Below are 144,179 nucleotides of genomic sequence, written 5' to 3' on the forward strand. Positions count from 1 at the left end.
AAGGGAGATGGACCGGATGGTTGACCAGAACGCGCTGCAGGCCACCTTCCCCTATCTAGACAACGTCACCATCTGTGGCCATGACCGGCAGGACCACGACGCCAACCTAGAAAAATTCCTCCGTACGGCCCAACGGCTGAATCTGACATACAACAGAGAAAAATGTATGTTCTGCACCGCGCGCCTCGCTATTCTTGGCTGCGTGGTGGAAAACGGAGTCATCGGCCCCGACCCCGACCGAATGCGCCCCCTCCTGGAACTACCCCCCCCCCCACTGCCTAAAAGCCCTGAAGAGATGCCTAGGGTTCTTCTCTTACTACGCCCAGTGGGTGCCCAACTATGTGGACAAAGCCCAGCCCCTCATCAAGTCAACCTCCTTCCCCCTGACGGCAGAGGCCCGTGCGGCCTTCACCCTCATAAAAGAGGACATTGCGAAGGCCACAATGCACGCAGTGGATGAGTCCATCCCTTTCCAAGTGGAGAGCGATGCATCCGACTTCGCCCTAGCCGCAACCCTTAACCAGGCGGGGAGACCCGTGGCCTTCTTTTCACGGACCCTCCAGGGCCCCGAAATTCGACACTCCTCAGTCGAGAAGGAGGCCCAGGCGATAGTGGAGGCTGTACGGCACTGGAGGCATTACCTGGCCGGTAAACGTTTCACCCTGCTCACTGACCAACGGTCAGTAGCATTTATGTTTAACAACAGACAAAGGGGGAAAATCAAAAATGATAAGATATTGCGGTGGAGGATCGAGTTATCCACCTACAACTACGATATCTTATACCGGCCCGGGAAACTTAATGAGCCCCCAGACGCCCTATCCCGTGGGACATGTGCCAACGCACAAGTCGATAGGCTACGGACCCTCCACAATGATCTCTGCCACCCGGGGGTCACCAGGTTCTTCCACTTTATTAAAGCTCGCAACCTGCCCTACTCCATCGAGGAGGTCAGGACCATGACCAGGAACTGCCAGGTCTGCGCCGAATGCAAACCGCATTTTTATAGGCCAGACAGGGCACACCTGATTAAAGCCACCCGCCCCTTCGAACGTCTCAGCGTCGATTTCAAAGGGCCCCTTCCCTCCTCTGACCGCAACACGTACTTCCTCAATATTATTGACGAGTACTCCCGTTTCCCCTTCGCCATCCCCTGCCCGGACATGACCAGCGCCACAGTCATCAGGTGCCTCCACGACCTGTTCCCCATATTTGGCTTCCCCAATTACATCCACAGCGACAGGGGCTCGTCGTTCATGAGCGACGAGCTGCACCAGTACCTGCTCGAGAAGGGCATAGCCACGAGCAGGACTACCAGCTACAACCCCCGGGGTAACGGACAGGTAAAGAGGGAGAACGCAACGGTGTGGAAGACCGCCATGCTCGCCCTAAAATCCAAGGGCCTCCCAATCTCCCGCTGGCAAGATGTCCTCCCCGATGCGCTCCACTCCATACGATCACTGCTCTGTACTGCCACAAATGCCACCCCTCACGAGAAGATGTTCGTCTTCCCCAGGAAATCCACCTCGGGGACATCACTACCGCCATGGCTGACGTCTCCGGGACCCGTCCTGCTCAGGAAACACATGAGCCATAAGACGGACCCCCTGGTCGAAAAGGTTCACCTCCTCCACGCCAACCCACAGTACGCCTACGTGGCGTATCCTGATGGGCAGGAGGACACAGTCTCAATTCGAGACCTCGCACCCTCAGGTACTACCCGAAACACCATCGATCACCATCCACTACCTCCACCCACCACCACTACCCACGACGCACCACCAGGGTGTCTACCACGAACTGACGACATGCCGGTGCCATCCCTACCCCGAGAGGACGACACGCCAGTGCTCCGTCCCATGCGAGAAGCGGCCGCGGGCAAAGAACCGCCGCAACCGGCACCACGAAGATCATTACGGCAGACAAGACCCCCGGAGAGACTTTCGTATACGAACTTTTGAAACACTTCACCCCGCCGGACTCTTTTTTAAATGAGGGGTGAATGTGGTAAACCACTGTTAACCTGTACAAGTCCAGGCATGTCTCAGCCCCTGGCTCCACCCCTAAGCCCGGGTATAAAGGTGACTCACCACCCTTCCCCCGGGAGCTCTTAGGATGGATTCACTAGCAGAGGCATGCTCTAGTTCTTAGTCAATAAAAGCCTACTTCATATAAGTCCATTTCGTAGTCTTTGGTATTGTTGATAGCGCATCAGGCAGCAAAGGTGTCATGAGTTCTGTTCAGTTACAGAATAACACCTCAATCTACCACAGGACTCTCTCCTGCTGAGCTGTTGTTAGGACGTCGACTACGCTCCACTCTTGACCTGGTTCACCCGGATCTAAAAAGGAAGGTGGAAAACCGACAAATCAAACAAAAGGAGAACCATGACAGAAGGACAAAGAGCCGCAGTTTTGGAGAAGGAGATGCGGTCCTTACCAGGAATTTCAGTTATGGTCCAAAATGGATTCCTGGCATCATAGGCTCAGTGACCGGTCCAGTATCATATACGGCCAGGGTGGGAACTGGTCAGGTAGTATGCAGACATGTGGATCAGATACTGACCAGACAAAGGGAAATCGAACTGGAGGTTCCAGAGGAAATGTTGGAGGACAAGTTGGTCCCCAGTTATCCAAATGCACTGGTGGTACCAACACCACGAACAGAGCCAGTTATACCTGGACCCCTTCATCAAGAGGAAACCATCGTAGCAGAGTCAGATACTCTGAGTACTGCTCAGGAGCAGCAGATGGCTATACCACAACCAAGCAGGGACTTGACTGTAAGACGTTCGCCAAGGACTCACAAGCCTCCAGAGAGATTGATCACGACCTGCTAGATTCGTTCAGTATGGACTATCGTTAAAGGAGTTTCCTTATGGACTTTTTAAGAATGTTGTTAAGAAATTATTGTAAACATAAGAGGGGGGGGATATAGTAATCTGGGATGTAATGCTTAAGTTATCCACCAGATGGAGACAAATATTAAGGGATCATATTTACCAGTATTAAGGTAATGTCCTGGCACACCACTTATTAAGGTAGTGGCATTGCATTCTGGGTATGACTCAGAGGTTGATCCTCCATCTTGGTGATTGCACAGTAAGAAATAGAGTATCTTGCTGGCAGCCTGTAAGAGCTATGTTTCTCTGCTACATATGTATAATTAAACAGTTGAGTTTTGGTTCCTGAAGTCTGGCTTATCTCAGTTTCTGACCTTACCACTCGGATATCACATGCCCACACAAGTGCGGGCTTCCCAAAGGCTCTGAACCCCGCCAGGTCAGCGAGGCGAGTAGTGGGTCTGTGGGGGTCGGAGGGGTTCAAAAGTGTGCTGTGGAGGTGAGTGATGGGTGCAAGTGTGGAGAGGTGATTATGAGGTAAGTGCAAAGTGTTAGAAAAAGTGTACTTACCTTTTTTTCTTCCTGCAGGCTTCAGTCGCACCACCGCAGTAGAGATTCTCCAATGCAACAACCATCTCATTTCTGCAAAAGAAAGAGGTTTGATGAGGTCTTGAATTGCTAAGGGAATTGGGGGAGGAGCCTTGGTCCAAACATGGACAAAAGAGCTGAATTCCAGAGGTGAGCTGAGAGTGATTTCCCTTGTTGACATCAAGGCAGCATTTGACCGAGTGTGGCATCAAGGAGCCCTAGTAAAATTGAAGTCAATGGGAATCAAGGAGAAAGCACTCCACTGGCTGGAGTCATACCTAGCACAAAGGAAGATGGTTGTGATTGTTGGAGGCCAATCATCTCAGCCCTAGGACATCGCTGCAGGAGTTCCTCAGGGCAGTGTCCTAGGCCCAACCATCTTCAGCTGCTTCATCAATGACCTTCTCTCCATCATAAGGTCAGAAGTGGGGATATTCGCTGATGACTGCAGTGTTCAGTTCCATTCGCAACTCCTCCGATAATGAAGCAGTCCATGCCCGCATGCAGCAAGACCCAGATGGCATTCAGGCTTGGGCTGATATGTGGCAGGTAACATTCGCGCCACACAAGTGCCAGGCAATGACTATCTCCCACAAGCGAGAGTCTAACCACCTTTCCTTGACATTCAACGGCATTACCATCGCCGAATCCCCCAACGTCAACATCCTGGGGGTCACCATTGACCAGAAACTTAACTGGACCAGCCACATAAATACTGTGGCAACAAGAGCAGATCAGAGGCTGGGTATTCTGTGGCGAGTGTCTCACTTCCTGACTCCCCAAAGCCTTTCCACCATCTACAAGGCACAAGTAAGGAGTGTGATGGGTCGGTAGGAAGATTCTGTGAGGATTTAGGAAGCAGATTGCTGTCTGTGATTTCCTTGCATCGTGGGTCCCTGTCCCAATCTTGCTGTTGTGAAGAGACACTTTGCAACTGGGAGGGATGGAATATATGTAGCACAGACACCATGAGCACGCTCACAGGCACTGCAGGTATTGGTGAGGGAGTGCTACCGTTGCCAGCTCAGGAATGCATGGTGCAGAAAAGCTACACAAAAAGGGGGAAAAGAGAAAATAAAACAGTTTAAAAATAAAGGCACTGGATTCAACATGGATTTAGAATCAACAGATTGTTCCCCACAAATCTAATGAACCTTTTAATGAGTGAATAAAATTGTAAACAAGTTTAATTCAGGGATATAATTTGATAATGTGCCACACTTGACAATCTTAAAGAATGTTCTCAGCTGAGTCCCAAGGCTCTATGTTTGATCCACCTTTACTTATCCTCTATCCCTTAGTGACATCACCTGCTGGTGTATGAACGCTCCACTGGTGTTCCAGGACGACTCTTTGACTATTCAGCTACTGGCCGATATCAAATGAGGTCAGATCTCAAATCTCCAACAGTACTGAAGCCAATGGGCTTCTAGCTCCAACTCCATCAACTTCTTCAGCTACCTGCCCAGTTGATGCCAGGGGTGAACCTTCTTGACTCGAATCTGAGCATTGAACCCCAAACTCAGGCCTCGCGCCACCTCCAGAACAATGGCGGCTTAGTGCAGCTCACCCTGTCCCTCGGAATTTCTTATTCACAACTTCATTACCTCGACAATTGATTTCTCAAATGACCTCCCACCTCAACCTAAGTTCAGCTAATTCAGTCCTGAATACTAAGGCTTCTCCTGCACAAATTCAACAACAGTAACTTGCATTTCTATAGCACCTTTAATGTAGAAAATGTCCCAAAGTGGTTCAGAAAGCTGTAATCAGAAAGTAATGGATGCTGAGCTGAAGAAGGAGATATGGGCAGTGTGGGGGCGGGGTGGGGGGGGGCATGATAGAACAAAAACTTGATCAAAGCGGTGGATGTTAAGGGGGATCTTAAAGGAGGAGAGTGAGGTGGAGAAGACGAGGGGTTTTAAAGGAGGGAATTCCAGAGCTTAGGGTCTAGACAGCTGAAGGCACGGCTGCCAATGGTAGGGCAAAGAATGGTGAGAGTGCCCAAGAGGCCAGAATTGGAAGAACGCAGAGTTCAGGGGGTGGGGTGGAGCTGGAGGCGGTTACAGAAACAAGGAGGGGTGATCATCCCACCTCTATCCTTGACACCTTCCACCAGCTCACTGTGCCCCACAGAATCAATTTCAAGGTCCTTAATTTCATCTTCAGTCTCCTTTACTCACTCCACCCGAGGTGGGAGATTTCTTACAGCTCTACATTTCCAGGGCTCCCTCTGGCCCTCAGACTCTGGATGACTGCACATTGCTCTGCATGATTGGAGGAAAGCCCAACGGGTGATTCCGCCCATCCCCCACTGAAGTTAAGGCCAGAGGTCAGGAGAAAGCTGCGGAAATCCAGGGCCTGCACGAGGAAGTTTATAACTGCAGGGAGCACGAAGCCTTTATTGCCTGCAAGCTTTATCATGTGCAAAGAATGCAGAAATCTACAGACTGGACATTATCGGCTGAAAATTCAGTCGCCTTAGCGCCTCATTTGAGGCGCTAGAGGGCCATGCGCCGGAGTTATGGCCAGTAGTGAAATTCCCTGGGGCCCTAAATCGGCGTTGCTCCGGTAGCGCTGCGCCGGCACCGATGATGTCATCGGTGTGCGCAGCGTCCCGGTTGCCGTGGTAACCCGCCCGAACTCCGAAATTGAGTTGCGGCCGCCTCGCCCGTGGCAGCCGCAACCAGCGTTTTGTCAGAGGTGCCTTACTGCAGTTAGCGCCGGCGCATTAAAGGCCCCGCGGCGGCCGGCCGCTTTCCCACCGGCCGCCTGCCCGCAGCTCCCTCCCCGGACTTCTCTCCCCCCCCCCCCCCCGGAACAGATGCAAGCCCGGCACTTGTCCGAGGTGCCGGGCTCATTTTTAAGCAGATTTGCGCGGGCTGCAGCCGGGTGCAGGCAGCTCCTCCTTAACGGAAGGAGGAGGCCTGCACTTCCCCAGCCTGCCGCACCGCATCGGGTGCCGCAGCGCCGGAATTGCAGCGCGAAACGGCAGTTAGCACCCTTTTCCAGGCGCCAAGACCCTTCAGTAGCGCCGGCAGCCGTTTGGGCGCGGCGCCACTGAATTTTTGGCGCGCGCAGGGGACTTAGCGCCGGCACTAATTTCCGGCGCTAAAGCCCTGGCTAAGCCAAAACCCAATTTCTAGGCCTATATCCACAATATCTATATATAGTTTACAGTCTGCAAATAGTTACAATCTAATGCAGTAATAACTCAGGCAGCATAAAACTGCTGTACAAACCCAGACTTTGACCATCCTGTGATAATTATAGGTTAGGGTACAGTGTAAGTGATCTTGCCTGATCTTCACTCTGTCTCCCTCTGATAGTGGATGCATTGGTTTTGATCTTCCAGCATTCCCTAGATTCTAGAATGGTCCCCGCGGATTGGAAGGTAACAAATGTAACCCTGCTATTCAACAAAGGGGGGAAGAGAGAAAACAGGGAACTATAGACCAGTTAGCTTGACATCAGTCATTGGGAAAATGCTGGAATCCATAATTAGGGACGTGGTAGCAGGGCACTTAGAAAATCACAATAAGATTGTCTGTCACTTTAATTCTCCGCTCCTCTCCCACTCTGACCTCTCCGTCCTCGGCCTCTTGCACTGTTCCAATGAAGCTCAGTGTAAGCTCGAGGAACAGCACCTCATCTTTCGATTAGGCACTTTACAGCCTTCTGGACTCAACATCGAGTTCAACAATTTCAGACCATAACCTCGGCCCCTATTGTTTCACATGGCAGCTGTTGATGATTCTGCCATTCCCATTTACACCTCTTCTAGACTTGCCTTTTGTTTCTTTATTATCCCATTACCATCTCCTTTTGCTTTGTACTATCATACCTTTTATCATTTAATTTCAGTGGGTTGAGAACGAATCTGGCCCGGGTAAATTGGAATCAAATATTGGCAGGCAAAACTGTAATTGAACATTGGGCTGCCTTTAAAGAGGAAATGGTTCAGGTACAGTCGAGGTACATTCCCACGAGAGGGAGAGGTAGGGCAACCAAAGCCAGAGCTCCCTGGATGATGAAAGAGATAGAGAGTAAGATGAAGCAGGAAAAGGGTACATATGGCAGATGATAGGTTGTGAATACAACTGAGAATCAGGCTGAATATAGAAAGTTCAGAGGGAAAGTGAAAAAGAAAATAAGAGGGGCAATGAGAGAGTATGAGAATAGATTGGCAGCAAACATAAAAGGGAATTCAAAAGTCTTCTATAGGCATATAAATAATAAAAGGGTAGTAAGAGAAGGGGAGGAGCTGATTAGGGACCAAAAAGGCGACCTACGTATGGAGTCAGGGGGCAGGGCTGAGGTACTAAATGAGTACTTTGCGTCTGTCTTCACCAAGGAAGAAGATGCTGCCAAAGTCATAGTGAAAGAGGAGGTAGTGGAGATACTGGATGAGATAAAAATTGATAAAGAGGAGATACTAGAAAGGCTGTCTGAACTTAAAGTTGATAAGTCACCAGGACCGGATGGCATGCATCCTAGGATGCTGAGTAAGGTTAAGGAGGTACTCGCCATAATCTTCCAATCCTCCTTGGATACGGGGCTGGTGCCAGAGGACTGGAGAATTGCAAATGTTACACCATTGTTCAAAAAAGGGTGTAAGGATAAACCCAGCAACTACAGGCCAGTCAGTTTAACCTCAGTAGTAGGGAAGCTTTTGGAAATGATAATCAGGGACAAAGTTAGCGGTCACTTGGACAAGTGTAGATTAATTAATCAAAGTCAGCACGGAATTGTCAATAGCAATAGCAATGCGGTTGACGTGGTGTACGTGGACTTCCAAAAGGACATAGAACATAGAAAATAGGAGCAGGAGTAGGCCATTCGCCCTTCGAGCCTGCTCCGCCATTCAATAAGATCATGGCTGATCAAGAAAAATATATTCCACTGAGGAAAAAGGGGCGTAAAAGAAAAGACAGCCATCCGTGGCTAAGTAAAGTAATAAAGGATAGTATCCGACTGAAAAGGGTATATAAAGTAGCCAAATCTAGTGGGAGGATAGAAGGTTGGGAAGCATTTAAAAGCCAGCAAAGAATAACTAAAAGATTAATTAAGAAAGGGAAGCTACATTATGAAAGTAAACTAGCAAAAAATATAAAAACAGATAGCAAGAGTTTCTACAGTTATATAAAAAGAAAAAGGGTGGCTAAAGTGAATGTTGGTCCCTTAGAGGACGAGACCGGGAAATTAGTAGTGGGGAACATGGAGATGGAAAATATGCTGAACAAATATTTTGTATCAGTCTTTACAGTAGAGGACACTAAAAATATCCCAACACTGGACAAACAGGGGGCTATGGGGGGGAGGAGCTAAACACGGTTAAAATCACTAAGGAGATGGTACTTGGTAAGATAATGGGACTTAAGGCGGATAAATCACCTGGACCTGATGGCTTACATCCTAGGGTCTTGAGAGAAGTAGCGGTAGGGATTGCAGATGCATTGGTGGTAATTTTCCAAAACTCCCTGGATTCAGGAAAGGTCCCAGCAGATTGGAAAACTGCTAATGTAATGCCCTTATTTAAAAAGGGAGGTAGACAAAAGGCTGGAAACTATAGACCGGTTAGCCTAACATCTGTGGTTGGTAAAATGTTGGAGTCCATTATTACGGTAGCAGTAACAGGACATTTGGATAAGCTTAATTTAATCGGACAGAGTCAGCATGGTTTTATGAAGGGGAAGTCATGTTTGACAAATTTGCTCGAATTCTTTGAGGACGTAACAAACAGGGTGGATAAAGGGGAACCAGTGGATGTGGTGTATTTGGACTTCCAAAAGGCATTTGACAAGGTGCCACACAAAAGATTACTGCACAAGATAAAAAATCACGGGATTGGGTGTAATATACTGGCATGGGTAGAAGATTGGCTATCTAACAGAAAACAGAGAGTTGGGATAAATGGTTCATTCTCGGGTTGGCAATCAGTAACCAGTGGTGTTCCGCAGGGGTCAGTGCTGGGACCCCAACTCTTTACAATCTATATTAACGATTTGGAGGAGGGGACCAAGTGCAACGTATCCAAGTTTGCCGACGATACAAAGATGGGAGGGGAAGCAGTGAGTGAGGAGGACATACATAGCCTGCAAAAGGACATAGACAGGCTAAGTGAGTGGGCAGAAGTTTGGCAGATGGAATATAATGTTGGAAAGTGTGAGGTTATGCACTTTGGCAGAAAAAATCAAAGAGCAAGTTATTATCTAAATGGAAAGAAACTGCAAAGTGCTACAGTACAAAGGGATCTGGGGGTCCTGGTGCATGAAACACAGAAGGTTAGTATGCAGGTGCAGCAGGTGATCAGGAAGGCCAATGGAATCTTGGCTTTTATTGCAAGGGGGATGGAGTATAAAAGCAGGGAAGTCTTGCTTCAGTTATACAGGGTACTGGTGAGGCCACACCTGGAATACTACGTACAGTTTTGGTTTCCATATTTAAGAAAAGATATACTTGCTCTCGAGGCAGTTCAGAGAAGGTTCACTCAGTTGATTCCGGAGATGAGGGGGTTGACTTGTGAGGAAAGGTTGAGTAGGTTGGGCCTCTACTCATTGGAATTCAGAAGAATGAGAGGCGATCTTATCGAAACATATAAGATTGTGAGGGGGCTTGATCAGGTGGATGCGGGAAGGATGTTTCCACTGATGGGTGAGACTAGAACTAGGGGGCATAATCTTAGAATAAGGGGCTGCTGTTTCAAAACTGAGATGAGAAACTTCTTCACTCAGAGGGTAGTAAATCTATGGAATTTGCTACCTCAGAGAGCTGTGGAAGCTGCGACATTAAATAAATTTAAAATGGAGATAGACAGTTTCCTAGCTGATAAGGGAATTAAGGATTATGGGGAGCGGGCAGGGAAGTGGACGTGAGTCTAGGTTCGGATCAGCCATGATCCTATTGGATGGCGGAGCAGGCCCGAGGGGCCGTATGGCCTACTCCTGCTCCTACTTCTTATGTTCTTATGTTCCTGCACTATCCCCATATCCCTTGATTCCCTTAATATTCAAAAATCTATCAATCTCTGTCTTGAATATACTCAAGAACTGAGCCTCCACAGCCCTCTGGGGTAGAGAATTCCAAAGATTCACCACCCTCTCAGTGAAGAAATTTCTCCTCATCTCAGTCCTAAATGGCCGACCCCTTATTCTGAGACTGTGACCCCTAGTTCTAGACTCCCCAGCCAGGGGAAGCATTCTCCCTGCATCTACCCTATCAAGTTCTGTAAGAATTTTGTATGTTTTTGTATAAGAAATTTGTATAAGGACATTTAGGACTGAGATGAGGAGAAATTTCTTCACTCAGAGGGTGGTGAACCTGTGGAATTCTCTACCACAGAAGGCTGTGGAGGCCAAGTCAGTGAATATATTTAAGAAGGAGATAGATAGATTTCTAGACACAAAAGGCATCAAGCGGTGTGGGGAGAGAGCAGGAATATGGTATTGAGATAGAGGATCAGCCATGATCATATTGAATGGCGGAGCAGGCTCGAAGGGCCGAATGGCCAACTCCTGCTCCAATTTTTCTATGTTTCTAAATCACCTCTCATTCTTCTAAACTCTAGAGAATATAGGCCTTGTCTACTCAATTTTTCCTCATAGGACAATCCCCACCCATCCCAGGAACCAATCTGGTGAACCTTTGTTGCACTCCTTCTATGGCAAGTATATCCTTCCTTAGGTAAGGAGACCAAAACTGTGCACAATACTCCAGGTGTGGTCTCACCAGTGCCCTATATAATTGCAGTAAGACGCCTTTACTCTTATACTCAAATCCTCTTGTAATAAAGGCCAACATTGTTAAGTATGTGTATTGTATTGAACAATTAACACAAAGACTTAAACGTATAACTCAAACAGGTCTTTACTGGTTGGAGGTAGGGACTATACATAGGTCTTTACTTCATGCCCACAGGCGGGAACTGAGGGGAGATCAGTACCCACAGTACTATTTATACCCCTATGGCCAGGAGTGGTACTGCGTATCACTACGCCCAACAAGTAGTGCAGTCCTGTCCATAGGTTCAAAGTAGCACACATATTACATACACAACATTCCTCCCTTCCTAGCTTTACAGTCATCTCCCCATTTAACATAACGTAATAACATATATACATATATAACTTCAGGTTTACATAACAGAATAACATAGATACATAGATAACTTCATGTCAAAACAGATCACAGATTCAGTCTCTGCGGAAAACAGTTCACAGATTCAATCTCTGTGGTGGAGTCGGTTCACGTTGCTGGAGTGACTCATTCAATAGTCCTTCCATGGATTTAACAGTTTGAACTTCCGAACTGAATTGGCTCCGTTCGGAGGGACCACGTGTGTGATCTGGTAGAGGTAATAATGGTTCAGATGGGTCATCTTCTGTTTCGACTTTTCCTTTTCTGCTTCTTGGAGACTCTCTGGGCTCCACTGTCAGCTGCCAGCTGCATGCGCAGTTCCTCCTTCTCTCCCTCCTTTTTCCGTAGTAGAGCCACCTTCTCCCGATGTTCCGTAGACTTTCGGTGCTCCTCCATGATTTCTGTATGGTGGGAGTCGAAGTTACAAGTTGGGCAGGACAGGACATAGTAATATTCGGTGTCGTCCTGATCTAGGCCAGCGAGAGGGTCTTCTATTTCCTCCATACCCAGCTGGGCGTTAGCCAGCTTTTGTTCCAAGTCCAGACATCTTTCCTGAAGAGACTTCTTCATGCGTACCTCTTCATCCAGCTTTTTCTGGGCTTTCAGCAAGTCGTTTACTAATGACCTCATTTGAGATTTTACTACTTCAACTTCTTTTGGAGATTGATTGATCGGACTATTCAATCCCTCTACCGGAGCAGCTGTTTCAGCGGTCTGTTGTTCTACGTTGACGTGAGTCAGCGTACTTTTGGCATCCAAGGGCTGCTCTGTTGCGGTCATCTCAGTCTGTGTTGCCACCTCAGCTCTTCCAATAACCTTTGAGAGCTCCGAACCCCTTTCGTTTGAATATTGAAGTTCGTGTTCAAGTTTTTCCCATTTCAGAGTCCTGTCCTTCAGCATATGCAGGAGTTGGCTGACCGTTAACTCCTCTGACATCAGACGTTTTGTGTGCTCCTGCTCCATTTTCTCCATCAGCTGCTTCTGTTGTCTTTCCAGATTCTCCAACTCTATATCAAAGAACTCTTTCGTTGCATTCAACTCTTGCTCACAACGGCGAAGCATTTGTTCTAATTGCTGTTGTAGTTTGAAATGGAGTTGAGTTCGAGCCCGGTGTCCCTCAGAAATGGGCACATCAGTAGACTTGCCAGACTCAGAATCCACAGTTAAACTATGTTGTTGTTGCTCAGTGGAATTCTGTGCTGAAACTTTGTCTTTTGCACCTGAGTTGGGCTTACCATCATCCGTTCCAGAGTCTGGGCCGACTATCTTCACCGAGTTCTCACTCGTTATTGTTTGTAGGAAATGCCAGTCCATATTCATTTTCCTAATCCACTCCCGTCCTAGTAGTGGAGAACCTCCTTCAGATATCACATAAAAGTCCATTATTTGACTGTCTTCGCCCTTGTGAACCACTGCAACCTCTATTTTCCCGATGGGGTACACTCTTTGCCCCGTGTATGTTTTCAATATAATCCCCGTATCCTGTAGGGGAATATGTTGGAATAACTTTCCGTAATCTTTCTTATTTATGACCGTCAATGCCGATCCAGTGTCCAATTCCAGTTTTACTTGGACTCCTTCTATCTGAAGAGTGACCCAAATTGTCTGGAGGTCTGCACCCTTACCAGCGTTGAGTACTCTTAAGCTAGCCAGTTCATTACAGCTTAAGCTAGCCAGTTCATTACTGCTAGCGTCTGAATCGGACTCCTGTTCGGTCACCTTGTGTACCTTTGCGTATTTTCCTTGCGGTGACTTCTTGTTGCTGGTCTTCTTCCCTGACCTGCATACTCTAGCTATATGTCCAAGCCTACCACAAGTTCTACATTCTTGGTTTTTAAACCAACACTGGTTCTGATCATGCGTTGTCTTTCCACAACGATAACATTTGCCAGAACTCACACCCAATTTGTGTGCACTGAGCTCCGGTGACCGTAGCTGCATTACTGCCGTGCCTCTCGCTGCGGCTTCGTGTGCTGCTGCCATAGTGACCGCCTTCTCAAGCGTCAGCTCATTCTCCTCTAGCAGTCGCTTTTGTGTATCCTGTTTAAATAAACCACACACAAATTTGTCTCGAAGTGCCTCTGTCAGTCCCGTTCCAAACTGGCAATATTTCGCTAATTTATGCAATTCCAGCAAATAATCAGCATTGCTTTCATGCTGTAGCTGCCTTCTGTCGTAAAATTTAAATCGTTCCGCTAGCATCAGCGGCGTGGGGTTTAGATGATCTTTCAGGACAGTAACAATCTCATCGAACGTCTTATCCGCCGGTTCATCTGGTGATAACAGGTGTTTCAATTGCCCGTATGTCTTCGCACCCATTAAATTTAATAATGTTAGAGCTTTATCTTGGTCATGAATTTTATTGGCCTTACAATAATTTTTTACTCTTTCAACATATATGGCCCAATCTTCGAGGTCACTATCAAAGGTGCTAATATTCCCGTGTTTAGGCATTGTAGATTTGCAATTTCTCAGATTTTATTTTGTTTACTTGTTATCAAAGATGGCGGCTTCCCGCTCTTGCCGTCGTCCTCTGCCCACAAAATGGCGGTTTTCCTGCGCTTGGCGGTCTTCACCCGTCCCCCGACGCCGTCTCCCTTCAGCCCCCGAGTGCGGCCCTTATCTTTGGTTCCGATCGCTGGCCCGCGCTGTGCCTCGCACTTGAAGCGGCTCCCGGCCTCTGGCTCACCCGCTCGCGCGGCTCTTGCTTGCTCGCTCCCTCCCGGGCTCTGGCTTACCCGCTCGCGCGTTTCACCGCGGCTCTTATCAGGGATTGCGATCGCCCTTATCTTCTCCAACTTCCCCAGCCCTGTCTTTGCAGCCAACACTGCACAGCTTACCCCACCACCTAGGTTGAACAAGGAAACTGCAGAAAGACTTCTGTCAGTCGCTGGAAGCTGTCAGGATGTTTGCTGCACTCCAGTGCTCAGTCGCTGATGGAGGCTTCAGAGTCCTAAAGCCTGTCGCTTCTAGTGGGGTGGTGATGTTTGAAACCTCTCTTCAACTGCCGCAGGGTAAGAACCTGACTCGTCGCCAGTGTTAAGTATGTGTATTGTATTGAACAATTAACACAAAGACTTAAACGTATAACTCAAACAGGTCGGAGGTAGGGACTATACATAGGTCTTTACTTCATGCCCACAGGCGGGAACTGAGGGGAGATCAGTACCCACAGTACTATTTATACCCCTATGGCCAGGAGTGGTACTGCGTATCACTACGCCCAACAAGTAGTGCAGTCCTGTCCATAGGTTCAAAGTAGCACACATATTACATACACAACAAACATACCATTTGCTTTCCTAATTGCTTGCTGTACCTGCATGTTAACGTTCAGTGATTCATGTACAAGGACACCCAGGTCCCTCTGAACACCAACATTTCCCAATCTCTCACCATTTAAAAAATACTCTGCTTTTCTATTTTTCCTACCAAAGTGGATAACTTCACATTTCTCCACATTATATTCCATTTGCGATGTTCTTGCCCACTCAGCTTGTCTATATCCCCTTGATGCCTCCTTGCATCCTCCTCACAACTTACATTCCCACCCAGCTTTGTATCATCAGCAAATTTGGATATATTACATTTGGTCCCCTCATCCAAATCATTGATGTAGATTGTGAATAGCTGAGGCCCAAGCACTGATCCTTGCGGTACCCCACTAGTTACAGCCTGCCAACCCGAAAATGACCCGTTTATTCCTACTCTCTGTTTTCTGTCCATTAACCAATCCTCAATCCATGCTAGTATATTACCCCCAATCCCATGACCCCTAATTTTGTTTAATAACCTCTTGTGTGGCACCTTATCATATACCTTCTGAAAATCCAAATACACCACATCCACTGCTTCCCCCTTATTCTGCTAGTTACAACCTCAAAAAACTCTTAACAGATTTGTCAAACATGATTTCCCTTTCATTGGTGCAGATTGTTGGTGAGTGAGTGGGGATTGTGCATTGAGCAGTGTATGAGGCTAATGGTGCAGTTGGCAGGAGACGACTTTTGAAGATGCATTCACTGACCTTGACCACTAGCCTGGAGGTCATGAATCTTCTTTGGGCACTGGAGCCAGGTGGTGGGGGTGACACTGCTGGCAGTGACAGACTTAGTGATGTACTCCCACATTGTCCTTTCTGGAGGGCCTCCTGCTCTTGCAGTGTTGACCCCCTGCACAAAGCTGCAGTGCTGCGTGAGAGAGCCTGGTTGCCCTTCCGTGGCTTGCTGAGCCATTTGTGTTGGTGTTGAGGCAGTTTTCCCATTTGTTGAGATTGGGAAAGTAATTAAAGTTATGCTGAACCTGTATAAAACACTGGTTTGGCCTCAACTGGAGTATTGTGTCCAATTCTGGGCACCGCATTTTAGGAAGGATGTGAAGGCCTTAGAGAGGGTACAGAAAAGATTTACGAGAATGGGTGTAAGCAGCTGAACTGCCTGGAAACTTTGATGCAACCTTTAAAAAGGTCAGCCTGCACTCTTGCGCAGCAGACTGGGGTCAATGAGGCAGAGAGGGACAGGGCTTGGCTCTTTCACCCTTTAGCAATATTATTATACTGCTACAGAATAATGTCCACTAAAGCTTCATCTGCACCCAGAGGGCTGCCGGGCTCCAGTCAGGACAGGAACGAACAACTTTGCTCATTCAAACCCTTCTCGAGCGGATCGCAGGCAGGAGGAGAAGACCAAACAGGTGTGGGGACCAGCAAATCACTCCAAAATTAAACATGCTGCGTGGAGGGAGGAGGCACTGAGGCCAACTCCCCCCCCCTCCGGACTGGCACTGAGGCCAACTCTCTCCCCCTCCCCCCAGACTGGCACTGAGGCCAACTCTCTCCCCCCCCCTGGACTGCAGACCAGTGCTGCAAGAAGTTGGGTGACCTCACCAAGGCAGTGTGGTAACACACTGGGCACCCCCTCTACCTGCACGCACCACCCCCCCCCCCCACACCCAGCTCACTAATCACCCTGTTAAAGCAACACTTGCACAATTAACCCTTCACACTGCACCCTGAGCATGGCCACCCAGCACCCTCCTGCACAACCCTAATACCCCTTCCTGCACGTTATCATCCTCTCACCCCTTTCCTTCAATCATTCAGAAAAATTGGCAGAGGGAATGCCCCATTCTGAGAGAGTGGGGAAGGAGTGCGAATGCCCCTTCATTAAAGTGCTGTGTTCCTGCAAATCAACAGAAAATCCTCAGAAATAAAAACAGAAATGCTGAAAGTACAAAACAGGTAAATCAGGCTGTAAAGAGGAAAGACGGGCTCCCTTCCACAGAATTCCCCAGATGCTGCTCACCAACTCATTCAGGAATGCACGGGTTTCAGAAATCTACAGGAAAAAGTGTTTTGAGTCTATTTAGACACAGGCTGGGAAACTCCCCCCTCAAAAAGCCCCAGCTTTTCTCCAAACTACCTACCGCTATGAAGAGTGAATCACTGAATTTAACCAACACACAAATAATGCTTTTGAACGATTTTTAATGGGAGCTTTTATTTAGGAAAATTACGATAAACATTTCTGATTGTGCTAGAGACACAAGTTGTATTCTTACACGGTGTTTCCCGCAGGTTCTCTTAGTGTTGTAACAAAGCTCATTGTGACTTTCATTCAGTTCTTGAAGTCCCTGCTGTGTAAAATCGACAGGCCAGGCACAAGATCTCATTGTTCCATCAGACAGTCCCCATCCTGTGACAATCTTTACCACGCACATACATGTTGCAAATCTTTAGCAATTAATGATCTGAATTTTTTCTGGGACTGTTTCTCTGGAGTTTGGTTTCAGGCTGTGAACTGTTGGTTCAGGGAGAGCCAGAAGAACTTGCCCCATTTTTCTCAGAGGCCTCCTGCTGACAGGAACTGACTGAGGCATTTTCTCTTTCATTATTAATTTAATAAAATTAATTCAATGAACTATTTTACTGTTCCAGGTGCTATTTAGAAACATTATCAAAAGGCCAGCCATTTGCACCCTCCCTGGAAATGGTGTGACATATCCAGTGACCGACAGAACACAGGATGTAATTATTAATGCAAGTTATTTCTTTAAAGCATAATCCATGCACCAAAAATTCATTCTACAAAGCTGAATTAACCCATCAGATTGTTTAATAATAAACATTATTTCAGTCATATACTTGTGACACTTTTCTCTGTAAATGAAGACATTGATCTAATCTACCAGTGTCCCTTGCCCGCTATGGAATAGTGTTCATCCTTTACAAGTCTGTCCAGACATCACTGAGATTCCTGTTCTAAAGCCTATTTCATATTTTGCTTTAAACAATGCAACTTCAAACTGTGATAGCGTGTGAATGAAACCAGCAGAAAGTTTTAAATCTAGGAGTTGCCAACAACCAATCAAAATAAAGAAACACTGAAAGAAAATCGCACAACAATCACATGGAGAGCGTCCAATCACTACAGCCAATGGGCAAAAGGACCAATCACTACAGCCAATGGGCAAAGGTCCAATCACTACAGCCAATGGGCAAAAGGACCAATCACTACAGCCAATGGGCAAAGGTCCAATCACTACAGCCAATGAGCAAAAGGACCAATCACTACAACCAATGGGCAAAGGTCCAATCACTACAGCCAATGGGCAAAAGGACCAATCACTACAGCCAATGGGCAAAGGTCCAATCACTACAGCTAATGGGCAAAAGGACCAATCACTACAGCCAATGGGCAAAGGTCCAATCACTACAGCTAATGGGCAAAAGGACCAATCACTACAGCCAATGGGCAAAGGTCCAATCACTACAGCCAATGGGCAAAAGGCCCAATCACTCCAGCCAATGGGCAAAGGTCCAATCACTACAGCCAATGGGCAAAAGGACCAATCACTACAGCCAATGGGCAAAGGTCCAATCACTACAGCCAATGGGCAAAAGGCCCAATCACTCCAGCCAATGGGCAAAGGTCCAATCACTACAGCCAATGGGCAAAAGGCCCAATCACTCCAGCCAATGGGCAAAGGTCCAATCACTACAGCCAATGGGCAAAAAGTCCAATCACTACAGCCAATGGGCAAAGGTCCAATCACTACAGCCAATGGGCAAAAGGTCCAATCACTACAGCCAATGGGCAAAAGGTCCAATCACTACAGCCAATGGGCAAAGGTCCAATCACTGCAGCCAATGGGCAAAAGGTCCAATCACTACAGCCAATGGGCAAAGGTCCACTCACTACAGCCAATGGGCAAAGGTCCAAGCACTACAGCCGATGGCCAAGTGTCCAATCACTACAGCCAATGGCCAAAGGTCCAATCACTACAGCCAATGAGCAAAGGTCGAATCAATACAGCCAATCGGCAAAGGTCCAATCACTGCAGCCAATGGGCAAAGGTCCAATCAATACAGCCAATGGCCAAAGGTCCAATCACTACAGCCAATGGGCAAAGGTCCAATCACTACAGCCAATGGGCAAAGGTCCAATGTAGTATCTCAGCAGAGAAGAATATTTCAGCAACTGATTATGCGCAGTGGGGGAAACTGCTGTTACAGAAACTACCTGATTTTCATTTCCATTCTGGTTCTCTCTCACTAAGCGCGTTGTTATTGTGCCGCTGTGTGTGGTATAATATGGTGTGTAACCACTTGGTAAGAAATATTACAGCCCAGTATGGAATTGGTAGGTAAATGTAAAGGGAAGGCCATGTCTGACTAACTTGATTTAATTTTTTCAGGAGGTAATGAGGAGGGTCGATGAGGTTAGTTTGTTTCATGTAGTCAACATGGATTTTAGCAATGCTTGTGACAAGGTCCCACAGGGCAGACTAGTCAGAAAAGTAGAGCCCATGGGATCCAAGGGAAAGTGGCAAGTTAGATCCAAAGTTGGTTCAGTGGCAGGAAGCAAAGGATAATGGTTGACAAGTGTTTTTTGTCCTTTGAAGGCTGTTTCCAGTGGGGTTCCGCAGGGCTCAGTACTGGGTCCCTTGCTTTTTGTGGTATATAGCAATGATTTAGACTTCAATGTAGGGGGCATGATTAAGAAGTTTGTAGATGATACAAAAATTGGCTGTGTGGTTGATAGTGAGGAAGAAAGCTGTAGACTGCAGGAAGATATCAATGGACTGGTCAGGTGGGCAGAACAGTGGCAAATGGAATTCAATCCGGAGAAGTGTGAGGTAATGCATTTAGGGAGCGCTATCAAGGCAAGGGAATACACAATAAATGGATACTGAGAAGGTAGAGGAACAGTGGGACCTTGGAATGCATGTCCACAGATCCCTGAAGGTAGCAGGACAAGTAGATAAGGTGGTTAAGAAGGCATAGGGGATATTTTCCTTTATTAGCCAAGGTATAGAATATAAGAGCAGGGAGGTTATGCTAGAACTGTATAAAACACTAGTTAGGCCTCAGCTAGCGTACTGCGTACAATTCTGGTCACCACATTACAGGAAAGATGTGATTGCACTAGAGAGGGTACAGAGGAGATTTACGAGGAAGTAACAACAGAAAACGCTGGAAAAACTCAGCAGGCAACATCCGTGGAGAGAGAAACAGAGTTAACGCTTCAGGTCGAAACCCTTCTTCAGAACTGAGGGGAAAAAAGCAGGAAATGAGACAGATTTGGGGGTTTGGGGGCTGGGAAATGGGGGAGGTGATGAAAGAACAAAAGGGAAGGTCTAAGAGGTGAAGAGACATTAAGAGATATTTAAGGTGAGACGAGATGGTAATAGGACAGGTAAAGAGACAAAGGATGGCTCTAGATGAAGTGTGAAATGCGCTGGAAGAATGAAGGACAGGATGATGCCAGGACTGGAGAATTTTAGCTATGAGGAAAGATTGAACAGGCTGGGGTAGTTTTCCTTGGAATAGAGGAAGCTGAGGGGAGATTTAATTGAGGTGTATAAAATTATGAGGGGCTGAGATAGAGTGGATAGGAAGGACCTATTTCCCTTTGCAGAGAGGTCAATAGCCAGGGGGCAGAGATTTAAAATAATTGGTAGAAGGATTAGAGGAGAGTTGAGGAGAACTTTTTCACCCAGAGGGTGGTGGGGGTCTGGAACTCACTGCCTGAAAGGGTGGTAGAGGCAGAAACCCTCATCACATTTAAAAAGTACTTGGGTAGGCACTTGAAGAGCTGTAACCTACAAGGCTACGGACCAAGAGCTGGAAAGTGGGATTAAGCTGGATAGATCTGTTTCGGCCAGCGTGGACACAATGGGTTGAATGGTCTCCCTCTCTGCTGTAAATTTCTATGATTCTATAATATGTTATTGTCAACGATGCTTTGGCATTGTAACATTGCACAGTATGGGGTGACATGGCATGGTTGAAATGTATTGGCTTATATGGTATTTCTGGTTTTAGCTCCCTATGTTTTGGACCATTACTCAAACATGGCCTGAAATTATGTGACTATAAAGTTTCCTCTGTTGTTTCAGATATAAGTAATAAAACATTCTCCTGTGGAACAGATCTGCTGATGGTTCCGATCGGAAACTGCTTCCTTGCTTCAGTTGCATTCAGAAACCTATTTCAGAGATTTTCTATTTACATTTACCAATGGCCGTTCAGTTAAGGATTGTTGGAATCCAAGGCATTCTTAAACCAGTTGCTAACAGGCTCCTTGTTTTCTTTCACCCACTGGATATTGGCCTTCGTTTTTTCTAAAGCCTGTTCCAGTGCCCGAGTCCCGGAGCCAAATCCAATGTGCTCGTTATCTCGCTTAAACTGTTCGAGCTGTAAAGAATGAAAGCAACAAAGCAAATAAGTTACCACATGTTGATTAAACCAGCCATGGACAGTGTTTAACATGGATATATTTCTAATGCCAACAGCCTTACTTTCTTCCAGAAAAGTTTACTCCTCGATAATTAGAGTCATTAGTAACCTTGAGAAACATTGGAAGGAGCTGAGGAATGAGAGATACATCTTTCACTTTGTTTTGACAGTGAAGCCTCATTCTTAACGATAACAGTAACATTCTCAATGCAATGGAGCAATTGAGATCTAGGGACACATACAAAGAATCAGGGGTACACAGATCTAGGGGTACAGACACATTGATCTAGGGGTGCAGATACAGGCCTCCGGATTACCAGTCCAGTAACGTAACTTCTATACTACTTTACCCAATAGTAGTATAGATACAGAGGGGTAGATTTTGCCAAATCTGTCAGGAAGAAGGCGGGACTTCCCCTTTCGGGTTTTTGACCCGCCTACTTCGACGTCCAGCCAATCCGTGTGATTTTTCCTTGATTGACCTTGTTGAGCCCGCCCAGCAGGCTTAGCAGGCCAATTAAGGGTCATCCGGCAACAGGTGACGTTACAGACTGCAATTTCATCTGTCAAGAGTTCTTGACAGATGAAATATCAGTGTCTCACAGCTGTTTGAAGCTGTGAAACACTGACAGTCTGATTTCTAACATGAGTCATTCTGCACAGACTCAGTTAGAACTGTCACCGGCACTCAAAGCTGAAGGCTGTCATTTTTGACAGATCGCAGCCGTTCAGCTTTAAGTTCCGGCTGAGTGATGGGCTCCCGACGGCTACAGGAAGAAAGGCTGTTAAGGTAAGTTCAGGTAAGTAAAAGTTCTTTACACACTTTAGACACACCAAACACACTTACCTTTACACTCATGCACCCATCACTCACCTGAACACCGACATCGCGACCCCTCCAACTCCTTCAACCCAACGGCCCGCCGCTCCAACGTGGCATGGTTTGGAGCCGTCGGGAAACCCACACGAAACCCCTCAAAATAGGGATTAGGCTAAAAACTGCCTGTTAACAGGCAGTTAATTGGCACTAATCCCTTCCCGCCTGGTTTCGGCGGGTCCCAGCCGCCCCTGAAACTTACGTGGGGCGGGGTTTTGGGCGGGATGGTGTCGGGACCCCCAAATTCGGGGATTCCCCCCCCCCCACACGCCTGAAACCCCGCCTGACGGCTCCCCGAAAATCTAGCGCAGAGAATCTATTTCCTCTGGTGGGGGGAGTCTAGAACAAGGAGACATAATCTTAAGATTAGAGCCAGGCCGTTCAAGAGTGAAACCGGGAAGCTGTTTTTCACACAAAGTGGGGTGGAAATCTGGAACTCTCTGCTCCAAAAGGCTGTGGGTGCTGGGGGTCAATTGAAATGTTCAAGACTGAGAACGATAGATTTTGTTGGGTGAGGGTATCAGGGTTATGGAGCAATGGCAGGGAGTGGAGTTCAGATACAGATCAGCTATGATCCCACTGAAGGGTGGAGCAAGCTTCAAGGGCTGAATGGCCTCCTCTTGTTCCTTTGTTTAAATGGGGAGAGTTTGAGAAAATTTTCTGCAGAAATTCCAGATACAGATTAAAGAAATACTTCTGGTCCACGAGGCTTGTAATATCAACACCAGCCCAAGAGTCGCATCAAGTGTTCGGAGCTCGACGGAGAAATCAGAGCAATTTATTTCCCTATTCTGGGCATTTTCAGTCACAAGCTGCTCCTATTTGTCTGAAGTTATTCACAATGTGTTAGGTTAAATTGCTGATTATTAATGGAAATCATTATTCAGTAGTTTATCATTTTTGGTATTTCTTAAAGAAATCTCTAACATTTAAATCTAGAGTTTATAACATCTACACTAGTAAAATGGCACTGGTCAATAAGAATGACTTGCATTTCTTCAGCAACTTTCACAACCTCAGGGCTTCCCAAAGTGCTTTACAGCCAATTAAATACTTTTGAAGTGTAGTCACCGTAAACGTTCCCACGAAGCCGCGCAGCTGTCCCGTGCAGGCCGTGCACCGGCTTTTCAACGGGAGAATTTGCGTGTAAAATTTTGAATGAGCCACGTAGCCCGTGAAAGGGAATGCGAACCGAAAAGAAATTAGTGGGAACATTGGTCACTGTTGTGATGTAGGAAACGTGGCAGCCAATTTGCAAACAGCAATGTCACAATGACCAGATAATCCAGTTTTACTGATGTAGCTCGAGGGATAAATATTGGCCAGAATTCCCCTGCTCTTCGAAATAGTGCCGTGAGATCTTTTACATCCACCTGAGAGAGCAGACGGAGCCTCAGTTCAACATCTTACCCAAAGGACGACACCTCCGACAGTGCAGCGCACCCTCAGTACTGCCCCTCCGACAGTGCAGCGCTCCCTCAGTACTGCCCATCCAACAGTGCGGCGCTCCCTCAGTACTGCCCCTCCGACAGTGCGGCGCTCCCTCAGTACTGCCCCTCCGACAGTGCGGCGCTCCCTCAGTACTGCCCCTCCGACAGTGCGGCGCTCCCTCATTACTGCCCCTCCAACAGTGCGGCGCTCCCTCAGTACTGCCCCTCCGACAGTGCGGCACTCCCTCAGTACTGCCCCTCCGACAGCGCAGTGCTCCCTTAGTACTGTCCATCCGACAGTGCGGCGCTCCCTCAGTACTGCCCCTCCGACAGTGCAGCGCTCCCTTAGTACTACCCATCCAACAGCACAGTGCTCCCTTAGTACTGTCCATCCGACAGTGCAGCGCTCCCTCAGTACTGCTCCTCCAACAGTGCAGCACTTCCTCAGTACTGCCCCTCTGAAAGTGTAGCGCTCCCTCAATACTGCCCCCTGACAGTGCAGCGCTTCCTCAATACTGCCTCTCCAACAGGGAAGCACTCCTTCAGTACTACCCCTCCGACAGTGAAGCACTCCCTCAATACTGCCCCTCTGACAGTGCGGCGCTCCCTCAGTAGTGCCCCTCTGACAGTGCGCTGCTCCCTCAGTAATGCCCCTCCGACAGTGCGGCACTCCCTCAGTACTGCCCAACAGTGCGGCACTCCCTCAGTACTGCACTGGAGTACTAAGTGGAGTGTTAGCAAACACAGACTGGCTAAGCTAAATGATCAAGATTGATTATCTTATTGAAATGGAAACCTGTTTCATCTATCTGAGTGACAGATGGTTCGCTAATGAAAAAAGATTGATGACTCTATGCAAATAAGAAGCTGAAACAAGGAGAATGTCCTGGAAACACACAGCAGTCAGTCAACATCTTTGGAGATAACAATGAGTGTTTCATGTGCAAACTCTGAACAAGGGTCGACAATGAAACATTAACTTCCATTCTCTCCTTCGATGCTGCCTGACCTGCATCTGAACTCCAACATCTGCAGTAATTTGCTTTTTACTATTTAAGTACAAGACCGGTTGAGCTAAATGAGTGGAATGTCTGAGCAGTGGCGAGCTTCAGCTGGCAACCGGTTAAGCTAACTGAGTGAGCCTGCTCAATCTATGGTTTAGGTAAATGAGAAATATTGTTTGAGAGAGAGGTGGGTTATGCTCACTAAGCAGGAGCGGTTAAACTATATCAAGCAACTGTCAGATTAAGCTAACTAGAACAAGAGAATTCTCAAAGTTATCACCAACCTGTGTCAGTTCAAATTCTGTTGAAAATCGTTGTGTCACTCTCTCTATCAATGACGAGAATGAAAATGACCCACCACCGTATCTAAACAATGAAATATTTCAAATATTAATCTTTGTAGAATTTAACAGGTTTGATCTAATAGCCATAACAGAGACGTGGTTGCAAAGTGGCCAAGGTTGGGAACTAAATATTCCAGGATACTTAACTTTTAGAAGAGATAGTCAAAATGGAAAAGGAGGAGGGGCCCTGAGAATAAAGGATGGGATAAAGACAGTAGAGAGAAAGGATCTTAGCTCCGAAAATCAAGTAGTAGAATCAGTTTAGGTGGAGCTAAGAAACAGCAAGGGGCAGAAAACATTGGTGGGAGTTGCTTATAGGTCCCCAAACAGTAGTTGTAATGTAGGGCAGAGTATAAATCAGGAAATTAGCGGTGCATGTAACAAGGGTAATACAGTAATCATGGGGGACTTTAATCTACATATAGACTGGGCAAACCAAATTTGCAGTAATAGTGTGGAGGACGAATTCATGGAATGTATTCAAGATAGTTTTCTAGATCAGTATGTTGAGGAACCAACTAGGGAACAGGCTATTTTAGATCTAGTATTGTGCAATAAGAAAGGGTTAATTAATAACCTTGTAGTAAAGGGGCCCTTATGGAAGAGTCACCATAATATGATAGAATTTTATGTTAAGTTTGAAAGTGATTTAGTTAAACCCGAAACGAGGGTCTTAAATCTAAACAAAGCAAACTCCGTAGGTATGAGGGGCGAGTTGGCCAAGGTAGGTTGGAAAACTACATTAAAAGGTATGATGGTAGACAAGCAATGGCTAGCATTTAAAGAATGAATACATAATTTACAACGAATATACATTCCTTTAAGGCACAAAAACCCCACAGGAAAAGTGGTCCAACTGTGGCCAACAAGAGAAGTTATAGATAGTACTAGATCAAAGGAAGAGCCTTATAATGTTGCCAAAAAGTGTAGTAAGCCTGAGGATTGGGAGGATTTTAGAATTCAGCAAAGGAAGACCAAGAAATTGATCAAGAAAGGGAAACTAGAATGAGTAAACTACCGAGAGACATAAAAACAGACTGTAAAAGCTTCTATAGGTATGTAAAAAGGAAAAGATTAGCGAAAGTAAATGTGGGTCCCTTACAGGCTGAGACAAGAGAAATTATAATGGGGAATAAGGAAATGGCAGAGAAATTAAACAAATACTTTGGGCTCGATTTTAATATGGAGGGTCAGCTGCGAAAATCGGGAAAAATGGCTTCAGACACCCAACCCGCCCCCATGCAATTTTCATGAGTGTCTGTTCAGCCACTCCCAAACTGACCCGACTCCAACCGCTGGGAGAGGTAGTTAAGGCAGTTAAGAGCCTGTTAACTGCCTTGATAATCCTATTTTCATAGAGGTTTTCCATTTTCATGCCTCTGACTCCTGTTTCCCGTCTTGTCAGAAACAGTCCAGCTACAAGGAGACGAGTTGGTGGAGGACATGATCTGTAGTCATTATTGGTGCAGAACTTTAAAAGTGCTCCTGTAACGTGGCTGGCATTCAAATGCAACAACTTTGTTGTTGGAGGTTTGGGACAAGATTTTGTAAATCTACTGACCTTGTGACTGGTCAAGCTGACACACATAAACATAGAAGATAGAAGCAGGAGTAGGCCATTCAGCCCCTCGAGCCTGTTCCGCCATTTAATGAGATTATGGCTGGTCATCCAAATTCAGTACCCTGTCCCTGCTTTCTCCCCATATCCCTAGATCCCGTTAGCCTTAAGAAATATATCTAACTCCTTTTTGAATATATTTAGTGAATTGGCCTCAACTGCCTTCTGTGGTAGAGAATTCCACAGGTTCACCACTCTCGGCGAAGAAATTCCTCCTCATCTCTGTCCTAAATGGCTTACCCCATATCCTTAGACTGTGACCCCTGGTTCTGGACTCCCCGGCCATTGGGAACATCCTTCCTGCATCTAGTCTGTCTAGTCCTGTTAGAATTTTATAAGTTTCAATGAGATACCCTCTCATTCTTCTAAACTCCAGCGAATATAAGCCCAATCGACCCAATCTCTCCTCATACGTCATTCCTGCCATCCCAGGTATCAGTCTGGTGAATCATTGCTGCTCTCCATGGCAACAACATCCTTCCTCAGATAAGGCGACCAAAACTGCACACAATACTCAAGGTGTGGTCTCAGCAAGGCCCTGTACAACTGCAGCAAGACATCCTTGTTCCTGTACTCGAACCCTCTCGCTACGAAGGCTAACATACCATTTGCCTTCTTAACCGCCTGCTGCACCTGCATGCTTACCTTCAGCGACTGGGGCACAAGGACACCCAGGTCTCGTTGCACTTCCCCTTCTCCCAATCTATTGCCATTCAGATAATAATCTGCCTTCCTGTTTTTGCCACCAAAGTGGATAACCTCGCATTTATCCACATTATATTGCATCTGCCATACATATACCCAATCACCCAACCTGTCCAAATCATACTGGGGTTTGAAACTGTCGGACTTATATTCATCTCCATGTGCCAGCCACCTGTGGTTGAAGCGTTAGCTTATGCGAATCTGAGGATTGGGAGCAGTTTAAGATTCAGCAAAGGAAGACAAAGGGATTAATTAAGAGGGGGAAAATAGAGTATGAGAGTAAGCTTGCAGGTAACATAAAAACTGACTGTAAAAGCTTTTATAGATATGTGAAGAGAAAAAGATTGGTGAAGTCAAGCGTAGGTCCCTTGCAGTCAGAATCAGGGGAATTTATAATGGGGAACAAAGAAATGGCTGACCAATTAAATACATACTTTGGTTCTGTCTTCACAAAGGAGGACACAAATAACCTCCCAGAGATGTTGGGGAACATAGGGTCGAATGAGAGGGAGGAACTGAATGAAATCAGTATTTGTAGGGAAATGGTGTTAGGGAAATTGATGGGATTGAAGGCCGATAAATCCCCAGGGCCTGATAATCTACATCCTAGGGTACTTAAGGAAGTGGCCCTAGAAATAGTAGATGTATTGCTGGTCATCTTCCAAAATTCTATAGACTCTGGAACAGTTCCCATGGATTGGAGGGTAGCTAATGTTAACCCACTATTCAAAGAAGGTGGTAGAGAGAAAATGGGGAATTATAGACCAGTAAGCCTGACATCGGTAGTGGGGAAAATGCTGGAGTCCATTATAAAAGATGTAATAGCAGAGCACTTGGAAAAGAGTGACAGGATCAGACAAAGTCAACATGGATTTACAAAAGGTAAATCGTGCTTGACTAATCTACTGGAATTTTTTGAGGATGTAACTGGTAGAATAGATAAGGGAGAACCAGTGGATGTGGTGTATTTAGACTTTCAGAAGGCTTTCGATAAGGTCCCGCATAAGAGATTAGAGTGTAAAGTTAAGGTACATGGGATTGGGGGCAAGGTACTGACTTGGATAGAGAACTTGTTGGCAGACAGGAAGCAAAGAGTTGGAATAAACGGGTCTTTTTCCGAGTGGCAGGCAGTGACTAGTGGGGTATCGCAGGGATCGGTCCTAGGACCCCAGCTATTCACAATATATATTAATGATCTAGACGAGGGAACTAGATGTAATATCTCCAAGTTTGCAGACGACACAAAGCTGGGTAGGTGTGTGTGCTGTGAGGAGAATGCCGAGAAACTCCAGTATGATTTGGACAGGTTCGGTGATTGGGGAAATGCATGGCAGATGCAGTATAATGTGGATAAATGCGAGGTTATCCACTTTGGTGGCAAAAACAGGAAGGCAGATTATTATCTGAATGGCAATAGATTGGGAGAAGGGGAAGTGCAACGAGACCTGGGTGTCCTTGTGCACCAGTCGCTGAAGGTAAGCATGCAGGTGCAGCAGGCGGTTAAGAAGGCAAATGGTATGTTGGCCTTCGTAGCGAGAGGGTTCGAGTACAGGAACAAGGATTTCTTGCTGCAGTTGTACAGGGCCTTGGTGAGACCACACCTTGAGTATTGTGTGCAGTTTTGGTTGCCTTATCTGAGGATGTTCTTGCCATGGAGGGAGTGCAGCGAAGATTCACCAGACTGATACCTGGGATGGCAGGAATGACGTATGAGGAGAGATTGTGTCGATTGGGCTTATACTCGCTGGAGTTCAGAAGAATGAGAGGGGATCTCATTGAAACTTATAAAATTCTAACAGGACTAGAGAGACTAGATGCAGGAAGGATGCTCCCGATGGCAGGGAGTCCAGAACCAGGGGTCACAGTCTAAGGAGAAGGGGTAAGCCATTTAGGACAGAGATGAGGAGGAATTTCTTCACCCAGAGAGTGGTGAACCTGTGGAATTCTCTACCACAGAAGGCAGTTGAGGCCAATTCATTAAATATATTCAAGAAGGAGTTACATATATTTCTTAAGGCTAAAGGGATCAAGGGATATGGGGAAAAGGCAGGGACAGGGTACTGAATTTGGATGATCAGCCATGATCTCATTGAATGGCGGAGTAGGCTCGAGGGGCCGAATGGCCTACTCCTGCTCCTATTTCTTATGTTCTTATGCATAACAGAGGGATTGTAATTGAATAAGCCGAGAGTCCCAGTAACTTCCCATGGGATATAAATTCTAATTCGTGCACAACATGTAGGATTTTAGTTAAATTGATGATTATTCAGAAAGTCAGGTACTCACTGCTGAAATATGTATTGCCACCTTGCCCTGACAAAGTCCCAGGCCAGAGACTGACCGACCACATTACTGGCAATGGAAACAATGGTCGATGTGGCATCTTGCTTTCTAATCTTAGTCGGATCCAAAGTATATTCGAGATATCTTTAACATATCAAAGAAAACATTAAATAAGTAGAATTCTTGAAAGGATGATAAATTCCTGATTCAGTGCAACATAACTGGTCACAACATCGCTTAAATATAATCACTGCAGCAACCTATCCAAATATTCATTTCTGGGGCTCAGAATCTCAATGTGTGGGGTGGGGGGAAGAGTGTGGGGGTGGGGGGGGGGGAGAAGGTAGGGAGGTGCGGGGGCGCGGGGAGGGTGTGGGGGGAAGGTGGGAGGGTGTTGAGGGTGCAGGGGTGGGTGTGGGGTAGAGTGCGGGGGGGGCGAGGGAAGGTGAGAGCATCTTGTGGGTGCAGGGGTGGTGGCGCAGGGAGGTTGTGGGGGAGTGTGCGGTTTGCGGGGGGGGCGGGGGGCATAGGGAGGGGCCAACAGGAGTTCTCGGAGAAGTAATGTTTTAAACCTTCTGACCAGCTGGCTCCTCCCGCAGTGGTCGTGTTGCCAAGCTAACAGACATCGCGGGATCCCCCTGTGCGCCACATTAATATTACATCACGGGGTGGGAATATAATTTTCCAGATTTAAATCCCTGGCCCGACCCTTCCCTGCCCGGGAATTTTACACTTTGCAACAGGACAAATTCTTTCCCAAAACTACAAACCCTCCCCGAGCTCTCTCAAACATGGCATCTGTAATGTATATACCTTAAAGGGGGGGGAACTACTTTTTACAGCTCACGTATACTGTTGTACCGGCAGTGACCACACCTGTATATAGCACTGAGTAGTAATCTGTACAGTCAGTTCCACTGTGAGCCACGTTGAGTAAACCCCTGTTGTACCGTTTCTCCTGCAGTCTGTGTCATATACCCAGACACAACATTGGCGACAAGGCAAGTTCGAACCTACCTGCAACTCTGCATCACCTCCCGGGGATTCGTTCCTGGAGATCAGTGGATTGGAGGTCAAGGCCAGAGACTCGGGCGTCGACCACGGGCAACCGCCCAGTCATCCAGCAGAGACTCGAGAATTGCGGGGGAGGTTGTCGACAGCCAGGCTTGGCTTTCCAGTCGAATTGGTCCAGCGAAACGGGCTGGCAACAGGTAGTGCGCAGACCCTTCCCGGACAGCGGTGGGCTAGAGCCCGACCGAGCAGCACAGCAAAGGGCCGAGCAGCGTCGACGGGGGAGAGAGAGAGAGAGAGGGCAGAGCGCACAGGGCACAGCCGGTGTTCAGGGGCCGAGCAGTGTCGAAGAGGGGGAGAGAGAGACGCGCAGAAACCCGTGAGGCGCCGCCATTGCCACGAGGACCGCCGAGAGCGGCGTTGGCAGCAGCGCAGGAGAAGCGCGCGAAACCTACAGTGCGCCGCCATTGCCACGAGAACCACCGGGAGCGGCGTTGGCAGCAGCGGGGGAGGAAGGAAAGCGCGGGAGATGCCATTTTAAGCCATTCGGAGATGCCATTTTAAACCACACCCAAAATGCCAAAGAGTGGCAGTATCACCGCATTTGACAATGAAGTCGAAGATTGGACTACATATGTCGAACGAATAGAGGTATACTGCAAGGCAAATGAGGTGTCAGATGACAAGAAAGCGTCGGTATTGTTAAATTTAATGGGTGCAAAGACGTATGGTTTATCACGAAATCCAGTAACCCCAACGAAGCCAACGGAAAAGAGTTTTGAAGACATAGTAACGATACTACAGGGACATTTAAACCCCACACCGCTGCTGATAGCAGAAAGATTACAGTTTCACAAACGGAACCAGCATAAGGATGAAAGCAATGCTGATTATTTAACAGAACTGCACAAACTATCGAAACACTGCCAGTTTGGAGCGGGACTGGCAGATACCTGAAGGGACAAGTTTGTGTGTGGGCTTCAAAGTGAAGGAACCCAGAAACGGCTTTTATCTGAAAAGGACCTTACACTGGAAAAGGCTTTCAGCATTGTGGTATCATATGAAGCAGCAGCACGGGGCGCTGCAGAGATACAACAGAGACCGCAAGAATATGGCACAAACGAAATGTCATATGGAACAGAGAAGTGCTATCGTTGCGGCAGAACAACACACGACCAGAATGATTGCTGGTTCAAAGACAAAGTGTGCAGACAGTGTGGAAAAGTAGGACACATAGCACGAGTCTGCAGGTCAGGAAAGAAAACCAGCAATAAGAAACCTACCAAAGGAAAGTACAAGAAGGTACATAAGATGACGGAGAATAGTTCAGACGAACAAAAGAGTGATAACGACTCCGAAAGCAGGGAACTGAGTTGTCTGAAACTACATAATGTGATCACAACGGAGGATCACAGAACCATTTGGGTCACTCTCAAGATAGCAGGAGTCCAGGTAAAGATGGAATTGGACACAGGATCAGCCCTAACAGTCAGAAACCGAGGGACTACGAGCGGCTATTCTCACACATACCCTTGAGAGACACAAAAATTATTTTGAAGACGTACACGGGGCAAAAAGTCTACCCCAAAGGAAAAATAAGGGTGACCGTTATATATAACGGTAAGGAAACACCAAAACTAGACCTGTATGTATTGCAAGATGGAGGATCACCATTACTGGGACGTGAATGGATCCGGAAAATACAACTGGATTGGCATTCCATACAGGCACTGACCGTGGCTGACAAAAAGGATGACGACGTCACACCTGGGCGACTGTCAAAGATCCTAACTGATGCGAAAGAAGTGTTCCAGCAAGGACTCGGAACACTAAAAGGCATGACAGCGATGATTAAAATTGAAGAAAACGCAAGCCCAAAATTTTTTAAGGCCAGACCGTTACCTTATGCGATCCGCCCAGCCGTCGAAGCAGAGCTGGAGAGTCTGGAACGTTCAGGTGTACTGTCCAAGGTAGACTGGAGCAAGTGGGCTACACCCATCGTCCCTGTGATGAAAAAGTCGATGAGCAGCACGCCTGGGGAACCAAGGAAGGTTCGCATCTGTGGGGACTTTAAGGTAACAGTGAACCTGGTCCTTCACACCGTACAATATCCACTTCCGCAGATTGAAGATATTTTCGCCTCGCTATCTGGAGGGAAACACTTCACTAAGATTGATCTGGCCCAGGCGTCTCTGCAAATGGAGGTAGAAGAAGCATCAAAAAAATACCTCACAATCAACACCCATGAAGGTCTCTACCAATACAACCGGCTGGTATTCGGGGTAGCATCAGCTCCGGCTATTTGGCAGAGGGCAATGGAACAAGTCCTGCAAGGGATCCCAGGGACCCAGTGTTATTTGGACGACATCCTGGTCACGGGCGAAAATGACAGTGATCACCTTGCCAACCTGGAGCAGGTGCTCACTAGATTGCAGGAATATGGGCTCCGAGCTAACCACCCCAAATGCGAGTTTTTTAGAAAACAGATCTCGTATTGTGGCCACGTTATCGATAAAGAGGGGTTACATAAGTCCCCAGAGAAGATTGAGGCAGTAGTCAAGGCTCCGACACCGGAAAATGTGTCACAACTGAGGTCGTTCCTCGGGCTGGTAAACTACTACCATAAGTTCTTGCCAAATTTGTCTACAATACTACACCCACTGAACACCCTACTGCAAACTGAGGCGCCATGGAAGTGGAGTGACGAATGTAGACGAGCTTTCCAGAAGAGCAAAACACTAATCACATCGAAAGAGGTATTGGCCCATTACAACCCAGCATTACCAATTCGGTTGGCATGTGATGCGTCAGCCTACGGCATTGGAGCGGTGCTGTCACACAAATTCTCGGACGGCTCAGAGAGGCCAATAGCCTTTGTGTCACGATCACTAACCTCAGCCGAGCGTAACTACGCCCAGATTGACAGGGTGGCCCTCAGCCTAGTGTGGGGAGTGAAAAAGTTCAATCACTATCTGCACGGGTAGAAATTCACCTTGCTGACTGATCACCAGCCTCTTGTCTCCATTTTTAATCCAAAGAAGGGCGTTCCGGTGATGACTGCGCAACGACTACAAAGATGGTCACTTTTTCTAGGGGCGCACCACTATGAGATTGAATATAAGGGCACGAAACAGCATGGAAATGCTGATGGGCTATCACGCCTGCCACTGCCTACTGCGGAGGAAGCACCAGCAGTGGATCCTGTCAAAATATTCCATTCGACTATAGTTGAATACCTACCGGTAACTAACGCTTGTATCGAAAAGGAAACCCGAACTGACCCGACACTGTCTCGGGTATATGATTTGACGGTGAAGGGATGGCCAGCACATGGCGACTCACTGTTGCCAGCATTCTCGACAAGGAGAGAACAGCTGTCAGTGTGCCGGGGGACCTTGATGTGTGGATCCCGAGTGGTAATTCCACCCAAGTTAAGGGATAGAGTGCTCAATGAGCTTCATGAGGGTCATCTGGGAGGGGTAAAAATGAAAAGCCTAGCCAGGGCTTATGTGTGGTGGCCGGGAATCGATAAACAAATCGAGGACCTGACCAAGAGCTGCTCAGGATGCCAGAAAGTCCAAAATGCACCACCACAGGCCCCTCTACACCCATGGGAGTGGCCCTCATCTCCATGGCAACGGGTGCATATTGATTTTGCTGGTCCATTCATGGACTCAATGTTTTTAATAGCCGTGGATGCGCAATCGAAATGGCCTGAGGTCATCAAAATGTCCTCCACCACCACGGAGAAAACTATTGCAGTCCTACGGACCATTTTTGCCAATAATGGCTTGCCAGAACAGATTTGCTCCAACAACGGACCACAGTTTGTGTCCGAAGAGTTCCGGAGGTTCTTGAAAAAGAATGGGGTAAGGCATTACACATCCGCCCCGTATCATCCAGCCACAAATGGATTGGCTGAGAGGTTCGTACAAACCTTTAAGAAGGCAATAAAGGCTATGTACAATGACAACATTCCGCTGCAGCACAAGGTGGACAATTTCCTGTTCGCCTACCGGAATGCGACACATGTAGTCACCAACCAGGCCCCAGCCATGATGTTCTTTAACCGAAGGTTAAGATCTCGCCTGGATTTGCTCAGACCAAACGTACGAAGAGATGTTGAGAGTAAGCAATTCCAGCACATCCATGAGAAGCCAACAAGGAGCTTCAATGTAGGGCAACCAGTCTTGGTCCGCGACTACCGAACAGAAAAATGGCAGCCAGGAACGATATGCACATGGCAGGGCCCACTAATGTACACAGTGGACGTTGGGGAGAGCATCATGAGACGCCATGCTGACCAGATCCTAGAGTCACAGGAACAAGTCAACCCCATGCCTCGCCCATACGTACCTGGTGATGAACCCGACGTACAGGTCGCATCTACCCCAGAAACAGTAGCATCGGAAGCTGATGAACCAACCGACGATAGGGGGCCAGGATCGCCTCCGCACCAAGAGCAAGACACTCGGGAAAGGCGCTATCCAGAAAGGATCAGGAAGCCTCCCCAAAGACTGAATGTATAAATAGACTATTTTCAGCTAATGTTGCATGTTAAAAGTGTTAATTGTAATTAGTTTGATATTTAATTGTTAAATGAGTGTTATGGTACTGTTAATCTAAAAGGGGAGGAATTGTAATGTATATACCTTTAAGGGGGGAACTACTTTTTACAGCTCATGTATACTGTAGTACCGGCAGTGACCACGCCTGTATATAGCACTGAGTAGTAATCTGTACAGTCAGTTCCACTGTGAGCCACGTTGAGTAAACACCTGTTGTACCATTTCTCCTGCAGTCTGTGTCTTATTATACCCAGACACAACAGCATCACCAACCAAAACTTCTCGATTTACCTTCTCTCTTCTGCTGAAAGTATATTTGGCCCATAGGCAAAGGTTTATACAATGCGAGGAACTTTAAACACTCGTCTTTGCATCCTCGGGTCACTCTTACTCAGTTGGTGTTTATTTCCCTGCATTAGGGAGATGTCCTTGAATGAGAGTCTCCTCCGTTTGGTGAGAGATTGTCAACACTCTCTGTTAGTCCTGGTGGACTGCGGAATCGGTTTAATGAGCTCAGCTCATTCTCTCTTCTTACCGGTTCAGGATCCATGGCTCGGTGGCACAGGCCAGGGCTGCTCGCAGCTTGTCCACCTCTGTGGCGATTGTAGCATTCCGGAACATTTCCCACCCAAAGTTCCACTCCTTCTCAGCCCCTAACGCAATTGCGTTGCAATAAACTGTTGTCTTCAGATTCACTTGGATTCTATTTATCAGAAATAATGTTGCAGAATTAGCACAGAGAATGAAATAAATGATATTTATAATAACATCAGATATTACCAATGCTTTCTTTCTGGAATACAATGTTATGTAAATCTCTATATTACCATCAACTCTGATTACATTTTATCAAACTCCACTTTCATGCAAAAGACTCACGGATTAACACTGGGATTTTCCATCCATTGCCTGTATAACACTTGCGACGTATTCTGACAGTCCTGGAGCCCATATCCACAGGCCACACTCATCGCATTGATCGCATTGTACCTGCAAAACAGGCACCATAATCCGCCATTCAGTCTGATCTGGGATTGACTCACACACAAAGATACCTGAAGAAACCGTACAACTTTTACAGTATTGACAAGATGCAATTCAAAAGTATTCAAATATGGTTCTCATTATTAATGATGAAGGCAAGTCCCTCCGCACACAATCCAAGGATAAGAGGCTTCTGCACAAAAGTCCATGGGTTGGAATTTCTCCTAATTGCCAGACCCCAGATAAGAGGCAGTTTCTCCGAGGTTTCCACACTCCTTGCACAGAATTTACGCAGGAGATAGGAAGAATGCTCATGGACATTCGGCCATTGCTACGTCTCCTACATTACAACAGTGACCACACTTCAAAAAAGTACTTCATTGGCTGTAAAGCACTTTGGGACATCCTGAGGTGGTGAAAGGCGCTATAGAAATGCAAGTCTTTCTTTTCTTTTATTTGGTTTGCTGTACAGTCTGTTCAAGATTAATTTTCACTGGATTTAGTTGAAGACACAAAGAACAGCATTTTCCTGAGTCCACTCTCAGTGTCACCGTCACCCAACAGGGTTGTCCTGGCCAGGAATCTAATTCAGTCGCTGGGAAGGTTAAATAATCGTTCTGCTGATTGGGACGGAGGGAAATCCGATTTAGCTGCAGGTTTCAGGGCCAGAAGACATTGTGGCCCAAAAATCTGATCCTAAGTTTATTCCAGCTAGGTTAGTAAATAGTCTGTTAATTAGAGGAATGGCAGGGCAGCTCACACCCATGGAATGCACATCCTGTGCCATGTGGGATGTCCTGGACACCTCCCGTGGTCTGGGCGACCACATGTGCGGGAAGTCTCGCCAGCTACAGCAGCTCGAGCACCGGGTGATGGAGCTTAAGCGGCGGCTGCAGTCACTGCTGTGCATCCGTGTGGCTGAGAGCTACGTGGATAGCACATTTCGGGAGGTGGTCACTCCGCAGCTTAGGAGTGTGCAGACAGAGAGGGAATGGGTGACCACCAGACAGAAGACGAGCACCAGGCAGGTAGTGCAGGAATCTCCTGAGCCCATCTTGCTCACCAACCAGTATTCAGTGCTGAGTACTGGTGAGGGTGATGGTTCCTCTGGGGAGTGCAGCCAGAGGCAAGTCCACAGCACCATGGAAGGCTCAGCTGCACAGGGAGGGGTGGGGGGGGGGGTGGTGGAAGAGGAGAGGGACAGCAATAGTGATAGGGGATTCAATAGTTAGGGGAGCAGACAGGCATTTCTGCGGCCGCAGACATGACTCCAGGATGGTATGTTGCCTCCCTGGTTCCAGGGTCAAGGATGTCATTGAACGGTTGCAGGGCATTCTGAGGGGGGAGGGTGAACAGCCAGAGGTCGTGGTCCATATCGGTACCAACGACATAGGTAGGAAGTGGGATGACGTCCTGCAGGCAGAGTTTAGGGAGCTAGGAAAGAGGTTAAAAAGTAGGACCTCAAAGGTGGTAATCTCCAGATTACTACCAGTGCCACCTGCTAGTGAGTACAGAAATAGGAAGATAGAGCAGATGAATGCGTGGCTGGAGAGATGGTGTAGGAGGGAGGGCTTTAGATTCCTGAGGAATTGGAACCGTTTCTGGGGGAGGTGGGACCTCTACAAGCCAGACGGGTTGCACTTCAATGGGAACGGGACCAATATCCTCGTGGGAGGGTTTCCTAGTGCTGTTGGGGAGGGTTTAAACTAACTTGGCAGGGGGATGGGAACCTAAGAATAGAGTCAGTAGGGAGGGAAGAAAAAGTGGAATTGGAAAACAAAAACATAGAAAGTAAATTGGAAGAACAGAGGAATCAAGGGCTAGATAGTAGTCAACAAGGATTGCCTCTACTAAATGGTATATACTTCAATGCAAGGAGTATAGCAAACAAGGCAGATGAGCTGAGGGCACAGGTAGATACTTGGGACTATGATATTATAGCTATTACAGAGACGTGGCTGAAAGAGGGGCAGGTATGGCAGCTCAACATTCCTGGTCACAGGATTTTCAGATGGGATAGAAAGGGAGGTAAAAAGGGAGGGGGGGGTCGCGGTATTGATTAAAGAAACTATTACAGCTGTGAGGAGGGATAATATGTCAGAGGGATCATCAAACGAGGCCATATGGGTCGAATTGAAAAACAAAAAAGGGGCGATCACACTGCTGGGAGTGTACTACAGGCCCCCAAACACTGAGAGGGAGATAGAAGAACAAATATGTAGACAAATTTCTGAGAAGTGCAAAAACTATAGGGCAGTAATAGTAGGGGATTTCAACTACCCCAATATTAACTGGGATAAAATTAGTGTGAAGGGTATAGAGGGTGCGGAATTCCTAAAATGCATCCAGGAGAACTTTTTTAGCCAGTATGTAGCAAGCCCAACAAGGGAGGGGGCGGTTCTGGACTTAGTTTTAGGGAATGAAGCTGGGCAGGTAGAAGGCGTATCAGTGGGGGAGCATTTTGGTGCTAGTGACCATAATTCAGTTAGATTTAAGGTAGTTATGGAAAAGGACAAGGATAGACCAGGAATAAAAATTCTAAATTGGGGCAAAGCAAATTTTGCTAAACTCAGAGGGGATTTAGCCATAGTGGACTGGAAACAGCTACTTGAAGGTAAATCAGTGTCAGAGCAGTGGGAGGCATTCAAGGAGGAGATCCGGAGGGTTCAGACCAAATATGTGCCCTTAAAGAAAAAAGGTGGGACTAATAAATCTAGAGCCCCCTGGATGTCTAGGGACATACAGGGTAGGATAAAGAAAAAAAGGGAGGCGTATGACAGATACCGAGGGCTAAATATTCCAGAATCTTTAGAGGAGTACAGAAAGTGCAGGGGTGCAATTAAAAAGGATATTAGGAAAGCAAAGAGAGAGCATGAAAAATTCTTGGCAAGTAAAATCAAGGAAAACCCAAAGATGTTTTATAAATATATTAAGAGTAAGAGGATAACTAAAGAAAGGGTAGGGCCTATTAGAGATCATGAGGGTAATCTGTGTGTGGAGGCGGGAGACGTCGGTAGGGGTCTTAATGAATACTTTGCGTCTGTTTTCACAAAGGAGAGGGGCGAAGCAGACATTGCTATCGGGGAGGAGGAGTGTGAAATATTAGATGAAATAAACATAGTGAGAGAGGAAGTATTAAGGGGTTTAGCAGCTTTAAAAATGGATAAATCCCCAGGCCCAGATGAAATGTATCCCAGGTTGTTAAGCGAAGCAAAAGAGGAAATAGCAGAGGCCCTGACCATCATTTTCCAATCCTCTCTGGCTTCAGGTGTGGTGCCGGAGGACTGGAGGACTGCTAATGTGGTACCCTTGTTTAAAAAGGGAGAAAAGGATAGACCGAGTAATTACAGGCCAGTCAGCCTAACCTCAGTGGTGGGGAAATTATTGGAAAGAATTCTGAAGGTCAGGATAAATCTTCATTTAGAAAGACACGGATTAATCAAGGACAGTCAGCACGGATTTGTTAAGGGAAGGTTGTGTCTGACAAACTTGATTGAATTTTTTGAGGAGATAAGAAGGAGGGTAGATGAGGGCAGTGCGTTTGATGTAGTCTATATGGACTTTATCAAGGCTTTTGATAAGGTTCCACATGGCAGACTGGTCATGAAGTTAAAAGCCCATGGGATCCAGGGCAAAGTGTCAAGTTGGATTCAAAACTGGCTCGAAGACAGGAAGCAGAGGGTAATGGTTGATGGGTGTTTTTGTGACTGGAAGGCTGTTTCCAGTGGGGTTCCGCAGGGCTCAGTACTAGGTCCCTTGCTTTATCTGGTATATATCAATGATCTAGACTTGAAGATAGTGGGTATGATTAAGAAGTTTGCAGATGATACTAAAATCGGCTGTGCGGTTAATACTGAAGAAGGAAGCTGTAGACTGCAGGAGGATAATCATAAATTGGTCAGGTGGGCAGAACAGTGGCAAATGGAATTCAATCCAGAGAAGTGTGAGGTAATGCATTTGGGGAGGGCTAACAAGGAAAGGGAATACACATTAAATGGTAGGACACTGAGTAGTGTAGTGGAACAAAGGGACCTTGGAGTGCAGGTCCACAGATCCCTGAAGGTAGCAGGCCAGGTAGATAAGGTGGTTAAGAAGGCATACGGAATACTTGCCTTTATTAGCTGTGGCATAGAATACAAGAGCAGGGGGGTTATGCTTCAACTGTATAAAACATTAGTTAGGCCTCAGCTAGAGTACTGTGTGCAGTTCTGGTCACCACATTACAGGAAAGATGTGATTGCACTACATAGAGTATGAAGAGATTTACAAGGATGTTGCTAGGAGTAGAGAATCTTAGCTATGAGGAAAGACTGGATAGGCTGGGTCTGTTTTCCTTGGAACAGAGGAGGCTGAGGGGAGACCTTATTGAGGTGTATAAAATTATGAGGGGCCTAGATAAAGTGAATAGAAAGGACCTATTTCCCTTAGCAGAGGTGTCAAAAACCTGGGGGCACAGATTTAAAGTAATTGGTGGAAGGTTTAGAGGGGATTTGAGGGGAAATTTCTTCACCAGGAGGGTTGTGGGGGTCTGGAACTCACTGCCTGAAAGGGTGGTAGAGGCAGAAACCCTAATCACATTTAAAGTACTTGGATGTGCACTTGGGATGCTGTAACCTGCAGGGCTACGGACCAAGAGCTGAGAAGTGGGATTAGGCTGGATAGCTCTTTGTTGTCCGGCGCAGACACGATGGGCCGAAATGGCCTCCTTCCGTGCTGTAACTTTCTATGATTCTATTTTTGATTCTAGGAGCAGACAGTCTGGAGTGAGGAGGAGCAGACAGTCTGGAGTGAGGAGGGGCAGACGGTCTGGAGTGAGGAGGGGCAGAGGGTCTGGAGTGAGGAGGGGCAGAGGGTCTGGAGTGAAGAGGGGCAGACGGTCTGGAGTGAGGAGGGGCAGAGGGTCTGGAGTCAGGAGGGGCAGACGGTCTGGAGTCAGGAGGGGGAGCAGCCTGCAGTGAGGAGGAGCAGACAGTGTGGCGTGAGGGGGTGCAGGCAGTCTGGAATGAAGAAGAGCAGACGGTCTGGAGTGAGGGGGAGCAGACAGTCTGGAGTGAGGGGGAGCAGACAGTCTGGAGTGAGGGGGAGCAGACAGTCTGGAGTGAGGGGGAGCAGACAGTCTGGAGTGAGGGGGAGCAGACAGTCTGGAGTGAGGGGGAGCAGACAGTCTGGAGTGAGGGGGAGCAGACAGTCTGGAGTGAGGGGGAGCAGACAGTCTGGAGTGAGGGGGAGAAGACAGTCTGGAGTGAGGGGGAGCAGACAGTCTGGAGTGAGGGGGAGCAGACAGTCTGGAGTGAGGGGGAGCAGACAGTCTGGAGTGAGGGGGAGCAGACAGTCTGGAGTGAGGGGGAGCAGACAGTCTGGAGTGAGGGGGAGCAGACAGTCTGGAGTGAGGGGGAGCAGACAGTCTGGAGTGAGGGGGAGCAGACAGTCTGGAGTGAGGGGGAGCAGACAGTCTGGAGTGAGGGGGAGCAGACAGTCTGGAGTGAGGGGGAGCAGACAGTCTGGAGTGAGGGGGAGCAGACAGTCTGGAGTGAGGGGGAGCAGACCGTCTGGAGTGAGGGGGAGCAGACAGTCTGGAGTGAGGGGGAGCAGACAGTCTGGAGTGAGGAGGAGCAGACAGTCTGGAGTGAGGAAGGGCAGACAGTCTGGAGTGAGGAGGGGCAGACAGTCTGGAGTGAGGAGGGGCAGAGAGTCTGGAGTGAGGAGGGGCAGAGAGTCTGGAGTGAGGAGGGGCAGAGAGTCTGGAGTGAGGAGGGGCAGAGAGTCTGGAGTGAGGAGGGGCAGAGAGTCTGGAGTGAGGAGGGGCAGAGAGTCTGGAGTGAGGAGGGGCAGAGAGTCTGGAGTGAGGAGGGGCAGAGAGTCTGGAGTGAGGAGGGGCAGAGAGTCTGGAGTGAGGAGGGGCAGAGAGTCTGGAGTGAGGAGGGGCAGAGAGTCTGGAGTGAGGAGGGGCAGAGAGTCTGGAGTGAGGAGGGGCAGAGAGTCTGGAGTGAGGAGGGGCAGAGAGTCTGGAGTGAGGAGGGGCAGAGAGTCTGGAGTGAGGAGGGGCAGAGAGTCTGGAGTGAGGGGGAGCAGACAGTCTGGAGTGAGGGGGAGCAGACAGTCTGGAGTGAGGGGGAGAAGACAGTCTGGAGTGAGGGGGAGCAGACAGTCTGGAGTGAGGGGGAGCAGACAGTCTGGAGTGAGGGGGAGCAGACAGTCTGGAGTGAGGGGGAGCAGACAGTCTGGAGTGAGGGGGAGCAGACAGTCTGGAGTGAGGGGGAGCAGACAGTCTGGAGTGAGGGGGAGCAGACAGTCTGGAGTGAGGGGGAGCAGACAGTCTGGAGTGAGGGGGAGCAGACAGTCTGGAGTGAGGGGGAGCAGACAGTCTGGAGTGAGGGGGAGCAGACAGTCTGGAGTGAGGGGGAGCAGACAGTCTGGAGTGAGGGGGAGCAGACAGTCTGGAGTGAGGAGGAGCAGACAGTCTGGAGTGAGGAAGGGCAGACAGTCTGGAGTGAGGAGGGGCAGACAGTCTGGAGTGAGGAGGGGCAGAGAGTCTGGAGTGAGGAGGGGCAGAGAGTCTGGAGTGAGGAGGGGCAGAGAGTCTGGAGTGAGGAGGGGCAGAGAGTCTGGAGTGAGGAGGGGCAGAGAGTCTGGAGTGAGGAGGGGCAGAGAGTCTGGAGTGAGGAGGGGCAGAGAGTCTGGAGTGAGGAGGGGCAGAGAGTCTGGAGTGAGGAGGGGCAGAGAGTCTGGAGTGAGGAGGGGCAGAGAGTCTGGAGTGAGGAGGGGCAGAGAGTCTGGAGTGAGGAGGGGCAGAGAGTCTGGAGTGAGGAGGGGCAGAGAGTCTGGAGTGAGGAGGGGCAGAGAGTCTGGAGTGAGGAGGGGCAGAGAGTCTGGAGTGAGGAGGGGCAGACAGTCTGGAGTGAGGAGGAGCAGACAGGCTGGAGTGAGGAGGAGCAGACAGTCTGGAGTGAGGAGGAGCAGACAGTCTGGAGTGAGGAGGAGCAGACAGTCTGGAGTGAGGAGGAGCAGACAGTCTGGGCTACAACATCCACCCCTGAAGTGGAGCAGCGGCGCCCTTCAGGAATTAAGGGGTTAACAATGCAGCTTGCATACTAGCAATGGTTGAGACAGCGACCAGCAGAGATCAGACATGTTGACCACAAGGTCTTGATGCTTTTGCAAGATTAGATGAAGTGAGCTCAGAAACGCCAGCCACAAACTATAGAAGTGAAACCACACGGGGCAGAGCAAGACAGAAATGCAGACATGTGGTTTTACTAAAGGTTACAAAATATAACAACAGGTGAGATCATAAAGATCATGTGACAATAAAATATAGGCAAAAGATTGTGTGTCGCGAGATAGGGAATTAGCCAAACAGCATCTGTGCATGCGGGCTTTAAGCCAATTAAAACAGTGTAACGGAATATGCACGAGGTTACCACGACTTTTGAATGCATAAATATGTAACGCTTAGTGTATAATTTTGGAGAAGTCTGCTGGTGTGCCATTACAGATTATCTCCACACCGGTATAATAAAGACCATTTGAATAATGATCTAAAAACCTTGTGTTGAGAGTTGGTTTAAAATACTCCACAACAACCCCACAAGTGCCTGGCAGGCTGGGAAGGTTCCAATGACTGCAGAAGGTGAGTGAAGGAGTGACTGTTTTTGCACAGCCTGAAGGAACGCTAGAAACATGAGTTCTAGTCACACTAGCCATGGTCACACAGTGGAAAGGAAGAGATGAATGAGACAAGTTAATATGCACCAGATACCTCACCAACTTCCTCCTCCACTGCCACACATCCCTCTCCCACCACATTCCATGATTCCTTATCCCACTTCCTGAGACCAAGGGTGGTGCTTGGGAGAAGAGTGAAGTATTTGCTGAGAGCACAGCCACTATGGAATGACTACAGGCACCTGGGTGAATGAATCCCGAGTCTTTCTATAGGAAAAGGTCTCCCTGAATCAGCAGCAACGAGCCACCATGTGTGGGGGGGAACGGAAACCATCAGGTCCCTGAATGGGAATGAGGAGGAAACTCCCTCCTGGGCAGGTGACTGGGGAGATGGTGGGAGAGGGTGGCAGATGGTGGGAGATGGGAGATGTTGGGAGGTGGTGGAGTTCTGTCATCTCCAGATTGATAATGGTTCCAAGGTTGGGGTCAGGGGCAAAGCCATGGAAATGCGGCCAAATACATTTGTGGTTTTGGAGGGGGAGTGGGGTGTGGGGAGAAGTCTAGGCCATTTGGTAATTATTGTAACTGGATACTCACTGCTCCATGTGACCGGCAGGAGGATTCTTCCAGTTAGCAGTCTGAGTTTTAAAGTGGTCATACAGTGGGGTCACCTGTTGCCTCATGTAATTCTGTTAGTAACACAATAACAACGTATTAATCACAAAATATACACAAATACATTACCCCACGGTCCTTATAAATGGCAGCTACCTCCACAGATACATCAAATTAAATGTATCAGATCTCAATCACGTGCACAACCATTTATCTTCTACCAGAAGCTTCTTGTTAACCTGTTCTAAAGTCACCTGTAGACTCTCTGTTAACAAGGCACGGACAGACCTGAAAACCCACTTTCAGAAAGTTCAGACTCAGGTAAAGCATTTGATGAAGAGTCCCAGTATTCAGTGCATTCTTTTCTGATTTGATTACTTTGATGATACAATGAACAATAATTCCCACTCGCTATTTCATTGGTGTTGCCAGTTTTTTTACTTATGTTCGGGAAGGCCAGCATTTATTACCCACCCCTAGTTGCCCCGAGAAGGTGGTGGGTCTTCTATTTGAGCAGTCTGTGTGTGTTGGTGTTCTCACAGTGGCTTTAGGTAGAGAATTTCAGATTAATGAACCACTGACAATTAAGAAACAGCAATATCCCTGTCAGGATGACAAGTGACTTGGAAGAGAACTTGCTGCCCCTATCCTCGGTGGAAGAGGTGGCGGGCTTGGGAGGTGCTGTCAAAGTAAGCTTGGTGAGTTGCTGCAGTGCATCCTGTAGATAGTACACACTGCAGCCATGGTGGGCCGATGGTGAAGGGAGTGGATATTGAGTCAAGTGGGCTGCTTCGTCCTCAATGGTGTCGATCTACTTGAGTGCTGCTGCAACTGAATCAATCCAGGTGAGTGGTGAGCATTCCGTCACACTCTTGACGAGTTTTATAGATGGCGGAGAGGGGACATAGAGTGTCTTGCTCTTCTAGCCGCTATGGGTGGTCAGTGTAAGCTTCTTGTTAAAGGTCACCCCCAAGATGATGATAGTGGGGAACTTGGCGACGGTGGTACATTGGAAGTTTAGTGGACTTGGCTGGGTTTTCTTTTGTTCGAAATGGTCATTACCTGCCACTTGTCAGTTCCAGCCTGGATGTTATCCAGATCCTGCAATAGGCTGGAATGTGAAGTTTCGTTATCAGAGTAGCTGTGAATGGAACTGAACACAGAGGAATTATGTGAAGAACCCACCCCTGAACTTATGATGGATGGAGGAAATCATTATGAAGTTGCTGAAGATGGTCGGGCTGAAGATGCTTCCCTGAGGACCTCCGTCGGTGATGTCCTGCAGCTGCGATGATTGACCTCCAATGATCATCTTCCTTGTGTGTCAGCTGTGACTCCAACCACTGGAGGATTTTCACTTTGACCCCTTGACCTCAGTTTTGCTGGGACTCTTTGGAGGCAATCTTCATTCTTCATGTGTAGCGCAGATCGGGCAGGCAGTGATGGGTGTTGGAGGATATCGGGCAGTGACGGGGTGTTGGAGGATATCGGGCAGTGACGGGGCATTAGATGATATTGGGCAGTGATGGGGTGTTGGATGATATTGGGCAGTGATGGGGTGTTGGATGATATCGGGCAGTGACGGGGCGTTGGATGATATCGGGCAGTGACGGGGTGTTGGATGATATCGGGCGGTGACGGGGCGTTGGATGATATCGGGCAGTGACGGGGCATTAGATGATATTGGGCAGTGACGGGGCATTGGATGATATCGGGCAGTGACGGGGTGTTGGATGATATCGGGCAGTGATGGGGTGTTGGATGATATCGGGCAGTGACGGGGTGTTGGATGATATCGGGCAGTGACGGGGTGTTGGATGATATCGGGCAGTGACGGGGTGTTGGATGATATCGGGCGGTGACGGGGTGTTGGATGATATCGGGCGGTGACGGGGTGTTGGATGATATCGGGCGGTGACGGGGTGTTGGATGATATCGGGCAGTGACGGGGTGTTGGATGATATCGGGCGGTGACGGGGTGTTGGATGATATCGGGCAGTGACGGGGTGTTGGATGATATCGGGCAGTGATGGGGTGTTGGATGATATCGGGCAGTGATGGGGTGTTGGATGATATGGGGCAGTGACGGGGTGTTGGATGATATCGGGCGGTGACGGGGTGTTGGATGATATCGGGCGGTGACGGGGTGTTGGATGATATCGGGCGGTGACGTGGTGTTGGATGATATCGGGCAGTGATGGGGTGTTGGATGATATCGGGCAGTGACAGGGTGTTGGATGATATCGGGCGGTGACGGGGTGTTGGATGATATCGGGCGGTGATGGGGCATTGGATGATATCGGGCGGTGACGGGGTGTTGGGTGATATTGGGCAGTGATGGGTGTTGGATGATATCAGGTAGTGACGGGGTGTTGGATGATATCGGGCGGTGATGGGGCATTGGATGATATCGGGCAGTGACGGGGCATTGGATGATATCAGGCAGTGATGGGGTGTTGGATGATATCGGGCGGTGATGGGGTGTTGGATGATATCGGGCAGTGACGGGGTGTTGGATGATATCGGGCAGTGATGGGGTGTTGGATGATATCGGGCAGTGACGGGGTGTTGGATGATATCGGGCGGTGACGGGGTGTTGGATGATATCGGGCGGTGACGGGGTGTTGGATGATATCGGGCAGTGACAGGGCGTTGGATGATATCGGGCAGTGATGGGGTGTTGGATGATATCGGGCAGTGACGGGGTGTTGGATGATATTGGGCGGTGATGGGGCGTTGGATGATATCACCCTTTCTTCAGACCCTATGTTCCCCGGCATCTCTGGGAGGTTATTTGTGTCCTCCTTTGTGAAGACAGAACCAAAATATGTATTTAGTTGGTCTGCCATTTCTTTGTTCCCCATTATAAATTCCCCCGATTCTGACTGCAAGGGACCTACGCTTGACTTCACCAATCTTTTTCTCTTCACATATCTATAAAAGCTTTTACAGTCAGTTTTTATGTTCTCTGAAAGCTTACTCTCATATTCTATTTTCCCTTTCTTAATTAATCCCTTTGTCCTCCTTTGTTGAATCCTAAACTGCTCCCAATCCTCAGGATTATTGCTTTTTCTGGCCAATTTTTGTGCCCACTCCTTGGACATTATGCTATCCCTAATTTCCCTTGTTAGCCACGGTTGGGTCACCTTTTTTGTTTTATTTTTATGCCAAACTGGGATGAACAACTTCTGTAGTTCATCCATTCGGTCTTTGAATGTTTGCCATTGCCTATCCACCGTCAACCCTTTGAGTGCCATTCCCCAATCAATCCTACCCAACTCGCTCCTCAGACCATCGTAGTTTCCTTTATTTAAATTGAGGACCCTAGTCTCCGAGTCAACTACTTCATTCTCCATCTTAATGAAGAATTCGATCATATTATGATCGCTCCGACCCAAGGGGCCTCATACAACAACATTGCTAATTAATCCTTTCTCATTACATAATACCCAGTCTAAGATGGTCTGATCTCTGGTTGGTTCCTCGACATATTCCATGCCCGTTTCCCAGGAGGCGGGTACCCGACCTGTGCTGGGAGCTGCCTCCCCGAGGCGGGAAGGGGATTAGTGTCAATTAACTACCTGTTAACAGGTAGTTAACAGGCAGTTTTTGGCCTAATCCCTGTTTTTAGCCCTGAAGTGTGGGCTGCCCGACGGCTCCAAACCACGCCAAGTTAGCGAGGCGGACCGTCGGGCTGAAGGGCTTGGAGGGTTTGAGATGTCCGGTGTTCAGGTGAATGATGGGTGCATGAGTGCAGAGGTAAGTGTGTTTGGTGTGTGTAAAGTGTTTAAATAAGTTTTACTTACCTTTACTTACTAATGCAGGCTTCCTTCCTTCAGGTCTCAGGAGTCTCTCATCTCACCGGCACAGAAAGCAGAATGGCCGCGAGCTGTCAAAAGTTGCAGCATTCTGCTTTCTGTTCTGGACAGATTTCTAACTGAGTCTGTGGAGAAGGGCTCAAGATAGAAGTCAGATTGTCAGTGTTTGACAGCTTCACAGAGCTGTCAAGTGCTGATATTTCATCTGTCAAAAGCTCTTGACAGATGAAATGTCAATCTCTGATGTCACCTGTAACCGGGTGTCCCTTAATTGGCCTGCTGAGCGGCCTCAACAAGGTCAATCAAGGGAAAATCGCGTGGGTTGGCCACAAATCGATGGAGGTGGGACTACAACCCAAAAAGTGGGCATCTCGCCTCCATCATGTCCCCATTGACAAAATCCAGCCCGTTCTATTGCGCTGCCATAACTGCCCCAGATCTCTGTCTTGAGAGTCAAAAACAGATGATGTCAGGGGTCATAGACCAGAACCCGAGTAAGTAGAGGTGCTGCATACCTTGGATTTTAGGGAATTGGGTGTAAGCCAGTGATGGGTTCAGTAAGACTCCATAGGCTTTGAATAATAGTAAGGGTATAAGAAGGGGGTCTCGACAGCCACGAAGTGTAGAAGATTTCTGGAAAAATCCAGGGGACACCAGAGAGACAGATGAGAGACGAGAGACAAGAAACACAGGGTGCGGTTGACTCACTTTTCTGACTTCTACCCAGAGCATAAAGGGGTAATAAAAGTCTCAATTATATTCTGTAAACTGCTGCTCTAATACTGTAATGTATTAAGTCTTGCTTGTGCTGAATAAAGTTTAATCACTGACACTAATGCGGGTCAACTTCGAACCTCTCGGAATCAGGGTCCCTCTGGGATCCTCACAAATTGGCGAGCCAGGAGGCTGCCTGACAGCTGATTCTTTTATAAACTATTCGCTATAAGTAAGATCCTAGGACTGGCAGGATTAGCACGACCTAACCAGTTAAGGAAGGGAACCTTCAGGAGTGTAGAGCGTTGCAACCTACCAGTAGAAATGTGGGCTTGACAGAAGTTGAGCATGCCATCGATAAAGAATTCAAAAAATTATGTATAACTGATTTAGTATCGCTTCGGACGAGTCTGGAAGGAGACTCACATCAGAAGGTGATAGAGTGGGTCCAGAGCCAAGTGTTTCTGGGAAAGGTCAAATTAGACAAAGGGAAGCGCTCGTTAGACTATGCAGCTCATTTCTGTGCACAGCGCGGTGAAGTAAGAGAAGTAAAACATTCGGAAGCACAGAAAATAATAGAGAGGGGAAAAAACGTCAGCAGCTAGAAACCAGGAATCTGGGAACTCAGCAAATGAAGGGAAAGAACGGAGTTAGAGAAACAAAACAAGCTGCTGAGACAACAGTTCAAAAGGTGAAAGAAAAGAAACAAATTTGAAACAGTCACTGAAGCTGATGGTATATCCTGCCAGCTTCTGTGCCGAGAAAAATGAAACACAAGAATTACTGGGTGAATGAAACTTAAAGGAGGCTGGAATTTCAGTTTGTGTTAAAGTGTGGAAGTTTTCCTGACTATGGATGTTTAAGAAGTTACAGCATTTCTTTTTTCTAAAAGTCTGTCTTTTAAAAAAAAGCATCTGTTATGTTTGTTTTAGCTTCACCTATTGTTCTGTGCACAGCTAAAAAACATTTAACCCTTTTAGTCTTGTCTTGGATGTTGGAAGTATTAAGCATTTTTAATGTCTTTCCTACAGACGTGTGCTGCTTTAAGTTTGTTAATTGTTTTCTCTATGTTTGTAGACACATGTGTAATATTTGTGAGATACTTGGGTCATGTTTTTGAACTGATTTAAAATGTGTGAATATTCCTTGTGTTCGCACCTTGAGGATATCACGTAAAAATTTGGCACTTTGAGTTCATAACCCATTACAGGTAAGTTGGCTGGATTTTCAGTTTTCATCCCGCCCCATTTACAGGCGAGATGAAAATCAGTCACCTTGTTTCTACACTCAGCCAAACACTGCCTTGATAGCGAAGGGAGTTACTCTCATCACCTAGAGTCATAGAGTCATAGAGTTATACAGCACGGATAGAGGCCCTTCGGCCCATCGTGTCCGCGCCGGCCATCAAGCCCTGTCTAATCTAATCCCATATTCCAGCATTTGGTCCGTAGCCTTGTATGCTGTGGCATTTCAAGTGCTCATCCAAATGCTTCTTAAATGTTGTGAGGGTTCCTGCCTCCACAACCCTTTCAGGCAGTGAGTTCCAGACTCCAACCACCCTCTGGGTGAAAAAGTTCTTTCTCAAATCCCCTCTAAACCTCCCGCCCTTTACCTTGAATCTATGCCCCCTAGTTATTGACCCCTCTACTAAGGGAAAAAGCTCCTCAGCATCCATCCTATCTATGCCCCTCATAATTTTGTACACCTCAATCATGTCCCCCCTCAGCCTCCTCTGCTCCAAGGAAAACAAACCCAATCTGCCCAGTCTCTCTTCATAGCTGAAGCGCTCCAGCCCTGGTAACATCCTGGTGAACCTCCTCTGCACCCTCTCCAACGCGATCACATCCTTCCTGTAGTGTGGCGACCAGAACTGCACACAGTATTCCAGCTGTGGCCTAACCAGTGTTTTATACAGCTCCATCATAACCTCCTTGCTCTTATATTCAATGCCTCGGCTAATGAAGGCAAGTATCCCATATGCCTTTTTTACCACCTTATCCACCTGTTCCGCCGCCTTCAGGGATCTGTGTACTTGCACACCCAGATCCCTCTGACCCTCCGTCTTGCCTAGGGTCTTACCATTCATTGTGTATTCCCTTGCCTTGTTAGTCCCCCCAAAGTGCATCACCTCGCACTTTTCCGGGTTAAATTCCATTTGCCACTGTTCCGCCCATCTGACCAACCCATCTATATCGTCCTGCAGACTGAGGCTACCCTCCTCGCTATTTACCACCCTACCAATTTTTGTATCATCCGCGAACTTACTGATCATACCTTTTACATTCATATCCAAGTCATTAATGTAGACCACAAACAGCAAGGGACCCAGCACCGATCCCTGTGGTACCCCACTGGCCACAGGCTTCCAGTCACAAAAACAACCTTCGATCATCACCCTCTGCCTTCTGCCACTAAGCCAGTTTTGTATCCAATGTGCCAAGGCACCCTGGATTCCATGGGCTCTTACCTTCTTGACCAGTCTCCTGTGCGGGACTTTATCGAAGGCCTTACTGAAATCCATGTATACCACATCCACTGCGTTACCCTCATCCACACACCTAGTTATCCCCTCAAAAAATTCAATCAAATTAGTCAGACATGATCTTCCCTTGACAAAGCCATGTTGACTATCCCTGATTAATCCTTGCCTCTCCAAGTGGAGACAAATTTTGTCCCTCAGAATTTTTTCCAATAATTTTCCTACCACCGATGTTAGGCTCACTGGCCTGTAGTTCCCCGGTTTTTCCCTACTTCCCTTCTTGAACCTCTTGCATCCCTGTCTGGATCAAGGCTGTGATGAGGTCCGAGACCAAATAGTTCTGGTGGAAGGTTATTGACGATTAAAAAAGCTAGGTTGGATTTATCCTGGTAAATCTTCCACAATGTCAAGTGGATGCCAGTGTTGTAGCTGTCCTGGAACAGCTTGGCTATACCAGTGGCTATTTCTGGGGCACAGCTTATCAGCACCACAGCTGGGATTAGTCAGAGTCCAGAGTCCAATGGACTCAGACACTGCTTAATATCATGTGGAGTGAAGCGAATTGGCTGGACACTAGCATTGGTGATGGTGGAGATCCTGGGTGGTGGCCCAGTAGGAGAATCAATTTGGCAATTTTGGATGAAGAGACTTCAGACTTGTCTCTTCAACTTACTCACTGGGCTCCACCATGGGTGAGGATGGGGATGTTCATGGAGCCTCCTCCTCCTGTTAGTTGCCTGATTGGCCATCATCAGTCTCAACTGGAAGTGGTCGGGCTACAGAGCTTTGGAGAGGCCTGTGTCCTGCAACCCTGGGAAAATACAATACTGGCTGAGTTCACTGCATCGTTTAAGCAGTCCTATCTTTTATTATGGTTTTCACTATCTTTTATTAGTGTTTTGATTTGCTACAAACAAGGTCTATCATTGTTCCCTATTTGATGTGACTAGATTGTATTACATGATCTTTCTTTCTTGTTGTTTTTACTTGTAGTTTTGCATTTTGTACCTTAGCCTGAACAGCAGTCACTTTATAAACTGCTGAAGTACAGAGTGGATTTAAAGAGATAGGCACCAAACCTAAACAAGACAAAAATAATTCATTTCATCACACAGTAAATTTCATTTTTTAAATTTGGAAATATATTTGATTGATTATTTTCCAATGGAGAGTGGAGGAATACTTTGAACAGAAAATACTCTCTCTAGCCAACTCCTCTCCTTTAATATATTGCATTTAGGTTTTTCTGCAATGTATTCCATTGCAGTGATGACAAATCCATTTTATATAATAAAGAGGCATTTGTTTGACTTGCTACAGATCACAACCATAAAAGCTCAGAAAGTACTGACAGAATTCAAAACAGCTGGAAATGAGCGTTTCCAGAATTCCTTACCTTCATGTGTCCAAAAACCTCACTACGGTCAAACATGATCTTAATGTAAGCCAAATTATCCAGGGCAGCCTGCCAGGGAATATAGTCGAACTCTTTGACCAGATATATTGTGGTGTTCAGTGCCGCTGTGGTGGGACGGTACTTTGCCCTGTCAAGGACAAAGAGCATTAGTCCATTGGATATGGAACAAAGTGCCTTCTAGAAACAATCGATTTGCTGTAATTCTCCTTTTCACTGTTTCACTGCTGCAGCAATTTATATACAATTTGATCTTCAGTGGAGTAACTTGTAAAACAAGACAGACAGAATATATTCAAAGCGAAAGCACACCCTCTCACACAGTGGCTAGCTGACATGAGAACATAAGAAATAGGAGCAGGAGTCGGTCATTCGGCCCCTCGAGCCTGCTCCGCCATTCAATAAGATCATGGCTGATCATCGACCTCATTTCCACTTCCCTGCCCGCTCCCCATAACCCTTGACTCACTTATCGTTCAAATATCTGTCTATCTCCACCTTAAATATATTCAATGACTTCGCCTCCACAGCTCTCTGGGGCAGAGAATTCCACAGATTCACGACCCTCTGAGAGAAGAAAATCCTCCTCATCTCCATTTTAAATGGGCGACTCCTTATTCTGAGACTATGCCCCCTTGTTCTCGATTCCCCCACGGGGGGAAACATCCTCTCTGCATCTACCCTGTCGAGCCCCCTCAGCATCTTATATGTTTCAATAAGATCACCTCTCATTCTTCTAAACTCCAATGAGTATAGGCCCAACCTGCTCAACCTTTCCTCATAAGACAACCCCTTCATCTCCGGAATCAACCTCGTGAACCTTCTCTGAACTGCCTCCAATGTAAGTATATCCCTCCTTATATAAGACCAAAACTGTACGCAGTACTCCAGGTGTGGTCTCACCAACACCCTGTACAGTTGTAGCAAGACTTCCCTACTTTTATACTCCATCCCCCCAGCAATAAAGGCCAACATTCCATTTGCCTTCCTAATTACTTGCTGGACCTGCATGCTAACTTTTTGTGTTTCATGTACAAGGACCCCCAGATCCCTCTGTACTGCAGCATTTTGTAATCTCTCTCCATTTAAATAATAATTTGCTTTTTTACTGACCTTTCACTGGGACACTGTGGGGAGGGCTGATAGAACTAGAACTATTCCTGTTGATCATTTTACAAAAGAACAACTTGTATTTATATAGCACCTTTAATATATAAAAACATCCAAAGGTGTTTCACAGAATTTGGCGGAAAACAGACATCAAGCCAAAGAAGAAAAGATTTGGAGGGACGATCAAAAGCTCGGTCAAAGAGCTGGGTTTTAAGGACTGCCTTAAAGGTCGAGAGAGGTGGGTCGCAAGGTTTAGGGATTTTGGGAGAGAATTCCAGAGTGGGCTCTAGGTGGATTAAGGCACGGTCATCAATGGTGGGGCAAAGGGAAATGTGGATGTACGGGAAGCTAGAGTATGAGGAATGGAGAGTTTGTGAAGAGAGGTTGTGGGGCTAGAGAAGGATACAAAAATCAAGAGAAGAAGGGCAAGGTGGGTTTAAAAAAGACAAGAATGTTAAATTTGTGCTGTTGGAGCACTAGGTCAGTAAAAATGGGGGTAACTGTGAGCAGGACTTAGTGCGGGATCAGACTCAAGCAGCAAAGTGTTGAATAAGATGGAAGGTGGAGGATGGAAGGCGGGAATGTAGAGCATTGGATTGGCAGAGTGGAGTCTGGAGATCATGAACCATGTAGGAAGCTTCAGCAGCAGATGGGCTGTGGTGTCGGCGGCAAATGTTATGGAGAGCTTCTCTCGTTTTGTGCTCATGCTGATTTTTTCACTAAAATGATTACCAGGAGATGATGATTAGCCTTAAAGTTTCCTGTGGAAGCTGCATTCGCCAGGGAGCCTCAAACCTTTCAGGACTCACCCAAAGACTTTTACTTCCCCTCGTGTCTCACTAACCATGGATATGGACATTATATCATTTTCACTTTAAATAAAGGCTGCACATTATCTCGGTATGAAGAGTGAATTCTTCTACCAACAGATTGCAGTTTTAACATTTATCAGTATTTCAAATAGTTACGACTGTATTTTTAGGGCCATTTAGAATGAACGTCATTTTACAAAAAGATTGATTTACGTACAGAGTTTGTACAAAATGTTAAACCTGTCACTGAATTACTCCTTGCAGTAAACACATACGGTCAGTTTATTCTTCATTCTAAGAGTAGCTTGTTCAAGGGCTGTCAATGGTAAAAGATTTAATTGCCATTGTCAAAGATGATGCTCCAATAACAATGACAAACAAAGTTATTCAGCACCATTACACTGAAATACCCTCTGGGCATTGAGCAACTTGGGAAAGTCTTCTATTGTTGGCTAAAGCCAAATACCTGTTATTGAATTACCCATTCCGCAGTGAGTGAGTGAGTGAGGGACTCGCAGTGAGTGAGGAATGGATGTGCAGTGAGGGTGGGACTTGCAGTGAGTGACATTCGCTCCATGTTCACAGTCTCTCCCCACTCTGTGTCAACATTGCCGGAGCCCAACTTGACAATGCAATGAAGCTCTATTCAAAGCCACAAGTGTTCCCTTTCTTATTTTTGATTGTTCCCTTTTTCTTTAATTTATTTTCTCTTTCCCATCCTCACTGCATTCCATTACTGATACATGTTCCACAGTTTGGAAACCACCACATTAATTTATTAACTTATTCTTAGCTTCTAAGTATAAACTGGATGATATTGACTTTATGATTAATACATATGGCTTATTGATGGATAATTAAATGCCATTTACAAGTCTAGTCTGTGCAACCTGTCCTCATAATTAAACCCTTTTAACTACCGGTATCATTCAGGTAAATCTGCGCTGCACTCCCTCCAAAACCAATATATGTCTGAGCTCCACTCATTCAATGAGCGCCTCCCCCTCATTCCGAAGTAACGTTTACTACAAAAATAACCTGTGTGTGTGAGTTTTTAAATTAATTCAGTCCCAGGATATGGGCGTCCTTTGGCAAGGACGACATTTATTGCCCACCCCTAGTTGCCCGGAGAAGGTGGTGGTGAGCCACCTTCTTGAACTGCTGCAGTCCGTGTGGTGAAGGTACTCCCACAGTGCTGTTAAGTCGGGAGTTCCAGGATTTTGATCCAGCAACGATGAAGGAGTGGTGAAATATGTCTAAGTTAAGATGGTGTGTGACTTGGAGAGGAACTTGGAGGTGCACCGCCTGCCCTTGTCCTTCTAAGTGGTGGAGCTCGCGGGTTTGGGAGGTGCTGCCGAAGAAGCCTTACTGAGTTGCTGTAGTGCATCCTGTAGATGGTACACACTGCAGCTGCGGTGGAGACAGTGGATGTTTAACCTGGTGGATAAAGTGCCAATCAAGCGGGCTGCTTTGTCCTGGATGGTGTCGAGCGTCTTGTGTGTTTCTAGAGCTGTACCCATCCAGAGAAGTGGAGAGTATTCCATCACGCTCCTGACTTGTGCCTTGTACATGGTGGAAAGGCTTTGGAGAGTCAAGAGGTGAGACACTCGCTGCAGAATACCCAACCTCTGACCTGCTCTAGTAGCCACAGTATTTATGTGGCTGGTCCAGTTAAGTTTCTGGTCAATGGTGACCCCAGGACATTGATGGTGGGGTGATTCGGCCATGGTAATGCCATTGAATGTCAAGAGGAGGTGGTTAGACTTGTCATTGCCTGGCACTTGTGTGGCACGAATGTTACTTGCCACTTATCAGCCCAAGCCTGAATCTTGTCCAGGTTTTTCTGCGTGCGGGCATGGATTGCTTTCTAATAGAAAACACTTTGAATGTTTACAAAAGCACCAATATTGTTTACTGGTTTCACGTTATTTAATGTTATCTTTCACTGTATGATCACATTTGTTGTTTTTAGATGCCACATAAGAAGTTTTAAGCAACTTACCGTGCGAGATTGAAGGAGTCAGCAATTATCTGGGCTCGGTTTATGACTGGAAAAACCTATAAAAGATAGATTTCAAGCATGGTTCACACAATTACACTTTAAAAGCTGAACTGAATCTCTAGAGCAGGTACTCTGTGTTAGATTACAATCTCAGTCGTTCTATTCTTCAGTGGGATTTAACAGAAGCAAATAGCAGCGATCACAATAGTGTCTGAGTCCTTGCTCAGGGCTGGCATGTATTGTGGGTGTAAGGTGGCGATGGGAGATGAGGACTTGGAAAATCTGCTCTTCCACTTTGCCTCTATCAGATCTGAAAATGCACTGCGATAAAAGTTGAGAAATGCTGTGTTTTCAGAATGATAATTCAGCAGCTGGAGTTTTAAGAATGAAGATGCCCTCTTTCAGTTTTGACCTTGTAAATTTAATATTTAAAATCTTACAACTGAACGCATTTCCAGTAAATTTTGCGATTGTAAATTCCTATCTTTATATTATAACAGAAACTTGTCACACTGGAATTCCACCTCCGACAAATGGAGGAGCTGCAGCCATTGGTTCAGTCGATGATAATACCTATTGGTCCCTTAAAAACAAAAGAAATAGACTCAGGAGTCGACCATTTGGCCCCTCAAGCCTGCTCCGCCATTCAATAAGATCATGGTTGATCTTTGACCTCAACTCCATTTTCTTGCCTGATTCCCATAACCCTCGATTTCCTTAGAGTCCAAAAATCTATTGATCTCTGCCTTGAATGTATTCAATGACTGAGCCTCCACAGCCCTCTGGGGCAGAGAATTCCAAAGATTCACCGCCCTCTGAGTGAAGAAGTTTCTCCTCATCTCAGTCTTAAAAGGCTGACCCCTTATCCTGAGACTGTGCCCCCTGGTTCTAAACTCTCCAGTCAGGGGAAACAACCTCACAGCATCTACCCTCTCAATCTCCCTCAGAATCTTATATGTTTCAATGAGATCATCTCTCATTCTTCTAAACTCCACAGTGTATAAGCCCAATCTACTCAATCTCTCCTCATAGGACAACCCTCTTATCTCCGGGATTAATCTAGTGAATCTCCGTTGCACCAGCTCTAAGACAAGTGTGTCCTTTCTCAGCTAAGGAGACCAAAACTGTGCGCCGTACACCAGGTGTGGTCTCACCAAAGCCCTGTGCAATTGTAGTAAAACTTCCTTACTTTTGTACTCCAACCCCCTTGCAGTAAAGGCTAACATGCCATTTCCCTTCCTTGCTGTACCTGCACGCTAACTCTCTGTGTTTCCTGTGCGAGGACACCTAAATCTCTCTGAACACCAACATTTCATAGTTTCTCACCATTTAAAGAATATTCTGTTTTTCTATTCTTCCTATCAAAGTGAATAACTTCCCCTTTATCTACCCCGCTAGTTACATCTTCAAAAAACGAATACATTTGTTAAACACGATTTCCCTTTCATAAAACTATGTCGACTCTGCCTAATCATGTTATGATTTTCTAAGTGACTTGATACCATTTCTTTAACAATGGATTCCAGCATTTTCCCAACGACTGATGTCAGGCTAACTGGCCTGTAGTTCCATGTTTTCTCTCTCCCTCTTCCTGAATAGCGGGGTTACATTTGCTACCTTCCAATCCGCTAAGACCAATTTTGGAAGATCAAAACCAATCTCTGCAGCCACCTCCTTTAGAATCCTAGGATGTAGGCCGTCAGGACCAGGGGATTTGTTGGCTTTTAGTCCCACACTCTTATTAGCTGCTTGGTTCCCCAGTATTTTTGGTATGCTTTTTGTGTCTTCTACTGTGAAGACAGATACAAAATATTTGTTTATAGTCTCTGCCATTTCCTTATTCTCCATTATAATTTCTCCTGTCTCAGCCTCTAAGGGACCAACGCTTACTTTTGCTACTCTTCCTTTTTACATACTTGTAGAAGCTCTTACAATCTGTTTTTATATTTCTTGAATGCTTATCCAGAATCCTCTCCCTGTCAATTTCAGAATTTCTGACTATATCACCACAGAAGGATTTTGGTTTAATCTGAAATAAAACGGTGTTAATTTCACTCATAAGGGATTAAACCACAGACCAGGCAGGTCCAGGGGAGAAGGATTAGATCTTCATCAACCAGGGACTTCCATATTCCACTTCAGTTTGAGACAATGGAAGTTCCCTGTGAAGATTCACACAAGGTGTCGAATTTCCGATTTATTTGAGGCCAGCAGGAGTTAGTTTCTGGCAGTCCTCAAAACAGGGTGGTCACCATAGTAACTGCAAGCTCGGCTGGTGAGTCTCGACATTGAGTTGGGAGGGGGTCAGATGTTAACCCTTTGGCTTCCTGTCCATCTGGGAAATAGGAAGGGGGAAAAGGATATAATGGTCTTTGGAGATCATCGGATGGAAGAATTGTTAAGGAAGTTGGACAAAGGGAGGGAGCGTCCTCCTAGGTTATAGCAGCCAGGTTCCTAGCCCACCAACATGGGCAGTGTTGCGTATTTTGTTATTTTCTATGTTACAAGGAATGCTACAAAATAAACCGTATTTCATTGCAATTGTTACTCTGTTCATAAACTATGGTTTGGCAAATAAATATTGAGTCAATAGTGAGGTAATCCTGCTGCTTTATAAATCATTGGTGTGGCTGCGCTTCGAATCCTGTGTACAGTACAGAAAGGACATTGCAGCTATTGAGAGGATACAGAGGAGAGCAACCAGACTGATTGAGGGAATGGAGTGGTTGGATTATCAGGAGCAATTATGTTCAAAACTATTCTGCGGAAATAATGGCCCAGATATTGATGAGGTGGGTTTTCTGAGCGGGCAGTGGAGATTTGGTCGGGAAACCCGGAAGCACTCTGGAGCAGGCTGCAGGAGCAGGTACGGAGCCTGCAACTTCTAGTGGGAGCTTGGTGGGGGTGGAGGGGGGGGGGGGGAGCGGGGAGGTTCCAATCCCAGGGAAGCAGGTAAACTTGGGAGGGGGTGGGGGAAGCACTCCTGGTCCTCCTGGCCCATAAGCAGTGCTGTAAAAGCACTTATCTTCTCCCCAAAGCTGTCCCCACCTCACTTCAGCTGCCTGGTTTCCTGAGGCCTGGGAAACTCGTCCGGCCAGGGTTAAACCTCTAAGGGAAGTTAAATGTGAGGCTCCCAGCCTCATTATAATACTTAAATGGAACCCGCCTCCTGAGAGCGGGTTGGCTGCCTTCCCCTTGTCATGCCTCCATTAAACCCGCATGTGGGTGGGTTAGAGGCAATGTTCCCCATCATTTTGTTTGGCCCATTCACAGGTTCGCCCGTGAACTTCAACATAGGGAAAGCCAGTCCCGGGCTGCACAGGACCGCCAGACAGCTGTGCAGCCGCGCAGCTTAAAGGAAACATTGGTTAGGGGGGGGGTTAGGGTCGGGATTGAGATTTAAAACATTTTTACATCTCACCTGACCCAACACACCCATTTCTGGGGGTTAAAAGTCATCCCTTTCAGTGAGCGAGTGGTCAACTAGGAACAGGCTCCCTAGGGAGACGGTGGAACAATTAGTGTTGATTCATTCAAATGCAAATTAGGTAGATCTCTTTCAGAATATAATATTTTGGGATCCAGTATCTGAGTAATTTGAGCTGTGATGTGTGGTGAGTGCAGCGTGCTCGGGAGGAACAGGTAACTTTGGACCTCTGGTTCGCAAAGCTCTCCACCACTGGGGGTCTTCCTCACCTCATGTCTGGGTCTGTTGTAGACTCATTGATAGAGATTGATCGCTGTGATTGGTCAACAACCCCATTATCGTCGGATCATGCAACTCCCAGGAGGGGAGAAGGTGAACGAGAGGGACCGCGGTCTTTGTTCGTCCAGCGATTCCTAAACCAGCTCATTGATTTAAACTAAACTGTTAATCGATGTGCTTTTTGGAAGATTAGAGATTACAGTAGCAAATTGTTTAATTGTTATAGCCGCCAGGTCACAATATCAACGATCTTGGGCAATAAAGCTAAATTTCTGATCAGAAAGGATGTGGGTCGATTTAGGGGAGAGACAGGTGATGGTGTTAAAATATTTTAAACTGGTTTAAACAGTCACGGTATCCCAGCATGTGGAGGAAAGGGGGAATGTATAAACCAAGACAGAGAATGAGAAACACCCAGGTCAAGAGACAGCCCATATCGCGATAAGGGACCGTTGCTAAGACACCACATACCACAGTAAGAGATAGAACAAGGCAGTCAGAATAATGCAAGGTCACATGGCTTTTGCATTAAACAAAGCTTGTAGAACAGAGATGAAGGCCGCAAGATTAGAAGTGGGGAAAACACCTCAATACGTGGCCTCAGCCAATGTGCACCAACACATACTGTTGTGCGTAGGTGCAGCCCAAGGTAGCCGAATAGTATAAGGATGGGACTTTTTTCCTCTTGTTCAGAGCGCTCTTGGGATAGTTGGAAGTCCATCCACAAAAGATTACAAATCTGATCAATTGAACGAGACTTCGTGAAGACAAACAGGTTGTATTAATGGCTGGTCATTTAATATAATACTGTAGGACAGTTATATAAAAACTAGTACTGTTAATAGTCAATGTATATGCAAGACCAGTTCTGACGAAGTGTCATCGACCTAAAACATTAACGCTGTTCCTCTCTCCACAGATACTGCCTGACCTGCTGAGTATTTCCAGCATTTTCTGTTTTTATTTCAGATTTCCAGCATCCGCAGTATTTTGCTTTTGTATATTAAAGCTTGTTGTTGAAAACCACTCGGGCCTGAATCACGTGGAGGTTATTGTTACTGGACTAACAACCCTTTGTTGCAACCACAACCACGGGAAATCCGCTAACAGACGGTATATAGTGAAGGCTCAACATTTATCATATTCTACTCTGTTGACCATGGCATTAACCCAGGTACAGTAATGGAGCTGAACTTAAACTACCCAACCAGAAGAAATCGGACAGGTGAGCAGTTAAAAATGAGCGGCTTCCTTTCCCGCTTGTAACCTGACCCTTTCCTGATGTTGCTGATTTTAACTGGAAAGTTTTGCAGGCGGATGAGGTCCTCCCCCCCAACTACCCCCCACCCAGTCCACCTGCCTGCACCCCCACCCCCGCTGCATGGACCCTGCCCCCCACCTCCAACCCACCCACCCATCCCATGCCACCCCTGTCCTCCCGCCTGCAATGGTCTCCGGCTGCCCCGGACAGGCGGGAACTAACTTACTGGAGCAGGTTCATAGCGGAAAGTCTCTCCCAGTTAAAATCCCTCATTGATGTCTCAGATAAAGCAATGGAGAGGAATTCGGTACATGCTGGTTAAACATTCCTTCAGTAACGTCATCAGCAGTAGCTTCTACTCTTATAGCTTCATAACCAAGGGAGTTACTTGTTTCTCCCATTTGAAGTTTGGTTTTGAAGGCATCGACTGTTCTGTCAGCTCTTTAACAACAAGCACAGCGAAGCAAAGGATAAAGATTGTACTCACTGTGTGATTTCTTTTCAATTGCTCGACGAGATTGTTCCAGTTCCTCTCATCGTAATTCACTCTGTAATATCCCATAACATTAATGTTGGCCAAGAACCAGTCATCGCCGCTGTATTTCATTTCACTGAAAGTTTCTATAGTGGGATTTAAAACAAAGCCATTATGACAAGAACTGAATGCGTCATGGGGCAATCTGATTGTAGCTGTTCTAATTCTTTTACTTATTTGTTTGACCAAATGTCATCACGGTGGAGAATGTCACTTTCTGTGGAACTGTGGATGATAGCAGATGTCGAGTAAAGCTTCCTCAACACCCACCAACTAACCTTAGAACATCCTTCTCAAACTTAACTTCCCAACAGCCAAGAACTAGAGTGAGTGTTGCGAAGCTATCTGACCTCAGAAACATCACAGGTAAACACACCATGTCCTCATCCCTCACTCCATCTCGCTCCATCAGTTAGGAGTTGGAATTCAAAGCTGCCTTTTTGGACTAACTGGATGTGGGAAAGACTTTGCACTTCAAACATACCCTGGACCATTCCCGTCTCCTTTAAACTATTTCCTTTTTTGACATTTTTCTTGACAGTTGCTGCTTTGCTCATTCTAGATTTTTCTACCCAAAAGCTTGGTAAGTATATAAATTCAAATACTATAGACGAAGAAGTTTTATAAATATCAAAACAGAAACAAATTGTAGATGCTGGCAAAATAATTATTCCACTTGAGAAAACTACATTTTCAAAACTTTCAAAACCTAACTTTCAGAGAAGGTGTGACACATTTTTACAGGTCTGAGGATCTGTGGAAAAGAGAAAGTCATGCAACTCAATCTTTAACTAATGTACCTCCGATTGTGAAGACTATGTTTGCGGAATTGGTTAGTTTACTGTCCTTTCACCTCAAATTCCACCCAACATAAAAGTCTCTCACTCTCCCCCTAATGATGTAATATGAAGATAAGCAGCGGGAAAATTCCAGACTCAGTCTGTTCGGATCTAGCGATTGCGCTGGGATTGGTCTCCGTACCCTCGACTATTAGCGATTCCCACCTCGATTACTATCCACTGGCTACAGCTGGAATGTGCAAAAACAAGGACTTTACACAAGGAGGTGAGCAGGCTCAGCGACAGCACTCTCACAAGGTCGTGGGTTCAAGTCCCCCTCCAGAGACTTGAGCAGAAAATCTCGGCAGACACCTCAGTGCAGTACTGAGTGAGTGCAGCACTGTCAGAGGGGCAGTACTGAGGGAGTCTTGTACTGTCGGAGGGTCAGTACTGAGGGAGCGCTGCACTGTCAGAGGGGCGGTACTGAGGGAGTCTTGTACTGTCGGAGGGTCAGTACTGAGGGAGCGCTGCACTGTCAGAGGGGCAGTACTGAGGGAGTCCTGTAATGTCGGAGGGTCAGTACTGAGGGAGTGCAGTACTGTCAGAGGGGCAGTACTAAGGGAGTCCTACACTGTCAGAGGGGCAGTACTGAGGGAGTCTTGTACTGTCAGAGGGGCAGTACTGAGGGAGTCTTGTACTGTCAGAGGGGCAGTACTGAGGGAGTCCTGTACTGTCGGAGGGTCAGTACTGAGGGAGTCCTGTACTGTGGGTGTCCAGTACTGTCGGAGGGGCAGTACTGAGGGAGCGCTGCACTGTCAGAGGGGCAATACTGAGGGAGTCCTGTACTGTCGGAGGGGCAGTACTGAGGGAGCGCTGCACTGTCAGAGGGGCAGTACTGAGGGAGTCTTGTACTGTCAGAGGGGCAGTACTGAGGGAGTCTTGTACTGTCAGAGGGGCAGTACTGAGGGAGTGCCGCACTGTTGGAGGGTCAGTATTGAGGGAGTGCCGCACTTTAAGCGGGCAGTACTGAGGGAGCACTGAACTGTCAGGGGGTCAGTACTGAGGTAGTCTTGTAGTATCAGAGGGGCAGTACTGAGGGAGTGCCGCACTGTTGGAGGGGCAGTACTGAGGGAGTCTTGTACTGTCAAAGGGGTAGTACTGAGGGAGCGCCAGACTTTCAGTGGGGTACTATTGAGGGAGTGCCGCACTGTCAAAGGGGTAGTACTGAGGGAGCGCCACACTGTCAGAGGGGCAGTACTGAGGGAGCGCTGCACTGTCAGAGGGGCAGTACTGAGGGAGCGCTGCACTGTCAGAGGGGCAGTACTGAGGGAGCGCTGCACTGTCAGAGGTGCAGTACTGAGGGAGTCTTCTACTGTCGGAGGGTCAGTACTGAGGGAGTGCCGCACTTTCAGAGGGGCAGTACGGAGGGAGTCTTGTACTATCGGAGGGGCAGTACTGAGGGAGTCTTGTACTGTCAGAGGGGCAGTGCTGAGGGAGTGCCACACTTTCAGAGGGGCAGTACGGAGGGAGTCTTGTACTGTCAGAGGGGCAGTACTGAGGGAGTCTTGTACTGTCAGAGAGGCAGTACTGAGGGAGTCCTGTACTGTCGGAGGGCCGTACTGAGGGAGTGCCGCACTGTCGGAGGGGCAGTACTGAGGGAATCCTGTACTGTTGGAGGGGCAGTACTGAGGGAATCCTGTACTGTTGGAGGGGCAGTACTGAGGGAGAGCTGCACTGTCAGAGGGGCAATACTGAGGGAGAGCTGCACTGTCAGAGGGGCAGTACTGAGGGAGAGCTGCACTGTCAGAGGGTCAGTACTGAGGGAGAGCTACACTGTCAGAGGGGCAGTACTGAGGGAGAGCTACACTGTCAGAGGGGCAGTACTGAGGGAGCGCTGCACTGTCAGAGGGTCAGTACTGAGGGAGAGCTACACTGTCAGAGGGGCAGTACTGAGGGAGAGCTACACTGTCAGAGGGGCAGTACTGAGGGAGAGCTACACTGTCAGAGGGGCAGTACTGAGGGAGAGCTACACTGTCAGAGGGTCAGTGCTGAGGGAGCGCTGCACTGTGGCAGGTATCTGCACTAAAATGGTGACCGTCACACAACTCAGATTTACACATTAAAGGGTCCTGACTCGGGCGGGGGTCCAGTAGCCCAGGGGTGTGAGGAAGGGGTGAGTTTGCGGGACAGGTTGTTAGTCATTTTCCACCAACGCCCAGTTTCCATCAGGTGAGAGGCCTCAAAATCTCCGCCTCTTTTATCTCTCTGTAATGTGTCGAAGTCAAGAATTCCTACCTTCGGGTGTCAATAACCAAGTTAGATTCTCTGCTGTATTTCGTTTCCTCCATGTAATTGGCACATACCAAGTATAACTGAAACACAAAGAACAATATTTGGTCAGACACACCTGTCACCGGGCAGGACAGCTTGTTGTTCTTAGCACAACATTTACTTAAGGAGATTGTACCTCTGATTGTGAAAGTTGGGGTGCAAGCCCCACTCCAGGGGGTGTCCGTCTGACCAACTGTGCCAGCAATAAGCCCGGTCAATCTGGGGACTAGGCCCCAGGAACATACACACAGCGAGCTCCAATATCAACGTCCTGCAGCCCGGCCCAGCCAGGGAATATCGGGGGTGGGGATCCCACACTATTCTGCTGGAGCCAGGGCAGACACTTACGCCAACATAAATTGAAACTTACATTTTCAGGCCTCTTCTGTTCCGCCACGTTTCACTGAGGGAACATCCACAGGCAACACTCCACCCAGTCAGCATTTAAAATGGCATCAGGGACGCACGTATATTATACGAATTGTTATACCAATTATCCGAATTGCATAGATTAATGAGGAGGTGCACGAGGGGTGCAACACTGCCATCCACTTCCTTCAGATGAGATGTTAACCTGACCCCTTGTCTGGTGATGCTAACTATCCTTTGGCTTTATTTCAATAAGAACTGGAATCACCAATGGATGAGGGGCTCGTTCATTTCATTGCTCCATTTGAGACCTGACTGTGTGCGAATGACTGCCGCATTTGCTAAAATAACAACAGTCAAAGTTCACATACCTCAAAGTAATTCATTGGATTTAAAGAGTTTGAAGGTGGGTCAGTGCAAGATTCTTTTATTACTCCTTAAATATAAAAACCTCATAATTTTTAACTCCATTTGTACAAAGTGAATTTTTACATCAGGAATTGTGTACAAATTGTTTACTGGAAAATCACAAATTTTTGTTATTTTATCATTTATAAGCTTCATATAAAAAGAATTTAACAATGTCACGTTAAATTATTATATAGTATCAAAATATTAAAATATGGCCCTAACTGACCATCAATTTACTGAACAGACTCACTTAAACTCTGAAGGACGCGTCACAGTTGAATTTGGATCAAGAAGAAAGTGTTTCTGTTTAACAAGTCCAATTTCCGTATTTACAGTAACGACTGGGAAACCCATCTGTAGCGTCCATCGATTCATAATGATGTTAACGGAATGCGGTAACGTGATAGAGCCAGAGGTAACGACAGCCTGAGAGAGAAAGTCGGTGCTCAGTTACAAGACCCAGAATAAACGGCCCGATATTTACGGGGCCGCGTGTTCGGAGCGGGGTGAGTTATGGGCAGGTTTCCCCAAATTCCTGCAGCTTTCAACGGCATCACATCTTCTCAATTTTTTCTCCAGGCTTCCCACCCGACGGGCAGATTGACGGGTGGACTCCCTGTCGGGCGGGAAAGCCTGTGGCAAAAGGGCGCGTCAGAGGAACAGGGGGAGAGTGGGGGGCGGAGAGTGGGGGGGGGAGAGTGGGGGGGGAGAGTGAGTGGGAGAGTGAGTGGGGGGGGGAGAGTGAGTGGGGGGGGAGAGTGAGTGGGGGGGGAGAGTGGGGGGGGAGAGTGGGGGGGAGAGTGGGGGGGAGAGTGGGGGGGGAGAGAGAGAGGGGGAATGGTGTTTGGGGGGGAATGGTGTTTGGGGGGGAGATGGTGTTTGGGGGGAGATGGTGTTTGGGGGGAGATGGTGTTTGGGGGGAGATGGTGTTTGGGGGGAGATGGTGTTTGGGGGGGGAGATGGCGTGTTTGGGGGGGAGATGGCGTTTTTTGTGGGGGGAGATGGCGTTTTTGGGGGGGGAGATGGTGTTTGGGGGGAGATGGTGTTTGGGGGGGGAGATGGTGTTTGGGGGGGAGATGGTGTTTGGGGGGGAGATGGTGTTTGGGGGGGAGATGGTGTTTGGGGGGGAGATGGTGTTTGGGGGGGGAGATGGTGTTTGGGGGGGAGATGGTGTTTGGGGGGGGAGATGGTGTTTGGGGGGGGAGATGGTGTTTGGGGGGGGAGATGGTGTTTGGGGGGGAGATGGTGTTTGGGGGGAGATGGTGTTTGGTGGGGAGATGGTGTTTGGGGGGGGAGATGGTGTTTGGGGGGGGAGATGGTGTTTGGGGGGGGAGATGGTGTTTGGGGGGGGAGATGGTGTTTGGGGGGGGAGATGGCGTGTTTGGGGGGGGAGATGGTGTTTGGGGGGGAGATGGTGTTTGGGGGGGGAGATGGTGTTTGGGGGGGAGATGGTGTTTGGGGGGGAGATGGTGTTTGTGTAGGGGGGGGGGGGGGGAGAGTGTTGCCCGGAGATCGGTGGGGTGGGGGGTCAGACAGATCGTGGTGGGTGGGGAACGCGGTGTTTACAAGTTAGCTTGTTGGGCTGCAAAGGCACTTACCTCATGGATTCAGCTCTTCTCGCCTCCTTTTACCTGCTGGGTTTGCCAATGGCCGGGAAACCCAGCCAACATCAGTTAACAATAAATGTTAAAATGGAGGCACGCAACCTCCTTAGAAGATTTTACTGACTGACAGATTGGTCACTCTCCCCCCAACCCCATCTCATCTCCTGGGAGCGGATTGGTCATACCCACCCCTCCCCCCCGCCCCCCCGGTCACACCTCCGTCAAAACCGAAAGTGGGCTGGTTCAAGACGGATTCGGAATTTTTAACATTTTAACTTTTTACTTGACCCAAACCCTCCCATTTTTGTGGGTTAAAATTACCTCCAATGTGTCCATCCGTGTTCATTATCATATAACTGATCACAATCTATCCTGGATTTATAGCTTAGAATTAACAGTTAACATAACAAATTGGAGATCCACAAAGATCCATCACCTTTAGATGGAGATCTGTCGAGATCTGGTTGCATTTAGATGCTGGGAAGTGAGTAAACAATAAAAGGAGGCAATAGTTGGATAATGATATCGCTGCACTGCCACCGTCAGAAGCCGAGAACCAGAATTCAATTATGTTCTGTGTTTGACATTAAAGGAATTGGCGTGCTTTGTTCAAAAGACTTCCTGAGAACAGCTTAGTGAACTAAGTAAGCAAGAGAATGAAAGTTTATCACACCTGATCTGAAATTGCCAATTTTGGCCAACTTGTTTGAAGAGAATTGCTGAAGACTGAAAAAGCAGATTCTGAATTTACCCGCAGTTGATCCTGGCACCCCCAGGTCTGTCACTAGCCACTATTCCAAGCAGTTTTGTGCTTTTTTTTAAATGGAAGTTTACAGCATCTGTATTTTCAGTCATAAATATTATTATTAAATCCCTTCTTGTTTTTAATTATTTGTTTTAAGATACATACCGTCTCCAGATGATCAAAGAGATCAGAATACACTGTGTTGCCATAAGAAAATTGTTGGAGATAGGTCTATAAGGCAAGAAAAAGTAGTCAAGAAATTCAGGAAATTTCAGCAACTGAAATATTTCAAATTAATTGACACCATCAAATAAAATGCAACATTCAGACTTACATTGAGCCCTTTCACAAATACTTGCTCCGTGAGAAAGTTAGAAAGCATTCGAAGAACAGATGCTCCCTGCAAGGAAACCAAAGAGAAGTTTGTTAGAATGACAATGATCCAGTTACACAATGCAGTGGGGAAAGAGTTAAAATGACATCGCTGGCAGTTTCACTGAATAGTATAAAAAGACAGGGGCTAACATGAAAGGCCACATCCATACGGACCTTTGAAGACTAAAAGGCAGTTTAATGGAGTATCTCTGGAGTTTCAACTGCCCGTCAGAACTTTGTTGCCTAGGTTGCATCCCAAGGTATCTTTTAATCAGCAGTTTGAGTGATTGATTGAGGAGGCAGCTTATATATGTTTATATTAAGATTCGTAACCAATCCGTGTGGGTGCATGTGGGCCAGGATCCAATCAGGTGGCCGGAATGAATTGTGCATGAGATGGCCATGTGTGTTGTAATATATAAAAATGTAGTGTTTGCTGCACCAATTTGGAAAAAGTCTGGCTAAGACAGAGCAGACTGTCTCCCCACCGGTGCAATAAAGACAACTTGACTATCGATCTAAAACCTCGTGTCGAGTGCTGGTTTAAAATACTCCACAACACACAGCGTACAACATGCTGCAAGAAAGATTAAACTGAGCACTTGCCTTACTGTACGAAATAGCATCAAAAAGCTCATTGATTTCCGCAGGTGTGTTAATCTCATTTTCTTTGGAGGAGAGAGGATGAGATGAGGCTAAAGCATCGACAGCAAACACTCTGTAAACATCGTCTAGGACAGTTAGATCTTTCTGTAAAAAGGGACAATGATTGTATACGAATTAATGAGCAAGTAGACTTGTCTCTCATCTTGGTACAGTGTGAAGAGGATTCCTGTGATGGAAGCAATTTAGAGGAACTTAAATAATTATTTATCAAACAAACTTGTATCAGATGGTAAATTTAAATGATTAGTAAATTGTACTCGACTCAGGATATTTGAAGTGAGAAAAATATAAAGGATCTCTTCCTTTAAAATATTTCACAAAAATTGTCTATGTGGTTGATAGTGAGGAAGAAAGCTGTAGACTGCAGGAAGATATCAACAAACTGGTCAGGTGGGCAGCAAAGTGGCAAATGGAATTCAATCCGGAGAAGTGTGAGGTAATGCATTTGAGGAGGGCTATCAAGGCAAGGGAATACGCAGTAAATGGTAGGACAGAAGTGTAGAGGAACAGATGGACCTTGGACTGCATGTCCACAGATCCCTGAAGGTAACAGGACAGGTAGATAAGGTGGTTAAGAAGGCATACAGGATACTTTATTTTATTAGCTGAGGCATAGAATATAAGAGCAGGGAAGTTATGCTTTAACACCAGTTAGGCCACAGCTAGAGTACTGTGTACAGTTCTGGTCCCCACATTACAGGAAAGATGTGATTGCACTAGAGAGGGTACAGAGGAGATTTCCAAGGGTGTTGTTAGGACTGGAGAATTTTAGCTATGAGGAAAGATTGGAGAGGCTGGAGTTGTTTTCTTTGGAACAAGGAGGCTGAGGGGAAGTTTGATTGAGGTGTATAAAATTATGAGGGGCTTAGATAGAGTGGATAGGAACGAGCTGTTTCGCCAAGCAGAGAAGTCAACAACCAAGGGGCAGAGATTTAAAGTAATCGGTAGAAGGATTAGAGGGGAGTTGAGGAGAACTTATTTCACCCAGAGGGTGGTGGGGGTCTGGAACTCACTGCCTGAAAGGGTGGTAGAGGCAGAAACCCTCATCGCATTTAAAAAGTACTTGGATATGCACTTGAAGTGCCGTAACCTACAGGGCTACGGACCAAGAACTGGAAAGTGGGGTTAGGCTGGATAGCTCTTTGTCGGCCGGCACAGACACGATGGATCGAATGGTCTCCTTCTGTACCATAAATTTCTATGATTCACATTTTGAATGCGTATTCATGCTGATGATGGTGACAGAGGTCAGTGTTGGGACATGGCGTGTCCTCCATATAAATGGCCACAACAAGCACTCCTGGTTCCAATATTGCAAGGGATAGTCCCGGAACAAAACTTGCTCAGTACTACAGGCTGGAGATCACTGTGAACAATGATATTGTGAGGTCGCACCTTGTTAGTATTAAGTCCCTCTCTGGTGTTATTTTATTTTAAATAGTTAATTTCACCTTTAAAATAAGACAAGGAAGAATTTGATACAACTATATGAAACATTTGGACAACTCAGTCACTTCCAACCTTGCCCCATGACTCCAGCTTCAGAACTGCAGCACGGAGAATATTGGATTTTGGTTTCTCAGAACCACATTGATAAAACAGGAGCTGCCTTAAGCCACAGATTCACACTCACTGAGAACTCAATTGAGTCTTCTCAAACTCAGGGCCCAGAAACCATGGGCTAGATTTTGCAGTGAGCTGCGAAGGAACGGAGCCTGCCATTCATTACACTTGCTCTTGCTCATAGATTTTCTGTGGGGTTTTGCACAGCAAGTTGCTGTCAGCAGGACAGCCAAACAGTGCAGCACCCTCTACAGGGCATCTGGGACCTGTGCAAACAGAGCAAGCAACTGTGTATCTCTCTAACCAATCAGTTTGAAGAATCGTTAATGTGGTGCACAGAGTCTGAACCAGGATGCATCAGTTAGAATATTTTATTCAATGTCAAATCAGGTTCAGAAAGCGAAATAAAATGAGGGAAAGAAAGACAAGATTAACAGAGAGAGAAGAAAAAGGGACAGAAATAAAAAGTTAAAAAAAATTATTTTAATTTGTTTCTCTAAATCTTCAACAGTAATTAAAAGCATGAGACGCCACACTTGTAAAAGTTAATTTTCAGGGCCAGAGAGGTTGTTTGGCAGTAATTAAGACTTACCACATCGTTAAATGGGTGCTTGGGCCTCAGCTATTTACAATTTATATTAATGACTTAGATGAAGGGACTGAGTTCAATGTATCCAAGTTTGCTGAAGATACAAAGCTAGGTGGGAATGTAAGCTGTGAGGAAGACAAAAAGAGCCTGCAAAGGGATATAGGTAGGTTAAGTGAATGGGCAATAAGGTGACAGATGGAGTGTAATGTGGAGAAATGTGAGATTATTTTCTTCAGTAGGAAGAATAGAAATTCAGCACATTTTTTAAATGGTGAGAAAGTATTAAATGTTGATTTAGGTCCTCGTACAGGAAACACAGAAAGTTAGCGTGCAGGTACAGCAAGTAATTAGGAAGGCAAGTGGCTGTTGGTGTTTATTGCAAGGGGGTTGGAGTATAAGAGTAAGGAAGTCTTGCTCCAATTATACAGGGCCTTGGTGAGACCACACCTGGAGCACTGGGCACTGTTTTGGTCTCCTTATCTGAGAAAGGATGTACTTGCCTTAGAGGCGGTGCAGCAAAGGTTCACTATACTGATCCCTGGGATGAGAGGGTTGTCTTATGAGGAGAGATCGAGTAGATTGGGCCTATACTCTCTGGAGTTTAGACGAATGAGAGGTGATTTCATTGAAACTTGCAAGGGTAGATGCTGGGAGGTTGTTTCCCCTGACTGGGGGCATAGTCTCAGAATAAGGCGTCGGCCATTTAAGGCGGAGATGTGGAGGAATTTCTTCAGAGGGTTGTGAATCTTTGGAATTCTCTACCAAAATGGGCTGTGGATGCTGAGTCTTTGAGTATATTCAAGGCTGAGATAGACAGATTTTTGGATTCTAGGGGAATCAAGGGATATGGAGATCGGGTGGGAAAGTGGAGTTGAGGTCGATGATCAGCCATGATCTTATTGAATGGCGGAGCAGGCTCGAGAGGCCATATGGCCTACTCCTGCTCCTAATTCTTAAGTTCTTCTGTCTAGACAGACTAGCTGCAGGAAGGATGTTCCCGATGGCGGGGGAGTCCAGAACCAGGGGTCATAGTCTGAGGATAAGGGGTAAGCCATTTAGGACTGAGATGAGGGGGAATTTCTTCACCCAGAGAGTGGGGAACCTGTGGAATTCTCTACCACAGAAGGCAGTAGAGGCCAATTCATTAAATATATTCAAGAAGGAGTTAGATATATTTCTTAAGGCTAAAGGGATCAAGGGATATGGGGAGAAAGCAGGGACAGGGTACTGAATTTGGATGATCAGCCATGATCTCATTAAATGGCGGAGTAGGCTCGAGGGGCCGAATGGCCTACTCCTGCTCCTATCATCTATGTTTCTATTAGATTGGAAAGGACAAGCTCTAACTTCCTGTGGCGAGTTTAGTCCGTATCTACAACGCCAGTACAGGAACTTCACACTGTTCAATTTATTTCAACAGGGTGCTAGACAGTGAGATCCCGTTTCTGCACGGTTTACGGCGGAGCGCTGCATCTCGGACAGCAATGTCCGGATTTTCACATTTATCAACACATCTGTTCGCCGAAGTTTCTGTCCAATTTGTGCATAAACAACGATGAGCACTGTTAGACTCACAGCAAAATCTGGGCCAGTCACCTCATCAGCGCAGCTAGATCCAAGGCCATATTCCAGCACTGAAGGCAGACTATAAGCCGCATAATCACACAGTTCCCCCTCAAACTAATTCAGTCCTTCTTAAAATATGTAATCATTGGTTTCAAGATTAAACCTAGGCCTGATCACCAACAACGATGAGTCAGCCTACAGGGAGGAGGTCCAGCATCTCGTGAAGTGGTGCGCCGACAACAACCTGGCCCTTAACACCAAGAAAACAAAGGAAATAATCATGGACTTCAGGAAGTCCAAAGGCGGAAGTCACACCCCCATCCACATCAATGGGGCGGAGGTGGAAAGGGTGGCCAGCTTTAAGTTCCTCGGAGTCCACATCACGGAAGACCTCTCCTGGTCCCTCAACACCTCCTCTCTGGTGAAGAAGGCCCAGCAGCGCCTATATTTCTTGAGGAGGCTGAAGGGATGTAATCTGTCACCCCTGATCCTCTCTAACTTCTACCACTGCACTATAGAGAGCATCCTGACAAACTGTATCACAGTATGGTACGGCAGCTGTAGCTCCCATGACCGGAAAGCCCTGCAGCGGGTAGTCAAAACTGCCCAACGCATTACCGGCACCCGGCTACCGACCAGAGAACATATATATCAGAAACGCTGCCTACGGAGGGCACGGTCCATCATCAAAGACCCTACCCACCCCAGCCACAGTCTGTTCGCCCTCCTACCATCTGGGAGATGCTACAGATGCATTCGCACCCGTACGACCAGATTTAGGAACAGCTTCTTTCCCAGGGCTGTCATCCTACTGAACTCCACAAATAAACACTAAAGCCTGCACATCTGCCGATGCACTTTATTATGGTCATATTTATGCTAATATATATGTACAAATGTATGTTGAAATGTTTAAGTGTCCTAATCCAAATGTACACTCTCAGGAGCCGCAAGCCTACATTTCGTTGTACTGCACTTGTGCACTAACAATGACAATAAAAGTTGATTTGATTTGATTTGATTTGATTTAAAGGGTAGGAATTATTCTTGATACTATTATATACAAATGCTAATGCCCTTGTATTGAACAAATCTCTTCCATTTTAACAAAGACTCCGCCACTGAGAGTGAAGACAGGAATACAATACTGTATGACGGGCATTTCGGAACAGCATTAGGGATAATAATTAAAGTACAAGTTAACACCCCGATAAAGGAACAGAGAAAGGAATTTGATATGAGAGTGTAAATCATTTATAAGATAACTATATGGCAACAACTTCTACTCATCAATCTTGAACTTCAACTATTGAGCACAACATTAGCAAATAATTAGTGTTCGTCACATCGATAGTTAAATAGAAGAAGGAAATAATTTATAAGTCACCTGATTACAGGGTGTGATTTCAGAACTGTGTTTAATCAGTCTCAGGACTGCAATAAAGCAGCTCAATCAGAACAATGCTGTACCACCCTCATTAATGTTACTTTACCTTTTTACTTGTGAACAACTTATAATTTCAGGTCTTTCTTTAATAATTCTGACCCTGATCATCTTACCAGATTCCAGGTATGCTCAGCATAATCAGCACCCAGGTATTCTACATAAGAGGCAAATCCTTCATTCAGCCACAGGTCATTCCACCATCGTATTGTCACCAGGTTTCCAAACCACTGAAACACAGGAACAGTTTAACATTACAAACAATTCTCCTGTATTTCAGCTGTAAGACTTCAGCAGAGTCTCAGTCTGTACCAGAGAGTTATTTCAGGAGTGTGTGTATCAGTTTAATTTCCTCCTTAAAACCTATGTTTTTGGTCTGGCCGCTTAATATCTCCTTCATTGGCTCACCTTCATTTTTGTCTGGTTACGCCTCTGTGAAGCACCTTGCGAAGTGTTTCTATGTTCTAGGCGCTTCTTAAATTCAAATTGTTTTTGTTGTACAGTTTGTTTGGAGAATAAGCTCCAACATGGACAGCTTGAGCCGAGGAGCCTTGTGCAATGTTGTAAATTGTTGTAATTCGTTCGGAAACTACCTCAACACTGGTGAACCAGTGGGATTCTATTTATTCTGGTGACATTTCAAAATGACCAGATAATATTGTTCAATTTCACAGTTTCCTAAAGTGGGATTGGGAATCACGGGCCATCCTCCAATGGGTCAGCCGCCAGTTATAGGCCCGGCTGAGCTCCACCTCACTGCTCTACTGGGCCAGTTATAGGCCCGGCCGAGCTCCACCTCACTGCTCTACTGGGCCAGTTATTGGCCCGGCCGAGCTCCACCTCACTGCTTTACTGGGCCAGTTATAGGCCCGGCCGAGCTCCACCTCACTGCTCTACTGGACCAGTTATAGGCCCGGCCGAGCTCCACCTTACTGCTCTACTGGGCCAGTTATAGGCCCGGCCGAGCTCCACCTCACTGCTATACTGGGCCAGTTATAGGCCCGGCCGAGCTCCACCTCACTGCTATACTGGGCCAGTTATAGGCCCGGCCGAGCTCCACCTCACTGCTTTACTGGGCCAGTTATAGGCCCGGCCGAGCTCCACCTCACTGCTATACTGGGCCAGTTATAGGCCCGGCCGAGCTCCACCTCACTGCTCTACTGGGCCAGTTATAGGCCCGGCCGAGCTCCACCTCACTGCTCTACTGGGCCAGTTATAGGCCCGGCCGAGCTCCACCTCACTGCTCTACTGGGCCAGTTATAGGCCCGGCCGAGCTCCACCTCACTGCTCTACTGGACCAGTTATAGGCCCGGCCGAGCTCCACCTCACTGCTTTACTGGGCCAGTTATAGGCCCGGCCGAGCTCCACCTCACTGCTCTACTGGGCCAGTTATAGGCCCGGCCGAGCTCCACCTCACTGCTCTACTGGGCCAGTTATAGGCCCGGCCGAGCTCCACCTCACTGCTTTACTGGGCCAGTTATAGGCCCGGCCGAGCTCCACCTCACTGCTCTACTGGGCCAGTTATAGGCCCGGCCGAGCTCCACCTCACTGCTCTACTGGGCCAGTTATAGGCCCGGCCGAGCTCCACCTCACTGCTCTACTGGGCCAGTTATAGGCCCGGCCGAGCTCCACCTCACTGCTTTACTGGGCCAGTTATAGGCCCGGCCGAGCTCCACCTCACTGCTCTACTGGGCCAGTTATAGGCCCGGCCGAGCTCCACCTCACTGCTCTACTGGGCCAGCTTCAAAATCATCACTGTCATTATCGATCGAAGACAGACTCCCTCTCTACCTCATTAATGTATTGATCTTATCAATGACACTGGGGAGAATGCTCCTGCTCTTCTTCGAATAATGCTGTGGGATATTTTACATCCACCTGAGGGAAGACGGGGCCTTGGTTCAACTGAAATACTGCACCTCCGACAGTGCGGCGCTCTCTCAGTACTACTCCTCCGACAATGCAGCACTCCCTCAGTACTGCTCCTCCGACAGTGCAGCACTCCCTCAGTACTGCTCCTCCGACAGTGCAGCGCTCTCTCAGTACTGCCCCTCCGACAGTGCGGCGCTTCCTCAGTACTGCCCCTCCGACAGTGCAGCGCTCTCTCAGTACTGCCCCTCGACAGTGCAGCACTCTCTCAGTACTGCGCCTCGACAGTGCAGCGCTCTCTCAGTACTGCGCCGACAGTGCAGCGCTCTCTCAGTACTACCCCTCCGACAGTGCAGCGCTCTCTCAGTACTGCCCCTCGACAGTGCAGCGCTCTCTCAGTACTGCCCCTCCGACAGTGCAGCGCTCTCTCAGTACTGCCCCTCGACAGTGCAGCGCTCTCTCAGTACTGCCCCTCCGACAGTGCAGCGCTCTCTCAGTACTGCCCCTCCGACAGTGCAGCGCTCTCTCAGTACTGCCCCTCCGACAGTGCAGCGCTCTCTCGGTACTGCCCCTCCGACAGTGCAGCGCTCTCTCAGTACTGCAATGAACCGTGCTCAAGTCTGTTGTGGGGCTTGAACCCACAACCTTCTAACTCAGAGGTGAGAATTTTAAAAATGAACCAAGCTAACACTTGATTAATACACTCATGGAACAACATGCTGTATTTGTACCTGATGGGCCAGTTCATGGGCTATGACCTTTACGACTCTCTCCTTGTTTCCATTAGATGACAGTTTGGGGTCATATAGGAGTGCCGTCTCACGGTAGGTGACAAGACCCCAGTTCTCCATTGCGCCAGCATTAAAGTCGGGAAGTGCAATCTGGTCTGTTGGTATTTTGAGAAACATGAGACACTAATACCACATGAGACACACAGCCTATGTTGTGTTAATTAGTGTCCCGTTACTGACACCACATACATCAATTCTCTGATGCTCCTTAATAATTTCTCTACAGATAGCGGATTATGTACAATTATAATTTCACTACAGTCCCTTTAATCATTCTTAGGACAGGAAATTGTCATATCACAGGTGCAGCAAAAATAGAAAACAGCTGGAGACCCATAATGCCACCTTGCCCTACACGGCGATCACGGGAGTCCCCAATGAGCGGAGTAGACTCAGACCTGAGGGGGTGTTCCTGGCTTCCACCCGCACAGAGGAGAGAGGTCTGCAGAACCCTGCACAACCTCCTGGGTCAGAGGGTCTGCAGGATCTGGGGGAAAGCCTGAAGAGTATGATCAGAAACAAGGTCAGTGTAAGAATTCAGTGTTTCCATCCCCGCTCTGTCTCCCGCCCCGCCCCACCCCATGTAATCTGTGCACACGTTGCTAGTACAGACATTTCATCAGTTACATTCACTTTTAATATTTATTTTATTCTCTTGAGAGCTGACATACAAATCTCATGGATTCCTGGGCATTTTATAAACTGACATGGAGTTTATTCTGAGACTCCAGACACTCCCAAAACATTTAAAGTTTACTTGCGGCAAGTGCAGCTTACTGACACACCCAGATGTGGGAGTGCAGTTCCAGCCAAGCAAAGCCTTAACTCTGTGGAGAAAGAAGCAGAGTTAACATTTCAGGTCGATGTCCTTTCATCAGAACATGAAACATTAACTCTGGCTGGGATTTTGCTCACCTCGACGGGACCGTGGCGAGTCCCGACCCCGCTGCTGGCTCCTTCCCGCTCTGTGAAATGACCTTCCGTTGCTAGGGCTTGTTAAGCCCCGCCCAGCGTGTTTCCCGGTCCAATTAGAGGAAGCAGGTCTGGTGACGTCATTTCATGACACGTCATCAGCTGGTTTCCTTAAAGGGACCATGGCCAACTTTATTTTGCCATTTGTGCTAGAATCATAGAATGGTTACAGCACGGAATGAGGCCACTCGGCCCGTCGGGCCTGTGCCGGCTCTCTGCAAGAGCCCTTCAGCTAGTCCCACTCAGTGTTCTACAGCATTGAAGTGCTACAAACACTGACAATGACTGCACAGATGTGCAGGGCTGCACCAGGTTCTCCCATTGCTCCCTCCATATGCTTATGGAGGGAGTCACAGCACGCAGGGATGTTCTCTTCCCTTCCTTTGGGCAGAAGAGACCTCCCCATGAAATCAACACAGTCTGGTTGCACAACAGGTCACAAACAGGGACCACACCTGGAGTACTGTGTGCAGTTTTGGTCGCCTTATCTGAGGAAGGATGTTCTTGCCATGGAGGGAGTGCAGCGAAGATTCACCAGACTGATACCTGGGATGGCAGGAATGACGTATGAAGAGAGATTGGGTTGATTAGGCTTATATTCGCTAGAGTTTAGAAGAATGAGAGGGGATCTCATTGAAACTTATAAAATTCTAACAGGACTGGACAGACTAGATGCAGGAAGAATGTTCCCGATGGCGGGGGAGTCCAGAACCAGGGGTCACAGTCTAAGGATAAGGGGTAAGCCATTTAGGACTGAGAGGAGGAGGAATTTCTTCACCCAGAGAGTGGTGAACCTGTGGAATTCTCTACCACAGAAGGCAGTTGAGGCCAATTTATTAAATATATTCAAGAAGGAGTTAGATATATTTCTTAAGGCTAAAGGGATCAAGGGATATGGGGAGAAAGCAGGGACTGGGTACTGAATTTGGATGATCAGCCATGATCTCATTAAATGGCGGAACAGGCTCGAGGGGCCGAATGGCCTACTCCTGCTCCTATCTTCTATGTTTCTATGTCATCAGGAGGACCTGGGTGCAGTGGAGCAAACCTTTCAATGATCTCATTAGATCATGAAACGTTAGTACAAAACCACACTCACCTGCTGTGCCTCTCACCACATCCCCATCACTGCCCTTCTCCTGCACATCCTTACTGACACCAACTTACCTGGAACCTCCAACCATCCGTCTCTCTCTATCTACATTAGCACATCCCCATCTCACTAGCCACCCTCATCCTAGTGCAATCATACCAACTAACAACACACAAGGGTAGGCACTTGGGTGCTTTATCCAATGTTCATGTAAAGTTTCTGTTAATGTGCTATCAAACATTGAAACCTTTATTTTCAACACTTTCCGGTCTTGGACGGTTTTGTGTGCACCTTTGGAAGCGGCTTAGTGAGTTGTAGTGAATGGTGAGACATAACGGTACCCCCGGAAATGGTGGTGAATGGGGAAGGAATGGCTTGGACATTGTAGGGATGCTTTATGGTATTGGTGTGGGGTGGTGCCAACCTGGTGCATCATGTGGCAGCCAGGGTGTACAGCATCAAGTGAAGTAAATCTGGCCATGGTGAGGCCAGATTTACTTCAAACAAAAGATGGTTTTGGAGGAACTGCAAATGACAACAGCAGAACCATTACCAGCACCTTCTGATGAAAGGCCATCGACCTGAAATGTTAGCTCTGTTTCTCTCTCCCCAGATGCTGCCTGACCTGCTGAGTGTTTCCAGCATTTTCTGTTTTTATTTCAGGCAGTATAACACTGAGTTAGTGGCTGTGAAAGGATTCTGCACGTTCCTCTCTCAAATCAGAAACCGAGTATAACCACAGGCTTAAAGAATAATCGCTGCTAAAACAGTCAATACAGGTTTGGAGAAATGGATACATATCAGAATTTTAAAACAACTCTGTTCTCCTACCTCAGATTATAAACAATATTAAAGGAAATTCTGCATTGTTGTGATCATGGAATGCAGCAAAAACATAAAACATTTGTATTTAAATAAAACACTGAATACTCAACGTGCTTAGAAAAAACATACCTGATTTTGGAAGTGGGTAGGAAACATTGTAATAAGTTTCAAAAAAGTTTAGAATTTTCCCAGTAACGTTTAGTGCGTAATTGCCCTGTCCTTCCGCTATTGCTTGTTTTCGTGCCCAAATGCGGATCTTAAAAAATATTAAATTGTTTAGAAATCTTTTGTCAATTCAAACATTGTTTTATATACACGGTCTCCTATATGGAAGGAATCGATGGCCAGAAGAACAATTTTGGTCTTTGCATCAAGCAAACTACAGCAGCTCCTGACAGAGAGAACATTCGAACCCTGTACAAACCAATATTGCAATCTCGGTGTGAAAGTTATATTGTTTTACTTCTTTCCAACAAAGGAACATGACCATCTGTGTTATAGCGTTACATTAGGAATGTCACTGACTCTATAGAGATGAATGATTGTTACTTATTAAGAGAAGGAGCACCACTGTGTATTAAAGGAGCAGTAGCCTACAGTACTGTCAAGACGTTAATGGAAGAATAGAATATTTTCCAGTCTGCTATTTTAGCAGAAGCATAGGCCCCAATATTGACAGGGGTGGGTTGCGTAGGCGGAGGTTCGGACATGTCTCCCTGCATGCTGAGTAGTTTTAACTCCACAGCATGCGACCTTTCTCCTTGACAGGTTCCCGCCCAGAGGTCAGGTTGATTGACATGCTTGGCTTGCAGTCGGGCGGGGAGGACTCCGGAGCAGGCTGCAGGAGCAAGTATGGAGCCTGCTACTGGGAGCGTGGTGGTGGGGGTCTGATCCTCAACCCTGGAGGTCTCTGTGGGGGGTCTGATGGGGGAGCTTGGGGGCTCAGAGGAAGCATTTCATTTCTCCCCAAAGCTGTCCTCACCTCCCTTCAGCTGTCGGGTTTCACGAGGCCTGGGAAATCCAGCCGGCCGGGGTTAAACCTGTAAAACAGGTTAAATCTGATGCTCCCAGCCTCATTAAAACATTTAAATTGCCAACCTGTCTCCAGGGAACGGGTTGGCTGCCGGCCCCTTGTCTCGCCTCCTTAAACCCAGAAGTGGGCAGGTTGGGGTCGGGTTTGAGATTTTAAAAATTAACATCTGACCAGACCCCAAACCACCCGATTTTGGGAGTTAAAATTCACCCCATTAACTCATTTAAAATCAGAAGGTTAACATCTCCATCAAAGTAGTAGACAGCGGAAGACTATGCGAGTGTGTTGTGCGAGTGTATGCCAATATTGCAAGCAGTCATTTCTGTTTACGATACACTTTACTACCTCAGTACAGAATGAACATGACTGTTTCTGTACATGTCAAATATTCGGTTCTTTGTATAAGAGCAAGTATATTTATCATTGAGAAGAAACTGCTGTTTCTGTACAGTAAACACTACACAATGTACCGGAAGAAACACCTGTTAAAAAGAAAAATCGCAGCGAGCCTGTACAATTTATTGCCCTAACTGAATTGATGTGCGATTTATCAGGGTGTGCAATTTAGCACAGTCAAGGGGATTTTCACTCCCTCCGCCAGCACACCGGAGTTACCTAAAGTTCACTTACCACGTAGATATTACCCCAGGGGTGAGGGTTCTGTCCAAGTCAGTAGTTGCTTCATAAATATATGGAATCAGGGCCCTGCCAGCCAGCGGCCAATAAAGGGCTGACTCGATGCACGAACCCTGAACCCTCAACCAATGGGAGCTGACAGACCCGAGCAGAAACCCCATCAGATTTTGTGGGGCCAGGAGGAGCAGGATTGGGGCTTGGCTCAGTGCTGCCCTGAGATCACCCCCTTCCGACCTGTAAAATCCCCCCCACCCCACCCGCGAGCTGCCTCTGGATTAACAACAGAAAACGCTGGAAAAACTCAGCAGGCCAGGGCAGCATCCGTGGAGAGAGAAATGGAGCTACAGGGCTAGAAATTCGGGTCCCCGCGGGTGAGTACACGCTGGGTACTCTCGCGTAGGGCCAATGAAAGTGCCGGTTTCGTGCATGCACTGCGCATGCGCGGGAAACCGGAACTTCCGTTCCCTTCAAGGAAGGGGTTCACAGGTCGAACGCGTGCGCTGGAGAGGCAGCGCGTACGCCTGGAACTTCCGGGTTTTTTACAGGTTTCTCCGGGAGGGTAAGTCTCCAGCAGCTACACTTTCAAAAAGCAGTCGCAAGGCCTGCTTTTAACAAGGTAAGTGGTGAATTAAGTAAAATTAAAACATTTTTCCCACAGGTTTATTATTTTTAAATACTTTAAAGAAAGGTAAGTTTATTTTTAGCCCTGTTAAAAACTGTAATTAACTTTTTCAAAAATTTAAATTATTGTTTAAAATAGTTATTTTATGTAATTTTTAGTTATTTTAAAAATGGGATTCTTAAAAATTTATTTGAAGTTTTAGTTATGTTTTGGGGCCGATCTGTAATTCATAGATTTGACAGGTCTTCCTGTCAAATCTATGAATAGAGATTCCCTGCTACGATTGGCTCTCCATGGCCCACGTGATCCGAGGGGACGCTTCGAACAAACTGCGCCCCTGGGATACACAAGCACTGCGCGCCGGCAGTTGGAGGAGGCCCAGGATCGGAATCCCACGTGGACCCACAACACAGCGGCCGGCACGCTAGGTAAGTGCAGGTCGGGGGCTTGCACCCACGGGAAGCCTCCGACCTGAATTTCTGGCCCAACGTTTCAGGTCGAAGACCCTTCGTCAGAACTGGAAAAAAAGCAGGAAGAGGGATAGATTTTAAAGCAAGTGGGAGCTGGGAAAAGGGGGAGGGGATGAAAGAACAAAAGGGAAGGTCAGAGATAGGATAGAAAGCAGGAGAGACTAAGAGACATTGAGAGACATTAAGAGATATTCAAGGAACAAAGGATGGCTCTAGATGAAGTGTGAATGGCCCTGGATGCCCGTTTCAGGTGGGCAGCTGGTCGACAGGATGTTACAACCCGGATGTTACAACCCGGATGTTAAAATCGAGCTGCCGCCGCCCCGGAGTTTAACATGCTTCATTTTCCAATGTATGTGTTTGAGTTTGTGCTATATGGATTGATGTATCCCATCACAGGATTAACGCCTATGGCGAGGGTAATATTCCAATATCGGGGATTCAGGCTTGTGTACAGCATGATTTGCGAAGCATCCATTGAATTAATTCCCAGTAGGGGAATGCCGATGACCATCTCATTGTAAAATGCCACCTTATTGTACCCATGATGCGATGCCCAGATAGTGACATGACGCAGAGACATCTCACTGGGCAAGTCACCCAGAATTTCTCTCAACTATATCATAGCAGCTGGAGACAAAGAATTATCGGCTCCAACTGGTCAGTTCACCAACACGATGGAACAATCCACGGCACAGGAGGCCCCAAAGGAAGGAAAAACAATTAGATTTAAAGGTAACTAAGTTCTGATCTCTTACCAAAGTCTCATTTCTCTCTTCCCACAGATACGTGAAGTCGGAAACAATGAAAGCGAGTAGGTAAGTGGACATCTTGGGTGTTCTTTCAAAGGCAGTAACATTCCAGGTGTTACCATTGACAATTGTGGTGTTACTACCTGCAATAAAGGGAAAACTTGTATTTATCGCATCACAAGAACATCTCAAAAGTGCTTGACACATAATGAATTATTTTGAATTACCACTACTGCTAGTCGGGTACCGGCAGCAGCTGTTTTACACACAGCAAGATCCCACGGAGAGCACTAGGATGGAGACGGCTCTCATTTTGGTGGGGTAGATTGAGCGAGGAATGCTAGCCAACTTATTATCTGCTCATATTGTTCTTGTAGTGTATGTACCTTTAAGAGGAACTATGTTTTTGAAGCCCCTGTGTACTGTAGTACCGGTAGTGACCACTCGGGTATATAAGTCTGTATAGCATCTTGTGTAGTTAATTCACCTCCAGACTTTGTTCAATAAACACTTGTTAAATCAACTCCTGCATTCCGTGTCTCCATTAACACACGGATCTAACAGTGGCGACGAGTTAGAAACGAACTTACCTGCAATTCGGCAGCACCTCAAGGAGATCGATTCCTCAGACGAAGGTCGAAGCAAGAAAAAAAACTGTGGTTTCACGAGCTAAACGGGCTGGTGGCAGGTAGTGCACTGATCCTTCCTGGGCCGCGGCGGGCTGGGGCTCGATCGGGTGGCTCTGCAGCGGGGCCGGGCAGCGAGTCGGAAAGCAGAAGCAAAGGGAGACAGAGGGTGGAACACTCAGGAGGCGGCCGGTGCTGTAAAGCAGGTCGGCGTTCGGACCGAGCAGAGGGAGGGGAAAGTCCCAGAGGGTCTGCTCCACAACGGGAACAGTTCTCCAAGTAACGGAGAAACTATTTAAAATATATATAAAAAATAAATAAAAAATAGAAATACCGCGAAAAGCTGCAGGTCGCAACGGGAACCGCGGAGAACAACGTTGGCAGCAGCGGCAGCAGCGGGAAAGCGCGGGAGGCGCCATCTTGACTCGGCGGGGAAGAAGGAAAAGCGCGGGAAGCGCCATTTTTGATTTTCAGGATGCCGAAGACTGGCAATATTACTGCTTTCGATAGTGATATAGAGGATTGGACCACATATGTGGAAAGAGTGGAGGTATATTGCAAGGCGAATGAAGTAGCGGATGATAAAAAGGCATCGGTACTTCTAAATCTGATGGGCGCAAGGACATACGGGCTGTTACGAAACTTGATCACTCCAGCCAAACCAATGGACAAGAATTTTAAGGAGATTGTTGATACCTTACAGGAGCACTTAAACCCAACACCGCTGCTGATAGCGGAACGATTCAAATTCTTCAGGAGGAATCAGCACAAGAACGAATTACGAAAGCTGTCAAAGCACTGCCAATTCGGGGCAGGACTGGTAGATTCTCTACGAGACAAATTCGTCTGCGGTCTCCTAAGTGAAGGAACACAGAAAAGACTACTTTCTGAGAAAGATTTGACACTGGACAAGGCTTTCAGTGTGGCTGTATCATACGAAGCAACAGCAAGAGGAGCTGCAGAGATACAGCAAAAGCCACAGGACTTCGGCACCCATGAAATGACACGGGGTTTCGAGAGATGTTATCGTTGCAGCAGATCCACCCATGACCAGAAGGACTGCTGGTTCAAGGACAAAGCATGCAGGCAATGCGGAAAGATGGGACACATTGCACATGTATGCAGATCTGGAAAAAAATCCGCTGACAGTAAAAAGGTCAACAAGGAAAAGTACAGAAAGGTACAAATGATGACGGACAGTAGCTCCGAAGACCAGAAGAGCGATAGCGACTCCGGAAACAAGAGACTAAGCTGTCTCAAATTACATAATGTCATTGCCAAAGAAGATTACCAGACCATTTGGGTAACCCTCACGATAGCGGGGTCCCCAGTCAAAATGGAGCGAGATACAGGATCAGCTCTGACCGTCATAAGTCGATGGGATTACGAGCGGCTATTTCCACATATACCTTTGAAAGACACATCCATTATCTTGAAGACATATACGGGGCAAAAAGTATACCCCATAGGGAAAATAAGGGGGCCTGTTGTATACAACGGCAAGGAAATACAGATGTTGTATTTATACGTTCTGCAAGATGGTGGTCCACCGTTGTTGGGATGTGAATGGATCAGAAAGATACGTTTAGACTGGCACTCCATTCAGGCACTGACGGTGACCAGTAAGAAAAAAAATGATGATGACGTCATACCTGGACGATTAAAAGAAATCTTGGCTAACGCCAAAGAAGTGTTTCAACAGGAACACATTGGGGATAGTAAATTAATTTAAATTAAGTAAGGGGAAGGTCATGCCAGGTGAGCCCAGCCCCGTGATATGCTCCTCTTGCTCTATGTGGGAATTCAGGGACCCTGGTGCCCCTGATGACCACGTGTGCCAGAGATGCATCCATCTGCAGCTACTAGCAGACCGCATTGAGGCGCTGGAGCTGCGGGTGGATGTGTTGTTGAGCATTCACGATTCTGAGAGGGTCGTGGATAGCACGTTTAGTGAGTTGGTCATACCGCAGGGAAGGGCTACACAGGAAGACAGGAAATGGGTGACCACCAGGCGGAGCAATAGAAGCAGGCAGGTAGTGCAGGAGACCCCTGTGACCATTCCCCTCTCAAACAAGTATACCGCTTTGGATACTGTTGAGGGGGATGACTCACCAGGGGAAGGCAGCAGCAGCCAACTTCCTGGCACTGGGGGTGCTCCTGCTGCCCAGGAAGGGGGGGAAAAGAGTGGGAGAGCAATAGTGGTAGGGGATTCTATAGTAAGGGGAACAGATAGGCGTTTCTGTGGCCGTAGACGTGAATCCAGGATGGTTTGTTGCCTCCCTGGTGCCAGGGTCAAGGATATCACTGAGCGGCTGCAGGGCATTCTGGAGGGGGAGGGTGAACAGTCAGAGGTCGTGGTCCACATTGGTACCAACGACATAGGTAAAAAGAGGGATGAGGTCCTGCAGCAAGAATTTAGGGAGCTAGGTGAAGGATTAAAGAGCAGGACCTCAAAGGTTGTAATCTCTGGATTACTCCCGGTGCCACGTGCTAGTGGGTATAGGAATAGGAAGATAGAACAGATGAATGCGTGGCTAAAGGGATGGTGCAGGAGGGAGGGCTTTAGTTTCCTGGATCACTGGGTCTGCTTCTGGGAAAGGTGGGACTTGTACAAGTCGGACGGTTTACACCTGAACCAGAGGGGAACCAACATCCTTGCGGGGAGGTTTGCTAGCACTGCTGCGGGGGGTTTAAACTAACTTGGCAGGGGGATGGGGTACAGAGTGGAGCTATAGTAGGGGGTGATTTACAGACAAATACACAGGAAAAAACAAGTCAGCTGGGAAGGCAGAGCAAATATTTGAAGGCAAAAGGGAATATGGCAGGGCTGGAGGGCATTTATTTTAATGCAAGGAGTCTTGTAAAAAAGGTGGATGAACTGAAGTTGTTGTTGAATACATGGGAGTACGATATTTGTGCTATCACGGAGACATGGTTGAGGGAGGGTCAGGACTGGCAGCTGAATATTCCGGGGTATAGAATCTTCAGGCGAGACAGAGGGGGGTGTATAAGAGGAGGGGGTGTTGCAATATTAAGGAGTCAATTACTGCTGTAAGGAGGGATGATATATTAGCGGGTTCCTCTAATGAGGCCATATGGGTAGAACTTAAAAACAAAAGGGGGGCAAGCACTTTGCTGGGAGTGTACTATAGGCCCCCAAACAGTCAGGGGGAGATAGAGGAACAGATATGTAGGCAAATCGCAGAGAAGTGCGAAAATAATAGGGTAATAATAGTGGGGGATTTCAACTTCCCCAATATAAATTGGGATAGTCAGAGTGTGAAAGGCTTAGAGGGTGCAGAATTCTTAAAGTGCATCCAGGAGAGCTTTTTGAGCCAGCATGTAGAAAGTCCTACAAGAGAGGGGGCGGTACTGGACCTAATTCTGGGGAATGTAGCCGGGCAAGTGGTGGAAGTGTCAGTAGGAGAGCATTTTGGCGACAGTGACCATAATTCGGTGAGATTTAAGGTGGTCATGGAAAAAGACAAAGACGGCCCGGAAATTAGGGTTCTAAATTGGGGGAAGGCCGATTTTAATATGATAAGGCAGGATCTGGCCAAAGTGGACTGGGAGCAGCTACTTATAGGAAAATCCGCATCAAAACAGTGGGAGATTTTCAGAAGGGAAATAGAGAGAGTACAACGCCAACATGTTCCTGTAAAGGTCAAGGGTGGGACTAACAAGCAAAGGGAACCTTGGATGACAAGGGATATACAAAAATGCATCAGAAATAAAAGGGGGGCTTTTGGCAGTTACAAAAGACTAAAGACGGAAGAAGCCCTAGAGGAGTATAAAAAGTGCAGGGGCATACTTAAAAAAGAAATTAGGAGGGCAAGGAGGGGCCATGAAATAACACTGGCGAGCAAAATAAAGGAAAATCCTAAGATGTTTTATAAGTATATTAAGGGCAAGAGGATAACCAGGGAAAGGGTAGGGCCCATTAGGGACCAAAGTGGCAATCTGTGTGTAGAGCCAGATGATGTAGGCGGGGTATTAAATGAATTTTTTGCATCTGTGTTCACTATGGAGAAAGACGATGCAGACATAGAAATCGGGCAAGGGGACTGTGACATATTTGAACATATTAGCATCGAGAGGGAGGAGGTGCTAGCGGTTTTAGCAGGCCAAAAAGTGGATAAATCCCCAGGCCCAGACGAGATGTATCCCAGGCTGCTGTGGGAGGCAAAGGAGGAGATTGCAGGGGCTCTGACACAAATTTTCAGAACCTCTCTGGCCACAGGGGATGTACCAGAGGACTGGAGAACAGCTAACGTAGTACCATTATTCAAGAAGGGTAGCAGGGATAAACCAGGGAATTACAGGCCAGTGAGTCTAACATCTGTGGTAGGGAAATTATTGGAAAAAATTCTGAGGGACAAAATTAGTCTCCACTTGGAGAGGCAAGGATTAATCGGGGATAGTCAGCATGGCTTTGTCAAGGGTAAATCATGTCTGACAAATCTGATTGAATTTTTCGAGGGGGTGACTAGGGGGGTGGATGAGGGAAATGCTGTGGATGTGGTTTACATGGACTTCAGTAAAGCTTTTGACAAGGTCCCGCATAGGAGACTGGTCAAGAAGGTAAGAGCCCATGGGATCCAGGGTGCCTTGGCGCGTTGGATCCTAAACTGGCTGAGTGGCAGGAGGCAGAGGGTGATGGTCGAAGGTTGCTTTTGTGACTGGAAGCCTGTGTCCAGTGGGGTACCTCAGGGATCGGTGCTGGGTCCCTTGTTGTTTGTGATCTACATAAATGATTTGGATGAGAATGTAAAAGGTATGATCAGTAAGTTCGCAGATGACACGAAAATTGGTGGGGTGGTAAATTGTGAGGAGGAAAGCCTCAGGCTACAGGACGATATAAACGGGTTGGTCAGATGGGCGGAAAAGTGGCAAATGGAATTTAACCCTGAAAAGTGCGAGGTGATGCATTTTGGACGGACAAATAAGGCAAGGGAATACACAATGAGTGGTAGGACGCTAGGAAGTACAGAGGGTCAGAGGGACCTTGGTGTACATGTACATAGATCCCTGAAGGCAGCGGAACAGGTAGATAAGGTGGTTAAAAAGGCATATGGGATACTTGCCTTCATTAGCCGAGGCATAGAATATAAGAGCAGGGAGGTTATGATGGAGCTGTACAAAACGCTGGTGAGGCCACAGCTGGAGTACTGTGTGCAGTTCTGGTCGCCTCACTATAGGAAGGATGTGATTGCTTTGGAGAGGGTGCAGAGAAGATTCACCAGGATGTTACCTGGGATGGAGCGCCTCAGCTATGAAGAGAGGCTGGACAGGCTGGGGTTGTTTTCCTTGGAGCAAAGAAGGCTGAGGGGGGACCTGATTGAGGTGTACAAAATGATGAAGGGCATAGATAGGGTAGATAAAGAGGAACTTTTCCCCTCAGTAGGGGGGTCAATAACAAGGGGGCATAGATTCAGGGTAAGGGGCAGGAGATTTAGAGGGGATTTGAGGAGGAACTTTTTCACCCAGAGGGTGGTTGGAATGTGGAACGCACTGCCTGAAAGGGTGGTAGAGGCAGGAACCCTCACAACATTCAAGAAGCATTTGGATGAGCACTTGAAATGCCATTGCATACAAGGCTATGGACCAAATGCCGGAAAATGGGATTAGACTGGACAGGGATGGAAGGGCGGCGCAGACACGATGGGCCGAAGGGCCTCTTTCTGTGCTGTAAAACTCTATGACTCTATGACTCTAACTAGGAACCCTGAAAGGCGCCACCGCCTCAATAAAAGTGGAAGATGCGGCAATTCCCAAGTTTTTTAAGGCAAGGCCGGTGCCATACGCAATTCATCCAGCCGTCGAGGCAGAGCTGGAGAATTTGGAAAAAGCAGGCGTATTATCCAAGGTAGATTGGAGTGAGTGGGCAACACCCATCGTTCCGGTCATGAAGAAAACGTTGAATAATGATAAATCTGAAGAACAGAGAAAAATTCGCATCTGTGGGGACTTCAAGGTGACTGTAAACCTGGTTCTTCACACGGTACAGTATCCTCTTCCGAGGATAGAAGATATTTTCACCTCACTATCCGGAGGGAAACGTTTCACCAAAATTGACTTAGCACAGGCATATCTACAGATGGAGGTTGAGGAGGCCTCTAAAAAGTATCTCACGATAAACACACACAAAGGCCTGTACCAGTACAATCGACTGGTTTTCGGAGTGGCATCAGCTCTGTCTATCTGGCAAAGAGCTATGGAGCAAGTCCTGCAAGGGATTCCGGGGACTCAATGCTACCTAGACGACATCCTTGTAACAGGAGAAAAGGACAACGAGCACCTTGCCAACTTGGAGCAGGTGCTCACGAGGCTGAGAGAACGGGGCCTACGAGCAAATCGCCCCAAGTGCGAATTTTTCCAGAAACAAATATCATATTGTGGCCATGTCATTAACGAAGAAGGGTTGCATAAGTCACCGGAAAAAATTGAAGCGGTCGTAAAAGCCCCCGCGCCTGAAAATGTCTCACAATTAAGGTCGTTCCTGGGATTAATAAATTACTATCATAAATTTTTACCGAACTTGTCAACGGTTCTGCACCCTCTTAACGCACTGCTACAAACGGGAGTAATTTGGAAATGGAGCGAAGACTGTAAACGTGCCTTCCATAAATGCAAAGGCTTGATCACATCCAGGGAAGTGTTGGCTCATTCCAACCCATCACTGCTAATCAGACTGGCGTGCGATGCATCCCCTTACGGCGTGGGAGCGGTATTATCGCATAGATTCCCTGATGGCTCGGAGCGGCCGATAGCTTTTGTGTCACGCTCATTGAACTCAGCTGAGCGTAACTATGCCCAGATCGACAGGGAGGCAATCAGCCTGGTGTGGGGGGTGAAGAAATTCAACCATTACCTACACGGACAAAAATTTACCTTGTTGACTGACCATCAACCCCTCGTCTCCATATTCAACCCTAAAAAGGGCGTTCCCATTATGACAGCGCAAAGGCTACAGAGGTGGTCCCTTTTCCTAGGGGCACACCAATATGACATAGAATACAAAGGAACAAAACAGCATGGGAATGCTGACGGGTTATCGCGCCTACCGTTGCCAACGGTAGAAGAGGCGCCTACAGTGGACCCAATGGAGATGTTCCACTCGACCATAGTGGAATGTCTACCGGTGACAAATTCTACCATTGAAAAGGAAACGAGAAATGACCCGACTCTCTCACGAGTCTACGATTTAACGGTGAAGGGATGGCCAGCACATGGCGAACCATTGTTGCCAGCATTCTCGCAAAGAAGAGAACAGCTGTCAGTGTGCCGAGGAACCTTGATGTGTGGATCCAGAGTGGTGATTCCACCCAAACTCCAGGATAAAGCGCTAAAGGAGCTTCACGAGGGGCATCTGGGTGGAGTGAAAATGAAGAACTTAGCCAGAGCGTTTGTGTAGTGGCCAGGTATCGATGGAGGCATCGAAGAAATGACCAAGAGCTGTCTAGGATGCCAGAAGGTCCAAAACGCCCCACCACAAGCCACTCTACATCCATGGGAGTGGCCCTCATCTCCATGGCAAAGGGTACATATCGACTTTGCTGGTCCATTTATGGACTCAATGGGCCAGAAATTCATGACCAAATGCGTGAGTACGGTCGGGGTACTCACGCATCTGGCCGTTGGAAATGCCAGCGTTCAGCATGCACAGCGCATGCGGGGAACGCCGGCATTTCCAGTCCTCGGAACGAAGGGGTTCATAGGCACAGCGCGTGCGACTGCACAGGCAGCACTTGCGCAGTGAACTTCGTAGATTTCATTCATGGATTCAGTGAGGGTAAGTCCTTACAAGTTACACTTGAAAAAAGCAGGTGTAAAGTTGTTCCAAGGCTGCGGAGGAAGATATATTTTATCGTGGAGCTTCTGAAAGGCAATATTTTTGTTTGGGAAAGGGAGGGAAGTTATTTTAAGAAATTTTAAGTAAGTTTTAAAGTTAAAATTTTTTTTTTTTTTTTAAACGGGTTTTCAGAACGGTAGGTAGAAGGAGCAATTGTGGCTGTGAATTGAATGTGAAAATGAGTGTTCTAAAATGAGTAATGTAACATTTCCAGCACTTTTAAGAAAGAAACTTTTCATCAGTAATAAGTAATTATGTATGTATGTCCGCATATATTCCTTTACGTATATGTATGTATGTTTTATATTCCTTTACTTATGTGTATGAATGTATGTTTTTAATTATGATTTTCCAATAAGTTACTTTCTCTGAAAGTCATAATTAAATAATACATTCATACACATAAGTAAAGGAATATATACATAACACGCAAAGGAATATATACAGACATACATGCTTTCAGAAGCTCCACGATAAGAAATATCTTCCTCCGCAGCCTCTGGAGCAACTGTACCCATGCTTCTTTCATGTGTAAGTTGTAAGGACTTGACCTCACTGAAAGCATGAATGAAAGCGGCGAATTTTACTGCGCACGCGTTCTGCCTCTGAACCCCTTCATTCAGAGGACAGGAAATGCCGGTTTTCCCCGCATGCGCTGTGCATGCTGAAAACCGGCATTTCCTCCGGCCAGACGCGTAAGTACCACCGACCGTACTCGCGCATTTGGAAGGGAATTACTGGGCCAACATTTTACATGTCAATAAAATGAAAAATTTAACAATTGCACGATTTGCCCCCTCGCATCTGCGACTGAGGGTCCAAAGAGGTGCATTGCGCAAGAGGTCATCGTCGTACATATCCTCACGCTGTTCCCTTTCGGGAACTGTATGAAGTGGTGGAAGGATTTATGGCCGTGATTAACGCTCATTCCGTGACCGTAACCATCTTTGAACCAGCCATTAGGGTGGTTAGTCCTATGGCGTGAGGGTTTTACGGACTCCCACAACCCATCTGAGGGGGGGGCCACCCACACCCACGGACGCAAGTATCCCGCTGGATGTCCACCCAGAATTTATAGTTGGAGCTCCGACTCCACTTGCCGGGACTGTCTGGAGTGGGGTTCGAAACCCTACTCCTTCTGGCCCAGCGGCGGGGATGCTTACTGCTACGCAAAAGGCCCACTCCACACAAAACGTGACACCCATACGTTTCCTGTGCCTTTTCCCTCCCCGTGACTGGAGCCCTATGCTGCCACTTGAAAGACCAAGCTATCATCTGCCCTTTTTGCGGCGCCTTTCACTTCTCATTACCAATGATGAGCAGGCGCTGCGCCTCCACCTCCTTGAGGAGATTGCTGAGGTCATCATCAGTTCAATTGTGAGTTCTTTTAATGCCGTGAATTGTGCTCATTCCAGCCATTTCACGTTGCTAATCGGATTGGGCCTTTGGCATAGCGGTAGGATCCCTGCCGCTGGGCCAGATCAGGGTAGGGTTTCGAACCCCGCTCCAGACAGTCCCGGCAAGTGGAGTCGGAGCTCCGGCTCTAAATTCTGGGTTGACATCCAGTGGGATATTTGCGTCCGTGGGTGTGGGTGGCCCCCCCTCCTTGTATAGCTTGTGGGAGCCCGTAAAACCCTCCCGCCATAGGACTAACCGCCCTAATGGCTGGTTCAAAGATGGTTACGGTCATGGAATGAGCGTTAATCATGGCCATAAATCCTTCCACCACTTCATACAGTTCCCCAAAGGGAACAGTGTGAAGACACGTATGACGACGACATTGCTAAATAAATAAATGGAATTTAAAAAATTCTTTTAGGGCTTTTAAAAGTCTTTAAATTGCTTTAATTCTGTTTAAAACGACTTCAGATTCTTCAAAATAATGTATACATTTTTAAAAGTTTATAAAAGTTACCAAAATCTTCAAAAAACTTCCAAAAACCTATTTAAACTGCTGCTTTGCATGTAAAAATGCTTAGCAGCTTGGCAGAAACATTGGGGGCGTGTCCTGTTAAACTGAGACCTCAAGGGGCGTGTCTCAGTTACACTGCACGCTCCTGGCTTCGCGCTGGCTGCACTCCTGGGCGGCGTGACGTCATACGCTGCCTGGGATTCTTCTTTTTGAAACACGAATTCCAGGCGTCCCTGGAGGTGATCGGCAGGCGCGTCGGGTAAGTGCAAATCGGGACCTTGCACGCGCGGCAAGCCCCGTTCACGAATTTCTGGCCCAATGTTCTTAATCGCGGTGGATGCACACTCCAAGTGGCCGGAGGTAATAAAGATGTCCTCCACCACCACGGAAAAAACCATCACAGTATTAAGGACCATATTCGCCAGGAATGGGCTGCCTGAACAGATCTGCTCTGATAATGGACCGCAATTTGTATCCGAAGAATTCAGGAAGTTCTTAAAAAACAATGGGGTTAAGCACTACACGTCCGCCCCATACCATCCCGCCACCAATGGATTAGCTGAAAGGTTTGTCCAGACCTTCAAGAAGGCCATAAAGGCCATGGGTAATGAAGACATAAGTCTACAACATAAGGTAGATAACTTCTTGTTTGCGTACAGGAATGCAACACATGTGGTTACAAACCAAACCCCCGCCATGATGTTTTTCAATAGAAGACTAAGATGCCGGCTGGATTTGGTCAAGCCAAACATCAGAAGGGACGTAGAGAACCGTCAATTTCAAAGCATGAATGAAAGGCCAACTAGAACCTTCCAGATAGGTCAACCAGATTTGGCCCGGGACTACCGTACCGAGAAATGGCAGCCTGGAACTATTTGCACACGACTAGGACCGCTGATGTATACCGTGGACATGGGAGAAAGCATAATAAGGCGCCATGCTGACCAGATCATAGAGTCATCCGAAAAAGGACAACCTACACCACAACTCTATACGCCTAGTGATGAAGCAGAGATACCCATAGTATCTACCTCCGATCCGGTGATACTGGAACCAGATGAACCCGACACTGGCATTGAAGCCGAATCGACCTTGCCAAAAGAACCTACTACACCACCGAAACCTACTACACCACCGAGGCGTTATCCGGACCGAGTCAGGAAGCCTCCAGAGAGACTGAATGTATAATTGATTAACTTCAGCAAATGTGTAGATTATTGTTCTTGTAAAAATGTTATGTACTATTTATCTAAAAGGGGAGGAATTGTAGTGTATGTACCTTTAAGAGGAACTATGTTTTTGAAGCCCCTGTGTACTGTAGTACCAGTAGTGACCACTCGGGTATATAAGCCTGTATAGCATCTTGTGTAGTTAGTTCACCTCCAGACTTTGTTCAATAAACACTTGGTAAATCAACTCCTGCATTCCGTGTCTCCATTAACACAAGGATCTAACAGTTCTGTACGCCTTTTTTCAAACAAACAGTATATTTAATTTCCAACAAATCATTTAATACAATGTATTTTTTTTTATTTGATCTGATTTGATTTGATCTATCATTTGTATTTTTAATGAATTTTATGCTCATACAGCACAGAAGGAGGCCATTTGGCCCATCGATTCTGCGCCGGCTCTTTCGAAGAGTGATCCAGTTAATCCCGCTTCCCCCCCGCTCTTTCCCCATTTCCCTGCAATTTTTTCTTTCAGTCAAGTATTTATCCAATTCCCTTTTGAAAGCTACTATTGAACCTGTATCCACCGCCCCATCAGGCAGTGCAGTCCAAATCCTAACCACTCGTTGCGCAAAAAGGTTTTTCCTCGTGTCGCCTCTGGTTCTTTTGCCAATCACCTGAAATCTGTGCCCTCTGGTTATCGACCCTTCAGCCATTGGAAACAGTTTCTCTTTATTTACTCAATCTAAACCCTTAAATGATTTTGAACACCTCTATCAAATCATCTCTTAGCCTTCCCTGCTCCAAGGAGAACTACCCCGGCTTCTCCAGCCTATCCACATACCTGAAGTCCCTCATCCCTGGAACCATTCTAGTAAATCTCTTCCGCACCCTCTCTAAGGCCTTAACATGCTTCCTAAAGTGTGGTGCCCAGAATTGGACACAATCCTGCAGCTGGGGGTTAAACTAATATTGTATAAAGGTTTAGCGTAACTTGCTGGTGTTTGTACTCTGTGGCCCCGATATTTACGGAGAGACAGAGAGTGAGTGGACTGGGGGGGAGCTGTTTGTAGAACAGGAACCCGGAAGAACAGTTTTCCTCAGGCCCTGCTGAATTTAAACGCAGGTAAGTGGAAAGACACTTGAAAGGAACCTACCAGCTGGATCCAGCAGTCCTCGCCTCCTTTTAGCTGCCGGGTTTCCCATCGGAAAACCCGAGCAGCCAGGGTGAAATTTAAAATGGAGATTAAATCTGAGGCCCGCAGCTTCATTACAATATTTAAATGACAAACTCGCTTCCTGGGAGCCGATTGGTCGCCCGTCCCCTGCCCCGCCTCCATTAAAACAGGAAGTGGGCGGGTTGGAGGCGGGTTTCAATTTTTAATATTTTACATTCCAACCGCCCTCAACCCACCCATTTTTGGTGGTTAAAATTCCCACCTATACCTCGATTTCTAAAGCCCAGGATGCCGTATGCTTCATTAACTGCTTTATTGACCTGTCCTGCCACCTTCAAAGATTTGTGCACAAGCACCCCCAGGTCGCTCTGTTCTTGTGCCCTCTTTAAAATTGTACTATTTAACTTGTATTGTCTCTTCTCATTCTTCCTACCAAAATGTATCACTTTTCACACTTTTTATGAAAGGGAAATCGTGGTTAACAAATTTATTAGAGTTTTTTGAGGATGTAACTACCATGGTAGATAAAAGGGAACCAGTGGATGTAGTATATTTGGATTTCCAAAGGCATTCAATAAGGTTACTACGCAAGATAAGGGCTCATGGGGTTGGGGTAAAATATTAGCATGGATAGAGGATTGGTTAACGGACAGAAAACAGAGAGTAGGGTTAAATGGGTCATTTTCTGGTTGGCAGGCTCTACCTAGTGGGGTACCGCAAGGATCAGTGCTTGGGCCTCAGCTATTTACAATCTAGATTAATGGCTTAGATGAAGGACTGAATGCAATGTATCCAAGTTTGCTGATGACACAAAACTAGGTGGGAAAGTAAGCTGCAAGGAGGACACAAAAAGCCTAAAAAGGGATATAGACAGGTTAAGTGAGTGGTCAATAAGGTGGCAGATGGAGTATAATGTGGGGAAATGTGAGGTCATTCACTTTGGTAAGAAGAACAGAAAAAAAGAATATTTTTAAATGGTGAGTGATGTAAAAAGGAGTCTCACACATCAAGGAACTTTAAAGTAAGCTTTAAGCAACTTATAATTATACTATATACAAGAGCGGTCTTCACCATGCCTCTAGGAGAAGCCCTTTTACCATACTGAGCAGTTCAGTATTTATACTAGTCCAAACACAGGAAGTGACGTATGCACAGGAAGTGATGTATGCACAGAGTTCACAGTTCACAGGAAGTGATGTGCACATAACTTCATCTTACGGTGAGAAACTATTAAATGTTGGTAAATTTACTATCGTATTAAATGTGGGTGTTCAGACAGATTTAGGTGTCCTCATACAGGAAATACAGAAAGTTAGCATGCAGGTACAGCAAGCAATTAGGAAGGCAAATGGCATGTTGGGCTTTATTGCAAGGGGGTTGGAGTACAAGAGTAAGGAAGCCTTGCTACAATTGTACAGGGTCTTGGTGAGACCACACCTGGAGTACTGGGCACGGTTTTGGTCTCTTATCTGAGGAAGGATATACTTGCCTTCGAGGCGGTGCAACGAAGGTTCACTAGATTGATCCCTGGGATGAGAGGGTTGGCCTATGAGGAGAGATTGAACCGATACTCTCTGGAGTTTAGAAGAATGAGAGGTGATCTCATTGAAGCATATAAGATTCTGAGGGGGCCCCCACCTTGCCCCTGCCTCTGCCCCCCAGCCCCCACCGCCCAGCCCCCCCCCGCACTGGCCCCCCAGCACCCCCCAGCCTCCACCCCACCGCCCTGGCCCCCCAGCCCCCACCGCCCTGGCCGCCCAGCCCCCACTGCCCTGCCTCACCCCCCGCCCTGGCCCCCCAGCCCCCACTGCCCTGCGGCACCCCCCCCCCCCGCCCTGGCCCTCCAGCCTCTGCCCCACCGCCCTGGCCCCCCAGCCTCCGCCCCACTGCCCTGCCCCCACCGCCCTGCCCCCCCCCCGCCCTGGCCCCCCAGCCTCCCCCTCACCCCCCCCCACCCTGGCCCCCCAGCCCCCACCGCCCTGACCCCCCCGCCCTGCCCCGCCCAGCCCCCCCGCCCTGCCCCGCCCCCGCCCAGCCCCCCAACCTGCCCCCCTTTCCCCCCAGCCCCCTCGCCCCCGTTTTACCCTAGTTACTTTATTAAAACCGCTAATTAGCTAATGAAACTTGTGAGACTTACTGATTGCTGGCATGTTGGAGATTGCTTTGTGTTCCGCTTTGTGATACAGGGTAATGTTGAATGTGGCTTTCATCGCTGGCTCATCAAAGCACGGGAACGCTTTCCTGGCATCAGTCGGCTGCATCTGAGTTGTTGCGATAACTCTTTAATAAGAGGAAGATCAGAGCTCGGTGATCACAGGAGAAGTCAGAATGACCAGACTGCACTTTCATATTTATCTTCCACTTTGAAAAATTATTTTCTCCCCCACTTTCTGTTATTTTGTTGAAATGTCAGTCAGTCACTGTCTGGGAGTCTGTTTGAAGACCTATTGACCACTAACGGATTCCCGGAGCCTCCCTTGGTGAAGTGCTGAATGACTCACTCCTCGGGGAAGCACTCAGTGACCAGAGCGAGCAGGGATGGAGAGGAATCAATTCTGGGATTGTCGAGGATGAATTACGATTCCCAGGGTTATTCCCGGACAACCTGCAATAACCTGAGACAATCCGTGCCTTTCTGCACTGCTGCAAAGTGACTTACCCCCACCCAACCCCCCCACCCCAACCCCCCACACCCCAACCCCCACCCCACACCCTCCCCCACACCCCAACCCCCCCAGCCCCCCCAAACCCCAACCCCCCCACCCCAAACCCCAACCCCCCCACCCCAAACCCCAACCCCCCACCCCAAACCCCAACCCCCCCACCCCAAACCCCAACCACCCCACCCCAAACCCCAACCCCCCCACCCCAAACCCCAACCCCCCCACAACCTCCACACACCCCAACCCTCCCCCACCCCAAACCCCCCCACACCCCAACCACCCACACCCCAAACCCCCCAACCCCCCCACACCCCAACTGCCCCCACCCCAACCCCCCCACACACCCCCCACACCCCAATCCCCCACACCCCAAACCCCCCACACCCCAACCCCCCCACACCACAACCCCACACACACCAACCCCCCCACACCCTAACCCCCCCCCACCCCAACCCCCCACACCCCAACACTCCCCACCCCCTCCCCCCCTCCACCACTGAAACCCTCATCCATGCCTTTGTTACCTCTAGACTCGACTATTCCAACGCACTCCTGGCCGGCCTCCCACATTCCACCCTATGTAACCTTGAGGTCATCCAAAACTCGGCTGCCCGTGTCCTAACTCGCACCAAGTCCCGTTCGCCCATTGCCCCTGTGCTTGCTGACCTACATTGGCTCCAGCTTGTGAGAGCGTGTAAGCATTTACAGAAGATCCCTGTAGAGCCGGGTTGCCAACTCTCAGGAATTGCCCGGGCGTCTCCCAGAATGGGGCATGACTTCTCCTGGGCACTGCTGCTCACAGTGGCTATTGAGGCAGAGATTAGAACATCATTTAAAAGTGAATGGGATGAATATTTGAAAAGAAGGAACATAAAAGGATGGGGGAGGGGGGAATGGGGTTACAGGAGAGAGCTCCAACACCGGGGGCCGAATGGCCTCCTTCTGTGCTGTAACTTCCATCATTGTGGGGAAACTCTCCTATATTGAGTCCAAGCTCAGGGCTGGTTGAGTTTCGGACGCTGTGCTCTGTGAGAAATGTCCCAACCACTGAGCCTTCTGCCCTCTGTGCGATCTCTCGGTTCGGTTGGGTTCAGGTCGGTCTGTGCCGCCCGGTTTTGACGTGTGAAGTCCAAGTACAGATCAGCTCTGACTGAGGCTCCCGGTTCACCTTCACACGGAACTGGAGTCCAAACCAGACCAAGGAGATGGGGAGAGGGGTCGGGGCCAGGGCGGTTGTGAATATTACTGGGGGTTTGCTTCTAATACAGGTGTGATCCCAGGGCCGGCCCATCAAAGGGGTGCCGCTCCTGATCGTCCCCCAAAGTGATGGGAATCCCCATGTTCTGCCCCCACACTTTCCCCAATCACTCCTCCCAGATCGCCTCCCTTCCCTGAACCATCTCTTTTACAACAGTATTTTAACAATCCTTGAAAGTAATGTTTCCTTATAGTTAGCTCAGTATTTGTAAATTATTTTCTGTAAGCAGGCTGACCTGGGTTTTCCATTTTCAGCGATGTATTGGCTCCTGTAAAAGCCGGCGAGGTCGTCCGCCAGCTCTCCTTCAAACTCCGTATGCAGCGAATAATTCTTACTTGTGGACAGACTGGAGGACAGTTTGATCACCAGATACTGGGTGTCCCCTTGCAGCCATGTCTTTGCTATTTCGGGGGGATTCGAGCGATCATGGACCGCCAGTTGGGCGATGTGTTTCCCCAACTTGGTGAAGTGCAGCTTGTTGCTGTGGATCAGGATCAGGTCGGTGTCCTGGACACAGTGGAAGAAGACGGTGGATTCCCCCGTGAAATAATAGCCCTTGGTGGGGTGCTGGTCCAGATGGGGCCAGAGGGTCAGGTCATAGTGATCGGGGACCAGAGACTGGGGGAGTCGGAACTTGTTCCAAGGGTTAGATGGAGGCGGTGTGGTGGCGGGCGGCGATCCTGTCCCCGGACTCTCGGGCGATCCTGTCCCCGGACTCTCGGGCGACCCTGTCCCCGGACTCTCGGGCGACCCTGTCCCCGGACTCTCGGGCGATCCTGTCCCGCTCTTGTTCTTCTCCTGAGCGTAGACCACTGCCAGGGCGATGATGGTGGCGATAGCGCTGGCGGCCAGCAGGACTCCGACCACCACCTGGGTTTTGTTGATTTGGAACTTCATGGTGGAAGATCCAGGTGTGGAAGATCCAGGTGAGGACGGAACGAACGGACTCACCTGCGATGGTCTTTTACGGCGAAAATGTTCCTTTTATTGCAGACGGGTTAATGATTGAAATATTAACTCGGGCGATGGTCACTGAGCTCCTATTTGATTAACTCAGGGTTGTTGCTTTGAAACATCTGGAACCAGTTTGCGTTTAACGGAAAACAATTTCCTCCCTGGTGAAATGTGAATTTATTGAATTTGGTGCCCCGGCTGCAGAGCCTGGCCAGTGTGTCAAAGACATTCACAAATCGGAATCACAACAACTAAAGAGCAGCTTGACCTTAAAACCAGAGTTTAGAAAACTCGGGAGCTCCTCGGATTACTTTGTAAAAATAAAGTCTGATACAATGCAGATGTTTCCAGCTGCACCGCCCCTGGGAACCGCACCAACTCCCGAGCCGAGCTCATTGCGGCTGATTTTAATACCTGGAATTTTAGCTGATTATTTAAATAATTGGAAAGCTCAGACTGGGGGCAGGAAGTGTTTGGGATGTTTGGAAAGGTCGGTGTTATTTATATGGTTTAATAAAGATTATTGTGCGATTCTCACTAATTAATCTAATTCAGTTTAAATCAAACTATTAGCGAGCAGCGGGTCAAAGGCGAGGATTGCGAACAAGAACAAACAAACTTTAGACACAGATCGAGGCTCCAGTCTGTAATAAAAACAGAAGATGCTGGAGATACTCAGCAGGTCAGGCAGCATCTGCGAAGAGAGAAACAGAGTTAATGTTTCAGGTCGATGACCTTTCGTCAGAACTGCAAAAAAACAGGAAATGGAAGAGATTTTTAAGAAAGAGACAAACGGAAATCCCGCCGGGGAGAAGAGCAGAACTTCCTCAAGGTGGGTATTCCTGGGAGAGAGGTGGCAGTGAATTAAACACTAATACAAAAAGAAAATGTGTTGGGCTATAGTTTTTGAACAGTTTAAGTCAATTTCTGGGCTAACAATTGATCCCAATCCTTTTTAGGATTTTGTGCGAATCATCCCCACTCTCAGATTTCCCGCCTTTTCCATTACCGCTCATCGCCTCAATGGAATGTGACCTTCCAACTTCTAATTCTTTAATCCACAAATCCTTACATTATAAATACAATTTGACCCTTTGCTCCCACATTGGTTCTTCCGCCAGCTTTTCTTTGAATTGTGAATATTTTGGCCTAGAAATTGGGTTTTGGCTTAGCCAGGGCTTTAGCGCCGGAAGTTAGTGCCGGCGCTAAGTCCCCTGCGCGCGCCAAAAATTCAGTGGCGCCGCGCCCAAACGGCTGCCGGCGCTACTGAAGGGTCTTTGCAGCGGTACATTGGCGCTAACTGCCGTTTCGCGCCGCAATTCCGGCGCTGCGGCACCCGATGCGGTGCGGCAGGCTGGGGACGTGCAGGCCTCCTCCTCCCGTTAAGGAGGAGCTGCCTGCACCCGGCCGCGGCCCGCGCAAATCAGCTTAAAAATGAGCCCGGCACCTCGGACAAGTGCCGGGCTTGCATCTGTTCCGGGGGGGGGGGGGGGGAAGTCCGGGGAGGGAGCTGCGGGCAGGCGGCCGGCGGGAAAGTGGCCGGCCGCCGCGGGGCCTTTAATGCGCCGGCGCAAACTGGAGTAAGGCACCTCTGCCAGAACGTTGCTTGCGGCTGCCATGGGCGAGGCGGCCGCAACTCAATTTCGGAGTTCGGGCGGGTTACCACGGCAACCGGGACGCTGCGCACACCGATGACGTCATCGGTGCCGGCGCAGCGCTACCGGTGCAACGCCGATTTAGGGCCCCAGGGAATTTTTAAACTGGCCATAACTCTGGCGCTAGTCCCTCTAGCGCCTCAAAAGCGGCGCTAAGGCGAGTGAATTTCTAGGCCAAATGTGTTCAGTGAGATGCGCTGATCGCCCACCACAGATCCTTGCACCAACCAGGCTCGGATTGCTCAATCCCAGGGTTAACCCGGCCCTTCCCTGAAACACGCTGTAGGATTGGAATGGCGTGGTTTTCCATTCTGCAAGGAGAGGATGTGATTAGCAATTATAACTAACAGTATTTTGCAATTATAACAAAAAGAAGTAACGTTCCTACTGTTCAATGTCTGGGGGAACTGTGTGTTATAGGACATGGAACCAAGCGGATAGATGGAGTTAAGATACAGATCACCCATGATCCAACTGAATGGTGGAAGAGGCTTGAGGGGTTGACTGGCCTCCTCCCTGTGCTCCTTGTTCCCAGTGACTGTCCCAGGGATGGATTTAGCTTAGTAGAACAACGTGTATTTATATACTGCCTTTAACTAAGTAAAACGTTGCAAGGTGCTTCACAGGAGCAATTATCAGACAAAATTTGACACCGAGCCATATAAGGAGAAATTAGCACTGGGGTCAAAGAGGTATAACATGGATTCCTCGCCCAGCTCAATCAGTTAGATGTAAACCTGAATTTCTCATGTAGCTGCCATCAGACATAACCAGTCATAACCAGACATAACCAGTGGGCTAATACTGGGAGAACATGCAGATTCCCTGAATTACATGCAGATTCCCTGAATTACATGCAGATTCCCTGCAGATTCCTGAATTACATGCAGATTCCCTGAATTACATGCAGATTCCCTGCAGATTCCCTGAATTACATGCAGATTCCCTGCAGATTCCCTGAATTACATGCAAGCTAAGACAACTCATGGGGATGTAATGCAAATTGGGCTGATTGACACACCTCCTGTCTGATTTAACCAAAACATGCCTCTCGAAATTGTATCAGTGATTAGGCAAAATAAAAGGATCATTTTATCTTTATAATTAAGGAGAAGAAACCATCACGTGATTGAATAATCTCTTTTGTTACTTTCCTTGTTTTTCTCTCCATTAAGCTCTTGGCTCCAGAGTTTCCTCCACATTCTTGTCCAGAGGGATTGTAATCTGAGTTTAAGAGATCGCGGAGTTCTGGGTGTAAGTGAGTTATGTGCAAAAACCCAATACGCCTGAGTCTCCTCGATCTTTTACATCTGTCCATCAAACCGTCTGAATGAATCTCCACCCACAAAACTGGTCCCCTCACCAGTTCTCAAACATGAGTATCCTCCAAATAAAGAGAATCTGTTTCCAGTGGCTGAAGGGTCGATAACCAGAGGGCACAGATTTAAGGTGATTGGCAAAAGAACCAGAGGTGACATGAGAATTTTTTTACGTAACGAGTGGTTAGGATTTGGAATGCATTGCCTGATAGGGCAGTGGATACAGATTCAATAGTAGCCTTGTTCGGGGGAGGGGCCTCTTAACATTCTGGCCAGATTTTCAGACACACAGTCACTAGTGACCTGAGGCAAGCACAGATCAGCTGACCAGGCACGAATTCTACAGGCTGCTGGTGAATAAATCAAGAACGATTGTTGCTCTTCCGCATGTTGGAGGGGGAGGAAATTCAACGCAAAAAAGTGTGAGGTGATACATTTTGGTAGGAAGAATGAGGAGAGACCATACACACTAAATGGTACAATTTTAAAGGGATGCAAGAACAGAGACACCTTAGAAACATAGAACATAGAAGATAGGAGCAGGAGTAGGCCATTCGGCCCCTCGAGCCTGCTCTGCCATTCAATGCGATCATGGCTGATCATCCAAACTCAGTACCCTGTCCCCGCTTTCTCTCCATATCCCTTGATCCCCTTAGCCTTAAGAAATATATCTAACTCCTTCTTCAATATATTTAATGAATTGGCCTCAACTGTCTTCTGTGGTAGAGAATTCCACAGGTTCACCACTATCTGGGTGAATAAATTCCTCCTCATCTCGGTCCTAAATGGCTTACCCCTTATCCTTAGAATGTGACCCCTGGTTCTGGACTCCCCAGCCATCGGGAACATCTTTCCTGCATCTAGTCTGTCTAGTCCTGTTAGAATTTTATAAGTTTCAATGAGATCCCCTCTCATTCTTCTAAACTCTAGCAAATATAAACCTAATCAACCAATCTCTCTTCATACATCATTCCTGCCATCCCAGGTATCAGTCTGGTGAATCTTCACTGCACTCTCTCCATGGTAAGAACATCCTTCCTCAGATAAGGTGACCAAAACTGCACACAATACTCAAGGTGTGGTCTCACCAAGGCCCTGTACAACTGCAGCAAGACATCCTTGCTCCTGTACTCGAATCCTCTCACTATGAAGGCCAGCATACCATTTGCCTTCTTAACCGCCTGCTGCACCTGTATGCTTACCTTCAGCGACTGGTGCAGAAGGACACCCAGGTCTTGTTGCACTTCCCCTTTTCCCAATCTATTGCCATTCAGATAATAATCTGCCTTCCTGTTTTTGCCACCAAAGTGGGTAACCTCGCATTTATCCACATTATATTGCATCTGCCATGCATCTGCCCAATCGCCTAACCTGTCCAAATCGTACTGGAGTTTCTCTGCATCTTCCTCACAGCACACACGCCCACCCAGCTTTGTGTCATCTGCAAACTTGGAGATATTACATCTAGTTCCCTCGTCTAGATCATTAATATATATTGTGAATAGCTGGGGTCCAAGGACCGATCCATGCGGTACCCCACTAGTCACTGCCTTCCACTCGGAAAAAGACCCATTTATTCCAACTCTTTGCTTCCTGTCTGCCAACCAGTTCTCTATCCAAGTCAGTATCTTACCCCCAATCCCATGTGCTTTAACTTTGCACGCTCGTCTCTTATGCGGGACCTTATCGAAAGCCTTCTGAAAGTCCAAATACACCACATCCACTGGTTCTCCCTTATCTATTTTACCAGTTACATCCTCAAAAAATTCCAGTAGATTAGTCAAGCATGATTTACCTTTTGTAAATCCATGTTGACTTTGTCTGATCCTGTCACTGTTTTCCAAGTGCTCTGCTATTACATCTTTTATAATGGACTCTAGTATTTTCCCCACAATCGATGTCAGGCTTAACGGTCTATAATTCCCTGTTCTTTCTCTACCACCTTTTTAAATAGTGGGGTTACATTAGCTACCCTCCAATCCATGGGAACTGTTCCAGAGTCCATAGAATTTTGGAAGATGACCAGCAATGCCTCTACTATTTCTAGGGCCACTTCCTTAAGTACCCTAGGATGTAGATTATCAGGCCCTGGGGATTTATTGGCCTTCAATCCCGTCAATTTCCCTAACATCATTTCCCTACAAATACTGATTTCACTCAGTTCCTCCCTCTCATTAGATCCTATGTTCCCCGACATCTCTGGGAGTTTATTTGTGTTCCTTTGTGAAAACAGAACCAAAGTATGTATTTAATTGGTCAGCCATGTCTTTGTTCCCCATTATAAATTCCCCTGATTCTGACTGCAAGGGACCTACGCTTGACTTTACCAATCTTTTTCTCTTCACATATCTATAGAAGCTTTTACAGTCAGTTTTTATGTTCCCTGCAAGCTTACTCTCATACATTATTTTCAGTCTCTTAATTAATCCCTTTGTCCTGCTTTGCTGAATCCTAAACTGTTCCCAATCCTCAGGATTGCTGCTTTTTCTGGCCAATTTATATGTCCTCTCCTTGGATCTTATGCTATCCCTAATTTCCCTTGTTAGCCAATGTTGAGTCACCTTTTTTGTTTTATTTTTATGCCAAACAGGGATGAACAAATTCTATAGTTCATCCATGTGATCTTTAAATGTTTGCCATTGCCTATTCACCGTCAACCCTTTAAGTAACATTCCCCAATCCATCCTAGCCAACTCGCGCCTCATACCATCGTAGTTTCCTTTATTTAAATTAAGTACCCAAGTCTCTGAATCAACTACTTCACTCTCCATCTTAATGAAGAATTCTATCATATTATGATCGCTCCTCCCCAAGGGGCCTCGCACAACAAGATTGCTAATTAATCCTTTCTCTTGGGGGTGCTTGTGCACAAATCTTTGAAGGTGGCAGGACAGGTTAACAAAGCAGTTAATAAAGCATACGGCATCCTGGGCTTTATTAATAGACAGAGTACAAAAGCTGGGAAGTTATGCTAAACCTGTATAAAACTCTAGTTCGGCCCCAGCTGGCATATTGTGTCCAATTCAGGGCACCACACTTTAGGAAGGACATGAAGGCTTTGGAGAAGGTACAGCAGAGATTTACTGGAATGGTTCCAGGGATGAGGGATTACAGTTATGTGGATAGACTGGAGAAGCTGGCATTGTTCTCCTTAGAGCAGAGAAGGCTAAGAGGAGATTTGATAAAGGGCCTTACATAGAGTAAATAAAGAAAACTGTTTCCACTGGCTGAAGGGTCGATAACCAGAGGGCACAGATTTAAGGTGATTGGCAAAAGAACCAGAGGCAACATGAGGAGAATTTGTTTATGCAACGAGTGGTTAGGATTTGGAATGCACTGCCTGATAGGGCTGTGGAGATAGATTCAACAGTAGCCTTCAAAAGGCTATTGGATAAATACTTGAAGGAGCAAAAATTGCAGGGATACGGGGAAAGAGCGTGGGAGTGGGACTAACTGAATTGCTCTTCGAAGGAGCCGGTGCAGACTCGATGGGCCGAATGGCCTCCTTCTGTGCTGCACTCTCTATGATTCTATGGTTCTATGATTCTATGAGGAGGAGGGAGAGAACCAGAGACAGTATAAAGAGTGCAGCCCTACAGGAGGAAACTGCACCTCATTCGCAGGTATCCAGCCCGGAAAGCATACCAGGCCTGGACTGATATTGCAGGGGATGTCTGAGGATCTGACTCTGGGACATCCATAATTTACAAAGGAGACCGACTGTGACGTGACCTGAAGTCTCGGAGCAGCAGCAGAGGCCTCACAGCAGAAGTGAAGGTCACCACAACCCTTACAGTTTACGGGTCTGGATCCTTCCAGGCATCAGCGGGGCTGTGACGATCTGTCAAAGGGCAGTGAGAGAAAATGTGCAACAGTGACTGACGCCTGCCTCTGTAGGGCTGGAGAGTTAATCAGATTTGGACTATCCGTGGTGGAGCAAAGGCACGTTCGGATGAGATGTTAACCGAGGCCCCGTCTGCTCTCTCAGGTGAACATTAAAGATCCCACGGCCACTATTCGAAGAGCAGGCAAGTTCTCCCAGGTATCTTGGGCCAATATTTATCCCTCAACCAACATCACAGAACAGATGATCTGGTCATTATCCCATTGCTGTTTGTGGGATCTTGCTGTGCGCAAATTCGCTGCCGTGTTTCCTACATTACAACAGTGACTACACTCCATTTTAAAAAAGTACCTCATTGGCTGTGAAGCGTTTTGGGATGTGGTCAGATTTTGAAAGGCGCTACAGAAATGCAAGTCTCTTGTTCTCATCAGCTAAACTTTGCTCCAACGCCACGAGTTCCCTTGGGCCATGCCACAGTGAGCAATCATTCCGCAAAAAAAGATGAAGTTTGATTTTGTGACAGTGTGAGTCATCCACTGAGAAATCCATTGTAAAACTTGTCAGTGATCTGTATTTAGGGTAACGACAATCACTGCCACGATATATTAGTCTTAGAGCTGATATTTGTCAATATTTTATTTCAGTTTAGTAATTATGATGTTTAAATAACTTTTTCTAAATGTTTATTATAATGGATCATTTCTTTAAACGGTGTTTGTCTGAAGCCAGCTGGACCAGAAAGTCCCAAGGGGGTGGGGAGTGTCTGTGTCCCGGGGGGTGGGGAGTGTCTGTGTCCCGGGGGGGGGAGTGTCTGTGTCCCGGGGGGTGGGGAGTGTCTGTGTCCCGGGGGGTGGGGAATGTCTGTGTCCCGGGGCGGGGGGGGAGAGTGTCTGTGTCTCGGGGGGGGTGGGGAGTGTCTGTGTCCCAGGGGGTGGGGAGTGTCTGTGTCCCAGGGGGTGGGGAGTGTCTGTGTCCCGGGGGGGGGGAGTGTCTGTGTCTCGGGGGGGTGGGGAGTGTCTGTGTCCCGGGGGGTGGGGAGTGTCTGTGTCCCAGGGGGTGGGGAGTGTCTGTGTCCTGGGGGGGTGGGGAGTGTCTGTGTCCCGGGGGGTGGGGAGTGTCTGTGTCCCAGGGGGTGGGGAGTGTCTGTGTCCCGGGGGGGTGGGGAGTGTCTGTGTCCCGGGGGGTGGGGAGTGTCTGTGTCCCGGGGGGGTGGGGAGTGTCTGTGTCCCGGGGGTGGGGAGTGTTTGTGTCCCGGGGGGGTGGGGAGTGTCTGTGTCCCGGGGGGGGTGGGGAGTGTCTGTGTCCCGGGGGGGTGGGGAGTGTCTGTGTCCCAGGGGGTGGGGACTGTCTTTGTCCCGGGGGGGTGGGGAGTGTCTGTGTCCCGGGGGGTGGGGAGTGTCTGTGTCCCGGGGGGTGGGGAGTGTCTGTGTCCCAGGGGGTGGGGAGTGTCTGTGTCCCAGGGGGGGTGGGGATTGTCTGTGTCCCAGGGGGGTGGGGAGTGTCTGTGTCCCGGGGGGTGGGGAGTGTCTGTGTCCCGGGGGTGGGGAGTGTCTGTGTCCCGGGGGTGGGGACTGTCTGTGCCCCGGGGGGGTGGGGAGTGTCTGTGTCCCAGGGGGTGGGGAGTGTCTGTGTCCCGGGGGTGGGGACTGTCTGTGTCCCGGGGGGGTGGGGAGTGTCTGTGTCCCGGGGGGTGGGGAGTGTCTGTGTCCCGGGGGGTGGGGAGGGTCTGTGTCCCGGGGGGTGGGGAACGTCTATGTCCCGGGGGTGGGGAGTGTCTGTGTCCCGGGGGTGGGGAGTGTCTGTGTCCCGGGGGGTGGGGAGGGTCTGTGTCCCGGGGGGTGGGGAACGTCTATGTCCCGGGGGGTGGGGAGTGTCTGTGTCCCGGGGGGTGGGGAGGGTCTGTGTCCCGGGGGGTGGGGAGTGTCTGTGTCCCGGGGGGGTGGGGAGGGTCTGTGTCCCGGGGGGTGGGGAATGTCTATGTCCCGGGTGTGGGGAGTGTCTGTGTCCCAGGGGGGGTGGGGAGTGTCTGTGTCCCGGGGGGTGGGGAGTGTCTGTGTCCCGGGGGGTGGGGAGTGTCTGTGTCCCGGGGGGTGGGGAGTGTCTGTGTCCCGGGGGGTGGGGAGTGTCTGTGTCCCGGGGGGGGGAGTGTCTGTGTCCCGGGGGGGTGGGGAGTGTCTGTGTCCCAGGGGGGGTGGGGAGTGTCTGTGTCCCGGGGGGTGGGGACTGTCTGTGTCCCGGGGGTGGGGAATGTCTATCTCCCGGGGGTGGGGAGTGTCTGTGTCCCGGGGGGTGGGGAGGGTCTGTGTCCCGGGGGGTGGGGAATGTCTATGTCCCGGGGGTGGGGAGTGTCTGTGTCCCGGGGGGGTGGGGAGTATCTGTGTCCCGGGGGGGTGGGGAGTGTCTGTGTCCCAGGGGGTGGGGACTGTCTGTGTCCCGGGGGTGGGGATTGTCTGTGTCCCGGGGGGGTGGGGAGTGTCTGTGCCCCGGGGGGGTGGGGAGTGTCTGTGTCCCGGGGGGTGGGGAGTGTCTGTGTCCCGGGGGTGGGGAGTGTCTGTGCCCCGGGGGGGTGGGGAGTGTCTGTGTCCCGGGGGTGGGGACTGTCTGTGTCCCGGGGGGGTGGGGAGTGTCTGTGTCCCGGGGGGTGGGGAGTGTCTGTGTCCCGGGGGGTGGGGAGGGTCTGTGTCCCGGGGGGTGGGGAACGTCTATGTCCCGGGGGTGGGGAGTGTCTGTGTCCCGGGGGGTGGGGAGTGTCTGTGTCCCGGGGGGTGGGGAGGGTCTGTGTCCCGGGGGGTGGGGAACGTCTATGTCCCGGGGGGTGGGGAGTGTCTGTGTCCCGGGGGGTGGGGAGGGTCTGTGTCCCGGGGGGTGGGGAATGTCTATGTCCCGGGGGTGGGGAGTGTCTGTGTCCCGGGGGGGTGGGGAGGGTCTGTGTCCCAGGGGGGTGGGGAATGTCTGTGTCCCGGGGGTGGGGAGTGTCTGTGTCCCGGGGGGGTGGGGAGTGTCTGTGTCCCGGGGGGTGGGGAGTGTCTGTGTCCCAGGGGGGGTGGGGAGTGTCTGTGTCCCAGGGGGGTGGGGAGTGTCTGTGTCCCGGGGGGTGGGGAGTGTCTGTGTCCCAGGGGGTGGGGAGTGTCTGTGTCCCGGGGGGGTGGGGAGTGTCTGTGTCTCGGGGGGTGGGGAGTGTCTGTGTCCCGGGGGGTGGGGAATGTCTATCTCCCGGGGGTGGGGAGTGTCTGTGTCCCGGGGGGTGGGGAGGGTCTGTGTCCCGGGGGGTGGGGAATGTCTATGTCCCGGGGGTGGGGAGTGTCTGTGTCCCGGGGGGGTGGGGAGTGTCTGTGTCCCGGGGGGTGGGGAGTGTCTGTGTCCCGGGTGTGTGTTTGTTTAAAGGCGACAGTCCATTTTCCAGCACTTTGTACCAGTTTTACACGGGATTAACAGCAATCACAGCTCCATTGGATATGTAAATGAGCTGGCCCAGGGAAGCCTTGTGTTGGTGACTATGCAGCCCACGGGACAACACAAATCTTTGTCCATTGAGTAATCATTGCGCAATTTACTGGGAGGAAATTCACCTTCATTTAAGTCAAAATAAAGTAAAACGTTGGTGACATAATAACACTCACTACGCACTTGGTTTGAATATAAAGCAAGGCTTTAATCAACTTGTTTCAGAACATGGAGGTCTAGTTGTACTTCACTAGTTCCTTGTCTTCCAAAATGTCCCTGGCAAGCTGGGGCCGACGCCTGAGTATTTATACTCCTTGGACGGCGCCACCAGCTGGCCGTCCAGCATTATTTCATGAGTAGTTTCTTGATGAATGATGAGATTTATAACAGTTGGCAATCTGGAAACTTCAGGCCTAACGAGCAAACAATTTTGTAGGAACAAGATGTTTCAAATAAATTACAAACACTTGGAACTGTCCCAGAAAGTCTAATGTTAAATGGAGTTCATTCACATTCACTGCCACCTCCTGCAGCCTGTGTGTGACTCACAGAGAGATGGGGCAGTGACTCACTGAGGGTCTACACTGGGACAGAGACGGGGCAGTGACTCACTGAGGGTCTACACTGGGACAGAGAGACAGGGCAGTGACTCACTGAGGGTCTACACTGGGACAGAGAGACGGGGCAGTGACTCACTGAGGGTCTACACTGGGACAGAGAGACGGGGCAGTGACTCACTGAGGGTCTACACTGGGACAGAGAGACAGGGCAGTGACTCACTGAGGGTCTACACTGGGACAGAGAGACGGGGCAGTGACTCACTGAGGGTCTACACTGGGACAGAGAGACGGGGCAGTGACTCACTGAGGGTCTACACTGGGACAGAGAGTCATAGAGTCATAGAGTTTTACAGCACAGAAAGAGGCCCTTCGGCCCATCGTGTCTGCGCCGCCCATCCATCCCTGTCCAGTCTAATCCCATTTTCCAGCATTTGGTCCATAGCCTTGTATGCAATGGCATTTCAAGTGCTCATCCAAATGCTTCTTGAATGTTGTGAGGGTTCCTGCCTCTACCACCCTTTCAGGCATTGAGTTCCAGATTCCAACCACCCTCTGGGTGAAAAAGTTCCTCCTCAAATCCCCTCTAAATCTCCTGCCCCTTACCCTGAATCTATGCCCCCTTGTTATTGACCCCCCTACTAAGGGGAAAAGTTCCTCTTTATCTACCCTATCTATGCCCCTCATCATTTTGTACACCTCAATCAGGTCCCCCCTCAGCCTTCTTTGCTCCAAGGAAAACAACCCCAGCCTGTCCAGCCTCTCTTCATAGCTGAGGCACTCCATCCCAGGTAACATCCTGGTGAATCTTCTCTGCACCCTCTCCAAAGCAATCACATCCTTCCTATAGTGAAGCGACCAGAACTGCACACAGTACTCCAGCTGTGGCCTCACCAGCGTTTTGTACAGTTCCATCATAACCTCCCTGCTCTTATATTCTATGCCTCGGCTAATGAAGGCAAGTATCCCATATGCCTTTTTAACCACCTTATCTACCTGTTCCGCTGCCTTCAGGGATCTATGTACATGTACACCAAGGTCCCTCTGACCCTCTGTACTTCCTAGGGTCCTACCACTCATTGTGTATTCCCTTGCCTTATTTGTCCGTCCAAAATGCATCACCTCGCACTTTTCAGGGTTAAATTCCATTTGCCACTTTTCCGCCCATCTGACCAACCCGTTTATATCGTCCTGTAGCCTGAGGCTTTCCTCCTCACATTTTACCACCCCACCAATTTTTGTGTCATCTGCGAACTTACTGATCATACCTTTTACATTCTCATCCAAATCATTTATGTAGATCACAAACAACAAGGGACCCAGCACCGATCCCTGAGGTACCCCACTGGACACAGGCTTCCAGTCACAAAAGCAACCTTCGACCATCACCCTCTGCCTCCTGCCACTCAGCCAGTTTAGGATCCAACGCGCCAAGGCACCCTGGATCCCATGGGCTCTTACCTTCTTGACCAGTCTCCTATGCGGGACTTTGTCAAAAGCTTTACTGAAGTCCATGTAAGCCACATCCACAGCATTTCCCTCATCCACCCCCCTAGTCACCCCCTCGAAAAATTCAATCAGATTTGTCAGACATGATTTACCCTTGACAAAGCCATGCTGACTATCCCCGATTAATCCTTGCCTCTCCAAGTGGAGACTAATTTTGTCCCTCAGAATTTTTTCCAATAATTTCCCTACCACAGATGTTAGGCTCACTGGCCTGTAATTCCCTGGTTTATCCCTGCTACCCTTCTTGAATAATGGTACTACGTTAGCTGTTCTCCAGTCCTCTGGTACATCCCCTGTGGCCAGAGAGGTTCTGACAATTTGTGTCAGAGCCCCTGCAATCTCCTCCTTTGTCTCCCACAGCAGCCTGGGATACATCTCGTCCGGGCCTGGGGATTTATCCACTTTTTGGCCTGCTAAAACCGCTAGCACCTCCTCCCTCTCGATGCTAATATGTTCAAGTATGTCACAGTCCCCTTGCCCGATTTCTATGTCTGCATCGTCCTTCTCCATAGTGAACACAGATGCAAAAAATTCATTTAAAACCCCGCCTACATCATCTGGCTCTACACACAGATTGCCACTTTGGTCCCTAATGGGCCCTACCCTTTCCCTGGTTATCCTATTACCCTTAATATACTTATAAAACATCTTAGGATTTTCCTTTATTTTGCTCGCCAGTGTTATTTCATGGCCCCTCCTCGCCCTCCTAATTTCTTTTTTAAGTATGCCCCTGCACTTTTTATACTCCTCTAGGGCTTCTTCCGTCTTTAGTCTTTTGTAACTGCCAAAAGCCCCCCTTTTATTTCTAATGCATTTTTGTATATCCCTTGTCATCCAAGGTTCCCTTTGCTTGTTGGTCCCACCCTTGACCTTTACAGGAACATGTTGGCGTTGTACTCTCTCTATTTCCCTTCTGAAAGTCTCCCACTGTTTTGATGTGGATTTTCCTATAAGTAGCTGCTCCCAGTCCACTTTGGCCAGATCCTGCCTTATCATATTAAAATCGGCCTTCCCCCAATTTAGAACCCTTATTTCTGGGCCGTCTTTGTCTTTTTCCATGACCACCTTAAATCTCACCAAATTATGGTCACTGTCGCCAAAATGCTGTCCTACTGACACTTCCACCACTTGCCCGGCTACATTCCCCAGAATTAGGTCCAGTACCGCCCCCTCTCTTGTTGGACTTTCTACATGTTGGCTCAAAAAGCTCTCCTGGATGCACTTTAAGAATTCTGCACCCTCTAAGCCTTTCACACTCTGACTATCCCAATTTATATTGGGGAAGTTGAAATCCCCCACTATTATTACCCTATTATTTTCGCACTTTTCTGAGATTTGCCTACATATCTGTTCCTCTATCTCCCCCTGACTGTTTGGGGGCCTATAGTACACCCCCAGCAAAGTGCTTGCCCCCTTTTTGTTTTTAAGTTCTACCCATATGGCCTCATTAGAGGAACCCGCTAATATATCATCCCTCCTTACAGCAGTAATTGACTCCTTAATTAATATTGCAACACCCCCTCCCCTTTTACACCCCCCTCTGTCTCTCCTGAAGATTCTATACCCCGGAATATTGAGCTGCCAGTCCTGACCCTCCCTCAACCATGTCTCCGTGATAGCAACAATATCGTACTCCCATGTGTTCAACAACAACTTCAGTTCATCCACCTTATTTGCAAGACTCCTTGCATTAAAATAAATGCCTTCCAGCCCTGCCATATTCTCTTTTGCCTTCACATATTTGCTCTGCCTTCCCAGCTGACTTGTTTTTCCCTCTGCATTTGGCTGTAAATCACCCCCTACTATAGCTCCACTCTGTACCCCATCCCCCTGCCAAGTTAGTTTAAACCCCCCCCAGCAGTGCTAGCAAACCTCCCCGCAAGGATATTGGTTCCCCTCTGGTTCAGGTGTAAACCGTCCGACTTGTACAAGTCCCACCTTTCCCAGAAGCAGACCCAGTGATCCAGGAAACTAAAGCCCTCCCCCCTGCACCATCCCTTTAGCCACGCATTCATCTGTTCTATCTTCCTATTCCTATACTCACTAGCACGTGGCACTGGGAGTAATCCAGAGATTACAACCCTTGAGGTCCTGCTCTTTAATCCTTCACCTAGCTCCCTAAATTCTTGCTGCAGGACCTCATCCCTCTTTTTACCTATGTCGTTGGTACCAATATGAACCACGACCACTGGCTGTTCACCCTCCCCCTCCAGAATGCCCTGCAGCCGCTCAGTGGCATCCTTGACCCTGGCACCAGGGAGGCAACAAACCATCCTGGATTCACGTCTACGGCCACAGAAACGCCTGTCTGTTCCCCTTACTATAGAATCCCCTACCACTATTGCTCTCTCACTCTTTTTCCCCCCTTCCTGGGCAGCAGGAGCACCCCCAGTGCCAGGAAGTTGGCTGCTGCTGCCTTCCCCTGGTGAGTCATCCCCCTCAACAGTATCCAACTTGGTATACTTGTTTGAAAGGGGGATGTCCGCAGGGGTTCCCTGCACTACCTGCCTGCCTTTGTTGCTCCGCCTGATGGTCACCCCCGTGCTGCCCTACCCTGAGGCGTGAACAACTCGCTAAACGTGCTATCCACGAGACAGGGCAGTGACTCACTGAGGGTCTACACTGGGACAGAGAGACGGGGCAGTGACTCACTGAGGGTCTACGCTGGGACAGAGAGACAGGGCAGTGACTCACTGAGGGTCTACACTGGGACAGAGAGACGGGGCAGTGACTCACTGAGGGTCTACACTGGGACAGAGAGACGGGGCAGTGACTCACTGAGGGTCTACACTGGGACAGAGAGACGGGGCAGTGACTCACTGAGGGTCTACACTGGGACAGAGAGACGGGTCGGAGCCAGAGATGGTTTCGGGCTCCAGTGCATGAGTTGCTGGTGTTGACTTTTTCAGGTTTTACTGGGTTTAACCCTAATTTTGTTAGTTGCCTTTCAAGGGGTAATTAGCAAGTGTCATCGATTTAACCTTCAATGTGAAAGCTTAGTTATTGCGAGTCTGATATTATCCTTTCTATAATTAATGTTTTATTGATCAGTACTTTCAAAAATAATCATTAGGATATTCGTGAATATTGAGGATCAGGCGACTCTTGCAATTGGATGCAGACTCCGGAAAATTGCCTGGTTTTGTCCAATTTCCACCTCGTACAGAACTCCGGGGACAGGTGTCTTTAAATAAAAGTTCACCCTGGTGCCTGGAGCAGCTCCCAGGCACGACGCCACTGCACTTGGCCAGACAAGCCTTTTTGCTGCCAAAGGCTGTGTGGAGTGAGTAGAAAGTTTTTTCTGTATCAGTGGAAATGGAGGGCGGAGGGGCCTGATTCACAAACCCTGAATTCCTGGGAGTGCAGTTTGTTGAAGTGATGGATCGAGGTGGTGACAGGAATGATGTGACTATATTTTAGAATAATCGCTAAGTGAAAATTCAAAGCAGATTGTTGAAGACCAGGATAACAGTCAGATAGAATCGCCTGGTCTTTCCATGGCAGATCTTTGGATCTCCAGCCATGATTTCTGCAGATGATTGGCAGAAACCGGTGAGAAAAAGGAAACATCTCCCAAAATTGATCCTGAAATCTGCCGGTAAGTTCAGGCCTTCTAACCCAGCACATGGTGTCCATTATATTGAGAATATCATCATCACCTATAGTGGTTTTAATGGGGGGTTTTAACTTCCATATAGATTGGGATAAGCAGACGCTCCTGACAGAAAGGTAGTGGTTTTCTTGAGTGTGTTCAGGATAGTTTTCTGCAACAATATGTCCTAGTAATAAGTCAAATTTAGTTAGCAGCCTAACGGTACGTGAACATTTATCTAATAGCGATCATAATATGATCGAGTTCAACATAATGTTTGAAAGGGAGAAACGCGAAACACCTACTAAGATTCTAGTCTGACTTCAATGAGGCAGAGACTGTCCACAGTAAACTGGGCAAATCTGCTAATGGGTAAAACAACAGAAGATCAGTGGGAGATGTTCAAAAAAGAATTTAAGGTGATACAGAACCAGTTTATACGTCTGAGGGGCAAGAGGTCAACTTTCCAAAAAGAAGCCATGAACAACTAAAGAAGTAAGGGACAGCCTAAAACTAAAAGAAAAAGCATACAACAATCCCCAAAACTAACACAGATCCTGGCAAATGGGAAAGATACAAAGGGTCACAAAACTGATAGTAAGAGCTACAAAAAGGGAGTATGAAAAGAAACTTGCAAAGGATCAAAATCAACACAAAAACATTGACAATTATATTAGGAAAAAGAGGGTGGTCAGGAGCAATGTTGGCTCCTTAAAAACTGAAAGTGGTGATAAGAAAATGTTGACTAATTACTTTGCGTCAGTATTTACAGTAGAGGATGAGGGTAGCATGCTGAACATCCCAAGGAAACTAATATTGAATCAGGGACGGGGACTCACCAAAATTAATGTAAGCAAAATAACAATAATGGAGAAAATAATGGCACTAAAGAATGACAAATCCCTAGGACCAGATGGTTTTCATCCCAGGGTTTTAAAGGAAGTAGGTGAGCACATTGGAGATGCCCTAACTATAATCTTCCAAAGTTCTCTCGATTTGTGAACCATTCCTTTAGATTGGAAAATTGTGCTTTGGGCCTAAAAAGGATAGATCAAAGTACTTTCTAAATGGTGAAAAGCTATAAACAGTGGAGGTCCAAAGAGACCTGGGGGTCCAGGTACATTAAAGTGTCGTGAACAGGTACAGAAAATAATCAAAAAGGCTAATGGGATGCTGGCCTTTATATCGAGAGGATTAGAATACAAGGGGGTAGAAGTTATGCTACAACTATACAAAACCCTGGTTAGACCACACCTGGAGCACTGGGAGCAGTTCTGGGACTTAGGAAGGATATATTGGCCTTGGAGGGAGTGCAATGTAGGTTTACCAGAATGATACTTGGATTCCAAGGGTTAAATTACGAGGAGAGATTACACAAATTAGGGTTGTATTCCCTAGAATTTAGAAGATTAAGAGGTGATTTGATTGAAGTTTTCAAGATATTAAGGGGAACAGATAGGGTAGAGAGAGAGAAACTATTTCCGCTGGTTGGGGATTCTAGGACTAGGGGCAGAGTCTAAAAATTAGAGCCAGACCTTTCAGGAGTGAAATTAGGAAACACTTCTACACGTAAAGGGTGGTAGAAGTTAGGAACTCTCTTCCACAAATGGCAATTGATGCTAGATCAATTGTTAATTTTAAATCTCAGATTGATAGATTTTTGTTAACCATAGGTATTAAGGGATATGGGGCAAAGGCGGTATAAGAACATAAGAAATAGGAGCAGCAGTAGATCATTTGGCCCTTTGAGCCTTCTCCGCCATTCAATAAAATCATGGCTGATCTTCTACCTCATCTCCACTCTCCTACACGATCCCCATATCCCTTGATTCCCTTAATATGCAAAAATCTATCGATCTCTGTCTTGAATATACTCAACGACTGAGCCTTCACAGCCCTCTGGGGTAGAGAATTCCAAAGATTCACCACCCACTGAGTGAAGGAATTTCTCCTCATCTCAGTCTTAAATGGCCGACCCCTTATTTGGAGACTGTGACCACAGGTTCTAGACTCCCCAGCCAGGGGAAACATCCTCCCAGCTGCTACCCTGTCAAGCCCTGTAAGAATTTTGTATGTTTCAATGAGATCACCGCTCATTCTTCTAAACTCTAGAGAATATAGGCCTAATCTACTCATAGGAAAATCCCCCCATTCCAGGAACCAGACTGGTGAACCTTCGTTGCACTCCCTCTATGGCAAGTACATCCTTCCTCAGGTAAGGAGACCAAAACCGTACACAATACTCCAGGTGTGGTCTCACCATGACCCCTATATAATCCCTATATGAGGCCTTAAAGGGTGGGAGAAGCGGCGAGTAAACAGAGGCTTGTTTGTGACACAGGGAAGAATATGCAAAAAATTCTACATCTGAAAATGTGACATCAGCTAAGTGGTGGAGCCTGAGGAACTATAGCTAAGAGGTTCACTTAATCCAGGATAACCTTTGAGAATCTTTGTCACCTATTGCACCCTTGAACAAAAATGTTGATGTATTCGGCCCAGCATCCTCTTTTAGCTAGTCTGCACTAGCTAGTGAAGACAAGGCCCAGGAGCGAGGACAAGGCCCAGGAGCGAGGACGAGACCCAGGAGCGAGGACGGGACCCAGGAGCGAGGACGAGACCCAGGAGCGAGGACGAGGCCCAGGAGCGAGGACGAGGCCCAGGAGCGAGGACGAGGCCCAGGAGCGAGGACGGGACCCAGGAGCGAGGACGAGGCCCAGGAGCGAGGACGAGGCCCAGGAGCGAGGACGAGGCCCAGGAGCGAGGACGAGGCCCAGGAGCGAGGACGAGGCCCAGGAACGAGGTCGGGACCCAGGATCGAGGACAAAGCCCAGGAGCGAGGATGAGGCCCAGGAACGAGGTCGGGACCCGGGAGCGAGGACGAGCCCAGCAGCGTGGTCGAGACCCAGGAGTGGCGCAGCATGGACCAGCAGCGGGGTCGGGGCCCAGGGAAGGTGCAGCACGGGCCAGCAGCGGGGTCGGGAGGACCACACTGCATCCTATTAAACCCAGGCAGAGAGGACCTGCGGGAAGGAGGGAGGAGGACAGTAGCAGTATGTTTGTGTGTGTGTGCTAGGCCGATGTAACAGAGCCTGGTCTCCAATCGTCTTGGATCCCCTTGCCATTGGGCCAAGACCTTGCTCTGTCAAGCCCGTGAGGTAGCTGGTGTGCAACGGCCACCCCATGTTAAAAGAATTCACGCACAGGCATCTTCCACCCTTTAAAATGAAGTTCGGGACCTGGAATGTCAGGACCCTCATGGACAACCCCAACAGTGACAGACCAGAACGCCGTACTGCTATCGTTGCCCGGGAGCTCAGACGCTTTGACATTGACATCGCCGCCCTAATTGAGACCCGGCGGGCAGGGGAAGGCCAGCTCAAGGAGCAAGGCGGTGGTTACACCTTCTTCTGGAAAGGCAAACCCGAAGAAGAACGCCGCCTCCATGGGTAGGCTTCGCCATAAATAATGAACTGGTCGGGCATCTCAGAGACTCCCCTAGTGGTATAAATGAGCGCCTCATGACTCTTCGACTCACCCTAGCCCGAAACCAGTGCGCTACGGTCATCAGTGCATACGCCCCAACACTGGAAGCCACAGACGAGACCAAAGAGGAATTTTACTCCAGCCTCGAACAAGCCCTGTCCCGAGTTCCAACGGGCGACGAGCTGATCCTCCTTGGCGACTTTAACGCCAAAGTTGGAAAGGACACAGACCTCTGGGGAGGTGTGATCGGCAGAGAGGGGGTAGGGAAAGCCAAATCCAACGGTACCCTCCTCCTGTCGAAATGGTTAGAACATGGCCTTGTCATAACCAACACCTTGTTCCATCAGAGAGACAAGTACAAGGCTTCATGGCAACACCCCCGCTCCAAGCACTGGCATCTGCTGGACTACATCATCGTCCGAGCGAGGGACCGCAAGGACATCCGCATCACCCGAGCCATGACAGGAGCTGATGACTGCTGGACAGACCACCGCCTAATCCGCTCCGTCATCTCCATCAATGTAGCCCCGAAACAGCGGCGGCAACAGAAGCAATGCCGCAGGAAAATCAATGCTGGAGCACTCAAAGACCCCGCTAAGAAAGCCCTATTCAGCCTGCACCTCACAACCAACCTGATGACTCCCAGTGATTCAAAGACACAGAGTGTCCACAGTGCCTGGTCTGCACTCAAGGCCTCCATAATCAGCACCTGTGAAGAGACACTCGGTCACTCGACCAGGAAACACCAAGACTGGTTCAACGAGAATGACCAGGAGATCCAGGAGCTAATAAGCCGCAAACGCAAGGCATTCCTGATCTGGAAACAGCAACAGAACTCGAGAGCAAGAAAGCAGCTCTACAGACGCCTGAAGGCCGAGGTCCAACAAAAAACTCGCAACCTAAAGAACAGATGGTGGGTGGAGAAAGCGCAGGAGATCCAGCAGCTAGCCGACAACCACGATGTGCATGGATTCTTTAGTGCAGTCAAGACCATCTACGGCCCAAGCACCCAAGGTCCTACCCCACTGCGGGCCAAGAATGGAGAGGTATTCATCAAGGGCAGAGAGGCAGTCAGTGCCCGTTGGCTGGAGCACTTCAAAGATCTCCTTAACCGAGATTCTGTCTTCAACGCGAGTGTCCTCAACTCCATCCCGCAGCATGCTACCAGCCACCACCTCAGCACAACCCCAGCCCGGCATGAGGTTGAAAAGGCCATCCGACAACTGAAGAACAACAAGGCCTCAGGAGCAGATGGAATCCCTGCCGAGGCGGTAAAACATGGCGGAGAAGCACTATTGGCGTGAATACATGAACTCATTTCTCTTATTTGGAAGGAGGAGAGCATGCCAGGGGATCTCAGAGATGCCGTAATCGTGACCATCTTCAAGAAAGTTGACAAGTCCGATTGCAGTAATTATAGAGGAGTTTCCCTGCTGTCTGCCACAGAGAAAGTCATTGCAAGAATCCTCCTCAATCATCTTCTCCCAGTGGCTGAAGAGCTCCTCCCAGAGTCGCAATGCGGATTCTGCCCACTAAGGGGCACAATGGACATGATCTTCACCACACGTCAAATACAAGAGAAATGCAGGGAACAGCACCAACCGCTGTACATGGCCTTCTTTGACCTCACAAAGGTCTTCGACACTGCCAACTGTGAGGGATTATGGAGTGTCCTCAAATTCGTCTGCCCCCAAAAGTTTGTCAACATCCTCCACCTCCTTCACGACGACATGCAAGCCGTGATCCTGATCAATGGATCCACCACAGACCCAATTCACATACGGAGCGGGGTCAAGCAAGGCTGTGTCATCGCACCAACATTCTTCTCGATCTTCCTGGCTGCAATGTTCCATCTCACCCTCAGTAAGCTCCCCGCTGGAGTGGTTCTAATCTACAGAACAAACGGGAAACTGTTAAACCTCCATCGCCTCCTGTCCAGATCCAAGGTCGTCCCATTCTCTGTCATTGAATTACAGTATGCAGATGACATTTGCGTCCGCGCACACTCGGAGGTCAAACTCCAAACCATCGTCAACACCTTCACTGAAGCGTACGAGAGCATGGGCCTTACACTAAACATCCGTAAGACAAAGGTCCTCTACCAACCTGCCCCCGCCACACAGTACTGCCCCCCGATTATCAAAATCCACGACGAGGCCTTGGACAACGTGGACTACTTTCCATACCTCGGGAGCCTACTGTCAACAAGGGCAGACGCCGATGACGAAGTCCAACACCGCCTTCAGTGTGCCAGTGCAGCCTTTGGTTGCCTGAGGAAGAGAGTGTTTGAAGACCACAATCTCAAACCTGGCACCAAGCTCATGGTCTACAGAGTAGTAGTGATTCCAGCCCTCCTGTATGCTTCAGACGCCTGGACCATGTACAGCAGGCACCTCAAAGCACTGGAGAGGTATCACCAACGCTGCTGCCGCAAGATCCTGCAAATCCATTGGCAGGATAGGTGCACCAACGTCAGTGTTCTCGCTCAGGCCAACATCCCCAGCATCGAAGCTTTGACCACGCTCGATCAGCTCCGATTGACAGGCCACATCGTCTGCATGCCCGATACGAGACTCCCAAAACAAACGCTCTACTTGGAGCTATGACACGGCAGGTGAGCCCCAGGTGGGCAGAGGAAACACTTCAAGGACACCCTCAAAGCCTCATTGAAAAAGTGCAACATCCCTTCCGACATCTGGAAATCCCTGGCCCAAGACTGCTCAAAGTGGAGGAGAAGCATCCGGGAAGACGCCGAACACCTCGAGTCTCTTCGCCGGGAGCAAGCGGAAGCCAAGCGCAAACGGCGGAAGGCGCGCACGTCAACCCAAGCACCCCACCCACCTGCCCCTTCAACCACTGTCTGCCCCACCTGTGACAGAGACTGTAGGTCCCACATTGGACACATCAGCCACCTGAGAACTCATTTTTAGCGTGGAAGCAAGTCATCCTCGGTTCCGAGGGACTGCCTAAGAGAGAGAGAGAGAGAGATAATTGCAGTAAGATGTCTTTACTCTTATACTCAAATCCTCTTATAATAAAGGCCAAATTGCTTGCTGTACCTGCATGTTAACTTTCAGTGATTCATGTACAAGGACACTCAGGTCCCTCTGAACACCAACATTTCCCAATCTCTCACCATTTAAAAAATACTCTGCTTTTCTATTTTTCCTACCAAAGTGGATAACTGCACATTTCGCCACATTATATTCCATTTGCCTTGTTCTTGCCCACTCACTTAGCCTGTCTATACCCCCTTGAAGCCTCCTTGCATCCTCCTCACAACTTACATTCCCACCCAGCTTTGTATCATCAGCAAACTTGGATATATTACATTTGGTCCCCTCATCCAAATCATTGCTGTAGATTGTGAATAGCTGAGGCCCAAGCACTGATCCTTGCGGTACCTCACTAATTACAATCTGAAAATGACCCGTTTATTCCTACTCTCGGTTTTCTGTCCATTAACCAATCCTCAATCCATGCTAGTATATTACCCCCAATCCCATGAGCCCTAATTTTGTTTAATAACCTCTTGTGCGGCACCTTATCGAATGCCTTCTGAAAATCCAAATACACCACATCCACTGGTTCCCCCTTATCTATTCTGCTAGTTACAACCTCAAAAACTCTAACAGATTCGTCAACACAATTTCCCTTTCATAAATCCGTGTTGACTCTGCCCAATCCTATTATTATTTTCTAAGTGCCCTGTTACCACATCGTTAATAATAGATTCTAGAATTTTCCCTACTACTAGTGCTGGAGAAATGAATGGGACTGAAAGCTGATAAATCCCCAGGGCCTGATAATCTGCATCCCAGAGTACTAAAAGAGGTAGCCATGGAAATAGTGGCTGCATTGGTTGTCATCTTCCAAAATTCTATAGATTATGGAACAGTTCCTGCAAATTGGAGGGTGGCAAATGTAACCCCACTATTTAAAAAAGGAGGGAGAGAGAAAACAGGGAACTACAGACCGGTTAGCCTAACATCAGTAGTAGGGAAAATGCTAGAGTCTATTATAAAGGATGTGATAACAGGACACTTAGAAAATATCAACGGGATTAGACAAAGTCAACATTGATTTATGAAAAGGAAGTCATGTTTGACAAACCTACTGGAGTTTTTTGAGGATGTAACTGGTAGAATAGATAAGCGAGAACCAGTGGATGTGGTGTATTTGGATTTTCAGAAGGCCTTTGATAAAGTCCCACATAAGAGGTTAGTGTGCAAAATTAAAGCACATGGGATTGGGGGTAATATACTGGTATGGACTGAAAATTGGTTAACAGACAGGAAACAGAGAGTAGGAATAAATGGATCTTTTTCGGGGTGGCAGGTGGTGACTAGTGAGGTACTGCAGGGATCAGTGCTTGGGCCCCAGCTATTCACAATATATATCAATGATTTGGATGAGGGAACCAAATGTAATATTTCCAAATTTGCTGACGACACGAAACTAGGTGGGATTGTGAGTTGTGAGGAGGATGCAAAGAGGCTTCAAGGCGATTTAGACAAGTTGAGTGAGTGGGCAAATACATGGCAGATGCAGTATAACGTGGATAAATGTGAAGTTATCCACTTCGGTAGGAAAAACAGAAAGGCAGAGTATTATTTAAATGGTGCTAGATTGGGAAAAGTTGATGTACAAAGGGACCTGGGTGTCCTTGTACACCAGTCACTGAAAACAAACATGCAGGTACAGCAAGCAGTTAGGAAGGCAAATGGTATGTTGGCCTTCATTGCAAGAGGATTTGAGTACAGGAGCAAGGATGTCTTACTACAGTTATACAGGGCCTTGGTGAGACCACACCTGGAGTACTATGTGTGTAGTGTCTGCGTATCAATAACACACGGACTGCAGGAGAACGGTAATAACAGGTGTTTACTGAACAGAGGGTATGCTGGAACTGAAAGTACAGAAGCCTGCTATGGCTTTATATACAGGTGTGGTCACTGCCGGTACTACAGTATAAAAGCAGTTCTCTCTTAAAGGTACATACACAACAGTGTGCAGTTTTGGTCTCTTTACCTAAGAAAGGATATACTTGCCATAGAGGGAGTGCAGTGAAGGTTCACCAGACTGATTCCTGGAATGGCAGGACTGTCGTATGAGGAGAGATTGGGTCGATTAGGCCTGTATTCACTAGAGTTTAGAAGAATAAGAAGGGATCTCATTGAAACGTATAAAATTCTGACAGGGCTAGACAGACTGGATGCAGGGAGGATGTTTCCCCTAGTTGGGGGCTCTAGAATGAGGGGTCACAGTCTCAGGATACAGGGTAGTGTGGAGGAGCCACAAGAGACTCAGTGTACTTTAGTATAATCCCCTTAATTGTATTATAGTGCAGCCGGGGACTGCACCTTTAAACTGATTGTTACCTTTACAGTGTGTGTTTGCCTTTATCCTGCATGGTGACGTCATGACGCCGATCACGTGACCGCCAGTGGCGCGAAGAACGTGGGGACGTCATGACGTCAGCTTTGAGAACTTTCCAGCAGTCTTCGACTACCTGGCATCTTGAACGAACGTGTTTTGATTTCCTCCTTGTAACATCCAGCAAACTTCGTTGTTATTAAATTCCAGTCTTTTAATCCATCGAGTTGAGCTGAATTATTTAGTTAGGAACCTCCGTTCCTACATTGGTGACCCCGATCTCGTCGAACAAACTTCGAAGAGAATTCAACATGAGCACAAATGCCGTCGCCCTCAAATTGCCTCAGTTCTGGGAGCAGCAACCAGAAGCTTGGTTCCTACAGATGGAAGCACAGTTTCACCTGCGGGAGATCGTAGCGGATTCGACCCGTTATTTTTACGTGGTCTCCGCTCTCGACAGCGCCACGGCCTCGAGAGTCGTCAGCCTACTGAGCAGTCCACCAGACGAGGGCAAGTATGAGGCTCTCAAAGCTCGTTTACTGCAAATATTTGGCCTTAGCAAATCAGAGTGCGCACGCAGGCTCATTGCCATGCCAGGCATCGGGGACTCAAAGCCTTCGGAATTAATGAGCCAAATGCTCACCCTACTTGGTTTGGAAGACCAATGTTTTTTATTCCGAGAACTTTTCCTCTGCCAGCTACCTGACGCGGTGCAGACAGCCTTGGCCAGCTCTGAGATCACCGACTGTGTTAAGCTCGCGGCAGAGGCAGACAAAATTTTTGCAGTCTCACAGCAGTGCTGTGCAGCCACGAGGCGCCCTTCTCCTGCGCGTGCGAAGCCCAGCCCTCCTCCAGCAGGCTGGTGCACGTACCACACCCGTTTTGACGCCAAAGCTCGATGCTGCAAGCCTCCCTGCAGTTTCTCCCCCCAAAAAAATCCTTCAGCAAGCCATCGCCCTTCGAAAAGGACGACAAGCCCTGAAAAGCGCGTTCAATTTACCATGGCGGTCGGTTCAACGGGGAAATTACTTTATGTTACAGATTCCACAACGGGGAGGCAATTCCTCTGCGACACTGGGTCCCAGTGCAGCATTTTGCCAGCTTCCAGGCTGGATCTACAATCCGGCGGTCGCGGCCCTGCACTCGAGGCAGCCAATGGCGCGGCAATTCGTACTTTTGGGAAACGGACGGTTACCGTTACTTTCTGCGGTCAGCAGTTCCTCTGGCAATTTATCACTGCCACAGTGTCACTGGCCATACTAGGAGCTGACTTCTTTTGTGCAAATGGTTTTCTAGTCGACGTCATAACCTGCCGCCTTATTCACACGTCCACTTACCACGCGGTGCCCTGCCACCGCAGCACCGCCGTGTCCTGTTCGGTCGCCTGTGCGGTACCAGTTCAAGACGGGTTTACACGCCTACTCAGCGAGTTTCCAGAGCTCACCCGGCCTACCTTCTCGGCAGCAGTCACGAAACATGGTGTGGCACACCATATCACCACAAATGGATCACCGGTTTACGCCCGGGCGCGCAGGTTAGAACCCAGCAAACTCGTGACGGCTAAAGCCAAATTCCAAACAATGGAGCGCCTTGGGATCGTCCGACGCTCCGACAGTCCTTGGTCCTCTCCACTGCATATCGTCCCCAAACCAGGTGGAGGGTGGCGGCCTTGCGGTGACTGCAGACGACTAAACGATGCCACGATTCCTGACAGGTATCCCATACCTCATATCCAGGATTTCTCAGCACATTTGGCTGGAAACTCAATATTTTCAAAGGTGGATCTCATCCGCGGGTATCACCAGGTTCCAGTGCACCCCCAAGATGTTCCCAAGACGGCGGTCATCACACCTTTTGGCCTTTTCGAATTTCTCAGAATGCCTTTTGGGTTAAAAAATGCAGCGCAGGCTTTCCAGCGGCTCATGGACTCTGTTTTATGGGATTTGCCTTTCCTTTTCGTATATCTGGACGATATACTCATCGCTAGCAAGAACCCCAAGGAACACTTGTTACATCTATGCCAGCTCTTCACTCGGTTAAGCCAGCATGGCTTCATTGTCAACCCGGCCAAATGCCAATTCAGTCTCACCAGCATCGATTTCCTGGGGCACAGGATAACATCGGACGGCGCTGTTCCACTAGCCACCAAGGTCGAGGCTGTTACAGCTTTTCCACGTCCCCTCGCTGTTAAGTCCTTGCAGGAATTCCTGGGGATGGTTAATTTTTACCATTGTTTTGTCCCCAAGGCAGCGCAGTTGATGCAACCGCTGTATGAAGCACTGAAAGGGAAATCTGTCAAAGACCTCATCAACTGGACTCCCCAGATGGTCCAGGCCTTCCTAGATACCAAAGCAGCACTGGCAGATGCAACCATGCTGGCACACCCTATTCCAGGTGCAACCATCGCTCTCACGACGGATGCTTCGGACTACGCCATTGGAGCGGTGCAGGAGCAGTGGGTAGATGGGACTTGGCAGCCGCCGGCCTTTTTCAGCTGCCAACTACGCAAGAACGAACGCAAGTACAGCACGTTCGATAGGGAGTTGCTCGCCCTGTTTTTGGCTGTTCGACATTTTCGCTTTCTGCTAGAAGGACACCTGTTCACCGCGTTTGTGGACCACAAACCACTCACGTTTGCCATGGCCAAAACGTCTGAACCTTGGTCAGTGCAGCAACAGCGCCACCTCACCTTCATTTCAGATTTCACCACCGATCTACGACACGTCTCGGGCAAGGACAATCTCGTGGCCAATTGCCTCTCCCGCGCTCCTGTCCTGGCAGTTAACCTGGGCGTTGATTTCGCTGGCTTAGCAGAAGAGCAGTTGGCTGACCCCGAAGTTCAAGCGTACCAGACAACGCCTTCCAGTTGGCAAGTCGCTGACGTTCAGTTCCACTCAGCAGGAACCACCCTTTTGTGCGACACGTCCATGGGAGTGCCTCATCCCATAGTGCCGGCCGAGTGGCGCAAGAAAGTCTTTCGGGCGATACACGGGTTGTCGCACCCAGGGATGCGAGCTTCACAATGTCTCATGTCCCGCAAGTTCGTGTGGAAGGGCATGCACTTAGATGTCCGAGATTGGACAAACAATTGTATTGATTGTCAAAAAGCGAAAGTCAACCGGCATGTTAAAGCCCCTTTGGCTGAGTTTCCAGTGCCAGAGCGATGGTTTGACCATGTGCACGTGGATCTAGTGGGTCCTCTCCCCGGTTCACGGGGTTTCACGCATCTCCTCACAATAGTGGACCGCACCACCAGGTGGCCAGAGGCGATTCCGTTGGTCGCTACCACTACAGCTGATATTGCCAGGGCATTCCTGTCGTCGTGGGTGGCTCACTTCGGCGTCCCATCCGACATATCATCGGACCGAGGTCCACAATTCACTTCCGAATTATGGAACGCCGTTGCACACGGCTTAGGTACCACGCTACACCGTACCACCGCCTACCATCCGCAGGCGAATGGCCTGTGCGAAAGGTTCCATCGGTCGCTTAAGGCATCCCTTCGTGCCAGCCTGCGCGGATCCAACTGGGTAGACAGATTGCCTTGGGTGATGCTAGGGCTACGGACGGCTCCCAAGGAAGACCTTCAGTCTTCATCAGCTGAGTTAGTTTACGGGCAAACCTTGAGGGTCCCTGGTGACTTCCTGCCTCCGCATACAGAACCGTGGTCTGCAACTCAGCAGCTTATCCAGCATCGCGAGGCAGCCAAGCACTTCCTGCCCATTCCGACCTCGCATCATGGCTTACAGAGGCCTCACGTTCCTGCGGACCTCATGTCCGCTGATTATGTCTTCATCAGGCACGACGCGCACAGAGACCCACTTAAACCACCATACGCTGGCCCATTTCATGTCATATCTGCCGGTGAGAAATATTTCACCGTCAACGTAGGTGGCAGACCGGACACCGCCTCCATCGACCGTCTGAAGGCGATTGCACTGAAACAATAGTGCCTGCCCAACCACCTCGCCGAGGACGACCGCCATTGCACGCCGATTCATCATTACAACAGTCAGCCGTTGAACCGCCTACAGATGCCTCATCGTCGTTTTCGCAGTCAGACACTGCGTTCGCCACACCTGACACACCGCAACAACCACAGCCAGGCTCCATGCTTTCTCCCAACGTTCCACTTCTGCCACCTGAGGGTCATCGACGCTCAGAGAGAACCATCAAGCCCCCTGTTCGTTTGACACTGGCCATTAACGGGGATTCTGGGGGGGCGCCTGTGGAGGAGCCACAAGAGACTCAGTGTACTTTAGTATAATCCCCTTAATTGTATTATAGTGTAGCTGGGGACTGCACCTTTAAACTGATTGTTACCTTTACAGTGTGTGTTTGCCTTTATCCTGCGTGGTGACGTCATGACGCTGATCACGTGACCGCCAGTGGCGCGAAGAATGTGGGGACGTCATGACGTCAGCTTTGAGAACTTTCCAGCAGTCTTCGACTACCTGGCATCTTGAACGAACGTGTTTTGATTTCCTCCTTGTAACATCCAGCAAACTTCGTTGTTATTAAATTCCAGTCTTTTAATCCATCGAGTTGAGCTGAATTATTTAGTTAGGAACCTCCGTTCCTACAGTAGGACATTTAGGACTGAGATGAGGAGAAATTTCTTCACTCAGAGGGTGGTGAACCTGTGGAATTCTCTACCACAGAAGGCTGTGGTGGCCAAGTCACTGAATATATTTAAGAAGGAGATAGATAGATTTCTAGACGCAAAAGGCGTCAAGGGGAATAGGGAGAGAGCGGGAATATGGTATTGAGATAGAGGATCAGCCATGATCTCATTGAATGGCGGAGCAGGCTCGAAGGGCCGAATGGCCTACTCCTGCTCCAATTTTTTGTATGTTTCTATGTTCTATTACTGATGTCAGGCTAACTGATCTGTAGTTCCCCATTTTCCCTCTCCCTCTTTTCTTAAATAGTGGGGTTACATTTGCTACCTTCCAATCCGCGGGAACCGTTCCAGAATCTATGGAATTTTGGAAGATGACAACCAATGCATCCACTATCTCTATAGCCAACTCTTTCAAACCCCTAGGATGGAGCCCATCAGATCCAGGGGATTTATCACCTTTCAGTCCCATTCATTTCTCCAGTACTATTATTTTACTAATACTAATTTCTTTCATACTATATGAAGTTAGGTCACAGATCAGCCATGATCTCATTGAATGGTGGAACAGGCTCAAGGGGCTAAATGGCCTACTGCTGTTTCTATGTTCGTCAACCTCTACAGTGAGAACAATAGTATCACAGAGTATAAATCGGTGAAATTGAGCAGCCACGTTATTGTTAATCGTTTAAACTCATCTACAATTCAGTTCATTTAGAAACGGTCTGTGGTGAAGTCTGCTTGGAAACATTGCTAATGCAGAATCAGAGTGCACATCCAATATAAAAATTGTATACCTTTAACTGCAATTACACGTTCATAAATTGGTGACAATTAGCTGAAATGTATTTTGTTTAGCATTTAAAACAGCTTACATTTCAAAATTATCCGACACTTTGACCCTGAATATGTCTTAGGTATGGACTATGATCAGATGGCAGTTAATCATTGTCACACACAGCTTGCTGCTCACTGGTGGCAATCAAACATCTGTGTGGAACTCTTCACATTTGCTCACTCAGATGTTAATGTAAAATGGACTTCACTGAAATCACAGAAATAATTGTCCAAATTTCAGACAATAGTAAAAACAAGAAAGAATTGCATTTCTATAGCGCCTTTCATAACCTCGGGATGTCCCACAGCGCTTTACAGCCAATGAAGTACTTTTGAATTGTAGGCACTGTTGTAATGTGGGAAACGCAGCAGCCAATTTGTGCACAAAAAGATCTCTCAAACAGCAATGAGATAAATTACCAGATCACCTGTTTAGTGATGCTGGTTGAGGGATAAATATTGGCCAGGAGATCTCCCCGGCTCTTCTTCAACACAGTGGCATGGGAGCTTTTACGTCCATCTGAGGGGGCAGACAGGACCTCAGTTTAATGTCTCATATGCACTCCTTTAGTATTGCCCCTCTGACAACGCAACATACTACCAATACTAGCCCTCTGACAGTGCAGCGCTCCCGCAGTACTGCCCCTCCGACAGTGCAGCGTTCCCTCTGTACTGCCCCTCCGACAGTGCAGCGCTCCCTCAGTACTGCCCCTCCGACAGTGCAGCGTTCCCTCTGTACTGCCCCTCCAACAGTGCGGCGCTCCCTCGGTACTGCCCCTCCGACAGTTCGGCACTCCCTCAGTACTGCCCCTCCGACAGTGCGGCGTTCCCTCTGTACTGCCCCTCCGACAGTGCAGCGCTCCCTCAGTACTGCCCCTCCAACAGTGCAGTGTTCCCTCTGTACTGCCCCTCCGACAGTGCGGCGCTCCCTCGGTACTGCCCCTCCGACAGTGCGGCGCTCCCTCAGTACTGCCCCTCCAACAGTGCGGCACTCCCTCGGTACTGCCCCTCCGACAGTGCAGCGCTCCCTCAGTACTGCCCCTCTGACAGTGCAGCCCTCCCTCAGTACTGCCCCTCCGACAGTGCAGCACTCCCTCAGTACTGCCCCTCCGACAGTGCAGCGCGCCTTCAGTACTGCCCCTCCGACAGTGCAGCGCGCCCTCAATACTGCCCCTCCGGCAGTGCGGCGCTCCCTCGGTACTGCCCCTCCGCCAGTGCGGCACCCGCTCAGTACTGCATTGGAGTGTCAGCCAAGATTTTGTGCTCAAGTCTCTGCAGTGAGACTTGAACTGAGAACCTTCTGACTCAGAGGCACGAGTGCTACCAACTGAGCCATGGCTGACACCATGTCATGGTTCTGGGAAAGGCTGATAGCAAATTCATTCTTAAAGCTAATTAAATATGAAATTAAGATATTGTGTATTTTAAAAATAAATATATATACTGATGTGCATAATTCCAGATGCTGAATAATACTCCCTCTATAATGACTCAATTGCCATCAGACTGGGCGTGTGTTGCTCGATCAAACCCTTACCATCTGGGGGACTGTAATCGTCATATAGTCTGGGCAAATCAAATCGGCAAAGGTAGTCTGGAGAACAAGTTCATGAAATGCATTCGAGACAATTTCCTGGAACAATACATTGTAGAATCAAACAGCGAACAGGCTATTTTAGATCTTGCATTGTGTAATGAAACAGGTTCATTAGTAATCTCATAGTGAAGGATCCTCTGGGGAAGAGTGATCAAAATATGATAGAATTTTGCATTGAGTTTGAGAGTGAAATACATAAGCCCTAAGCTAGAATCTTAAACTTAAATAAAACCAATTTTGTACGGCTGCTATTCAAGAAAGGAGGGAGAGAGAAAACAGGGAACTACAGGCCAGTTAGTCTGGCATCAGTTGTCGGGAAAATGCTGGAATCCATTATTAAGGAAGTGGTAACAGGGCACTTAGAAAATAATAATGGGCCAGAAATTCCAGAACGGGGCTTGCATCGCGTGCAAGCCCCGTATTTACACTTACCCCGCGCTCGTGCCGATCAGCTTCTGGGACGCCTGAACTTGCAGAAATAGAAAGCACATTCCCGGGCAGCGTATGACGTCACGCCGCCCAGGAGTGCAGCCAGCGCGAAGCCAGGAGCGTGCAGTGTAAGTGAGACACGCCCCTTGAGGTCTCAGTTTCACTGGACACGCCCCCAATGTTTCTGTCAAGCTGCTAAGGATTTTTACATGCAAAGCAGCAGTTTAAATAGGTTTTTGGAAGTTTTTTGAAGATTTTGGTAACTTTTATAAACTTTTTAAAATGTTTACATTATTTTGAGTAATCTGAAGTAGTTTTAAAGAGAATTAAAGCAATTTAAAGACTTTTAAAAGCCCTAAAAGAATTTTTTTAATTCCATTTATTTATTTAGCAATGTCGTCGTCATACGTGTCTTCACACTGTTCCCTTTGGGGAACTGTATGAAGTGGTGGAAGGATTTATGGCCATGATTAACGCTCATTCCGTGACCGTAACCATCTTTGAACCAGCCATTAGGGCGGTTAGTCCTATGGCAGGAGGGTTTTACGGGCTCCCACAAGCTATACAAGGAGGGGAGCCACCCACACCCACGGACGCAAATATCCCACTGGATGTCAACCCAGAATTTAGAGCCGGCGCTCCGACTCCACTTGCCGGGACTGTCTGGAGCGGGGTTCGAAACCCTACCCTGATCTGGCCCAGCGGCGGGGATCCTACCGCTATGACAAAGGCCCAATCCGATTAGCAACGTGAAATGGCAGCATAGGGCTCCAGTCACGGGGAGGGAAAAGGCGCAGGAAACGTATGGGTGTCACCTTTTGTGCGGAGTGGGCCTTTTGCGTAGCAGTAAGCATCCCCGCCGCTGGGCCAGAAGGAGTAGGGTTTTGAACCCCACTCCAGACAGTCCCGGCAAGTGGAGTCGGAGCTCCAACTTTAAATTCTGGGTGGACATCCAGCAGGATGCTTGCGTCCGTGGGTGTTGCTGCCCCCCCCCCCTCAGATGGGTTGTGGGAGCCCGTAAAACCCGCCCGCCATAGGACTAACCACCCTAATGGCTGGTTCAAAGATGGTTACGGTCACGGAATGAGCGTTAATCACGGCCATAAATCCTTCCACCACTTCATACAGTTCCCCAAAGGGAACAGTGTGAGGATACGTACGATGATGACCTCTTGCGCAATGCACCTCCTTGGACCCTCAGTCGCAGATGCGAGGGGGCAAGTTGTGCAATTGTTAAATTTTTTATTTTATTGACATGTAAAATGTTGGCCCAGTAATTCCCTTCCAAATGCACTAGTACGGTCGGGGTACTTACGCATCTGGCCGGATGAAATGCCGGTTTTCAGCATGCACAGTGCATGTGGGGAAAACCAGCATTTCCTGTCCTCTGAACGAAGGGGTTCAGAGGCAGAACGCGTGCGACTGCACAGGCAGCGCGTGCGCAGTATAATTCGCCGCTTTCATTAATGCTTTCAGTGAGGTCCAGTCATTACAACTTACACATGAAAAAAGCATGGGTACAGTTGCTCCAGAGGCTGCGGAGGAAGATATTTCTTATCGTGGAGCTTCTGAAAGTATGTATGTCTGTATATATTCCTTTGCGTGTTATGTATATATTCCTTTACTTATGTGTATGAATGTATTATTTAATTATGACTTTCAGAGAAAGTAACTTATTGGAAAATCATAATTAAAAATATATATTCATACACATTAGTAAAGGAATATAAAACATACATACATATACGTAAAGGAATATATGTGGACATACATACATAACTCATTCTCACATTCCATTCACACAGCCACAATTGCTCCTTCTACCTACCGTTCTGAAAACCCGTTTAAAAAAAAAAATTAAAGTTTAAAACTTAGTTAAAATTTCTTAAAATAACTTCCCTCCCTTTCCCAAACCTAAATATTGCATTTCATAAGCTCCTCCATAAAATATCTCTCCTTCCCCAGCCAATGAACAACTTTACACTTGCTTTTTTACAATTTATATAAATGGCTTGGATGAAGGGACCAAAGGTATGGTTGCTAAATTTGCTGGTGATACAAAGATAGGTAGGAAAGTAAGTTGCGAGGAGGACATAAGGAGGCTACAAAGGGTTATAGATAGGTTAAGTTAATGGGCAAAGATCTGGCAAATGGAGTATAATGTGGTAAAATGTGAAATTGTCCATTTTGGCAGGAAGAATAAAAAAGAAGCATATTATCTAAATGGTGAGAGATTGCAGAGCTCTGAGATGCAGAGGGATCTGGGTGTCCTAGTGCATGAATCACAAAAGGTTACTATGCAAGTACAGCAGGTAATTAGGAAAGCTAATAGAATGTTATCGTTTATTGCGAAGGGAATTGAATACAAAAGTAGGGAGGTTATGCTTCAGTTATACAGGACATTGGTGAGACCACATCTGGAGCACTGTGGACAGTATTGGTCTCATTATTTAAGGAAGGATGTAAATGCATTGGAAGCAGTTCAGAGAAGGTTTACTAGACTAATACCTGGAATGGGCGGGTTGTCTTATGAGGAAAGGTTGGACAGGCTAGGCTTGTATCAGCTGGAGTTTAGAAGACTAAGAGGTGACTTGATTGAAACATATAAGATCCTGAGGGGTCTGGACAGGGTGGATGTGGAGAGGATGTTTCCTCTTGTGGGAGAATCGAGAACTAGGGGTCACTGTTTAAAAATAAGGGGTCGCCCATTTAAGATGAGGAGAATTTTTTTCTCACACAGGGTCGTGAGTCTTTGGAACTCTCTTCCTCTGAGGGCGGTGGAAGCAGAGTCTTTGAATATTTTTAAGGAAGAAGTAGATAGATTCTTGATAAGCAAGGGGGTGAAAGGTTATCGGGGGTAGGCAGGAACGTGGAGTAATCAGACCAGCCATGATCTTATTGAATGGCGGAGCAGGCTCGAGGGGCCGAGTGGCCTACTCCTGCTCCAAAGTCGAATGTCCCTCAGCTGATGAATCAATACTCCTCCATGTTGAACACCACTTGGAAGAAGCACTGAGAGTAGCAAGAGCACAAAATGTACTCTGGGTGGGGGACTTCAATGTCCATCACCGAGAGTGGCTCGGTAGCACCACTACTGACCAAGCTGGCCGAGTCCTGAAGGACATAACTGCCAGTCTGGGCCTGCGACAGGTGCTGAGAGAACCAACACGAGGGAAAAACCTACTTGACCTCATCCTCACCAATCTACCTGTCGCAGATGCATCTGTCCATGACAGTATTGGTAGCAGTGACCACCGCACGGTCATTATGCAGACGAATTCCCGTCTTCCCACTGAGGACACCCTCCATCGTGTTGTGTGGCACTACCACCGTGCTAAATAGGATAGATTCAGAACAGATCTAGCAGCTCAAAACTGGGCATCAACGAGGCGCTGTGGGCCACCAACAGCAGCAGAATTGTATTCCACCACAATCTGTAACCTCATAGCCCAGCATATCCCTCACTCTACTTTACCACCAAGCCAGGGGACCAACCCTGGTTCAATAAGGAATGTAGAAGAGCATGCCAGGAGCAGCACCAGGCGTACCTAAAAATGAGGTGCCAACCTGGGGAAGCTGCAACACAGGACTACATGCATGCTAAAAAGTGGAAGCAGCATGCTATAGACAGAGCTAAGCGATCCCACAATCAACGGATCAGATCAAAGCTCTGCAGTCCTGCCACATCCAGTCGTGAATGGTGGAGGACCATTAAACAACTAACGGGAGGAGGAGGGTCCATGAATATCCCCATCCTCAATGATGGTGGAGCCCAGCACGTGAGTGCAAAAGACAAGGCTGAAGCGTTTGCAACCATCTTCAGCCAGAAGTGCCGAGTGTATGATAGAAACATAGAAAAATAGGAGCAGGAGTCGGCCATTCGGCCCTTCGAGCCTGCTCTGCCATTCAATATGATCGTGGCTGATCCTCTATCTCAATACCATATTCCCGCTCTCTCCCCATACCCCTTGATCCATATCGGCCTACTCCCGAGGTCCCCACCACCACAGAAGCCAGTCTTCAGCCAATTCGATTCCCTCCACGTGATATCAAGAAACGGCTGAGCGCACTGGATACAGCAAAGGCTATGGGCCCCGACAACATCCCGGCTATCATGCTGAAGACTTGTGCTCCAGAACTAGCCACGCCTCTAGCCAAGCTGTTCCAGTACAGCTACAACACTGGCATCTATCCGACAATGTGGAAAACTGCCCAGGTATGTCCTGTCCACAAAAAGCAGGACAAATCCAACCTGGCCAATTACCGCCCCATCAGTCTACTCTCAATCATCAGCAAAGTGATGGAAGGTGTCATCGACAGTGCTATCAAGCGGCTCTTAATCACCAATAACCTGCTCACTGATGCCCAGTTTGGGTTCCGCCAAGGCCACTCGGCTCCCGACCTCATTACAGCCTTGGTCCAAACATGGACAAAGGAGCTGAATTCCAGAGGTGAGGTGAGAGTGACAGCCCTTGACATCAAGGCAGCATTTGATCGAATGTGGCATCAAGGAGCCCTAGTAAAACTGAAGTCAATGGGAATCGGGGGGAAAACACTACACTGGCTGGAGTCATACCTAGCACAAAGGAAGATGGTTGTGGTGGTTGAAGGTCAATCATCACAGCCCAAGGACATCGGTGCAGGAGCTCCTCAGGGCAGTGTCCTAGGCCCAACCATCTTCAGCTGCTTCATCAATGACCTTCCCTCCAACATAAGGTCAGAAATGGGGATGTTCGCTGATGACTGCACAGTTTTCAGTGCCATTCACAACTCCACAGATAATGAAGCAGTCCATGCCCACATGCAACAAGACCTGGATGATGTTCAGGCTTGGGCTGATAAGTGTCAGGTAACATTCGTGCCACAGAAGTGCCAGGCAATGACTCTCGCTTGTTGGAGATAGTCTAACCACCTCTCCATGACATTCAATTGCATTACCATCGCCGAATCCCCCACCATCAACATCCTGGGGGGTCACCATTGACCAGAAATTTAACTGGACCAGCCACATAAATACTGTGGCAACAAGAGCAGATCAGAGGCTAGGTATTCATGACTCCCAAAAGCCTTTCCACCATCTACAAGGAACAAGTAAGGAGTGTGATGGAATACTCTCCACTTGCCTGGATGAGTGCAGCTCCAACAACACCCAAGAAGCTCGACACCATCCAGGACAAAGCAGCCCACTTGATTGGCACCCCATCCACCACCTTAAACATTCACTCCCTCCACCACCGGCGCACCGTGGCTGCAGTGTGTACCATCTACAAGATGCACTGCAGCAACTCGCCAAGGCTTCTTCAGCAGCATCTCCCAAACCCGCGACCTCTTCCACCTAGAAGGACAAGGACAGCAGGCGCGTGGGAACACCACCACCTCCAAGTTTCCCTCCAAATCATACACCATCCTGACTTGGAAGTATATCGGCCGATCCTTCATTGTCACTGGGTCAAAATCCTGGAACTCCCTCCCTAACAGCACTGTGGGAGTACCTTCACCACACGGACTGCAGCGGTTCAAGAAGGTGGCTCACCACCACCTTCTCAAGGGCAACTAGGGATGGGCAATAAATGCTGGCCTTGCCAGTGACGCCCACATCCCATAAACGAATAAAAAAATTATTCTACGATTCCCCTTGGAGTCCTTATGGTAATAATGCTCCCATGATGGGACGAAGTGATGATTTTTTGTAGCTTGTTAGCCACTTCAGAGGACACTCTTTACACAGCCTCTGTGCATTTACCAGAAGCTTTTTTTAACCATGAACTGGATTTGAATGAACACACACAGAAAGGTGAGGGGCACCGTGGAGGATGCAGATCAGAAATCAGAAATCCAAGTGATTCCCAGACAATACTGCAGCAACTGCTGTTATAGGTGAAACTGGCAGATACTTTCCTCAGAGAAATGAGTTTAATTGTTGAACTACACCCTGAGCCTGCCCTACTTTGGAGATCAAGTGGAGGCTCCATTTCACGTTCATTAGCTGAAGATGTGGGGCTACAAATGCCTACATTGACTGAATAAGGATTGCCTTCCTTTCTGTTGCACATTTCATAATCAATATCCAGGAGTGAAAAGGATATTAATAACCATCATGTCAGTGCGGGCATTTGTCAACCCAACCCATAGATGACAAATATTTTAATCAAGGATGCAGCTTGGCAACGCAATGTGGTTTAGCGCAATAGAGTTAAAACCTTTGGGGAGAAATGTAAAAGACGAATGTTCAGTGAACTGAAAGTTCTTCCCCGTTAGTCAGAGCCAGGCTCCTTCAATCTGTTTCAACAAGATGTATCTGATTGGCTGACTTTAACAAGATGTATCTGATTGGCTGACTTTAGCAGCAAATCTTTGACGAACACAATGAAAACAGGACTGGAGAGGAAGCTTCAGGCTGGGAGATGGTTCGCAGTGGTGTTCCCCGAATTTAACTCGAACCCGAAGACCCGTGGAATGAAGGGGAAAATGGCGCATGGATACGGAATTGGCTCGGTGACAGGAAGCAGAGGGTGGTGGTGGATGGATGTTTATCAGACTGAGAGGTGGTTTGCAGTGGCGTTCCTCAAGGGTCAGTTTTGGGTCCATTACTCTTCAACTTTTATAAAGGACCTAGACTCGGGTGTTGGGAGCAGCATTATAAAGTTTAAAGATGATACAAAACTTGGCAATGTAGTAGATAGTGATGAGGATAGTTGTAGACTTCAGGATGACATAGAAAGGATGCTGAAATGGGCAGAGGTATGGCAGATGGAGTTCAATGCGGAGAAGTGTGAAGTGATGCACTTTGGAAGGAATCCCGAAAGACTGTACTATAAATGGCACAATTTTGAAAAGTGTCGATGAGCAGAGAGACCTTGGTGTCCATATACATAAATCCTTAAAGGTGGCAGGGCAAGTTGATAAGGTGGTTAAAAAAGCATATGGGTTATTTGGGTTTATAAACAGAGGCATTGAATATAAAAGCAAAGAGATCCTGCTAGATTTATAAATCACTGGTTAGGCCTCAGCTGGAGTATTGTGGACAATTCTGGGCCCCACACTTCAGGAAAGATGTAAAGGCCCTGGAGAGAGTACAGAGGAGGTGTCCCAGGATGTTACCAGGGAGGAGGGACTTCAGTTATGAGGAGAGGTTGGAAAAGTTCGGACTGTTCTCCTTGGAACAGAGAAGGTTAAGAGGCGACCTAATAGAGGTTTCCAGATGATGAGGGGTTTTGATAGAGTAGAGAGAGAAATATATTCCCTCCGGCGAGTGGGTCAATAACCAGAGGTCGTAGATTCAAAATCATTGGGAAAAGATCTAGAGGGGAGATGAGGAGAAATGTTTTCACTGAGAGTTGTGGGGATCTGAAATGCTTCACCTGGAAGCTGATTCCATGAATAATTTAATAAGGGAGTCGGACGGGTACTGGAGGGCGAGAAACTTACAGGGTTACCGATTTAAAGCGGGCAATGTGGGACTAAGCATGACTGCTCTTTCAAAGGCACAACGGGCCGAATGGCCTCCTTCTGTGCTGTCAGTTTCTGCGATTCTAGGCTTGTCAGTGGTAAATGCCTGATTAATCCGATTTAAAAAAAATCATTTTTACCAAAAGCAAAACCAACCCAAATGAACCAGGATCTTCATACAGGATACACGGCCACCCATTGTACTAAATCACTCAACCGGTCACATGATTCTTTTTATGGTTTTTGCAGTCAAGGAATTATTTTTAATCACTTTTACGATCTGCACGATCCTTCAATGCAACTCATTTACTGACAGTAGATTTAGAGGAATTTAAAGGGTGTAATTCAATCCTCAGGATGTTGGGATGATTGGTGTTGGATCATTGCCTTTTGAACAGGACAGGAACACCTCAGAATATCGTGTTAGTGTCATGGGACAAGAGACATCGCAATAGACCAAAGGGAAGAGAGTGTTAACTCAGAGTGGAAATTTAGACAAGCAGTGTGTCGAGATCTCGACTCTCAATGAGACTCTGAAACGATCAGCTCCGGTAGATGTCCTTTTAATAAATTTTTACTTGCCGCAAGGAGAGTGTCCCGCCGAGTCAAGGGCTAAGCAGAGACTCTCTCCAGAATTACAGATTAACAACATATTTATACGGTAAAGTAAACAGGTTATGGTTTCATCATGTGTCTTTCGAGTCAGACAAAGGGACAAAGGCCTAGAAATTCAGTATCGCCACATTTGGGGCGCTACAGCCGGGCGTTCGCTAAATTTTGTGCCCGGCGCAACTTAGCGCCACCTTCGCCGATATTCAGTTGCATCGCCCCAAGAGGTTGCTGCTGCGCTAAAGCAGGTGATGCACGACTATCATTAGGCGCTAAGCCGGCGATCCAGGGCGCTAACACCGAGGGCGGGCGCAGTGCAGGTGCGGGGAGTTTCTGAATGAAGGCAGACACGCTGGCGCCAGTCAGCTCTTAAAGGGGGAGGGTCGACTTGTTTGGCTGCCATGCCCTGCACACTGCAGCCCTGAAGCAAGGCCTGACCATTGCTGGTTCATCAGAGGATGCACGGGCACTTGATGATAGTCTCGGACGAGGTCTACTTTGGAAAAGATGGAATTCCCTGCCAGATGGGCCGAAAAATCCTGAATGTGAGGAATTGGGTACCGATCCGGTGTGGTCGCCTCATTCAGGCGTCTGTAGTCGCCACATGGTCGCCATCCGCCGCCCGGCTTAGGAACAATGTGTAATGGCGAGGACCAAGGACTATTCGAACGTCGAATAGTACCCAGGCGTTTCATTGTATGGAACTCCGACTTGGCGGCCGCAAGTTTACCGGGTTCCAGCCTTCGAGCTCTCGCATAAACGGGGGATCCTGTCGTGGTAATGTGGTGCGCCACACCGTGCCTCGCGACTGAAGAAGAAAATGTGAACCTGGTGAGCTCAGGGAACTCACTGAGAAGACGAGAGAACTCATTTGGAGATGGGACTGCACAGGCAACTGACCAAGACATCGCGGTGCTTCGGTGGCAGGGGACCGAGTGAAAAGTGGAGGCACTGATTAGCCGGTAGTGTCAGACGTCGACGAGAAACCCATTTGCACAGAAGAAATCTGCCCCCAGGATGGCCTGTGAGACTTTCGCCGTGATGAACTCCCAAACAAAACGTTGGCCGCCAAAACTCAACTGGACCCTACGCTTTCCGAACGTGCGAATGGCCGCACCATTGGCTGCCTCGAGGGGGGGACCTTGACCGCCGGATTGACGATCTAGCTTCGACGCTGGTAGGATACTGCACTGGGAGCCAGTATCACAGAGAAAACGTCGCCCAGACAGGGAGTCTGTAATGTATAGGAGTTTCCCTGCGGACCCGATGGCCATCGCAACTCTGGCGCGTCCCTTAGGCCTTATTGATCTTCTCAGAAACCGCTGGTTTGAGGGAGATTTTTTTTTTGGTGAGAAACTGCAGGGCGGACGGCAATTTCTGGCCTTCGCGCCGAAACGAGCGTGGTATGCACACCAGCCTGCAGGAGGAGGAGTCGGATTCGCTCTTGTCGGGGATGGGCGCCTCATGGCTGCACAAGATCGTTGTGAGACGGTGAATATTTTATCCGCTTCCGCGGCGAGTTCAGCACAATCCGTGATCGCGAAATTGGCCAAGGCCGTCTGTACTGGCTCTGGTAGTTGACAGAGAAACAGCTCGCGGAACAGAAAACATTGCGATTCCGAGCCCAAAAGCATGAGCATTTGGCTCATGAGCTCTGAGGGTTTTGAGTCCCCGAGGCCGGGCATGGAGATAAGTCTCCGAGCGCGCTCCGACTTGGACAGACCGAAAATCTGCAGTAAACGTGCTTTTAAAGCTTCGTACTTGCCATCGTTCGGTGGACTCTCGAGGAGGTTGGCGACCCGCGAGGCCGTGGCGCTGTCGAGGGCAGAGACCACGTAATAATAACGGGTCGAATCCGCTGCTACTCCCCGGATTGCAAATTGGGCTTCCGCCTGGAAAAACCACGCGGCCGGTTGTTGCTCCCAAAATTGTGGCAGTTTGAGGGTGACGGCGTTCGTGTCAACGAAAATTGTTCGAAGAAATCGGGGTCACCAATGTAGGAACTGAGGTTCCTAGCCAAAGAATTGAGATCGACTCAGAAAATCAAAAACAATAAAATTTAATGAACAAACGAAGCTGTACAGGAAACTGTAGGATACAATGCAAATAGGTCTGGTCTGCTTGAAAGCCTCTCTGGAAACTGCTAGAAGGTTCCGAGCTCAACTGCTAGCAGGTTCCGAGCTAAACTGCTAGCAGATTCTGAGCTCTACTGCTAGAAGGTTCCGAGCTCTGATGTCATGACGTCATCACGTTCTTCCCGCCGTTGAGAGATCACGTGACGGACGGCATGACGTCACCACGTGGAGTACAGGAAAGAAGCCCTAGTAGAGTTAACAGATGCATTAAAGGTGCAGCCCCCAGCTGTACTACATTGCTGTAAAAGGAATTATATACAATTGTCCGTAATCCTCTGGTGGTTCCGCCACACTAGACTATTTAATTAAGACTATCAGTACTGTTTGGAATGTAGATACA

The 144,179-nt window shown here is 48.0% G+C and overlaps 1 protein-coding gene across 1 annotated transcript; it reads right to left on the minus strand.

The window, feature by feature from the left end:
• Positions 1 to 17,045: 17,045 nt before the first annotated feature.
• On the minus strand, positions 17,046 to 101,715 carry LOC147099836 (aminopeptidase N-like). Its single transcript, XM_085968267.1, has 20 exons — positions 100,662 to 101,715; positions 98,643 to 98,785; positions 83,772 to 83,908; positions 80,382 to 80,508; positions 77,303 to 77,457; positions 74,819 to 74,932; positions 69,481 to 69,624; positions 68,834 to 68,899; positions 68,665 to 68,730; positions 66,401 to 66,576; positions 65,335 to 65,411; positions 62,213 to 62,346; positions 56,759 to 56,814; positions 52,817 to 52,964; positions 44,392 to 44,483; positions 36,025 to 36,135; positions 35,681 to 35,848; positions 29,570 to 29,710; positions 24,901 to 24,982; positions 17,046 to 21,263 (listed from the first exon to the last, which is right to left on the minus strand). The coding sequence occupies exons 1-20, from the start codon at positions 101,321 to 101,323 to the stop codon at positions 21,099 to 21,101; spliced, it is 2,964 nt and encodes a 987-aa protein (XP_085824393.1). The 5' UTR covers positions 101,324 to 101,715; the 3' UTR covers positions 17,046 to 21,098.
• Positions 101,716 to 144,179: the final 42,464 nt, after the last annotated feature.

Source organism: Somniosus microcephalus, chromosome 27, assembly GCF_052327205.1.
Source record: "Somniosus microcephalus isolate GS21.2 chromosome 27, FLI_Smic_1.0, whole genome shotgun sequence".
In the NCBI taxonomy this organism is placed as follows: domain Eukaryota; kingdom Metazoa; phylum Chordata; class Chondrichthyes; order Squaliformes; family Somniosidae; genus Somniosus; species Somniosus microcephalus.

What these genes read in the sequence shown, in the direction of transcription:
- LOC147099836 (XM_085968267.1), bottom strand. Translation starts at nt 101,323, where the DNA reads ATGAAGTTCCAAATCAACAAAACCCAGGTGGTGGTCGGAGTCCTGCTG. An exon ending in CCCATGAACTGGCCCATCAG is followed by an intron (nt 74,933 to 77,302) that starts GTACAAATACAG and finishes CCTGTGTTTCAG; the next exon opens with TGGTTTGGAAACCTGGTGAC. An exon ending in GACTCCTTCAATCTCGCACG is followed by an intron (nt 52,965 to 56,758) that starts GTAAGTTGCTTA and finishes TGTCCTTGACAG; the next exon opens with GGCAAAGTACCGTCCCACCA.